General features: G+C 42.9%; 11 protein-coding genes across 18 annotated transcripts in view; 7 read left to right on the top strand and 4 right to left on the bottom strand.

Moving 5' to 3' along the window:
* LOC147232455 (bromodomain-containing protein 1-like) overlaps positions 1 to 2781 on the top strand; it is a 9314-nt gene extending 6533 nt beyond the window's left edge. The window contains exons 10-11 of one of the 2 annotated variants that reach the window (XM_086149300.1): positions 414 to 568; positions 932 to 2781. In XM_086149300.1, coding sequence (XP_086005426.1) covers positions 414 to 568; positions 932 to 946 — 170 coding nt within the window. In that variant the 3' untranslated portion in view covers positions 947 to 2781. The remainder of the gene's footprint in view (positions 1 to 413; positions 569 to 931) is intronic. The other variant, XM_086149301.1, reaches the window with a different exon arrangement.
* Positions 2782 to 22753: 19972 nt separating this feature from the next.
* LOC147232454 (chemokine-like protein TAFA-5) lies at positions 22754 to 30015 on the bottom strand. Its single transcript, XM_086149306.1, has 4 exons — positions 29461 to 30015; positions 26123 to 26272; positions 25019 to 25146; positions 22754 to 23585 (listed from the first exon to the last, which is right to left on the bottom strand). Exons 1-4 carry the CDS (start codon positions 29555 to 29557, stop codon positions 23577 to 23579), a joined length of 384 nt encoding a protein of 127 aa, XP_086005432.1. The 5' UTR covers positions 29558 to 30015; the 3' UTR covers positions 22754 to 23576.
* A 15059-nt stretch (positions 30016 to 45074) lies between these two features.
* Positions 45075 to 48902, top strand: LOC147232453 (zona pellucida sperm-binding protein 3-like). 2 transcript variants are annotated; one of them, XM_086148777.1, is made up of 9 exons: positions 45075 to 45212; positions 46363 to 46670; positions 46777 to 46895; positions 47206 to 47309; positions 47401 to 47578; positions 47649 to 47766; positions 47841 to 47923; positions 48415 to 48497; positions 48612 to 48902. In XM_086148777.1, the coding sequence occupies exons 1-9, from the start codon at positions 45095 to 45097 to the stop codon at positions 48677 to 48679; spliced, it is 1179 nt and encodes a 392-aa protein (XP_086004903.1). In that variant the 5' UTR covers positions 45075 to 45094; the 3' UTR covers positions 48680 to 48902. The 2 variants fall into 2 exon arrangements, with proteins under 2 accessions (XP_086004903.1, XP_086004901.1); XM_086148775.1 differs by having other exon boundaries at positions 46777 to 46931.
* A 2458-nt stretch (positions 48903 to 51360) lies between these two features.
* LOC147232452 (ceramide kinase-like) lies at positions 51361 to 63931 on the top strand. 3 transcript variants are annotated; one of them, XM_086149298.1, is made up of 14 exons: positions 51399 to 51671; positions 54074 to 54109; positions 56062 to 56220; positions 56806 to 56928; positions 57019 to 57144; positions 57226 to 57292; positions 57402 to 57547; positions 58997 to 59071; positions 59268 to 59420; positions 59753 to 59858; positions 60049 to 60128; positions 60598 to 60803; positions 60886 to 61106; positions 61194 to 63931. In XM_086149298.1, the coding sequence occupies exons 1-14, from the start codon at positions 51536 to 51538 to the stop codon at positions 61279 to 61281; spliced, it is 1722 nt and encodes a 573-aa protein (XP_086005424.1). In that variant the 5' UTR covers positions 51399 to 51535; the 3' UTR covers positions 61282 to 63931. The 3 variants fall into 3 exon arrangements, with proteins under 3 accessions (XP_086005425.1, XP_086005424.1, XP_086005423.1); XM_086149299.1 differs by lacking the exon at positions 54074 to 54109 and having other exon boundaries at positions 51361 to 51671; XM_086149297.1 differs by lacking the exon at positions 54074 to 54109 and having other exon boundaries at positions 56806 to 57144.
* Positions 63932 to 64936: 1005 nt separating this feature from the next.
* On the top strand, positions 64937 to 68490 carry LOC147232451 (uncharacterized). Its single transcript, XM_086148774.1, has 5 exons — positions 64937 to 64959; positions 65968 to 66075; positions 66175 to 66276; positions 66423 to 66551; positions 68363 to 68490. The coding sequence occupies exons 2-5, from the start codon at positions 65999 to 66001 to the stop codon at positions 68448 to 68450; spliced, it is 396 nt and encodes a 131-aa protein (XP_086004900.1). The 5' UTR covers positions 64937 to 64959; positions 65968 to 65998; the 3' UTR covers positions 68451 to 68490.
* A 2391-nt stretch (positions 68491 to 70881) lies between these two features.
* LOC147232450 (cadherin-related family member 5-like) lies at positions 70882 to 82798 on the top strand. Of its 2 annotated transcripts, XM_086148772.1 has the most exons (15): positions 70882 to 71229; positions 71766 to 71938; positions 72018 to 72074; positions 72177 to 72260; positions 73772 to 73858; positions 73993 to 74094; positions 74599 to 74778; positions 75858 to 75948; positions 76702 to 76799; positions 77419 to 77616; positions 78992 to 79102; positions 79180 to 79246; positions 80571 to 80870; positions 81553 to 81728; positions 81926 to 82798. In XM_086148772.1, exons 1-15 carry the CDS (start codon positions 71139 to 71141, stop codon positions 82391 to 82393), a joined length of 2283 nt encoding a protein of 760 aa, XP_086004898.1. In that variant the 5' UTR covers positions 70882 to 71138; the 3' UTR covers positions 82394 to 82798. The 2 variants fall into 2 exon arrangements, with proteins under 2 accessions (XP_086004898.1, XP_086004899.1); XM_086148773.1 differs by lacking the exon at positions 80571 to 80870.
* A 1696-nt stretch (positions 82799 to 84494) lies between these two features.
* On the bottom strand, positions 84495 to 98763 carry LOC147232449 (GRAM domain-containing protein 4-like). The gene is made up of 19 exons (XM_086149295.1): positions 98623 to 98763; positions 95451 to 95667; positions 94152 to 94257; positions 93448 to 93553; positions 93292 to 93359; positions 92838 to 92970; positions 92593 to 92618; positions 91846 to 91937; positions 91410 to 91501; positions 91156 to 91204; positions 90984 to 91055; positions 90849 to 90892; positions 90553 to 90662; positions 89872 to 90032; positions 87502 to 87649; positions 87181 to 87274; positions 86539 to 86629; positions 86366 to 86434; positions 84495 to 85568 (listed from the first exon to the last, which is right to left on the bottom strand). Exons 2-19 carry the CDS (start codon positions 95634 to 95636, stop codon positions 85461 to 85463), a joined length of 1755 nt encoding a protein of 584 aa, XP_086005421.1. The 5' UTR covers positions 95637 to 95667; positions 98623 to 98763; the 3' UTR covers positions 84495 to 85460.
* Positions 98764 to 99296: 533 nt separating this feature from the next.
* On the top strand, positions 99297 to 106453 carry LOC147232448 (cytosolic 5'-nucleotidase 1B). Its single transcript, XM_086149294.1, has 6 exons — positions 99297 to 99454; positions 101658 to 101765; positions 102010 to 102145; positions 102412 to 102534; positions 103450 to 103565; positions 104015 to 106453. The coding sequence occupies exons 1-6, from the start codon at positions 99419 to 99421 to the stop codon at positions 104249 to 104251; spliced, it is 756 nt and encodes a 251-aa protein (XP_086005420.1). The 5' UTR covers positions 99297 to 99418; the 3' UTR covers positions 104252 to 106453.
* A 16858-nt stretch (positions 106454 to 123311) lies between these two features.
* Positions 123312 to 131337, top strand: LOC147232447 (D(4) dopamine receptor-like). Of its 3 annotated transcripts, XM_086149293.1 has the most exons (5): positions 123312 to 123978; positions 126423 to 126535; positions 128256 to 128848; positions 129301 to 129395; positions 129807 to 129943. In XM_086149293.1, the coding sequence occupies exons 1-4, from the start codon at positions 123721 to 123723 to the stop codon at positions 129384 to 129386; spliced, it is 1050 nt and encodes a 349-aa protein (XP_086005419.1). In that variant the 5' UTR covers positions 123312 to 123720; the 3' UTR covers positions 129387 to 129395; positions 129807 to 129943. The 3 variants fall into 3 exon arrangements, with proteins under 3 accessions (XP_086005419.1, XP_086005417.1, XP_086005418.1); XM_086149291.1 differs by lacking the exon at positions 129301 to 129395 and having other exon boundaries at positions 129807 to 131337; XM_086149292.1 differs by having other exon boundaries at positions 129301 to 129949.
* Positions 131338 to 131499: 162 nt separating this feature from the next.
* deaf1 (DEAF1 transcription factor) lies at positions 131500 to 139027 on the bottom strand. Its single transcript, XM_086149290.1, has 13 exons — positions 138598 to 139027; positions 137247 to 137344; positions 137007 to 137133; positions 136660 to 136809; positions 135850 to 135989; positions 135696 to 135761; positions 135566 to 135610; positions 135240 to 135363; positions 134936 to 135061; positions 133431 to 133699; positions 133228 to 133326; positions 132897 to 132986; positions 131500 to 132807 (listed from the first exon to the last, which is right to left on the bottom strand). Exons 1-13 carry the CDS (start codon positions 138794 to 138796, stop codon positions 132706 to 132708), a joined length of 1635 nt encoding a protein of 544 aa, XP_086005416.1. The 5' UTR covers positions 138797 to 139027; the 3' UTR covers positions 131500 to 132705.
* A 788-nt stretch (positions 139028 to 139815) lies between these two features.
* The window catches only part of bet1l (Bet1 golgi vesicular membrane trafficking protein-like), a 4958-nt gene continuing 3952 nt past the window's right edge, over positions 139816 to 140821 (bottom strand). The window contains exon 5 of the mRNA XM_086149289.1: positions 139816 to 140821. This exon is cut by the window's right edge and continues 754 nt beyond it. The gene's annotated coding sequence lies outside the window, so the exon portion shown is untranslated.

Raw genomic sequence — 140821 nt, 5'->3', positions numbered from 1 at the left:
GAATGAGTGGGTATATACACCCACACAGTCAACTATCTGACTGTGAAAAATGGCTCCAGGAATTGCACGCACTATTTTGTAAACGTCACATAACAGTGTGTGTTTGTAATTGCGTAGCGTTGAATCACGTTCCTGCTAGCTCATCCCTGTAGAGGCGCCGGAGCTCTGCTGACGCACCGGGGGGTTAAATATAGGGAATTTCGCTTTTACCTCCACCCTCCACCATCCGTCCCACGGTCACGTCACCCATCAGACCCCCTCCAACCATTGTGTCCCATCGCTGCGCTTTGCTCAGTGTCGCATGATTTTGTCTCGGTGCTGCCCCTCATCCCCAGCCCACACACACACACACACACACACACACACACACACACACACACACACACACACTCTCTGTGTTCTGGTCTGCGCAGATCACGGGCCGCAGGCTGCGGAGGACAGCGCGCCGGCGCAGCGGGGCGGGGTTTCCGCCGCCGCTGCCGGACGCGCTCAGAGCCGGAGAGCAGAGGCAGTTCAGGTCCGCCGAGAATCCCTTCCTCCTCCACTTCTACGGCAGCAGGCGCAGCTGGTGAGCAAGTCGCCCACCGCCCGCCCCACCCTAACCACTCCCCTGAGCCCCCGAGGCCCGACCCCCATCGGCCGCCCACGTGGCTCCGTCCCCTCGCCCGAAGCGCGGTGTCGTTGAGGCTAGCGAGCAGACAGGCACTCGTCTTACCCTTAGGGTGGAGGGGGAGGGGAGGCGTAACCGATCATCAGTCTCCTGTCTTGAAATCGTCCCCGGATCTGGACGCTTAGCAAGGCATGAACGGGCAACCCGAACCGAAACAACCGTCCGACCAGCCGATGCCCGATTGGGTCACTGTAAAAAAGATAAACAGGCGTCTTCTCTTCGCTCACTCTTCTTCCCTCCCTCTCTCTCACTCCCCTTTAGGCGATGGCTTCCTAGATCCAGGGTGGCTCTCCAGCCAACCAAGCTAACCCAGGCCCCGGAGGGTCTACGGCGCTCACCTCGGACTGCGCCAGGGCAAGAGGGGGGGGCATGAGGGGGCGTGCAACATCCCCGTGGCGATGTCAAGCGTGGACAAACCCCCCCCATCGTCTGGCCCCTTCAGTTTCTGCCTCGTACGCACAACACACTCGTTTACCTACTCCTGCAAACTGGAACCGGATATCTTTTCACGCCGGCCCCTTAGCCCTCCCCGCTCCCCATGTGAAATTCTGTAGCTTGTGACGGCCATCTTGTATTGTCCCAAGAGCTATGCAACGACAAGGACCGGGGAAAGCGGCGTCATCCCCCGCCACCCTCCCCCCCCTCCCTCCCCCTCCACGAGGACTGATGGATCCCGATGAATGTGTCAGACCTCGAACATCTGACCTCCTCAAATGTGCTGCAAGACTGCTGCAACAATCTCACTGCCATGACAATGTCCATCAGCGTGTATGTGTGTGTGTGTGTGTGTGTGTTTGTGTGCGTGCGTGCGTGTGTGTGTGTGTGTTACAGCAGTGGCTCCTGTAAATACCACGAAAAAGAAATGGAAAAGGCCCGACACTAATTTATTCACTCCGACAGTTTGCTATTTCTCGGTACTGAGTGTGTCTGTATTTATAGTCAGGGGGGAAAAGTCCCGTTGCCGCGGACGTTGGTGTTTCTGCTGGTGCTATGTGTCTCCACCGAGATACAAATGTCAAAATCCATACTGTATCGTTTTTGATTTTGATTTTTTTTTTTTTTTTAACGTTTTTTTTTTTTAAGTTATTGAGTTTGAAAAATTCTCGATTTTTCAGCATTAAAGAGTGTGTGCGTGAATGTGTGTGTGAGTGCATGCATGCATGTGTGCGCGCGTGTCGTTTTACCATCCGTATGTTTTTGCAGCCTTCATTTTTTTTTTGTTTGTTTGTACATATTTATATAAAAATCTATATGGATGCACTCGAACGTTTAAACATTGCCTGAAGTGCATCATTTACACCAAAACCAAAAAAAAAAAAAAAAAAAACATTCAGAAAATGGCCCCCTCCACCATGGGGGGGGGGTCGGGACCGGGCCTGAGAGAGGGTGGGGAGGATTTTTTTTTTTTTTTTGATTTTTAAATCTCAAGGATAAAGTTACAAGGATAAAGTTTTTGTCTTATCAATCCCCCTTAGAATGAGAGTTTTTTTTTTTTTTTAGTTGGGATTTTCCAGAATAAAAGTCAAGTGGGAAACAAGCACGTCCTCCATCCCGCCCCCCTACTCTGTGCTTTTATTTCCTTAACCAGTTTAGAAGTGTTTCCTTTGTGCCGTGGGGTGAAAAGCGGGTTATTTCCGGGCCTCCTCTCCTGTGTGTGTGTGTGTGTGTGTTTTCTCCAAATCCTCTCCCGGCGAGTCGGGGAGAAGAGAACGTGCCTGTGCGCATTTACTGTAAAACAGAACGACTTTCACAAAAATCACGCAGGCATGTGAGGAGCCCCCTCACCCACTTCATAAATTTCAGTTATATTTCTTTGGAACTAATAACATTAGTGTTTTTATTTGATTTTAATTTGGCGGTGCAGAGATGTTTTAGACTTCCTGCCCCCTCCCTCCCCCTTCTCCGGGTGTGGATGTTGTGTGTAAATAGATTTGGTACTTTAGCCGACTCTCTGGGAAAAACCACAATTATAGCCAGCGGGGTGGAAACAGGCCGTCTTGCGGCCAGTGGGATCTCTTTTCTCTATTTTTCTTTTTTTTTTTTTTTTTTTTTTTTTTTTTTTTTTACACTAAAACACTGAAAAATTAAAAAGTATGCTATTGAATCACTGACTGAACACGTCCTGGTTTCATGACTGGTGTGGAGAAATAAATATTATTTTCTATTCACTGGCATCTTATGTAAAGTTTAAAAAACCCTGCGCTGATTTCTCACTTCAGTCCTCGTCTTGGTTTTTATTTTTGAAAATGTTGTCAGTCGTGAAAATGACTACTCTAAAATTACTCACTGTAAAAAATACAATATGAACGGACAGTCCTTGAAATGTGTTTAAAACGACTAGTAAGTGAATTGAGCAAAATTCAAGGTAAACAAATACAATGAATTGAAAACAATGAGGAATATTGAAAATTATTGTTAAACACAAATTTAATTAAATTTGCTGAAAATTGTTTGGAGGTGTTCCAAGGAACTCATATGACAAACTACGGCCATTACCAGATACTTGTGGACTGCGGAGCGCCATTTTTAAGAACTTACACGGTAATCTATCTATTTTCTAGTGACAAAATGTGCAGAACTTTTGTGGATCCGACCAGTGAAGAGGTCCAAGCTCTTGTGGCCTGCTATGTTTGCAGGTCTCCGAGAGGAACATCAATGTGTTGGTTAAATTAAGTCCAAAGTTAGCTAGTGGCGGGTAGAAGCAGTGCAGGAAGAGGATAAAAAGAACACTCCCACCAATCCGATGGTCCATTATCATTATTTCCTCCCTGAATTCTGTGGCATCTTTTCTCTTCATGTTCATTTGGTTGTCGTCTTATTCAGTGGTTTGTTTTTGTGCGTGCCGCTTAAGGTGCACATCGCAGACGCTTGCGTCACATCAATCCCTAGCGTAGCCTCTTACTGTCCGTGGTAATGCAAAGCTTAAAAGGTTTCCCAAGAGGAGACTCGTTCTTGTAACCACAAACGCCCCGGATAATTTGTCAAACGTTTCTATCTAAAAACTGCTAATGTTTGAATCGATTGAAAGCTGTGTCTGATATCCAACAGCTGTTCCACTGCAGCTCAGTGAGCACCAGTTGTGGTAGATGCAGAGCGTTAGCCAGCATGATTAGCCATCGTTGCATCGTCGTGACTGTACATTTCGTCTCTGTCTTCGATAAACTCCCCTTCGGTAAATGGTTTACCATAATTAGCAATTAGCATTGCAAATCTTTGGCACATTTTCAGAAAAAACACTACTGGGAAGCAGATCCGGCCTCTGGCTGCTTCAGTCTTTCAGCGCAGTCACTCCCTGTTAGCTTGTGGATGCTAAAAGGTAAATCAGGGATGTCAAACTCATTTTGTTGCGGCCACATACGGCCTAATATGATGTCAAAGAGGCTGGACCAGTAAAATCATTAACTAGAAGTAACACTAAGTCCAAATTTTTCTTTTGCTTTTATGTAAAGGAGGTAAACAGGTGAATTAAAAAATCTTTCTATGTAATGAACTGTTCCTCTAAATAATACATGACGAATTATTATTAAAAATGAATATTAAAAAAGAATTAATGAAATTAGACCCTAAAAATAGTCTTTGAGTTAAAAGAGAAAATCTTGTCACTGTGGGAAAATTTGCTACTAGACTTTATTAGAAAATTGATTGGTAGCATGTATAAGAGGAGGTATAATATTTACAAGGCTATTCTGGTTATCAAATCAATCTTTTTAGTTTTGCCATTGTTTTTGTGTTACTTTATCGAAATAAGAAAAGAAAAGATTGTTTTAACAATGTCACTAGATTTTTTTTCATAAAAAAATAATTTTTGTTTTCAAATCTTGAAGCAAAAAATATATTGCAAAGTTACACTAACACAAAGGTTTCATTTCAGATGGGGGGGCCACAAAATATTGTCCCGAATGAACTGCGGAGAAGATGCCTGCCCTGGTCTCCAAACGGTGAGGACGGATGGACCAACCTAATGTCACACTTACATCCAATTTTCTATTTACAAATTTCCTCCTCTCATTGCAGAGGCTTTTGCCCTCAAGAGGTATAATATAATAAAAATTATTTATTGTTTCTACTGGGGTCCTTCAGAGTTAAAAAAGGACGACTGTACTTGCAACCCATGGCCACTGGGTGAAGGTGTTGATCAATCTTTCCCACTCTAGTTGACAACCACAGGCCGAAATTGTACTGGCTTAACATTTCAAATTTATTTCTCTTTTTTATCTAATAACACCGATTCATTTTTTTTTAAGGATATCTAAAGGATATTCTGCCTCCATACTGATGGATGATCAGAAACAACAAACCTCCATCAAACAGATTTGTGACTTCCTATTAACAGAAACTTCAGCTTCTTGAAACGAAAGATTTAAAATGAAATATTTTGTGTTTTCAGGGTATGTTAATTTTTTTAATTGTCTGTTTTCAATGGGTTCTCATCTGGGTCCACTTGTTGTCAAATCATGGACTCACTTTTCTCCTTGAACAGAGAGAGAGCAAGAGAGCGAATGGTTGATATTTTTCTGTCTGTGTCTATCTGTCTATTTATTTAATTTATTCATTCATTTAGATTTTTTAGAACATGTGCAATCGTTTATGAAAGTCACATTCCACATGAAATGGAGTAGGTGGAAATATGCACTCATATATTTTCATCGTATTTTCCGCACTATAAGGCGCACCTACAAGCCTTTAAACTTCTCAAAATCCAACAGTGAGCCTTATAATCCAGTGCGCCTTATATATGGATCAATATTGAGCCGCTAGAGGTCTCGCAACGTCAGGAAGCAGCCACATACTCCATTTTCTTCCGTAGCAGAAGTAGTGCGCGGTTCATGCTTGGATATATGACTGTGCGAAGCGACATTTGTGTGTGTGCGTGTGTGTGTGTGTGTGCGCGCGCACGTCGCTGAATTAGCAGTGGTAAAAACAGTAAAGGGGAATTCCAGTCCCACACCACTTGTGTGTGGATGAAGACCCCAAAATGGCACCTTTTTAAGAGACAGGCTTACGACACAGAGTCTAAACCCAAGGCGATCAGTCACGCAGTAGAACATGGGAATCGAGCAGCAGTGAGAGAATTCAACATTAACGAATCAATGGTTCGGAAACGGAGGAAGCCACAAGATGACCTGCGCCAAGTAAAGAAAACTAAACAGAGTTTCCCAGGAAACAGAGCGAGATGGCTACAGTTAAAGGAAAAACATAAACAGTGGGTTGTTGAACAGAGAGCAGCAAATAAAAGCGTCTCTACAGTCACTATTCCAATGAAGGCAACAGCGCTAGCTAGCGACATGAACATCCATGAATTTAGAGGCGGTCCTTCTTGGTGCTTTCGTTTTATGAAACGCTTTGAACTGTGACAAATTGAGTTGGAAATATATTGTCTTCAACGAAGGCGGCGCAAATACCGGTAAGAGCTATTGGTCCGTATGGTACCGTATTGTGAATGCACTAACTTGTTTTGGGAGTGAACGGAGTTGTTAGAACGTTGGTTTGTATTTTATTAATAAATTTGACTGATTTATCTGACTGTTTTGCTGACATTCCCTTTAGCACAGCTCCATTTAGTGGATACTTAACGCAACCCAAGCCATTACTGTAGCTTCTATCATATACGCTTTATAATCTGTTTTTTTAAAATAGGCCATTCATTGAAGGTGCGCCTTATGATGCGGAAAATATGGTACATCTATTTCATTGCATGACTCAGCTTCACAAACTGTGAAACTGAAACTTTACTCATGTGTGTCTCTGTATGATGCATGAATGAGAGAGTGAATGGTTGTATGTCTCTACAAGAGGCCCTGTGATTGGCCCAGAATAAACCCCGCCTCTCGCCCACTTACATCTAGTATAGGCTCCAGCTCCAGCGGTGTAGGATAAGCGTTATAAAAAATGAATGAATGAATGAATGATAAATAGCATCTCTCTCCCTCATGTTTATTAATGTTTTTCCTTGACAGATAAACTAAATAAATTAATGAAAAAGAAGAAGAAGAAACATGCATGTGAGTGGTTGGGGGAACAAAGGTAAGAATTCGGGGGGAACCCACCCGAGCGTGAACAACGTCCGTTCCTTCAGTTGGGAACTAAATGTCTTCTTTTGTTTTGCACAATCTGCTCGCTGGTCTTGCAAATACCTGTTTGGATTCTGACTCAGGTGAATCCCCTGGAAGTTGTACCTATTCTCCCCAAGACGACAGCAGAAGTAATAATGGCAGTAGTTGTAGTCACTCCATGACAACCAGGTCATTAACCCTTTTTAGTAGTAGCTAAAGAAGTAGCAGCAGTTGTTGCTGTGGTCATAGAAGTAGTTGTTGTGGTTGTAGGTCATTAACCCTTTTAGTAGTAGCTGTATTACTTTTGTGGTAGTTGTTGTTGTGGTTATAGAAGTAGTTGTTGTGGTTGTAGTATTAGTTGTTGTTGTAATAGTAGCTGCTGTGGTTGTTGTAATATTGGTTGTTGTTGTAGTTGTTGTAGTATTAGTTGTTATGGTTGTGATAGTAGATATGATTGTAGAAATAGTAGTTGTTGCGGTTGTATTAGTAGTTGTGGTTGTAGTAATAGTTGTTGTGGTCATAGTAGTAGTTGTTGTGGTTATAGTATTAGTTGTTGCTGTGGTTGTAGTAGTAGTTGTGATTGTAGCAGTAGTGTTAGTTGTTGTGGTTGTAATAGTAGTTGTGGTTGTTGTAGTATTAACTGTTGTAGTTGTAATAGTAGTTATGATTGTAGGAATTGTAGTTGTTGTGGTTGTAATAGTTGTTGTTGTGGTTATAGTATTAATTGTTGCTGTGGTTGTCGGGATAGTTGTTGTGGTTATGGTTGTGGCAGTAGTATTAGCTGCTGTGGTTGTAACAGTAGCTGTGGTTATTGTAGTATTAATTGTTGTTGCAGTTGTAATAGTAGTTGTTGTGGATGTGGTTGTAGTTGTAGTGTAAGTAAACGTTGTGGTTATAATATTAGGTGTGGTTGTGGTTGTTGTAGTATCAGTTTTTGTTGCGGTTGTAATAGTAGTTACTGTGGTTGTAATAGTCGCTGTTGTGGCTGTAGTTGTTGCAGCAGTACTAGTGGTTGTAGTAATAGATGTTGCAGTTGTAGTAGTAGCTATTGTGGTTGTGGTTGTAGAAGTATTAGTTGTTGTGATTGTAGTAGTATTAGTTGCTGCGGTTGTAATAGTAGTTGTTGCAGTTGTAGGTGTAGGTGTTGTTTTGGTTATAGTCGTAGTTGCTGTTGTTGTTGTTACTAGTCACTGTGCAACAACCCGGTCATTAATCCTTTCAGCTTAGACCAGCGCCCAACGCCAGCAGTCTGTTAGAAGTGACAGATGAGAGGAAAAACGTGTACCGCAGCAACAATGGTGCCAGGGCAGGAAGTGTGTACAATATTGTTTCCAGACTTTCCTTGACAAATTTTGGTTCTCTACATCTCTCTCCAGACTTGGGCACCGCGCAAAACACTTTTTGATCAGTTGGTGACGTTTTTAAGAACAAGGAACTGAACCCAAGGTGGGAGTTTAAAGCGAGCAAGAGGAGACGGGGGGCCGGAAAAAACAAAATATCCACCAGGAACCGCCGAGAGGAGCTGATTGACAAGCCAATAATTAACCAATCAAGTGGCCTCGAGGTCCATTACCTCCGGCGTCTTCCTGTGCAGCCAATCTGCCCCGTAATGAGCTGGTGATAAGACGGGCCACAAGGATGGCCACCAGTCAAGCCGCTCGCGTCGAGCAATGGTGACCCTTGACCTCCGGCATGCTCACACGGCATTATGGATGACTTCCTGTGACGCGCCGGTGGGTTTCCAGCGTGAAATTACCGAGGGACGAGAAGCGACGCTAACCAATATAATCGATCTCATTCACAGTGAACCACCTCGATGTCTTTGGGCTGTGGGAAAACCCGGGGAACACGAACAAAACCCACGTCGAACATGGGCGAGAACATCAACATCCCACACAGAAAGCACCCCTCAGTGGGAATCCAGCCAGGGACCTTCTTGCTACGAGGCAGAAGCGCCACAAAAAGTTGAATATTCTGTCGGATTTGACTTGAGATCGACTCCATCACTCCCTTGCGTAAAGTTCCACACCTTGACCACCAGGTGAAAGTCCTGTGACGCTTCTGTTAAGTTTTTAAAGTTTTTTCCTGCGTTATGTCAGTGTGTGTGTGTGTGTGTGTGTGTGTGTGTGCAAGGGGTGGGTGTCTTCCACACTCCCCTCCGGCTCTGTTAGCGATCTGACAAGACTGTAAATGGCTGAAGGCCCCGCAGCCTCGAAACAATCACCGCGGCCATTTCATGCCCTACTGCTCCGCTCAAATGCTCAGCTGTGGCGCCTCCCCTCCTCCCCCTCCAGATCCCACCCTGCTCTGGAGACCCCCACCCCCCCCAACCACCGCTAACCACAGCCTGTGGGATTTAAAAAAAAAAGTCCTCCTGTAGTGAAGGCGGCAGGTTACATTAGATCAGGGGTGGGCAAATGTTTTGGCTCAGGGGCCGCATTGACTTTTAAAATTTGACAGGCGGGCAGGGTCAGCACAAGATACAATACATATAAAAACATTTAAAAAACGTATTCGTACACATCAGACTCGTCCGACATTTGTTTTGAACATACAACCAGCTTGCTTTTGAAGTCTCTGACGTTTGCTTGCATTTCATGCACAAACCAGTTTTTCCGCTGTAGTTTCATGTCCAGCTCATTCATGTGTGTCAGTATGTCCACAGTAAAGGCTAAATCCCAAAGCCAATCTGTGTCATTCAGCTCTGGAAAATTTTAAAGTAGCTCCCAAAATGAAATAATCTCCCATTTGAGCTCCCACATTCATCAATCCAATCATTCACGTCAAATATGAATTCTGTACCAACCTTTGGCGGGCCGGATTAAAAGGACCAACGGGCCGGATGTGGCCCGCGGGCCGTAGTTTGCCCGCCCCTGCATTAGATGGTTCTGTAACAGGAGGAAATTATGAAAAAAAAAAAAAACAGAAGGAAATACTCAGGGGTCAAAGGTCATAAGTGTCTGTTCAGAGGAAAGTCTCTCTGTGGGGTCTCTCATTGTTCTCCGGCCTCCTCCTACAGTCCTCGGGACTCAAAACTCAAAATCACGTCTTGCTTTTTCATCAGTCAAGTGGAAGTTATAGTTTCCATGGCGATACCTGGAAGACAAGAACACACACAGATGTATGTATCTCCCCCCTGTTTCCTCCTATCCGGAAACAGGAAGTGATCCGGCGTGGCCTCGCCACATTCCCGGGACGACACGCGAGGATTCCGAGCGCCGAGCCTCAGATTGGCGGCCAATCTTAATAGCCCCTCCATTAATTTGTGTTCAGACACGGCCCCCATCCTGCACGCCGTCGTAAAACACAAGTGGCACCACTTAGCCTCTCATCAGGACCCCCCTCCTGTTCCCCGCAAGCTCCGGCGGAATAAAGGTCAGGCAATCGGGTGCCTGGAAGGACAGCTCATTCGTCACGGCTCGACAAATGTGCCGGCGGGTAATCCTGGGAGCGGGGCTGCCGGCGCCACCATCCCAAAGGTTAACTCATTCAAAAACGGACAGGGCTGTGGTTACTAGGGATAAAACTTAATTTTGATTCAATTGTTCGCCGGCTGATTCTGGATGGATTCATGCAGTGTGTGTGTGTGTGTGTGTGTGTGTGTGTGTGTGAGTCATATATACGGCATATAATATACATTTGATTTGAGGGACCTTTTTCCATATCTAGATAATTTTGATCCCTTTTTAATTTCAGACTCATTTTCACTGTTTATCCTTTTTGACTTTTTTTTCCCACCCTCCCACACACACACACACTTAGAATATTCATTGCAGTACTGGTCAGAAGTAACAGCGGCACGTTTTAGCTAATTTTTAAGCGACTTAAGGACATTTTTCATCAGACTTCCATGTTTCCGTCTTCAATTTTGAGCTTATTTTCATACTTTTATTATTCTTTATTTTGATTTTTTTCCATTTTGACCTCATCCTGCCCCCCCCGACACACACACTATGTCACTCCATGACTCTGTGCCATGCCTTCCACATTGCCATTTTCCACCATGTTTAATAGATTGCTTAATAGATTAGGTAATAGATTGCTTCTAGTCATAGAAGCACTTGTATGTACTGTAGTACTACATGCAGTTTTAGCAAATTTTTTGGTGATTTATTCATCTGATTTTCCCATTTCCCTTCTCAATTTTTAGGTTAATTTTGCTTTTTATTCTTTTTAATCCTTTTTTCATCTGCAGCCAGCCCTGACCCCCCTACCCTGTCCCGTCCCCGACCACAGTTTTGCACCGCCGTCTCTTGCCAATGTTAGCGTACGCTGCTTCCAGCCACTCATTCGCTGCCCCCCCGCTTTTATTTATTTTCAGGCGGGGTGAAATATCATCATCGGGTGTTGCATTCATTAAAAGGGGTGATGGGGGAGGTGTCTCCTGAAAGTCACTCCGAGGGGAGGGGTTGGCCCTCCAAGATGATGCATGTTAGCTAATCACGTTAATCATGTTTGCTAGGTGTGGCATGCCACGCATACCGCCATCCATCACGTCTTTGAAAAGGCCCCCGTCTCTGTGGGGATATTAACCCAACCTTTAGCGTAGCTGTTAGCGATGCTGCAGCTGATCCACTGGGAGTAGATAAATGCCCTCAGGGGTCGTAACAGGTACTCTTTCGAAGGCAACCTCCACCGTTCCCTGTGTGAGTTCCCTTGCAGCATGGTATTTTTTTGCCGCTAATTTTTTGGGGGTATGGCTAGTTTCCGCTAAGGTACGCCTGCACACCAGAAGAGGACGTCCAATCACTGTCTCTTCATCTTGTTTTTCTGAGATAAAGAAGAGCACTGGTGGGCAGAGAGACAGGAAGTGGAAATAGCAAACATCACTGTCGTTTGCAGACGAAACACAGATGGAGCAGCGTTAGATGCTAACAGTCGGTTGCGGCGCTGTTGAAAACTTTAGCTCGGATGTTAGTCAGATGGAAGATTTTCTCCTTTCTGCTTCATCTTTGAGCTGACAGTAACCACCGAGATCAGACATATCAATAAACATCGTTTATGCTGAGCAGTTACGATTTCCGCCATCAGTCCCGTCCACATTGACTAAACACGCGCCTCCTCAGACTTCCTTCCTGAACACGGATTAAAGTTGTGTCAATTTCACAAACACTATAAACAAAGCAGCATGTGCCGCCACTAGCATATGCTGCGCACAACAGATCCGCCGTCTGTTGCTTGGAGACGCCGCAGCGCCTGTTTTTTTTTTGTTTTTTGCTCTTCAAAGAAATGGCCAGTTCCGTGAGTGACCATCGCAGAACAATTGAAAAAAGTTTCTTATTTGTCCACTATCAGCAACTTCCCTTCTTTGTTTGGACGTACACTTTCACAAAGAGTTGAAAGCAACGTATTTGTAGCGTTTTGTTTTTTTTTGTCTTGTTTTAGTACCGAAAGCCAACCCTATTGGCTTCAAGCTAAACCGGCGATTTTGCTTCATATGGAGCCACGTCTGGACTAATTAGACCTCCAGAGGAATAATTAGGTGACTCGATGAAGGCGGATGGACTTTTTGGCATCGCCAACAAATTCCACTTTCCTCCCTTCTGCGCCATGGATGGTGGCGCTTTGCCTCGCAGCAGGAGGTCCTGCATCAGTTTTCGGACGGAACTTTTGTTTTCATTTTGACGGCAACCGGGAACACCAAAACTGTCAAGTTTGGGTTTTAACAATTTCCCGTAAGAAAAGCGGCGGAGACACGCAGCCATCACCATGTCTCACCGACCAAGCTAACGGAGGTCATAAGACACTTTTCAGGAATTAGTCGGTTTCTTGGTACAATCGGACAGCATAGAAAGCAGGAACTTTCATTTCCTGGATACATCGTGGCTTCTTCTCTGAGGCGGGGTCTTTTTACGGATCCACATGGGGTCGTGATGTAGGTGCTCTTGGATTGGTGGAACTCATATACTAGATACATCTTGCAGCCTATGGACCACTATTTTTGTGGTAACTGGTCCCCTGCTTTCTTGAGACACAATAGACAGAAGTAGCAAGAAGGGGAGCATCGAAGAGGTCCAGGCTACTACGCCACTGCTATGCTTACATTTTGGCCAAAATAAGTATGAAGTAAGGGCTTCGCCTGGCGAAACTGAGCAGGAAGAAGATAAGAACGCCTCAAGCCATCTGATGTAGTCCTTGTAGCCTTCCTCTTCTTCTTTGCCACGTGGACTGCTTCGCCATGTGTAACCCCTCGGTTAGCTAACTCCATACTTATTTTGGCCAAAATGTTGATGTTTCACTGCAAGCCCTGGCAGTGGGGTATTCGGCCAGAAGAGCCTGGCCCTCTTTATTGTTCCCCTTCTTGCTGCTTCTTCTCATTTTGTCGCAAGAAAATAGAGACCAGTTACCACAAATATGGCGGTTCGTGGGCAGTGAGAGGTATGGAGTTAGCTTACAATGGGGTTCTTCATATGTCAAAGCAGTGCAGGGAGATGGTCAGAACACTTCAAGCCATCTGAGGTTGTACGTGTCTTCTTCTTCTTGGTTGGTTGTTTGTTTTTGAGTGTGTTGCTTACGGTGGATGACACAAATGCTTCTGTCACACCAGTTCCCAGGCTGCGTCCCCTACTGCCTGATGCAATCCAAAACTAAAAGGTTTCCCTAGAAGGAAGGTAGTTCCTGGAACCATACCTGAGCCGGGCAGTTCTTGGACCATTTCTGTCCGAAGGCATCTTTTCTGGTTACTTCAGAGCAGTGTCTCAACATTCAAAACAAACGTGGTCGCCAAACTTGGATCGATGGCACAGCAATGACGGAATGGTCATATTTTGCTTTGGAGATGCGACGTGGATGTCGGAACGAAACAAAAAAACTGTGGGTGTCACGCCTTAACTACAAAATCAATGGTACAGTGTAGTATAGAAATGTCAGATTTCCTGGGTAATGCCGCACTGCTTGGGCTGTGAACAGTTTGAGAGGGTTAACATTTCCAGTTGCTAGCTTAATGCTAAGTCTATATCAGAAAAGTGGAGCCAAACGTTAGCAGAACCAAACTTAGGGTGTAATACTAGCAGAGCAGAAGGTGTCAATGCCAGTCAGAGGACTGTTTGCAGCAGCCATTATGTCAGAGCATCTCATTGGACAGGATGATCTCAATATTGGCAATAGCTTAGCATTGGAACGCTAGCAATCTCAGTGTGTGTGTGTGTGAAGTGGGGGTGGTTTGATTGGGGAGAGTGCTCTTTTTGTATTCATTTATTTTATCAGTCATTTATTGATCATGTGTCTTGATTGCAGGATGGAGGGATGTCTGCAGCCAATCCCAGCTGACACTGGGGCGAGAGGCGGGGTTCAACAAGGGCCAAATCTCCTGTCAATCATTTAGAGCAGGGGTCCCCAAACTTTTTCCTGCAAGAGCCAAATAACTTTTCCCTTCTCTGACGGGGGGCCGGGCCACTTTATAACAAAAAGTGTGACGATCGGAAAGGTGTCTTAACGTGAACAATTATTATTTTCCAGAAAGCCACACATATCAAAAATTAACCCTTTCCGGGATCTTGACAGGAAAAAAAGATCAGGAAATTAATAATAACTTTAATAATGAAATAAATAACACTATCGATGAAATGAATAATAAGCAAATAACCCTTTTCAAGTTTTTTACACATATGTTCCCCCATCGTAGTCCCTTTGAGACTTCGGTGGGCTGCCAGATCCTAGCACATTTCAAAGTTTGCGCTAACTCCACAAATAAAAATTAGCAGTTGCGCTGTGTCCTGCACATCCTGGCTCTCATCCAGTGCTAATGAAAAAAAGTCAAATTCTTTCATCTTCTGCTACAGCTGGGCATAAACATTACCCCACATTTCTTCAATGCGTCTCGCTTGGCATACAAACACACTCCTCTGAGCTGACAGTCCACTTTTTAGCTTTGGGGAGAGTTTGTTGTCTGCTCACAGTTGGTCTGGCAAGCTATCATACTCACAGTGTCGGCACAGATTGTATTGTTTGAATACAGCCACCGTCTCTTGACAGATGAGACAAACAGCCTTTTCTTTGAATTGAACAAAAAAATAACCGTTTGTCCACTGCCGGTTAAATACCCTGCATCATAATGCTTCTCTGGTATTGTTCAGGGGCCGGGCAAAATGTGGAGGCGGGCCGTATCCGGCCCTCGGGCCGTAGTTTGGGTACCACTGATTCAGAGTCATCCAAGGACAATTTAGAACCTGGTTTTTGGACCGAACACGGAGAACCTGGAGAGAAAACCGAGCAGGAAAACATGACATGGGGAGAACCCTAGCTTTAGAACGGGGAACCAAATCTGTCCGGAGAACATGGAGAACCACAATCCGACTCTAGAACTTTATTTCTCCGAGGCAATAGTTCTGACAGGACTCACCGGGATTGTGCGTGTTGTTCTCCGTGTCCTGTTCATCGGATGTCGGTTCCTGCTATGCCAATGAGAACACGCTCATCTCGGCTAACGCTAATTGCAGCCATTTGTTAAGCCTTGCTCATAGGTTTCCATGACGACTATAAGACGGGGGGGGGGGGACTAAAATCACTGTTGTCATATCATGATTTTATTCCTGATTCTAATGTGTTCTTTCACACCATCTTCACTCGCAGCACCTCTCAGGCTGGCGAATTGTTTGCAGAGTGTGTGAGTGTGTGTGCATGCGAACGCGCGTGCATGGGTGTGTGTGTGTGTGTGTGTATTGGAGGAGGCTGGGGGAACCACACGGCAACCTAATGACAAACGGATGGAGCCCTAGATGGGGAAGCAGCCGTGTGAAGTGAAGTGCTAAATCGATATTTGAGGACGGCCGACGCATCCTGGGAATCCCGGTCGTCTTCGCCCTCGCAGCTTCGGGAGGACAGAGATCGCTTCTGGACTTTCCTGATACAAAAAATTACCCCAAATTAATGAAGCAGCTATAGATGGAATATGGACGACCTGGAAAATTCCAAGTGTTCTTTTTTTTTTTATTCCAGTGGGAGTAGGAAAACATCAACTTTTGTGTTGTTGGTAAGACATTAGCGGAAATAGGCTCACTTTTTTCCATTTTTGCTTCATATTTTTAGGAGCTAGTTATCCCAATGAATAGTGGGACCCTTGGGGATCCCCCTACCCCTTCCCATGGATGCAGTGGAACGGCCTACATTTCCCAGAGGGCCGAGCATCTCTCTCTCCTTGCAGGTCAAACGGTTCCGGCGAACAGGAGATGCTAATTTTCAGGTGTTTCTTGATGCATGTTGTCACGTTTTCCAATGGAATTTCATTTTTAAGGAGTTATTATGACCGTAAATTTGCCCAAAAATCAACATCCATAAAATTGAAATTTAATATGAAAAAAAAATCAGAAAAGAAAATCAACTGTTATTCTAAAATAAAGTTGGAAAAAATGAAATGAAATCCATTCAGAGAGAATTGTGTTAAAATCAGCAAAAAATGAGCAATAAATACTAGCATGAAAGCACTCGGAAAAAATCAGCACATATTTGTCAGAAAAATTTAGCAGAAATGAATGCGCCGGAAAACGAATGAATATTAAACTAAAATAATAAAATTGTCAATGTTGGTATTTTAAAGAGTTTTGTTAGTTTTTCGTGGAAAATACTGCTACGGTGCGTCCTCCTCCCATGCCCTTCAATGCATCGGACCTTTTATCACCTGCGGGCGCCGGATTCTCGTGAGGACCGGGACGTAGAGACCTGCCGCGTCGGACGCCATTTACTTCCCCGCCCCCATTGCCTCAGCTGTCCTTGTCATGTCATGTGACCTGGCGCCTGAGGGGAGTCACATGACTTTATTCACCGCAAAGACAATTCAAGTCACATCTGCAAAAAAAAGAGTTCAGAATACAATGAAATAGTTTTATTTTTATAAATATCACACATACAGTGTCTACACACACACACATACACATTCTCCACAGTATATATAAAATGTAAATGTTGCATGTTTCCAAATGTACATGCACTAATTCTTACAAATATATTATTAATGTAAATGTGTGCATATATATGCTGCTTAAAACACACATATATAGCTATGTATGTAAAATCAACTTACTATACCACAACTTGTGATGCACACACACACACATACACACACACACACATAAGGTCAATGTTTTGGATGATGTTCATGATTTTTGCCGGTTGAATCTTTAATGGAATATTGAATTTTCCTGCCAATAGATGAATGAGTGAACGCGTTTTTCTAAGTAACACACAAATTAAATATTAATTGATTTACTTATTCATGGGACCCAGTCGATATGTTTTCGTTTTTATTTATTTAGTCTGCATCCGGTGTCCGGCACGTCAAGAAAACATGCTTCACTGTGTGTGTGTGTGTGTGTGTGTGTGTGTGTGTGTGTGTGTGTGTGTGTGTTTTGGCTGGGGGTAAAGAAGGGCTTCCTGTGTGAATAATTCAGGAATGTGGTGTAAGTGATCAAATGAGTTGTGTGTAACATAATGGATAATGGATGCGTGTGTGTGTGTGTGTGTGTGTGTGTGTGTGTGTGTGTGTGGAGGGGTCATGTTAATGTTTGACGTGCAGGATTAGACATCCACTGCACAAAAAATTATGCATTTTTCATGTTCACTCCATTTGTAACATCTCGAAGCTCCACCTCCATCAGCGTTGGATTTGGAGGGAAGTGTGTGTATGTGTGTGTGTGTGTGTGTGTGTGTGTGTGTGTGTGTGTGTGTCTTGGATGATACAATCTCTTAATGGTACAGTAACATCTTGAAATCTTGGAAAATGAGCAAACAACACAAGCCACTTTTGCATTGAATATACGACTGCTATTACTACCACTATGACACACACTATTATTACTACCACTAGTACATGCAAAACTACTATTACTACTACTATTACTACTACACACAAATACTACTACTAAAACTACAACACATGCTGCTGCTTTTACTACCACGGTGTTGCACGTAGTAAGTAGGCCTATAACTATTTCTACCTCAATGACACACACAACCACTATTACAACCACTAATAGACATACTACTACTATTACCACAACAATATCACATTATATGACTATTACTAACAACCGGACATGTACAACTACAATAACTACCACTATGACATGCAAAACTATTATTTCTACCACTATGACATGCAAAAGTACTATAACTACTACTATGAAATGAACTACTAACACTATGACGTGCAAAAATTCTAGTACTATTACTACGACACGTACTGCTTTTCTTAACACATGTTCTACAACTACAATTACGACCATTATAACATGTATGACTACTTTTACTAGCGCTATGTTACGTTCTACTACTATTGCCACCACAATAACATGTACTACTACTTTTAGGACCACCGTCATTATGGTAAATACTGTTATTACTACCATTATGACTTGCACAACTACCATTACTACAACAATGTCACATTATATTACTATTACTACTACCATGCCATGTATAACTACTCTTACTTCCACTATTACATGCACAACTATTATTACTACCACTATGACATGTACTACTACTACTATTACTATTAATATGACATGTACTAGTACTATTACTACCACAATGACACGTGATACTACCATTAATACCACAATGACACCTTATGCTACTGTTACTACCACTCAGCATGTTCTCCTTTGTTATTACCACTGTTACATGTACTACTACTACTACTATACTATAACTACCACTATTACATGCACAACTATTATTACTACCACTGTGGAACATGCAAAAACAGCCTTGCGTTATAGTCAATGGTGTATTTTCAGAGGTGACTAGCAGGGGTGTAATAATTTGAAAATTAGAAAAGATAGAGGGGACTAAGAAGAAACTTCCTGTAACACCCTCTAGCAAGTGAACACGTTAATCAAGTTAGAGCGTTATTAATTGAGAACAACTCAGCTTCCGGTTTAATATAATGAGTGTTTGACCAATCAGATTGAATAAGTATTACACTTGTTTTTGCACTCAAATGACTAAGAGGCAGAGATAGCGATTAGCGCTAGCGTTGGTTTGGGGTTACAATTTGTTGGATGATTAGCTACCCTTTTTGGGCATAAACAAATGGAAATTACACACACTAAACTAAGTTGGAGACATTAGTAGAATATTATGAGCTCAAACTGCATTTATGAGATATATATATTGCTCAAAAAGAATAAATAAATAAAGGGAACACTTAAACAACACAATGTAACTCCAAGTCAATCACACTTCTGTGAAATCAAATTATCCACTTAGGAAGCAACACTGATTCATTTTGACTTGTTTTACGTCAAAATTGGATCAGACTGTGGTGTGTTTCTCCGCTTTCATTTTGAGTGTGACTCCAAATCCATTTGATTTCCATTGATCATTTTTGTGTGAGCAGCACATTAAACAATGTAAAGAACAAAGTACTTAATAAGAATATTCAATTCATTCAGATCTAGGATGTGTTATTTTAATGTTCCCTTTATAATTTTTTTGAGGCGTATATAAACATAAGCAAGTTCAATGCTGCTGCTTAGCGTGACAAATTTTGTCATTAGTGTAATTAATCTTATCGGCTAACGGCGATTGATAGCGTTGGCGTACATTACTTGAGTTGTTAGCGTTAGCTGCTGTTGGGGGCAATGGCTAACCTTCTAGGCTCCTATTAAAGACAGCTGCTAGCCTTAGCGGCTAGCATCACAATTTTTACATCTGTTAGCAATGGCAGCTATCGTTAGCGTCAAGTACCAATACGTATCCTTAAAATTATTGCCAAATGAATGCTTTCTATGCCAGGACATTTTTGAAACATGTTTATATGATTACGGTTTGGCTAAAATATTAGTAAATCCCTAAATGAATGGTGAACCACTGTGATAAAAAATATGTTCCTCTTTTCTTTCAATTAAAAGTGAATTATTCTTATCATTGTCTCTGTGAAGGCAGATTCAAAAGAGCAGCTGTTTCACAGGACCAGTCTGTAAGTCTTATATTGAATTAATTATACCACCCTCTTTATTTCATTTGTTTTCATTTTCAACCACCCCATCTCTTAGCTTGTCAGTCAATCATGTCATTGTTCAATCCTGTTTGTTTTTTCTCTCCACAGTAAAACATTTGATTGACACCTGAGTCCAGACGCCTGCGGTATCTTCAGAAAGACAGAATAAAAGAAGAGAGAAAAGAGACGGGCGGCAATTTACATCTTTTATCATCCCTCCTCGCTGCTGCCCATCATCCGGACTTTGACATCTTGTAGTTTATAGCACGCCTTTCGTATTTTGCAAAGGAACATCGATGCATTTCTGAATGTAAAACGCACACACTCACACACGCATGCGCGAAAAACTTTTGCAAAATGACCATTAATATTGTAAGAAAATATCACCTATATCACCTATAAGTCATTCAGGAAGTTCTTTATAAAAAAATAGCAAGAAATCCCCTCCCAAAAATTCACCGACAAGTAATTTTAAAACTGAGCAACCCGATTTATCCTGCCCTTTCACAACAAGGGGCTTCATCTTCTGAAAGATTCCCAGGATTCTTTATTTTGGAGAGAAATGTGGATGGAATGTTAAATGTGAGGAGATGAAGGAAGGGGTACACACACACACACACACACACACACACAGGTCACATTTTACGACGGCGGCAGCGACGCTGGCAGGGTTTATTAGACTCTGCTGATCTTCAGCCAAGTCTGGCTTTAACATTCTGGCGCCGGTTTGTACTTGATCAGCCTGAGAACACAGGGTCGTCATAAAATAAGCAAAAAAATGAGATAATAGAAAATTATATTTATAAAATATAAAATGAATATAGTGTTAATTTGTTCTGTGACCCAGCTCTTAAATCAATTTGCTCATATATTCAATTATATTTCCCCATTAAAATGAAGTGAAACGCTATTAATCCCTTGCAGCCCCCCCTGTTTTTGCTACATGCTTTTAAATGTAATTTTAAAAAATAATGTATAAAAAAATAGTCATCCAAAAAACTGGTTTTATTAAGTGCATTTACCATGAAGATCCGACAAAGATGCTGGTGGTGGTGCAGGATGTTGAGGGAATTTTTAATGTTGTGCTCTATCCCTTAACTTACTCGCTACACACTAAACACTTGCTGCAGTGTATTGCTAAATTTAACTTGCAAACTGTGCAACACCTTATCGCTAAACTTAATTTAGCGACGTATAGAATGCCAGTCCTTCTAAAATGATCAAATCATCCCCAATCGGCTTTGAAAGGCTCTTCCGATCCCTTGTCTGTTGACATTTCCGCCATCTGCTGCACCAAATCCCTGTAACTGTGTTGTGCCTTCTCACCGATAATGTTCCCAGTCACGGTATCTCGCCAAAAACAACTTCTCCATCTCTTTACGTGACAACAGTTAAACTTCGCTCATGTGTTTCCATGATTTTCAAAGCGTGCGCAAATTTTTTTAAACGCCACTTTGCAGACAGCTGCAGCTGCATCAGTGAAAAAGCTTATAAATCAGATCTCCGCTCGTATCACAATGCAAGAAAATCGTATTTGATATGAGCGACGACTCATATCAAATACCTTAATTTCCGGACTATTGAGCGCATCTCAATATAAGCCGCACCGGCTAGCTGATTGCTATCTTGGGCTTCCTCCTGCGCAATAAAAACGTCAAAGTCGTCTTCTTCGGTGTCGGAGTTGAACGGCCTCAGAATTTCCCGGTCATTTCATCGGTCCAACATGACGAGGATAAATGAAAATAATCCATAAATTAGCTGCATCGTTGTTTAAGCCAGTGTTCAAAGCGTGTGAAAAAAGTTGCGGCTTATCATCCGGAATTTACAGTACAAATGAAGGAAGAGCAACAGTCCGTGGGAAGGAGAAAAGGATGAAAAACACGGCGCTAAACGTCACGCCTTGTTTTACTGTAGCAGATACTGAGTGGTGTCAGTCACTTCCTGTTTGGGCGGGGAAGAAAAGTGGGCCGCAGAAAAGAAGTAGGCCAGAATGTGAAGTTCATAAATAAAAGGCCCCTCAGAGATCTTAGCCTACATTGCTAGTATTTTTAGTTCCTCTGGGCAGATTCACTCGCTGGCTTGTCATCAACAACCCGGATGGTTCTGATCACCTGATCCCTGCCTGACGCTCTACCGCGTTTTTTACCCACCGACCTTCGACCCCTTTTCCTTGTAGATCCGCCGTGACGCTCGAGCAGGCATGTTCTGGTAGGAATGGAGAATTCATCTTTAAAAACCGAGAAGGCCCAAAAACCAACAAAAACAACAAGCAAAGAAATGAACAGAAAAATATATGAGTGAGAAATTACCTTTCCATTTGGACCTGTTTCTCACAGGAAAAAAAAAACAAATACCTGGAGCCACAAAATCCTTTAGACATCTAAAATGAAGATAACACTGCCTACATAGTTATTTTTTATTTTTATGCTATAAATACAATGCTATATGTATATATATACATATATATGAGTCCTCCTTGTATTTAGGAAATAAAAAAACTAATTTAAAAATCACCCGCCTGCAGTGAATGGAAAATGCCATCTAATAAAAAAAAAAACAATTTTACTGAACTATGTAAAATATACATTTGCAAAACCATAGCCAAGTAAAATATTTATTTTACTTGGTCGGTGTTCTTTTAAGTGTAAAAAGCTCAACAAAGCGCATGCTGGCGGTTGTGACATTTTTGAGCCACATAAAAATGAAACCTGTTACACTATTACCATAATCTTCTAGTTGAGAATTACATTTCAAAAAAATTAAGTCAAAATAAAATAAATGTAAATAAAATGCTTTATTTTCCAACGTCACGGTGTGCCGACCCCTGAAATACTTTTATACATATATAGCCAACCACAGCCAACCATTCACTCTCTGGATGGAAGACGTAGAGAGAACCCAGGCTTTTTTTGGTTTTTTTTTCATTTCTCCGTCAGCCATAGGATGGAGAAAACAACATCCAGATTGACGCCAAACGCTAAGTTTTGTTCCCTGCCCCCGAGCCACCGGTTCTCTTCACCAGAGGCCAGTGAAAACCAGCAATGGGCCCCCAGGGACCCAGGAACATCGGGAGGACTTTGGACAAGAACATGTGAGGCAGACTTTTATTTTATTAGATTTTTCAAGAGGACGTTTATCTCCATGCATTTTCTAAGATGTGCTACGGTTCTGTCTTTTTATTTTCTTTTATTTCTGCCCCATCACAGAACACCCCTCAGTGAGACTGTCACCCAGATCCTCCCCTTGTGTCTCCTTGTCTTTTCTTCAGTCAGGTCCTCTTTCATATATTCGAAGATATAAGTGTGACCAGTTGCCTTGTTTTCTTTCTTAAGAAGCAAAACACTGGGTTAAAAACAACCTAGTTTCCAGAGAATGGCCAGCAGAGGGCGCCGTTTCTGCCGACTTGAATTTGTTTGCGTTCTTGACGGGTCTTTTGAAATGTCGCCCAGATGGAAGGAGAGCAACGCACATTTCTAGAAAAGCACATTCACCAGGTCGACCCTTAAGAAACGATAGGTTCTCCTTGGATCTTCCACGTGTCTCCTGGCGCCTGGAGTTCTTTTTTTCTGATGGTAAAAACATTTGTTTGTCAGGAAACGCAAGATTTCATTTCTGTTTCTGTCCTGGGGGGGGGAGTATAAAGAGGTGGGGGATATTGGTTTCCCGCCCCTGTTCTTCTTTGGTCGGTGAAACAAAGACGCGGCTCCTCGTCGAAAGGAGACGGGATTAGAACCGGCAGCTAAGTCCTCGTCCGCTGTCCCCGGAGAGGTGGACTTTGGCCAACGGTTCCAAGAGTCTGCAGCGTGGAAGGGGGATGGCGTGGACCTGTCTCCTTCCATTCTACTCCGGCGGCGTCTGGCGCATGGTGAAGGTCATTCTTCCCCTCAGGGGGCGCCATTCGTCACCGGCAGTGTCAGGAGACCTGGACGACGGAAAGAAGAGGAGGTCGATTGAATGATGGGATAATTATTGTTTTCCGAAGCGACGCTTTGAATGAGAAGTATTTTATATGGCGTTTTTCCGGGCAGAGATGGAACCCTGTGGGACGGCCTGTCGCTGCTCTGCACGTCAGGAGAAACAAAAAAAAAAAAAAAAGAAACAGGGATTATTAGTCGGCGCTGAGTCGTCCTTCTCCCCGTTCGCGGTCGAGGTCTCGGCCTCATTAGAGGAAAAGAAGAAGTAGGAAAAAAAAAAAACCTTCACAGAGGACGTAGAATTAAAAGCCTGCGCAGCCTGAGACCCAATTAGAGCCGGCGAGCAGAGATTCAAGCCCAACAGCCGGCGACAGGCAGGGAATTTATTCAGCAGCACGTCTGAGCGTTTTGGAAAGCGTGTTTATGCGTGTGTGTGTGTGTGTGTGTGTGTGTGTTGGCACACCAAAACTCCGCAGACGTGAATATTTATGAAATGTCAGGGTTTCATGGAGATCCTCGGGAGATCATCTCTCCGTCTGAGAGGTAAAACACGGCAGCCGTCACAAAAGCAAACGCCGAAGCGTCAGACTGTTTCACCTGGTCTCGATCACACGGGTCACCGGGTGTTTTTGTCTCGTAGCGAATCAACAAGCATTATTGTCTTCCCTCCCCTGAGTTGCACTGAAATGAAAATGAGCTATGTACTGAGAGAAACAACAAAAAGAAAAGGATCCTTGATGGAACCCTGTGGGACTCCCAGCGCTACAAATGGAGCAGGTGCTGGTTTCTGGCTTCTACTTGTCAAACTCCTCTAAACTTTGCCCAACTATCCATCCATCGCTGGATGTAGCATTTTAAACCAGATATCTGGGGCCTTCTGGATTTCCTCGGCTTCCTGAAAGAAGCCAAAAAAGTAAAGAGGTGCGACAGGGCTTGAGGAGCAAATCTGTCGAGAAGTGTTCCCCTCTTTATTTGTTCCTGGAAGTGTAGACATCCTTGTCAAAGCTTTAATGTAACACACACACACACACACTTTTTGTCGAGGTGAGGATAGGGTGTAATTTATGTTCATGTTAAGAAGACGAAGAGGAAGCTGAAGTAGCGGGAGTGGTGTGTTGTCCCCTCCCCTCTCGGGCCTCTGATTTATTCATGCGCACCGGCCACAATCCCAAAATAAAATAAATAAAATGGATGAATAAGTAAAAGGAGTCAGACAAGGACGCGCTGGATTTTTCACTCGCAGGTCGTACGTCAAAGAAGAAGAAGAGGGGGGAAAAAGAAAGGAACAAGGCGTCAGTCCCTGAGAAGGTGAAACCCAAAGAGAAGGTGGCACAGGAGGAGATATTGGAAAATCCGATCAATATTCCTCCATCGGTCATCACAAAATTTCAGGAAAACAAAGCGACTCCCATACGAAGTGTGTGTGTGTGTGTGTCCTCACCGTGGTGGTCTTGACCCGGCCCCCGGGCAGCGTACACGTCCAGCCCGACTGGTTGACCAGCAGCTCGCAGCCTTCGTCGTCCAGACAGGGAGCCATGGCGCACCACTGACGGCTGCTGACCACGACCACTAGGGGGAGGCAGAGAGACTCAATTAATGATATTTTATTCACGGTCTAAGAGTCCGACGCAGAGGCGGAGCCTATCCTAGTGGTCGAGTTATAAGGCGGGGCTAAAACCTGAGCCAATCCCAGGCGGGAGAAATTGGCGAGACGGTAAATGCCGAACTTGACCATTTATCTTTATTGTTGTTTTTGACATTCTTCCGTTGAAAAAACATCTTCCTCTCCTAAATCATCGCTTTATTCCGGACGTCTGCGCTCAGTGTTTACTTCTTTAGTTTTTAATGGAATCCCTTTTATTCTGGTTCTCTTTACGGGAGAGGAAAAGGCGTCGTCTTCATCACCCATTCAGCTATTTATAAAGAAACGGGACGCTCTCGCAGCCGCATTTGCATACTGCGGCTCCTGATTGGCCCCGCTGAGGGATGGGGGGAGATGAGGGGGTAGAAAGGCGGTGGAGGGTGAACAGTCGCTGGTGGATCTAAGGTCAAATAGCGAGACGCCGGGGCCAAAGACTCTTGTTCCAACATTTCCCACAAGCCCTCGGGGATTTGACGATAACCAGGGGGTCGGTCTTGTCACGTGCATCACAATCGGAAAGGTTTGACAGAAAGTCGGGAAAAGTGTTTTAAAGTGATCCGACTTGGATTTCCGCAGAATCGGCGGTGCGGAGCTGAGCGAGGCCCTCCAGCTGTTGTCGTCGTCTCCAGATGTCGCGGTGGGAACGGGGATGGGGACAGGGGAGGGGGCGGGGTTGCTGATGAAACGCTCTGTAACACCGCTCGCTCGCTCGCGTTTCCTTGGCGACTGGAGGCCTCGTGGCGTCCCGCTCCGACTTAATTACTTCTTAATTCTTCCCTCAATCGAGGTGTTTTGTTTACATCCCGTGAGCTAGCTGAGCATTAGCCTAGCGGGCCCTGAACGCCACGCCACGCCACATCTGAGCTTCAACCGGGGGCCCTGGAACCCGGAGGAGCCTCTTACCATCGACGCAGGCCGGTTGTCCTCGCATCGTCCCTGCGATCTGACCCCTCCTGCAGGCGCAGCGAGCCGTCTGCCGGGCGATGGTCCTCCTGGGCTGACTGCTGTCCCGGTCCAGAGTCACGATCTCGCAGGTCCCCGCCGCCAGCTGACCTGGGTGACACGGAGCAACGGGAAGGAAGGGGGTTCAACGAGCGTTACCCCGTTTTGCTGTAAGACTGTCGGCCAGAGGGTGGTGCTTTAGGGACAAAAAATATATTTCTACAATTGGTAAGTGGGTTGGCCAGGCTGCCAGGCGTCTTGAGCTTCTTGAGCACCGCCTGGTGTCGGACGCTCGGATTTCCCACCCGTCCCCCCTGAACCTGAATGCAACCTGATTAAGCACACCTGAAAAAAAAACTAAAAATGAACAACCTTCCTCAGGCAGGTGTGCGTGATTTTGATCATAGAGGTGAAATAGTTGATGTTTGCCAACTACCATGGTAGTAAATGACTGTTTTCACACTGTCTATTTTTCTAGAAGCCTTGTCAAAATGCAAAATCTCCACTGGAGGTTTTCTTCTCCCCCTGCAGGAACAAGATCGGCGCGCTCCACTGGCTCCGCCCCCTTTCGGGGTTCCGAAGTCCTCACTTTTAGGACAGGGAGGAAAAAAAAAGGTGGGAGCGTCTCTTCTGGAAGTGAATGTGGATTATTGAACCGTTTAAGGTGTCACATCGGCGAGCTATTTTAAGTTGGAACCGCTTCCTCATCAGCAGAACCCCCATCCAGGCACCTCCTCATCTTCCTCATACATGCACCTGGGGGTTCAGGTAATGATGAAGGCCAAGACGGGGCAGGAGTAATGAGGCCCTGGGACGCAAAGCGATGTGACGAAACCTGGCGGATACTGATGTTCTCACCCGGGCATCGTTTTCAGGTCAGAATCATCAGAGGAGAGAAATAAAAAAGGGAAAAAATTCTGTAGATGAATTCACTGCTTGACACTTCTTAGCTATCAAACGATTCACTCGTTCATTCACCGGCCTGCTGACTCGCTAAGCTACTTAACGACTCACCGGCCGATGAGCCAAGTCACTCTATCGCTCACAAGTTGAATCAGACCCGGATTCACTCACTCATTAGTTGACTTTGTCATATATTTGCTCACTTGTTCACTCATTCACCAACCCGCTCACCTGCTAAGCTTCTTATCGACTCACTGGACAATAAGTTTTCTCATTGACATCCTGGTTTTTTGTTGTTTCAGGGTTCCTCCTACAACCACATGGTACGACTCAGAACCCCATTTTCTTTTTCAAGTGACACATTTTATCGCTAAATTTCAAGAAATGACTCTCAAGCAGAACTTTTCAAGTGAATCATTTGATCGCTGAGTTTCAGGAAACGATTCTCCGGCAGAACTTTCGAGCAGAACTTTCAAGTGAATCATTTGATCGCTGATTTTTAGGAAATTATTCTCCAGCAGAATTTTCAAGTGACTCATTTGATCCCCGAGTTTCAGGACATGACTCCAACAGAACTTTTAAGTGAATCATTCGATTGCTTAGTTTCAGGAAATGATTCTCCAGCAGAACTTTGAAGTTAATCATTTGATAGCTGAGTTTAAGGAAATTATTCTCCAGAACTTTTAAGTGAATCATTCGATCGCTGAGTTTCAGGACATGACTCCAGCAAAACTTTCAAATGAATCATTTGATCGCTGAGTTTAAGGAAATTATTCTCTAGCAGAACTTTCAAGTGAATCATTTGATCGCTGAGTTTAAGGACATGACTCCAGCAGAACTTTTAAGTGAATCTTTCAATCGCTGAGTTTAGGGAAATGACTCCAGCAGAACTTTCTGCAGATTCAGAAGGAAGTAGTCTTATTCCTCCTACCTTCATCTCCTCCACCTCCTCCTGCTCTGATGCCTGTATGAACCATCTAAGCGCTCCATTTCCTGACGGTGTGATTACAGCAGAACTGCCGCAGGATGAGGAGCTTTCCCACTTGACGCAGAGCCGAGAAGCTTCTCCGGAAAATCAATTTAGGACGTCGACCCAGCTCACACACAGATTATGTAATGCGGGTGGGCAAGTGGGTCCAAGTGGTTCTGCTGATCCACATGGTGTCGGTTTGGACCAGCTGTCACATGATTTGCAATGGAACCGAGCAGGTAGCATTTCCTGTCACGAGACTCTTGTTGCATTGCTACTCGTCCCACACTTGGTTCACACAACTTAAACGCCTCCTTGTCGTCACAACAGCCGTCCAAAACAAGCCTGGGAGCTTCAGGTTAGGTAGTTGTGAATGAAATCTCCATCTACTGACATCCATCCATCTAATTGCCGTTGAGCTTCTGATCCGAATCCTCTGACATCCTCTCAAAGGGAAAAAAGTTAAAAACCAGACTTTTGGTCATTTGCTGGAGTTCAATTTATGTAGATTTGTCGTTTATTTCCAGTGAAATTTTTTTCGTTCATTCACTGACAGATTATAGTGTTTCTTCTTTTTGGTTCTCTCCAGGTTATCCGTCTTCAGTCCAAAAAGTCTGCAGGTTCATCAAAGATGAGCATTGTGAACAGGCAGGTGATCACCTGGATGATTGACAGCTGACATGTCCAGGTTAAACCCCGCCTCCCTCCACATGATGAGCCATGATTGGCTGACGCCTGTCTGAACCCTGAGGTAAGCAGTGTAGTTGAATTAACGTTTCAGGGAATTTACATCCGAACAGAGAGTGGCTTCACATTAGTGACATCCCAAACGGTGCTTGAAGCTGTTTCTTACTGGAATTCACACTTTGATTGCCGAAAGCTGGAAGCGCTTTAAATCCACCCGTCTTCCAATCGGGTTCTCTTTTCAGGAAAACTCAGAGGCCCAGGGGAAAAACCCGACAGATGATCATTTACGCCATTACCCCCGCCCCCAGAAACAGACCTGAGTGGACGTTACAGATGCTCAGAGCACAGTTATTAACTCTGGTTTCATTTTTAATGCCGTTTGTAAATATTTCATATTCTTTCAGGAAGGAGGGCTGAAAGTCTGAAGCTAAAAGGATGGAAACCCATGAAACTATAAAGAAGCTGATGTTTTTCCGGGTGAAGCCACCCGCCGTCCCCGTGTGAGGACATAGTCGGGGGTTCGATTCTCACCGGCAATCCTGGAACTGAAAGCAGGAAAGACTACAATGATGGCGGACAGGCTAGCTTCTCATGCTAAGTTCCCCTATAAAGTTAAACACACTGAGGGCAATATAAGTGTCTTGCTCAGGGGCTGTCGGCAGAGAAGTCCCTGTATGAGGACACCCGGCTTCCCCCCACTTCTCGAACAAAATCTCGCGTGTTGCGCGCGCGCACGTACCTTCCTTTGGCGCCTGGTCGTGGAGCACGCGCAGCAGCAGGAAGCAGAGCGCGGCGGCGGCGAGCGCGCGTGCCACCGGCCGTGACTGGGGCTGCATGCCGCGGGTCCGCGCGCGGGTCCTCACGGGGCCGCGAGCGCGCCCGGCCACCTCGCGGCGGGGCGCCTGCGCGGAACACGGGGCATCCCGACGCGGGTCGACCGCGAACCGCAAATCCAGAGGTCCGGGTCGAGGGACGGGTGTGCGGGGGGCGAAGAGGGCGACGGGGGCGAAGGGGGTGACGGGGGCTCCGGTATCCGGCGGGGGGTCGTCGGTCCTCACGGCGCAGGCGCGCGGGGGGGGGCTCCCCTCCACCCCCGCGGCGCCGCCCGGTACTTCCCCGTCGGCGGGTTCACTCACAGTCCGTGGCGTCGGGGGACGCCGAGTGCCGGCGGAGCCGCTCGGCGGGCATGACGCGCCGGTACTGGCCGGAGGAGGGGACGCTGCTGCCTCCCGGTGCGGAGCTCCTCCCCGGACTGCACCCTCTTTCCCTTCCTCGCCCTCCTGTTCTCTCTCTCCGTCGCTCCTTCTCAAGTGACGTCACACCGGTTCACGCACGTCCCGGGCTGAGGTCGTCCCCGCGCGGGCGAAGTTTTGATTGGCGGCCGGAAAAAGTCCCCGGATGGAACGGGAACTCGAGACGGGAGGACAGAGCGGGACCTCTGACCCCTGACGGTTCAATCTCTCCTGATAAATGTTTGGATAATTCATTCATAATAATCACGCTCATGATTTATATAATTTTACTCATATCATAATTATACTCACTTCAGTACTGATCATTAATCATTAATTCAATATTGTTGGCATGGTGGCGCAGTGGTTAGCGCTTTAGCTTCACAGCAAGAAGGACTCTGGTTCAATCCCAACAAGTTTAAGAATAAGAACAGCTTTATTGATCCCGAAGAAAATTGTTGTGCCAGTTACAAGAAAAACATAACAATTCATAATAGTTGAAATTGTATAAGCAGTTTGAAAAAAAAAAGAGTTTGCATGTTCTCGACACATGCTGTGTCGGGATGGGTTTTTAAATTGTTTTCTAAATTGTCCGTCTGTATATGTGGCCCTGTGACTGACTGGCAACCTCTTGCAGCTGTGACAGGCTCTGGCATCCCCCGTGACCTGGCAGATGATTGGTAGACATTAATAACATGAATAATTTATTCATATTTCCTTAATGTTTCTGCAGTTCTGCAATCGTGTCATTTTTTTGTTTGTTTTTAGCTATTGTTATTCATCATTTACAATTTTATTCAAAAGATTCAAAGTTTTTATTGTCGCCTGTGCAGCCTTAAAACATGTTTCCTTATGCAAAGAAATTCTTATTTTGCTGTCCATGGTAAAGCCAGATGAGTAGCTCAAATAAAAAAGAAACCAATTAACAATCAGCATATTATTGCAATTAGATGTAAACACCATTGACAGGATGCTAATTGAAATGTAATCAGCTGTGTTCATAGGATGTGCAAGTTGAGATGTACTTTCTCAACTGAGTGCAAAAAATTTTGCCTTTTATATTTCCTTTACTAAGATCCTAATTATAAATTCTAACTCTTTTTCCAACACCCTCATTTGTCCCAAACGTCCTGTTGCTAAATGTAAACATGATTTTAAATTATTCAAAATGAAATCTTTGCTCATTTTCAGAACTTTTCTTAAATATTATACATAATGTAGTCCGCGGATGAGGAAAAAGTCTATTCTGACAGGACGGCAAAGGAGATGATAAGGATGAATCTGTCATCAATGACAGTGGATGTAATGAACTCCCTCCTCCATCACCTCCTTCACTCCTCAAGACCCCCGGTGGTATTAAAACATCTCGCCTTCCAGTCACCTGGAAATGAAATCCAGAACTTTCCAGGGGAAATAACGTTCCTGGGTTATAAAAAAACATGCTCGGAAACAGCGATAATCAAATAGCCCCCCCAAAAAAAAAATCTATAAATGAAAAATGAGCAAAGTTAATTATGAGCAGGAAAATGTCCTAAAAACCTAAATTTCTAAAATGTGGATTGATGTTTTGCTTAAGGCAAGTGTGTGTGTGTGTGTGTGTGTGTGTGTGTGTGTGTGTGTGTGTGTGTGTGTGTGTGTGTGTGTGTGTGTGTGTGTGTGTGTGTGTGTGTGTGAGAGATGTGAGAGCTCAACGGCAGCGTGATCACACACAGTGGCCGTAAAAAAACTTAAGTGCCGGTGATTAAAAAGTGATGGCAGAGCAGCAGGTTCAACGCCCGACGGCGCTGGTGTGGTGTTGCCACGGAGAAGCGGTTTCCATGACACCAGCCCTGGGTATCTGTCTGGTTTTAGCCACCATCGGAGGGGAAATTGAACACACACACACACACACACACACACACACACACACACACACACACACACACACACACACACACACACACACACAGTGATAGTGCCCCCGAGTGGTAGCAGCCTGGCTACTGCGAGGGAGTGACAATAATCCGGGTGCCGTGACCCCTCCTTATCTGAACCTTTTTCTGATGTACTGGTTATTGATACTTAATCGATGTGATCAGTGACAATCCGGACACTCGGGAATAGATCCTTGAGATGTTCATATGTCGCAGGACCTGAAATGATTCGCCTCTACCCAAAGAGAATTCACCGGAGCGTCCGCTACAGATATTACAGCTGTAAAACACAAGTGAGGGGCCGCAGGGGGTGGAAAGGAGAAATCAGGTTTAATGTTGCCATAAAAAGAGTCGGCGTGGCGCGAGGAGTGCTGGCCTCGGGTCGGCGGGGGCAGCGTCATGCTTCAGCATGGCCCAGAAAATTCCCCCGGGTCCATCTTGTTTTTACAGCCGTCAGATAGACGTCCGTCTCTGGCGGGAAGAAGAAACTTCCTGATTAATTCACACTCTGTACATATAGTTATGTATTAACTTGTAATTTATACTCATACAAAATAGAAAGTTCATACATTCTCTCTCTAACATATATATATAGGTTGAGGTCAGGACTCTGTGCAGCCCAGTCAAGTTCATCCACACCAGACTGTCATCCATGTGTTTATGGACCTTTATGGAAATTTCACAACTTGATTTGTTGCACAGGTGGCATCCTATCACAGTTCCACGCCGGAATTCACTGAGCTCCTGAGAGCAACCCATCCTTTCACCAGTGTTTATAAAAACAGTCTGCACGCCTAGGTGTGTGATTTTATACACCTGCGGCCATGGAAGTGACTGGAACACTTAATTCTGATTATTGGGATGGGTGGGCGAATACTTTTAGCCCCACTATGGGGTGAATAATGCCCCATAGTGTGTGTGTGTGTGTGTATATATATATATATATATATATATGTGTGTGTGTGTGTGTGTGTGTGTGTGTGTGTACATATATATATGTGTATATATACATATATATGTGTGTGTATGTGTATATATATATATATACTCCTAGAGAGAGGAAAAGAGAGATGTGTGTGTGTGTGTTTTAAAATTGGTTTTAGATTTAGATTAGGTTTGTTAGTCTTCCTGTTTGTCTGCTCCTGATGTGCGCCAGGCCAGAATGCCAAGTATGTCGCCGCCGTTGGGGTCACCGGGGAGACGAGGTCGGCCGAATGGCGTTCGCTTATCGTATGTCTGTGAGATTTCCCTGCAGGTGCCAGAGCCCGACCATGAGTGACGCCACGGGAACGACTTACGAAGGCTGAGTGTTTGGGCTACGGCCCTTCTGTTAACCTCGACAAACAACTCCCTTAGGATTCCAGCAGATCTACGGGATTCTATGAAATTCCTGCTTGCTCTCAATGTGCTCTGACAGGTTCCGGATCCTACACGCAAGAATTCAACAAAATATAAATATATATATATATATTGGTTTATATATACATGTCCATCGAGCCATACTATCAGGTAGAAAGAGTGCAGTATTTTACTTTTAAAATAAATGCTGATAAATAATGATAAATAGTGCTTTGTCCTGTGCAGTAATAATACTTTATTCTTGTAATACAGTGCCTGCCAACTTCCTTTCGCAATGAAGTGTTAATGATAAAGCACTTTCACTTCAATCTCAAATGTTTTGCAACACTTTAGATACGGATTTTAAATGTTTCGCGCCAATTTCACATGGATTGTGAGCGTTTTAAAACATTTCCAAGTGGATTTTTTACATTTTGCAGCACCTTTATTTCAATCGGGAGTATTTTGCAACATTGTTCTCCTGCAAACATTTTGCAACCTTTTTGACAAAGATTTTGATAATTTCCCATGGATTGTAAACATTTTGCATTACTTTCACATGGATGCAGAATATTTTGCATCATTTAAACGTCACTCTGGAAGATTTTGTAACACTTGGTGGTTTTTGGGCACGTTGGATTGCAAGCATTTTGTGCCACTTTGATTTTGATCGAGAACGTTTTTGCCACATTCTCAAGTGAATTGCAAATGTTTTGCCACACTTTAGATGAAGATATGGATCGTTTTTTTTTAATGATTTTACATACATTGGGAACTATTAGTGTAAAACTGTTTTTCATCACTTTCATTTTGATTTTGGAACATTTTGCAAAATTCTCTAGTGGATTACAAATATTTTGCCACGCTTTGAAGAAGATGTAGATCATTTTGTGACGCTTTGACATGTATTATAAACAATTTACAACACTTTCCTGTGGATTCACATTCGTCCGGAACATTTGCAACACCTTTGAAGCAGATCTTGAATTTTGTACAGGTATTTCATATGAATTGGGATTTGGAATGTTTTACAACATTCTCAAATGGATTGGAAATGTTTTGCAACACTTTTGAAAACTATTTGGATTGTTTAGTGATGATTTCACGTGGATTGTGAACATTTGGAAACACTTTGAAGTGGATCCTCAGTAATTTGCAGCATTTTCACATCCATCTGGCAAATTTTCAACACTTTGAGGTGGACCCGAAACACCTCATTGAATCCATGCGCTCTTCCTCTGCAGGTCCCCAGATGGTTTCTCTGTGGGCCAAACGTTGAAGCACCGGTCTGTGGCCGAAACTGTTACTTCCTGCCGACAAACAGGAGCAATAAGAGCTGGGATGCGATAAGACGCTGATTCATCCCGCTCTCTTATCACCGCCTTTCCAGGCTGACCTGCGGGGGCCTCATCTCCAGCGACGTGGCGAGCCTCGGCCGACGCCATTTATCTGAGGAGCTGCTGAGGCGGAGGGAGCGACGGCGGGTGAATCTTAACTGAAAAGCTGTTTGGAGAGAAAGCACAGCGGCCTACGGGGGCGCGGAGAAGCCCGAGGCCCGAGGGGTTGACGGCCGATGAACACGCTGACACGTTCGACTTCGCCGCGGGTATTTTCCAGGTGAACCGCCATGCTTCGGCGCCATATTTGTAGTTTCACCGTCCCGATCCCTGGCGCCATGAGCACATGATCTACCCGTTTTCCATTGTAAAGTGACATGTAAGTGAGGAAGAGTCTAATGCTAATGTTGATGCTACCTAGCATAGCGGCTCAAACTAGCTTAGCATTGAAGCAGCCTCCCCCCACCCCTGTCATCCTTCCTAGCCTCTCGGTAGCGAACAGATGAGACGATAAACTTCCTTTCTCTCCGGTGATCGGCCTTGTCACACTTCCTGTTTCTAAACCCTCTGCGTGGACATTAAAAACCACGCAATCTGTCAGCCACATCACGCCTTCGGGGCTAAATGGCGCCTGGGGACCATCAGATAGCGGCTGATTATCCCTCGGCGGCGGCAGATTGAGCAGCGGCCCCCTTCCTCCCCCCTATTGGCTTGATAACCACCGGCGCTGTCTGCCAAAAAATGTCACAGCCATTATCCCGCCGTGTTATCAGGGAGGTATGAGGACGAGGCTTATCAGCTCTGCGATCTAAACCCGGCGGAGTTGGATTCCCTACGCCGAGTGTTCCAACATGGCTTCCTCTTCCTCAAACGGCGCGACGGCTGAGAGACGGTAAGTGTTTAGGACGCCGCCAACGTCCTGACCCGCCAAAATAAATGTCCTGGGCGACCCAAAAATAGGCTAAGTACCTCAGCGACAAGGTCGCCATGGTAACGCAACAAGATGTTGAATACCAACGAAAACCTGCCAGAAGATTACAGCTATATTTTAGCTGAATTGCCTGGTGCAATTATAGGGTAATTAAAAGTAATTACTGCAATTATGTTTTAATTAAGTCATTTTGTGCTGTGTTAATTAAACCAGTTTTCTTTCTTTATTAACCCAGAGATTATTGACTTTTTTTTTTTGTTAATCCAGGATTCACTCTCCTAAACCCAACCAGCAGGCATGGGACACCATTATTACCATCAGCACGTGACCTCTGACCTCTGGGTGACCCCGTCTCCTGCAGGCCCAGACGATGGGGTCAAAGGTTAATGGGACCAACTGATGATCGGAGGACCTGCAGGTTATTGATCTCATGATCACATGTGCAAATAGTGATGTGGGGAACACACACACACACACACACACACACACACACACACACACACACACACACACATTGGGAGTCTCAAAAGACAAACTGAGCCCAAGAAGTCAATAACAACTTGTACTGGATTAACACACACACACACACACACACACACACATATACACAGACACAAGTACAGACAGACACACACACAGGGAGGCACTCAGGTACAGACACACAAACACTCACATGTATAGATACACACACATATGCACAGAAGCTCAGACACACACACAGGGACTCACATACAGACTCACACACATACACACTAACAGGAATAGAGAAACACACATGTGCTTACACACGCACACACACACACAGACACACACGACCCCAGAGATAAATAAAAGCAAAAAAAAAAAAAAAAACTAAAAATAAAAATTAAGTACTAAAAAATCAAATCCAAAGAGAAAAAAGGGATATACAACTCGCTATCATCTGTAGCCTCTTCACCCGATAAAGTCACACACTTTTGTTTTTCCCAATAAACAGGCTGATATCTTAACAAATACAAACTCAAATGGGACCTTCATCTTCCTCGTCTTCAACTTCTTCTTCATCCATCTCTTCTCCGCCTTCTTCCCCAGCCAATCTTGGCCTCATTAGAGCTTGGTGGACAGCCTGTGGCGCAAGTCGTCGCTACGGCAACCGCCTCACTGTGGCAAGAGGCTCGCAGGGATAATGACGAGCCATGTCTGGGACCTCAATAAAACCCGGAGGGGAAAGGAGGAAGAACTTTCTCAGCGCAATTTTTCAGAAGTATTTTTTTTTTGCTTTTGTTCCAAACACACAAACACACACATACACACACACACTCTACCCCCCCAACACACCCACATCTTTTCTCTCAGCTCAGCGATCTCCATCGACCGCTGGCTTTTCAACCAATAACTTCATCGACAGCGGATGTTTCCTGGGGTAAATAGCTGAATTATGAAGCTGTGTGCATGCACATGTGCATGTGTGCGTGTGTGTATGTGTATGTGTATGTGTGTGTGTGTGTGTGTGTGTGTGTGTGTGTGTGTGTGTGTGTGTGCGCGCCACAGAAATTTCATGACGAGGTTCTCTGGTCATTTTGATAAGAATAAGAATAAGAATAATGTCACAATAACGATAATCAACAACAACAGTTGATGATCATGATTTCAGATTGAAGAACAATTGTCATCATCAACATCAAACATTGTCATCATCATAAACTTGACAATGAAAACAGCAGCAATGATAAGATGATCGCAACAATGATATTAACAATGGCAACAACAATAGTAAATAACAATAACAAAATATAATGAAAAGAATAACTGTCATCATCATGAACCAACTATAATAATGATGGATGTAGCAACAAAATCAACAACAACAACAGTAATAATAATAATTATATCAGTAACAATATCAGTAACAATAATAATAACAATAACAATAATAATAATCATCATTATCAGCAAGAATAACTGCAAGTCATCAATTACAAAAACAAAACAGCAAATAATAATAAAGCAACACCAACAATAATAATTATAATCATAAGCCTCCATAACAACAGTAAATTCAATGCCAACAACAAAAGAAGATAATGATGATGAGGATAACGGTAATAATAGAAATAATCATCATTGTCAACAATAACAATGATAACAATAACAATAATAACATCATCCTCTCCATCATTAACATCATCAACAAGAACAACAATCATAACTGTAAAAATTCTAATAAAAATAATGAAAACAGCAATTTTAATAACGAAATAATGACAACAATGTTGACAGCAATAGTGGCCATTAACCATAACAACAACAATAATGATAATTAAAATTATGACAACAATAAGTAATGATGATGATGAAAACAACAATAAAAATAAAATTACTAATTATCAATGTCGTCCTTAGCAAACAATCATTATTATTGTGATAATGAATTACAACATAATGATAATTATAATCTAAGAATTAAAATATAAAACGTAGAAAATTAAAAAGATAAGATGAAGGGCAAAGACATAAATATCAGTGTCTCCTGTAAATTATGATAAAAGTAAATTTCTAATTCAAATAATGGCCCGATGGATCAAGACCCTCCTGATGACCTGCCAAAACCTGATCAATAATCTATCACGCCCCCTCCCTGCCCATCATGGTATGTAACGATCAACCAGTCGTTGTTCATCGTTCATCAAACCTGCTGCTCTGTGGTGTGGGGGTCCGTGCTGCCAGAGACCAACACACACACACACACACACACACACACACACACACACACACACACACACACACACACACACACGATGGATCTGACATCTCATCGACTGGGGTGACCTCCTTGCCCCTCCGCCCCTGATGTTGGCATGACGACTGACATATTTCTTTGTCAAGTCTTAAAAGATTAAATAGTGTTCTAGGTAACTTTCATGTGGGTGGGACTGGTTGTAGCAAACACACACACATACACACACTTTCAAACTAATTAAAGTCCTTGGTCAATATTTCATCACTTGACAGGAAGCGAGACAGGCGTTTGCCGGTGGCGCCTGAAATTCACGTCAATGGGGAAACCTGTGTATTTGTGCTTGTGTGTGTACGTGTGTATGTGTGTGTGTGTGTGTGTGTGTGTGTGTGTGTGTGTGTGTGCATGCCAATGGGGCTTGTTGTCATCTGTCTTCATCCTTGTTAACATCACATTTAATATTTATGAAGCAGGGAGGATGCGGTGGAGGGGCGGGGGAAGAAGGGGGTCCTGTCATGGCGTTCTGTCACTTTTCGTCTTGACAGGTGTGTTTGACAGTCGTGCATCAGAGATGTTATCAACTCTGTCATAACACGGGACAGCAGCAGGAGTCATAGCATTTAATCCTGCTAGTTTTGTTAGCATGACATAACTACGCCATCCTATGACGAGACAATAATCCAGCCAACATCAGCGAGTCAGGCAAATAACATAAGCAGGATCTAGCATAGTGCCTAGCGTGTAAGCTTTCACATCACAGGATGGAAGTGGGAGTCATGGGATTTAACCTGCTAAGCTGAGAAGACTCAGGTGTCAACACATCATATGAGCGCGTCGTGAAAAAATAAATTGTTTCACTGCTAGGTTTGTTAGCGTGTTGTTAGCGCCTCATAACTACTCCCCAAGTGGTCACCAGGTCGCGGCATCTCTAATGACAAGACCACAATTAATATTAACATCAGCTACTGGGACGGCTAACATTTGCGGCACCTAGCGTAGCACGAGTGTGTTAGCTGTCGTAACATAGTATGGCCGCAGGATTGAATTGCTGAGGTGAAAAGACTTAGGCGTCACCGTATCACATGAACTTGTCTTAAAAAAGACTCAAATTTTGCGTCACCTCTAGCTTTGTTTACCACTTGTTGGTGGGACATAACTATTCCCCAGGTTGTCACCAGATCATGGTACCTCTGATGACGAGGCCACAATCGGGCTTACTGTACATCAGTGACTTGGATGAATAACATTAGCAGCACCTAGCATAGCGCCCAGGGACTTTCATATCAAGGAGCACCAGCGGGAGTTGCTGGACTTTACCTGGTAATGTGGAAAGACTCAGACAGCTAACATTAGCATAGTGCCCAGCGTATTAGCTGTAACACAGTATAGCAGCGGGAGTCACGACATTTGACCCAATAAGGTGAAAAGACTCAGGGAACAATGCATCACATGAACACATCTTAAAACAAACTTGATGTTGTTTCACTGGTAGCTTTTTCAACACATTGTTAGCATGACATAACTACTCCCCAGTTTGTCGCCAGGTCGCAGCATTTCTGGTGACGAAACCGCAATCCACATCAGCGACTTTGATTGCTAACACTAGCAGCACCTTGCATAGCGGCTAGCGTGAATGCCTTGGGGTCCAATCCCATCAATGGTTGCAAATTAAGGAGGAGACCAATGTCAACTCCTAGGTATGAATCAAGAAAATTGGAGGGGCTGATGCTAACCCTAGCTTGCTTATATTACCTGCATCGCTGGAATTTACGGTTCCACCAAACTAACGAAAGTATACAAGGGTAAACAAAGTAGTAATTGAACAAAAACTACTTAGGAAATTAGCCTTAAGAAGTAGAATTGTATCGAACACGTACTTTATAACAATACTAATAACAAAAATAAATTGTATTTGAGGCGCCTCACTCGTGTACTTTCACGTATCCTAGCAGTACTTCTCTCTGTCTCCCCTGGAGATAAAGAGATCAGCCGATGTTTATCCTGCTCATCCAGTCGGCAACAGGAAAAACACATCACTTTTATGGTGGCGTGTGTGTGTGTGTGTGGAGGGGTCACCTGTTATCCTGTGATTTACGACGTCGTTGTGCAGCTGCCGATTGAAACGCAGCCCGGTGTAATAACCTTCTTAAAATGTTGGATGGCGACAGTAAAGACCTTCTGGGTGAAGGGGATGGGGGGGGTTCGTGGACACTTGGGGGGGCGGGGCTTAACCTAGACGGGTCAAATGTCAAACATCGATCCCTTCACTTTTTCATTTAGAGTCTTCAGTTGACCTGCTAACTGGTTTTGGACTGTGAGAGTAGCGAGAACATGGAGAGAACCCATGCAGGAGATCACGAGGCGAAACCCAGCAGAACATGGAGAAAACATTGATCAAATCGGAGTGGGCTGATTGGCTGCTAGCGTCTGAGGCATGGCCGCTCCAAGAAACAGGAAGTGAAAGACCTAAAGGTCTGCCAGCTGCTGGGAAACGGCCTAGCTGCATCCATCAGGCCGGATGGGTCACCTTGAATGCACCTCTGACGGAAACGTCAACATCTGCCTCCACCGCCGTCCGGGCGCAACGCCGCACCCTGGCTGTCCATCACAGCCCGGGGGCGGAGGGTTGTTATTGTCGCGGGCGCAGGTGGGGCGCGGGGTTGTTCCGGTGACGGATGACCCCGCGCCCAGGGGATGAAAAACGGCGCCGCATTGGCCACCATTATTCACGCTCGCGACCATGGCAATGGGAGGGTTGGGAGGAGCCACAACACCGGATCTTGGAAAAGTACCTCAAATACAAAACCTATACTCACATACATTACAAGTTAAGGTACAGGAGGTAATTATCGATGTCGATAAAGGCGTTTTGCTCCATCGGCGACGCCGCACTCACTCATTCTCCTCCTCAGAAACAATTCGTAACCAAAGTGAAAGTGCCGAACAAACTCTCCTCCACCGTCTTTTTTGTTTGGATGTTCAGACAGCGAGCGGGAAGGTCTGTTACCGGGCAGATTTAGCCGACCAGCTACCTCGCTTACTCTTAGCTCACCCAGCATTCCATCTTCTGAGCCAAGTTCTCAGTTTTGGCGTGTCATTTTGTTCTTGGTTGTGGCGAAGCCCCTAAGGGGATATTGGGAGGAAAACATTTTGAAGGGTAAAAAAACAAAAAAATAGAAGATTGCGCAAAGTGAGGCAGGAAAAAATAACTTTTGTGAGATGTCACAAGACTGTTTCCCCTAAACGATGTTACTTTTGGGTTGCAGGACTAGCTATAGATTAGCTTACCTTAAAGTCTTGGCTGCTAAGTTAAGTCATTGAATGACTGTTGTGCCCAACTTGTTTCTCTTCAAATGCTTAATGTCCCCTTTTGGGACGTCTCTCAAAGGCAGGAAACGCTCCAAATAGTCCTCCGTGACTTCCTTTTTACGAACAGTGAACACAACTAATCAAAACCAGTAAACTCAATAAAGTTCTCTCTCTTCTTTGTGTTACCACTCACACAAGAATATTGCTCTTAGTGTTTTCCAAAATAAAAAGCACAGACAGTTGCAGGGCCACTTAGGGAACATGGGGGGGGGGATTTGAGGGATAAAAAAATATTAATTTTTGCAATGCAAGATCTCGCAAAGCTGGGTGAGGAAAAAAAAGACAAACTTTCACCAGACCCTCCTTTCACCAGACCATTTTACTTTGAAAATCTATCTTTTGTACCTGACTTCCTTCCACTACTATGGCGCTCCTTAGGGCACATGGGGGAGAAAATTTTGAAATGAAAAGAAAATAAAAAAATTGGAGACAAGGTGGACATAACATTCATTCACTTAATGTAGCAACACAGAGTTTAAGGTAAGCTAATATTATTATGCCCTTACCATAGAGTGACGGTATCACACCACCCTTACCTAAACATGCCTGTCCTGCAAGCCTTATATAGCATCATCAGGGTTAACAGTTTTTGCAAAAATACAAAAATAATAATTTTGCAAAAATTCTGCAAAATCTCACAAAAAATTAATCTCTTTTGCTTTTTAACCCTTCAGTTTTTTTACCCCCGTGTCCCTTGAGGGGCTTCGTACAGGAGGAAGTCAGTCACAAAAGATAGATTTTCAAAATTAAACACACAGACGGTGGACTACAGATCGCACAGGCCGCAGGATTTTTTTTGAGGATTTTCAATGTGGAAAAAGAGATGTACTTTGCAGAAGATGAGTGAACAAGAGCTGACAGGAGGGTGTGGACGAAAGACGGATGGACAGAGATAGATACATAAAGGGCCGACTTCAGGACTTTTCCTTTTCGTCAAGGTCGTCCCTAAAAACAAGCTGCCGTCATCAGGAACAAAAGTGCTTGGTTTTCCAAAATAAACGACAACCCCTCGAAAAAATAAAACAGCCACGTCGGCACAGAAATGACTCCATGTTAAACTAAAAAGACTGGACACACACACACACACACACACACACACACATGCACGCATGCACGCACACACACACACACTGCCTTCCTCTGGCAGTTCATAATTAAAGGACATGAACGGAGGGAACTCATTAATATCAGTGAGGGTGAGCAACGAACGGAGGGAAAAGGAAGGGAGTTGACAAGCGGTACAACACACACACACACACACACACACACACACACACACACACACACACACACACACACACACACACACACACACACACACACAAACACACACACACTCACATACAAAATATTAACAGCAACCTTTAGAGACAATTCTACTGCTACCTAGCTAAAGAGCTAAAGAAGAAAAACTGTGTTCATTTAGACCATACCACTTGTATAAATTTCTTTTAAATGTAAAACTATAGTGTTATAAGATTGCGGTGTTAGGAGTGAACAGGCTGGGCTGTGCCATTTACCAATTTATCTGCTTCAATGAAAATAAAAAAATGACTGTTAGCATGAGAGTTAGCATAGGGATTAGTATATGAGTGTGCATGACCTTGGCAGCCTCATTAGCGATGAGGATGAACATTCCTCTGCCTCTAATTATCCATAAACAACTTCAATCCAATGAACTTCATCAAGACCCTAATTAGTCAGTGACACACACATATACGCACAAATACATGCACATGCACACACACACACACGAAAAAACAACAATATCCAACCCCCCCCCACACGCACACAAATAGATGAACATGATATTGGCTGTATTTTTTTGTATCATCACTGACTGAATGAGGAAACATGTAACAGCATGCAGGCACCTTTCTAATAACTGGATTTATCATGTTTCATGTACACATATGTCTAATACCTGGATTTATTATGTTACATGTATAAGCATGTCTAATACCTGGATTTATTGTGCAACATATAAACATATGTCTAACATCTGGACTTTTTGTGTCACATGTAGAGACATGTCTTGCATGTTATTGTTATGTTACATGCAAATGGTGTCTAATTCCCAGAGTTATCATGTTCCACATTAACAAATACAATTCCTGGTTTTGTTGTACATAGACATGTGTCTAATACCTGGTTTAGTTATTCATCCATCCATTATCTACCCCTTATCCGGCACTTATCCGGGATTCTCTCGAGTGTCACTGACAAATTCACACAATTTTGACATTTTATCCTCTGTATTTGGAATCTGACATGAATAGAACCAGCGTCCTTCTTGCTGTGAGGAAGAACCGTTACCGTGCACCACCTTGCCGTCCATAAATCTGTCATGTCACATGGAGATACATGTCTGATTCCTGGATTTGTTACATTACATATCATCACTGGATTTGTTTATGTTGTACATAAACATGTGTCTAATTCCATGTATTGTTATTTTACATGTAAATACATGTCCAATTCCTGGATTTTTTTATGTGACATGTAAACATTTGTCGGATTCTTGGATTTGTTAACTTATATGTAAATATGTGTCTTGTGACCACAGGGATGCTCCCAGCCGTCATTGGAAATTGTTCCAATTTGCCTGCATTTGTCATGTTACATGCTGATACATATCTGATTCCTGGATTTATTAGGTTACATGTAAACGTGTGTGATACCTGGATTTGTCATGTTACGTGCAAACACGCCTAGTACCCGCATTTGTTATGTTTTATGTTAAACGCATGTCTAACACCTGGATTTTTTATGTTACATATAAACCTTTCTAATACATGGTTTTGTTATGTTACATGTAAACATGTGTGATACCTGGATTTGTTATATTTTATGTAAACACGTGTCTAACACCTGGATTTTTCACGTTATATATAAACCTTTCTAATGCATGTCTTTATTATGTTACATGTAAACGTGTCTGATTCCTAGGTTTGTCATGTTACATGCAACCACATGGCTAATACTTGTATTTGTTATGTTACATGTAAACGTGTCTGATACCTGGATTTATTATGTTTTATGTAAACACGTGTCTAATACCTGAATTTTTTACTTTACGTATAAACCTGTCTGATACCTGGTTTTGTTATGTGACATGCAAACTGGTCCTGGATTTGCAATGCTGCGCATGAACACGTGTCTATCTCCTGGATCTATTTTGCTGTGCACATACACGTGAGTAATGCCTGGATTTGTTATGTTGGCAGGTAACAATTGCTACTATGGTCCAAGTCAAAGAGATTGAAACTCATCGCACTGTTATTAATAACAATGATTGTTTAAAAAATATAGAAAAATTGATCCCATTATCTCCCTTGACTGAAAGCGACTTTATACATTTCTTGTTTTATTCTTATTTTCTGGGTTCGGAGTCGCGAGGCAGCGCGACCTGTGAATGAGGCGCGGCTGGAGGCTCGTCAATAATCAGGCCTGGGAGGAGAATCCAGCTCAAAAACATTGCAGCCGCCGCCCCCGCTGGCTCATTTTGAAACAGGGGAACGAGCAAGAAGTGTCAACATGCCAGCTCTCACCAAAACTCTCCTCTTTCTCTGCTGCGGGCTCTTGGCCATGGCCCGGGATCTTCGCTGGGAGTCCGGCGGTCAGAAACCACAGCGTCATCTCCCCAAGCCTGCAGGTAAATTAAAAAAAAATAACTTTAAAATGCCTGAATGAATTTCCCAGGAGTTAAGCTGAAGAATCAACATGGATACAACGGCCGTGACTGAAAGTCCTTGAAAGCAACGTGTGAGATAAAACAGAGTTACACTAAACCGTTCGAGTCAGGACTCTTGATCTTAACGTGCTCTTCATGTATTAATTAGAAAATAACAGCTGAAGTCGTTGCTGGCTCACTGACCTCCCAACTGTTTTACAAAAAAATCTCAGTCAAATTGTTTTAACTTTCAGTTTTAAACATTACAATTACTCTTGTTTTTGGCAGCTTGTCGCTCTTTTGTTGGCCAGCTCTATTTCGTCAAACAAAAATGCTAAAAAGTCCTCAAGACATCTTGTTTGTCTGTTAAACCTGACTTAAGCCTGACTTTGGTCTTCATGGTTCTGTCCCCCTGTCGCAGAATATGAATCTCCATCATAAACTGAGGTTAATCCCCCCCCCCGGAAAAGGTTTTAAACTCTGCTTTAACTGACCGAAGAGCTGCAAAAACAAAATAAAAAGCTGCAATTAAACTTGAAGGCTCAGTTAAAGCTAATAATGAAATAGCTGCAGGCTACCGAAGGACGAGATCATCAAGGTTCCTTGGAGGGAAAACAAACCGCAGTAGTGGATGTGTGTAGCATCACTGCTAGTTAGCTTGAGTGACATCGAGAGTTTGTCTTGAGTCACTGCCCCCCCCATGCATGACAGCAGCTTCTGATTGGCTCGCCGTGGTGACGTAGCTGGGAAATGAGCCGGAAAATTAACCAAGCAATCAGATAATCTCCCATGATGACTCATGGTTTAAAATCTGGACAAGTTAGAACGTCCAATGAATTCCGCAACTTGAATACTAGCATTCCAGAGTGCCTTGAGACGCCAGAACTTTGTTATCATGTGATCGGGTTCTGTCAGAACAAGAGTTCGTCAGTGGAACCAAAGCTCTTGCTGCAGTTCAAACCATGAAGAGCTTTAATTCTGAGATTCCTTATCTCAAAAGCAGATCGTCTGTTCTGACTAAGTGATTCAATGAATCGTTTTAATGGCTGATTGGCAACTGTTCATCGGTTGTCTGGTTGTAGCCAAACATCTCCTCAATCAAAGAAACAGCTCAAGGTCAGAACTCTTGCAGGTGTGGCCCAGGAGAAACAGCTACCTGACCAGCCGCTGGTGTGGCGTTACCCGACTCTCCCGACCGAGGAGCCGGTCCGCCACCGGGTCCCCGTCGAGCCCAGGAAGCCTCCACCGGCGGCCAACAGCGTGGCGGTAGCCTGCGGTGAGTCCACCATCCGGGTGGAAGCCAAGAAGGACCTGCTGGGGATCGGGCATCATGTCAAGGTGGAGGATGTGACGCTGGGGGGCTGCCCCGCCGTCGAGGATGTGCAGGACCAGATGCTGGTGTTTGAGTCGGAGCTGCACGGCTGCGGCAGCCAGCTGCAGGTGAGGCAGAGGAGACAACAAACCCATTAGGGGTTTTTTTTTTAGGTGTATCCAAATGTGCAGCATGTAATCTCTTCCTTCTGCACCGGAATTCTTCTACCCCAAGTTGGATGAAGACTCGTTGATTTACTCCTTCAAGCTGATCTACAAGCCCAGCCCTCTAGGGAACAGTGGCATCATCCGCACACAGGAAGTGTCCATCAACGTGGAGTGTCACTACCAGAGGTCAGAGCCCGGGTTTTGGTTGCCCTCCCCATCAAGGTAACATTGCGACAACTTTGCAGAAACGTCCGACTTGTGGCGGTGTCGCCGAGCCAGTTGGAGTCGTATCACCAGGGTGGCGGGGTTTTTGTGCAAGGGTCTAAGGGGAAATATGGTGATGCCGATTTTTATTTTTTTATTGAAGATTTCCTAACATCTGACTTTGCAGCTTCAGTCTCATTGGCTGTTGGTCGTGTGTCCCTCAGACGGGACTGTTTTGGCTTCAGCGGCATTTGGTCATGAAATGTTCTCAACTTCCATTCAAACATTCCAGGAAACACGAAGTGAGCAGCAGACGGCTGACTCCAATCTCGAACCAAATGAGCTACTCGCAAGGTGCGGAGGAAACCCTTTACTTCTCCTTCAGGCTCCTAGCAGGTGGGTTCTCCGGTGTACGACCCAGAAACAGATGCTAGTCAAGGCTCCAGCTGAGGTAGCGTTAGCTTTAATGGATGATTTTATTACTTAGACGATGGGGAGTCTACTCGCCCGACTCACATCTACTACCTTGGCGACATGATGAGGTTCGAGGTTGCGGTCAAGCAGTACCACCACGCCCCCCTCAGGGTGGTGGTGGACAGCTGCGTTGCCACTATCGTGCCCAATGTGGACACCGTCCCGCGGTACTCGTTCCTCGGGAACAACGGGTGAGTTTACAGCCTCACTTTGACCAATTGGTTTGGCCAACCCGCTCCCAGTGACATCCGCTGTGTTCAGGTGCCTGTTTGACAGCCAGCTGACAGAGTCTGACTCAAAGTTCCTGCCACGGACTCAAGAAGACAAACTACAATTCGAGGTGGAGGCCTTCCGCTTCCAACAGGATGACCGTGGCGTGGTGAGACACAGGCGCAACATCAGTCTGGATGTCACTGACATTTGTTCGTACTAATTGGCATTTCCTGTCGTCAGCTCTTCATTACCTGCAACTTGAGAGCGACCGCGGTAGGGGCTGCCATCAGCGCCAGCAACAAGGCCTGCTCCTTCGCCAACGGGTGAGATGGCACTGTATGCTGTTTTTATAGCTGCAAGATTTCCCTGCTGGGAATCAGGATCTTGCTTAAGTTGGCATTTTAGTTCTGTTTCGCTAGCAAATTTATCTGAAGCGGCATTTTGGTCAAAGAATGACTGCTAGCGCAGGTTTAGCTCACCTGCACTTTGCCCTAAAACGCCTGTAAGCAACACTTGCAAGTATTAGCATAATAAATAACCTTCTGAACATGCAAAAGGTAGAATGTTGCCCCCCCACAAACCATTGTTTGGAGGCTTTTCACAAGCATTGTAAACTACAACTAAGACAAATGATGGTTTGACATCTAAGTCACATTTTCGTGGATCCAGATGAGAATTTCCAGAGTCTGAAGCGGGTTGTTTTGCTAAAGCTACACGCAATCCACATGAATCATGTTGCGCTTGGATTTCCTGAAAACAAAGGCCTGGTTGGTAAGGTAGCCTAAACCCCCACAAACTCTTCCTTTCCACAAAGGTGGTGGGAAGCGAGCGGCAACCATCAAGCCTGCTCCTGCTGCAACACAGTGTGCCACCCAAGCAGCGGGAGCCGCCTCCCAGGTCTGTTCCGTCGAAACATTCCTCATCCGGCTAGCTAATATTGCAACTACTCTGCAAAAACTACAAAACCAAATGCTCAGCGTCAAACTACCAATTCCTGTCCTCTCTCCTCAGACACAAAGTGGGAGCAGGAAACGGTCGTTGGACCAATCACAGTGAAAGAGAAGCCCCTTTCAGAATAAAATGTCGCACGGAGATTTTTTATTTAGTTTGACATGCAGCACTGATTGGAAGACGGGGAGCAGGACAATTTTGAATAATTAAATGAATAACAGCGCTTATGAAGAAAAAAAAGATCTGAAGAGTGCTAGGATCCACTTCCTGGACACCTGATTTTAACTTGTATTTTTAACTTTGCAATTAAAGATTATTTCTCCCCAATGTCTTATGGGTTTTTTATGCTTGAAGATGACCTGAGCCCTATGCCAAAGGGGCTGCAGACAAGGCAGTCTCCTGCAAGGGAATATTTTTCTGGCCAAATCACCGTTATGAAGTCTGACTGGTGGTTGGGGGAGGGGACGTCAGTGTTATGTTGACCTTCAGCCTGGCTTTGGCGGGGCGGAGCCTGCAGGCCTCCGGACAGGACAGCTGCTCCTCAGTCTCACCGCTGTCTATTATATGGACATCGCCTGAGAGGACGCAGCTGGATGAGCCGTGTCGCCATGATTCACCTGAGGACAGAAGCCTGGTCGACAACACGCAAACCTGCCCTCGGCACTTTCATCAGTCTCGTGTCAAGGTGACTGCGAAGGGTCACACTTGGCTGTGGATTTCAAAATAAACCCTGTGCTTTATTATATTTTCCTCCCTTTTTTTGCAGACATTCTATGACTAGAGACTAACTTACACTAAGATGCTGATTTGAGAACCACTGTTTTTTTCTGGAAGTGACTGTTTGTTTTCCGAATGTTGAGTAAATGTACAATGTTTAACAGATGAAATTTGTTAAAGCCAGAGCATAAATCCCTCCTCCACCGATGGGCAGTGAAAACAAATTGCGAAAGTTTCTTTGAATGTTTGAGGACTGAGCTCAGGGTTCTGGTCGAAAGTCAAAGTCCGGAGGCTTAAAGAACTTGTCGGCGTTTAACGTCAATCTGGAACATCAGCGTCCCCTATCGTCTCACGGGAGTATTACAGTTCGTAAGGCGTTCATTCAAATTAAATGTTTAAAAAAATACAATATTCAAACTTTTAAATAAAGTTTACATTTCACCGTTCCTATAACGAATTTAGTAATTTAATTGCAAATTTAAGGATCATCTGCAGGACTAGTCCCTGCAGCAGCTCGGATTAAAAGTACAACATTTACCGGAATCGAAAAAACACGTGAGTGAAACCCGCATTAATTTATATTTTTTTAAAATCCACATTACTGAAATATTCCTGATTAAAATACAACATCTGTATGTTTTGATCTTGATTTAACCAGCTGAGACTAAAAGTTCAGCACAGGACATTCGCGCGAGAACGTGATGACGACAGACGCAGGGATTAGTGATGCCTTTAGGTGCTCGATGAGATGTAGGAATTTGGATTGATTTTGGCGAAGGTTTTATTTTGACGCGTTTTCGTAAGAATGTGTATAATTGTATGACGCTCGGGGGTAAAACGCAAATCGCGGCTAGCAGTTTGAGCTGTAAGTCGCGCAAAAATAATTATAATAGTTGCAAAAGCCATTTTCATTTTGGGGAAAATAGACAATATGATAACTATGTGATAGAAGACTATCGGCCAGAATAAAAGGAAAGGTGTACAAGACAGTGGTGAGACCAGCGATGATGTATGGACTAGAAACTGTTACAATGACCAAAAGACAGCAGGCAGAACTAGAGGTTGCAGAGATGAAGATGTTGAGGTTCTCTTTGGGAGTGACCAGGATGGATAGGATCAGGAATGAGTCTATCAGAGGGACGGCACATGTTCGATGTTTTGGAGAGAAGGTCAGAGAAGCCAGACTGAGATGGTTCGGTCATGTACAGAGAAGAGATAGTGAATATATTGGTAGACGGATGCTGGAATTGGAGCTGCCAGGCAAGAGGTCTCGAGGAAGACCAAAGAGAAGATTTATGGATGCAGTGAGAGAGGATATGAAGGTAGTTGGTGTGAGAGAGGAAGATACAGAGAATAGGGTTAGATGGAGAAAGTTGACTCGCTGTGGCGACCCCTAACGGGAAAAGCCGAAAGAAGAAGAAGAAGAAGAAGAAGAAGACAATATGATAACTGTTCGTAAGAACAGTTCGTAAGACAATATTAAAAATAAGTATAAGTAAAATAAGAATATATATATATATATTGTGAGTAATTTTTCCAAGCTCAGCAAATCAGTTTGGAGTGTATATATATACTCATACTCCAAACTGATTTGCTGAGCTTGGAAAAGTTAGATTGAAAATACAGACCTTGAAAGAGTAATAATGTGGATCCCTTTCTGGCTGTCAAATTCTGATCTCTTGTGTTTTTCCGCATAACCTTGCCATGGTTTTCAAGTGTATTCCACCTTTTTCAAGCCATTTCCCTGGTTGTTGGATTTTGTTATTAGATTCGTGTGTTATTGATTTTTTCTCTTTTTACATATTTCCAATTATCTATAATATTCAAATACGCAAAGAAAATGTTCATACACTTTCCAAACTTTTCTTCACAAACAATGACTTGATTATTTAGAACATTATATTTTAATGAAGGATTTCGTGTGTTCGTTAAACAAGAAACTGGTTAATAATCAGGAGATAGTTTGCGTTGAGGTATAATATTATGTAACTTTACATTTCCGGGACTTTTCCGGAAGTACCTGAACGCACCTTGAGGCTCCGCCCACATCCGGTGTGGACCGCTATCTGTCATAGAAAAAAAAACATCGCGAGCCCAAATCCGCTACACGGCTGCGCTGTGCCTCGCGCCGGCTCCGCGACCGGACTCGTTCTTTTGCGGATTTCGTTCGTTTCCGGTCAGACGGAGGGAAAATGGCCGCTCGCAGGTAACCGCTTCCCGGGGTCGCCGCCGCCGCCACCACCTCCTCAGCCGGCTGAAGGACGGAGATGGAGAGACCGGGCAGGCTGCTGCTGCTGTCCGAGCTCCGCGTCAGAAGCGCCGCGCATGAAGTGAGCCTGAGCCGGTCCCAGCTCACCTGGAAGCGACGGGTCTCCAGCCCGGTGTACCACCCGTTCAGACCCAGTAAGGCCCGGGCTCGGTGCCCCCTCTTCCCCTCTCTCTGTCTCCGCGTCCCCTGACTTTTCTTTGTGCGGAGGCCGTGAGCGCGGCGCGGCAAACAAAGGGGAGAAAAGATGGAGGTTTTAAAACTCGCCTGAGTCAAAATCCCAGGAGAGACGCGAAGAACCGGGTTACGTAACCGGGGGGTGGGGGGTCGGGACCCCCACCGACACCCCCGGGGAAAATACCCCCTCCGGGGATATGTGAGAGAATCGCCCCGGGTTGACCGGAAAGTCAAATTTTCCTATGAAAAATAATATCACTGCAAAGAAACAAACGCGTTAGTCTTGAACTAAACAGGAAATGAGTGTGAAATCAACAGGAAGCGAGCGTGAAACAAACAGGAACTAGTGATAACGTCAACACGAAATGACCGCCGCGGAATTTCCAAGAGGTCGGGTGTCATTTAGCGAGTAATTATTATAATAAATTGAAAGTTATTTAAAATGAGATAAATGCTGCAACGTCAACATTTGAGATTACATACTCCAACAACGAATAATTAGGAGCGACAGGTGATTTTTTTTAATTTTTTACTGGAAATATATAACAGAAAACACTGCATAATAAGTGGAAATATCAGCCAGACATGCTCAAACTTGACTCAAATGTGAATCTGGCAACAAATAAACAGATAAAATTCGTTTTAAGCAAAACAGCAGCAAATCATTGTTATTATTATCAGGGAAATATCTAAATACTAGAAAGAACTTATTAAAAAGATAGAAATGAGTGGCAGGAATATGAACTCGTAATCTCCTGAAAAAATAACTTTTATCATTTGGAACAAATTGTTTTTGCATAGAGAGAAAAATAATACAGCTAAAGGTGAAAACAGTGTTAATGCGTTCAGGGACTTCAATGCAATCGTGTGAACTGCAAGCTTCCCATTGAAGAAGTCACAGGTCACTGGTGACCTTTGACCCAGGTGGTTCTCAGCATGGAAGGAACCCGACGTTATTGAGAGCCGTAATCAGAGTGCCAGTCAGAGATCAGCAGTTGGAGGTGGGGGTTCATGAACATTCCTTTAGAAAATCAGCCTGATTTGGGGTCAAAGGTCAACTTGAGCTGGGTTCTGAATGCCCGACACAGGGACAAAGATAATGAATGACTGAGGGAATTGGATTAATTTGTGACTTTTATCTATTTAAAGAAGACTGTTGGGGTGATTTCTTGCTTGATCAGCTTGGCGATTTTCAGTTGATTCCTTGATAATTCCAATGTGACATCTGGGTAATTCTCTCAACAAGACCAAATTAAGGTTGGAGGACAATGATTTCTCCTTTTCAAGTTCTTGCGGTAAAACGACAGTCAGCAGAAACTGCAACCAGATCGGATTCATAATTATAGCTGCTGTGGAAATAATTATTTCCATCAGGAAAAACCACTTCTGCTTTTTTTCAAAGTTTTTAATACAGGAAATGAAATACAGTCTGTCCTCGGGATTGGACTCAAAAAATCCCCCCCCATGTGCGCAACGGCAGGCGAAATAGCAGCACCCACCCCCGGAGATCTATAAATATCCTCATTGATTTATTAGCATAGAATTGCATCATAGAAAGCAACAAAAAATCAGCAAGAGATTTTCATAAAACTTGCTTGAAATTCCCTAAAAAATAAATAGTTCAATTGCGTAGGAGGAGTGGGGGGCAGACATTACCTAAAAATTGGGTCACACTGGGGGGCGTGACATGCATTTTGGGGAACAGGGTTCTGTCCCTGCTGATGACTCATCCGGGAGATTCGGTCTTGTGATGTCACTGCTGCATCACAGCTGGACTGATGCAGGGAACCTGTTTGACCTCCCATGGTCGTACACGCACATCTTTTGTGAACCAGACACACACACACACACACACACACACACTCTGTGTAGCGATCGTGTTTCCACTGTGAACGTTTATTAACTGTTCAGTGATATTAGCAGCTGTTAAAACACACGCTCACATTTTCTAATATTTGTACTAATTTACCGAAGTATATCATGTTCAGGCCAAACCAACCTTCACAAAAACTTCCATTGTCCTGAGTTGAGAAGGACAACATGTGCTGAAGTATAGCCAGCATCTATTTGATACATGATCTTCTCTATTTTGTATTTGAGATATATAGACGTGGATTATTTGCGTGCGTGCGTGTGTGTGTGTACTTGTACGGTCTGTTCAAAGGGTTGTTTGGTTCTCTCTGTCAGTCTGTAGTGTGTGTGTGTGTGTGTGTGTGTGTTCGTGTGTGTGTGTGTGTGTGTGTGTGTGTGTGTGTGTGTGTGTAAAACTGTGTAGTCTGTATGCAGGGTTTTTTGTTTCTCTCTGTCAGTCTACTCTGTGTGTGCATGCGTACGCGCATGTAACTGTGCGGTCTGTTCGCAGGGTTCTGTGTTTCTCTCTGTCAAGGATCAGACTCAGGTAGGAAACCGGGGATCCATGAATTAGCGCTCGACATGTTTCTGCTGCCGCAAGCCAATCCCAACAATTTAAGCTTTTCAAAGATGTGGCCGGAAATCACCTTTTATCAGCACCGAGTATTTTAGGGTGACCTTCAAAATAAGAGCACTGAGGATCAGTGTTTTTTTAGATGTTCGTCTTAATATTTAAACAGTAATCATATCCATAATAGATATGATTTAGTATATAAAATGGCTTCCTTTTGCAAATTATTAGATTTTTTTTCTTTAAATATGATTTTTATTCATATTTAAACTTTATTTTATATAGTTTTTAATGTTTGTGTGACAACCATCCAGTTTTGTGTCATTTTAACACCCATTTGCAATTTTCAAAGACGTTGCCGGAAATCAATTTTTTCCACAATCTTCATAATATATTTATATATTTTCGATTGATCGCTATCCAAGGTACAAGTTGTTTCTTTGCCAACTAATTGTGTCGGTCGCTGTAACACAACCTATAAATATATTGATCATGATGCCGGAAATGAAAAAAATTCACCTGCACATCAGTGAGAAATGACAGGATATATTTATGAATTTTTCCACCAATTGTTGCTGTTCTGACCGTAATCAGGTGTCCCACTGCCTGTTCGTCGCCCCTCCCTCATTATGGATGAAAAAAGTAATTAACATTTGTGTTAATTAAACCAATAAAACCAAACATATTCTTTAAGTTTGGTGCTGTAGCAGAAACATGCTGCCCTTCTTTGCCCCCCTTCCATGTATCCACACGTCCCCATCCCTGCCCCTTAGGCTATCTGCTTCCTCCGGTGGACTGTCTCGATACTACACACTGTCCCCTTTCCTTTTCTGCCTCCAGTTTAGTTTAATGGTTTTATCTGTTTTTTTTTTAAATGCTATTTTGATAATCAAGATATATGCCTACACACACACTTACACACACACACATGCACATGCTGTAAATATAGTTGTCCATGTGTATATGCATATATCATCATGTCTATATGTGTGTCGATATATTATGTGTATATGCTCTATATACATATGTATGTGTGTACAGTTACACATAATCATATATATATTAAGTATGTATGTATGTGTGTGTGTGTGTATACATATACATATATATATGTATATATACACACACACACAAATATATATATATATATATATATATGTATATAGTATGTATGTATGTATGTATGTATACAGTCTCATACATGAAGATATACTAGCTATGATAATGATTGATAGTAATAAGAATTTCATTTAAGAATTAATTCATAAAGCACAGTCCATTAAAGGTGTTGCACAAACAAGAAGTACAATAAGACCTGTCTATATATCAATATCTGTATATATTTTTATAATAATAATTTTTACTTTCTTTATTTCCTGATTGTCTCTTGTTATGGTGACAGCAGCAGGGTTCTGGATAAATTCTATGCTGCGGCCCTCAAGCTGCCCGGCCTCCTTCCGGAAGTTTGATGACCAAAAAAAACAGCCGTGTCCTTTCTTGTTTTATGTGTTTGTTTTTTTTTATTTTGGTCTCGTCCGGTTGCGTGTCTATGTGTGTGTGTGTCTGAGTCATATTGATGACTCACACACACAGAGTTACTCCCCTAGGGGCGAAATTCGGCTTATTTTTAAGCAGCGTTGGAAACACAATGACAGTCAATCAGAGAGACAGAGATGGGAGTAAAATTAGAAGAGAAAAACAAAAAAAGATTGCAAAAGAGTGTGTGTGTGTGTGTGTGTGTGTGTGTGTGTGTGTGTGTGTGTGTGTGTGTGTGTGTGTTTATGCGTGTGTGTGTGTGTGTGTGTGTCCCACGTGCATTGTTTACAAAACAAATGGTGAAGGTCGCCCACTTGTGAAAACAGCAGCTAATTCCCAGGAGATAAATAAGTGGTTCTTGGACTAATGAGGTGTGTGTGTGTGTGTGCCAGGTGTGTGCCACAGTGTGAGCGTGTCAGAGATCATCGCCGTGCGGGAGGAGGAGAAGGAGGAGGCGGAGGAAGAGGAGAGCGTCGGCTCACACAGGGATGACGGCAGCTGGAGGAAGATCAAGGAGAGGGAAGGGAAGGCCTGCAGGCAGGCCTTTACAGGTAGCACACACAGAAACACTGAGTGGTACCAAATGACTGTAAACTTGTGTGTGTGTTTGGGACGGGAAACACACCTTGACACACTTCAACAGGTCCCTTACCGATTCATTCGGGGTACTAATGTGGAATCACTCTCCACTTCCTGTCTATGCTTGTAAATAAAATCCCACCACATTTATGTCCAGTGACTTTCAATCCTCCACTGTTTGTGTGTGTGTGTGTGTGTGTGTGTGTGTGTGTGTGTGTGTGTGTGTGTGTGTGTGTGTGTGTGTGTGTGTGTGTGTGTGTGTGTGTGTGTGTGTTGAAACACCTCAAGACTTGCCTTTAAACGTGTTTTAGGAGAGGAAACACACCTTGAAACACTTGTGTAGACACAAAGTAGCTTGTTTCACACAGATTAATCCACGGGCGGAACGTGAGACCACTTTTGACTTTCTGTCCGCCCTTCAAAATAAAATTCCACTTAATACACACCTGCGTGTAAACATGCATGTTAGGACAGGAAACACACCTGAAGCCACTTGCGTAGACATGGTACTGGGTTACACAGGTGTGTGTGTTGACAGTGTGTGTGTGTGTGCGCAGTGCTGTACGTGGACCGGTGTCGGCAGCACCGCTGGCGGTGCACCGAGGTCACCTTCACCTGCCCAGAGGGGGCGCTGTGCCAACTCTGGGTCAGCAGCATCAGAGAGCAACTCGCTGCTATAGGTATGTCTTTCCATAAAAGGCAAACACACACCCACACACACACTCAAGGTTGTCATCGTAACACTGCTTTGTGCGTGTGTTTGTGTTTAGCCAGCAGACCCAGACACCTGCTGGTTTACATCAACCCGTATGGCGGGAAGCGCCAGGGCAAACGCATCTACCAGCAGAAGGTAGCACCGCTGTTCGCCCAGGCCGGCATTGGCACACACGTCATCGGTTAGTGCTGCCGCTGCCGGACATCTCTCACGGTGACATACATGTGTATCACACTGTACCATTTCGTGTTCGTTACCATAGTGACAGAGCACGCCAATCACGCCAGGGATCACCTGAGGGCAGAGGCGGAGCTGAAGAAGTTTGACGGGTCAGTTTGGTTTCAAGTTAATATGAGAAAAATCATTTTTGATTTTTTTTTTTTGTTTATATTTGTCAGTCTTAATGACCGTTCGCGTCTTGCTAACGCTACGTTGCAGCGTGGTGTGTGTGGGAGGCGACGGCATGTTCAGTGAGATTGTGCATGGCCTGGTCTGGCGAACACAGCTGGACGCTGGCGTGGACCTGAACTCTCCCGACGAAACCCTGGCTCCCTGCGCACTCCGCATCGGGATCATCCCTGCAGGTGGGCTCCATCCGGGAAGCAGAGATGAGAACGTCTGCATTTAGTTAGCTTGAACACGTAAAGAGACTGTCAGAAACTGGCTTTGCCCCTGAGACGTGATGTCACACTGCATATTGACGTGACTTTCCACAAATATCAATACTGACTGGGTTACTAACTCCCTCACTCACACGTTCAACCATTTGCTCAGTAACTCACCGATTCATTTTGTCCCTCATCAACTGACTTGATGACTCGCTTGCCAAGTCATCGGATGATTAACCCAACGATGTAATGTTCTTGTCAACAACTACCTGAAGTCACCCATTCAGGAATGTCCTTATCGACTTGTTCAGCATCTAACTCACTTGCTGACTCACTCATCTCCACATTCACCAATTAAGACATTTGCTGACTTAATCACTGACACATTCACTGCCCAATTGACTTGCTCACAAACCAAGTCCCGCGACTAATTTAGTGATTCACCAACTAACTCGGTCATTGACTCATCCACTTCCTCACAGCTCACTTGCTGATTCGGTCACTCACTGACTAAGTTACTGACTCATTCAATGCCTCACTGACTTCTGATCTACTAACGCCCCCTAATTTCCCCACTGACTAATTTTGCGATTCACCAACTAACCCATTCATCGACTTAGTCATTGACTTGCCATTCCCCTTAACTGATTTGTTCAATAATTCACTCATTTCTTGACTTAGTAATTGGATCATTCACTTCCATTCACTTGTTCAATGACAAATTCACTCACTGACGTAGTCCTTGACTCATCCATACCTTCACTGATTAGTTCACGGGTTGCAACCCATTGCTCCAGAGCCGTATGCGGCTCTTTCATCCTTACACTGCGGCTCCGAGTGGCTGGGGGATGTAGATTATAAGTATTTAGTTGAAAATCATTTTATTTGTGTAAGTTACTTTTTTAATTTTAGATCTAAATTGGAAGTTTGTTGTGGTCTTGACATATTAAAATTAAATTATATTTGTATATTTTTCGACGCTCAAAATATACGTCACACTCGTGGAAGCCGGTACACCCGCCACGACACCGTCAATTTGTCGAGACTTTCAACCACAGGTAGGCAAAATACGAAAAAGCGATATATACAGCGATACTTTTTATTTTAGGCGACAAATACTAACTGCGGCTCCCAGTGTTTTCTTTTCCGTGGAAACCGGGTCCAAATGGCTCTTTGGGTGTTGAGGGTTGCCGACCCCTGGATTAGTTCATCCGGTCACTCACTGATTTAGTCCATGACTCATTCTTTTCTCCGACTAACTCCCATGTTACTCCCACACGACGACGCAGTCATTGATTTAATTTGCCTACTCGCTGACTCGTTCCCCACCTCGCCACCAAAGTCACTCATTCTCTGACTAACTCTCCTGGTTGCTGAGCGAGCATTTTTGGACGTCACCCCTGACGGAGAATGTCTGTCTCTCAGGGTCGACGGACTGTATCTGCTTCGCTACCGTGGGAACCAACGACCCAGTGACCTCAGCGCTGCACATCATCGTGGGTCAGTACGACTGCTGCCTTTGGAATGTCTGCACTCCAAGAATTGACCTCTTGCAGTGCACGCTGCCTGCAACCTTGCTTAGAACAAATCAAAATAACAACAAACAGGAAATTGGGAGGATACGTGACATTGCAAATGTGTGTATCTGTGTGTGTGTCTGCGTATTTATGTGCTCGCTGTATGTTTTGGCGCCCAGGGGACTCTCAGCCGCTGGACGTCTGCTCGGTGCACCACAACAATGCCTTCCTGCGCTACTCTGTCTCGCTGCTTGGATATGGTTTCTATGGCGACGTGCTGACGGACAGCGAGAGGAAGAGGTGGATGGGACCCGCCAGATACGACCTCTCAGGTTGAGAAATGAAATCGAGTTGTTTGCCATGTCATCAGGCCAAAAACAAGCGCCTCTATAAACAGAACAATCAGCTTGTTCTCCAGTAATCAAATAAATCATTGGAGGGCCAATCAGAAAATCACCAGGAACAAAGTACTGCAGTATCCATAGTATTCGCGGTACTACAGGAACTGTGAGGAGAACGTTGGATTGTTGTTGTTTAGGAGTTTTAATCACGTGATGTCACCAGTAGCACTAGAGTACTACAGTACCCTTGTACCAATGAGGCTACCTTGATTTTTTGACTTCTTTCGTCTGTTATTTCAAAGTTACCTCTTCATTCTCCGCAGGCCTGAAGATGTTCCTCACTCATAATTACTACGAGGGAACAGTTTCCTACCTGCCGGCCAAGGGGATCATGGGAACGCCGCGGGACGCGTCCAGATGCCGATCTGGGTGAAGAGAAACACGTTTCATGTTGTTTTACAAAGGCTGAACTTGACAATTGCAGCAGTGAGCAGACACATTTAACCTTCCACTGAGTTAGCGCCACCAGACAGTCTTCATCTTTGCTGTCATGCAGAGTAGCTAGCAGGTGCCTGCAACGCCTTTTGAAATTAATTCCCATTTGTCTGTCGATGTCCAGCTGTGTGATCTGTCAGCACAACGGGCGGCTGCTCTCGCGGAGATCTGAGAAGTACGAGGCGGACCACCTGTCGGACTGCGGTGAGTGGAAAACGCACAAAAAGAAAACATGCTTCTAGAGAACCAGTAAGAGGAGAACCAGGGTTCAGCGTGAAACTCCCAACTTGTCCGGATAGAATATGCCTGCGAGTGCAGTAACATTTAATCAGAAACCGCAGGACTTGTTCTTAGAGGAACGCCAAACATAACGTGAGGTCATGTTACTCAGGAGCTGTGGGGGTTCGTATCACTCAGTCCCCCTCAGAGGTTCACTGGCGGTGAAAACAACCACGTTGGCGCCCCAATAAAAGTTGAATCTTCAAAAGCTCCATTCGAGGAAGTTGTGGCTTTTGCAATGATCACCCTGCTAATGTTTTAGCATTTCGCAGCATCCCTGCATTTGTCTCTAATATCATAATAGTAACACACAAGAACGTGACCTGTCCTTTAACTGAAATGTTGTATGTGGTGATTGTTTTTTTTTTTTCTAATTTAAATCCCTTCCGTCCAGAGAGCGATAGTGAGTGGCGGACTATTCGAGGGAAGTTCCTTGCCATAAACGCTGCCAGCATGAGCTGCGCTTGCCCCCGTAGCCCCAAAGGCCTCTCGCCGGCCGCCCACCTGGCCGACGGCACCACCGACCTCATTCTGGTCCGCAAGTGCTCCCGCTTCAACTTCCTCCGGCACCTCCTGAGACACACCAGCAAAGACGACCAGGTGCGGTGCCAATCGAGAGGAAACCCCCCCGAAACGAGTTTGGACAGATTGTCCTCACCCCGCGTGCTTGTGTCCCGCCCAGTTTGACCTGACGTTTGTGGAGGTCCACCGCGTCCGACGTTTTCGCTTCACGCCGCGTCACTGTCAGAGCGACTCGGAGTTGGAGTTGGACCTGCTGGAGAACAGCAAGCGGCAGATCTTCAGCCAGATCTGCCGGGATCACCCGGCCTGCGGCTGCGCGCCCGCCTACAGCAGCTGGAACTGCGACGGCGAGATCCTGACCCACGCGGCCATCGACGTCAGGTGAGGCACCTTTCCTCGTCACCGCCGGCCCTCGTCACCGCCGTCTCGACCCAGTTTCAAACCAGAACCTGTTTTTCCCCCCGCCAGGGCGCACTGCCAGCTGATCAAGCTGTTCGCACGAGGCATTGAGGAGCCGGCGGTGTTTGAGGATCTCACCAATCCGTGTGCAATATAAACCCTCGCCTCCATTCCCAGTCAGTCACTGGAGTCCAGCCACCGTGTTGACGTTCGTGAAGAACACCCAAGCCAGGCCCCTATGGGATTCACCTGCTGAAAAAAAAAGCAAACCAAAACACATTTTAGGGTCTGAACAATTTCCTTTGACGTTCTCTTTGGTCTTCATGCTGGTGTGTGTGTGTGTGTGTGTGCGAGTGTGTGTGTGTGTGTGTGTGTGTGTGTGGTCAAATGGCTGTTACACGTCTTGCACCTTCATATCAAAACCCTCAGAGGCTGCCTCGTTTACCTTCATCAGGAAGAATGACTCTACCCGTTTCGGTCGGCTTGCCCGGCTAACGATATGCAACCAACAACTACCATGTAGCTAGAGAAGTGTATCTTTACTCTGGGACAGACCATAATGACCGAAGGTGCCATCCAGAAGGGCATAGAGTCTTGGTGAACTCAGTCAACCCCGAGTTGTCCCCTTGTCACACTAATTGAAGCTTCAGGGTCGCAGCGCTGTCCTCCAATCCCTTCCCCTCAGGCCAGTCTAATTCCTAAGCCCACCTTTGCGCCGACTAACTGGGGTTCCCAGGCGACGGATTGGTGCATCAGTGACCCGGGCGTCCAATCTGGGTACAAGTGTCGGATACATAGACAGTCGTAGGCTGTCTGGAGGTCAGCGGGGCCATTTGCTGGATCACCTTCCAGAGCCTCTCATGGCCTCTCTGGCTGTCGTTGGACCATGTCCCCCTTTTTTGGTCTTGTTCTTCTTTCCCGAACTGAACTCGTCCAGGTCCTCCCAGAGTCTCAACTCCAATCCATCTCGTTCTCGTCGGCATTCCTGATCGAGTTCTTCTCCGGTTGATACAGACTCTTCTTGACCTCATGGGTTTTTTGAATCGGACTTGCCTCAACTTTTTTTTCCTGGCCACAAATCTCCGACAATACAATCTTGCCCATGACGAGTTCCGTTGCACGTCTGTTGGGTGATTTTCGACCGCGATACAAAGACTCATCTGCAAAAATCTCCATCTGGAATAATCCAGTCAATAACTTTCGACTCAGTCAATCAACCAACGTGGATTCCCTTGGGTTGCGATCCTGCGTCTGTTTCGAGCCAGTTGCTGCCTGACATCTGTCTATCATTTACGAGGTCGTCAGGCATCTGAGGCTTCTGCCTGTCGTCTTTGGTGTCTGTCAGTGGTGTGAGCGTTTTCCGTTCTTTGTCCGTAAAGTTGTGGGGTATATACGTACGATATATATTTTTTCAGACAAAACTACGCAAAACAGAGCATCATGGCAAAGAGGAGCTGGTTGGCGGTCAAGCTGGCCGCTGCCGAGCCAGTGTGTCAAGTCTTGCGCCTTCTGCTCGTTTATGCAAATCAACTGCTGTTGTGAACGTACAATCTCATACTGGGAAGGTACAATTTGTAGCCGAACTAAATGGGCTAGCGCACCAACCCTGGGGGGGCAGCACGTCAACCCCGTTGGGCGGCCCTTACAAACGCCCCAAGTGGCCCAAACTGACATCTTCACCATCCATATTTAAGTTCATTCTGCTAGCAGAGGGCTAAACTGGGTGTTATAAGAGAAAGGCTCTGGTGTTCTCACTCCCATATCATGTGACGACAGAGCTACAACAGAAACAGGAAGTCCGTCGTTAGCCATCCTTAGCGTTAGCTGAATCGATTCTACTTTCAGTTGCTTGATCTCTCAGAGCCACAGAGAATACCCGGTTCTGGAAAAACAGGACCCTAGTGGCCAAAACACGGAATTGCACATCTAATACGGCTTGTGCAATATCAATATCTGCTAGCAAGTGTGTGTTAGCAGGCACACATGCTCGTTATTTCACCTGAACCTGCATCATCTAACCTGAATTTTTTAAGTTCTATTTCGTATTTTCTGGACCCGTTGAGCCGGCGGCAGCCTGTCGTCGTAGCCGCTGCTCGCATGTAGCAGTCCAAAACCCACAGGTGGAGAAAGGCAGAGCTTCAATGTCATTCCAGGAAAGAAAACAAAAACAGGATGTTGATCAGAAATGAAGACAATTGTCAATATAAGCCCGATATTTTTCAGATTCATTGGCAATCAATCTTCTTCATGGTTCCAAAACCCTTTCTTGAAGAGTTCTCTGGACCTGCAGCGCCCCCTGCTGGCACTACAATCAAACAGCAAACCAAATGAGTCTCACAAACACACACATGTATGTGTCGTTGTGCGACAGGAGTCCCTTCGTCTTTTCTCTAGAATATATTTATTAACATGTAGCTGCCTTGAATAGCGTTACATTGTTGTTGTTGTCTTTAATCTTTGTTTTTAGTCGTAGAATCTAGAAAAAAGCAGAACCTGATAGATTCGATTTGCATGTTTCGGTTGAGACCTAGGGGTTTTATGCCATTTGGCGCAGCAATCATTAGCCGCCGACGCTAGTCTTGTAGCTCCCGGGAGCGGCTTAGCTAGCTGCCAGACAAACATCGGAACCCTGAGATTGGAGACAACCTCTTCACCGTGTTGCGTGTGTGTGTGCGTGTATGTGTTTGTGCGTGTGTGTGTGTGCGTGTGTGTGTGGTCAAAGCACCATGGGTGCCAGTTGACCTTCTGCTGGAACTCTCAGCTCCTGCTGTAGCCGATCGATTATCAGGAATTAAAGAAACAAGAACTTGACCCCTGTCTCTTTATTTTGCCCGAATGACGTGGAACACTGTTGGCTTTTGGTTTATTTCTTTAAAAGCATTATGATTATAGATATTTTTATTTTTGAGTGAAACAGCAGTGCAGTGTTAAGGATTTCCTCCTCAAAGCAAGAAAGTCCCTGGCTGATTATTAAAGAGTTGTTATTGAAGTTTTACAAATATACATTTGTTTGCAAAGTGATTTATTCATAATTTGATTTCATTTCATTTGAATACTTATTTTCGAGGTATTGTTTTTAATACAATTCCTTCCCATTTTTTTCTTTTTTCTAATTTCTCATCTCCGACCATTTTTTTTTAAATAAATGTGGCAAAAAATATTTGTCAATTTTCTGACTTGATCAGATTAAAATGTTTCTTATTTTTTAGTTTTTGTTTTTCTCATAAACGGAACTTCCCCTGCGATTTGAAATTGTCATGTAATTCTTCTTCTGACCACCAAGTTGTGCCCTTTCTCACAAATTGTTCATTTTTTTTTGCGATTTTCCAGATGATCATTTTCTATTAGCTTTTTTCTTATTATGCGTCATATAGTATGTTTTCCCAAATCATTCACACTCAATAAATGTGACATTAAAAGTCCAAGATAAAAACAGTAAAAATTAGACACGGCAGAGGTTTTGTTTGGTTACAATAAATCCGGGAGGTCTTAATGTCTTTATAGCAGCATTATTGCACCCGATGAATTTATGACAAAACACGTCGATAGCCACCTTCTGAGTCTTTACCCCTCGTCCTGCGTCCGCCCAGCGCGGCCTCCTATCCTCCACCCGGAGACATTTTACCACCCAGTAGGCAAACAGTCATAGTGGCCATCGCCAGGTAACGGCAGGTCAATCAGCTCTATCGATTAATTCATTAGCTGAGGCGGCGGGGGAAGTTCCCGGTTGTCGGAAGCGAGAGATCGATGGCAGACGGGTCGATTCCCGCCGCCTAGAAAAGGAGGGCCGGCCAAATCCGGTGTGAGGAGAACCTGTGCAGGCCATTCCCGCCAGGTGAGTCCTTACATCTGCGCAGATTCCTCCCAAACCTTCACACAAATTCCTTACCACTTCCATCTGTGGATGAAATTATTATGAATATTTATCTTATTAAAATAAGAAGTGAAGTTTAAATAATTACATTTGTAACTTTTAATTATTAGGGTTTTTCAGGATCTTCGGAGATCTTTTTCTGTTCAGTAATTTTGATTTTATGGATTCTGATAGCATGAACTTTGTTTTTTGTTGGCTCTAGTATTCTTTGTAGATTCTTTTAATAATTTTGTGGTTTTCTTACAGGTATTTTTGTAATTTCTTATTGTGTAACTAATTTCTTGCTGCTCTTTTTGCAGTTTCTTCTTGGTATTACTGTAGATTCCAGCTGTAGTTTCTTGCTAGCATGTCTGTAGGTTCTAGTCAGTATTTCAGAAGTTTCTTGTTTGTAATATTGTAGTTTCTTCCTGTTATTTATTTGTTTCTTGCTAGTATTTCTGTAGTTTCTTTTTTGTATTTCTCTAGTTTCTTCCCAGTATTTCCATATTTCCTTGTTAGTCTTTCTGTAGTTTCTTGCTGGTATTTTTGTGGTTTCTGGTTGGTATTACTGTGGGTTCAAGCTGGTTTTATTGTACTTTCTTGCAAGTTTTTCGTTTGCAAAATGAGAAATACTCCAGTATTTCTGTAGTTTCTAGCTCATCTTCCTGAATTCACTGGAAACTTGTGCGTGTTCTTCACTGATAACGTCTACATTTAAATTTCACTTCAATAATTGACATTTTTAAGCTTTTTTTTCTTTGTAGTTTTATGGCTTGTTAATGTAATTTGATTCTCATAGCTTTTTTCAGATTAATTTGCTGCTGCATGCATCTCATTTCTTCTCATCTGAGGCTAGTTTACATCTGACTCTTGCCTTGCTGGCTCTGGAGTTTCATTTCTATTCCTGTTATTTTGTTGTTTTTTTTTTTTCTTTTTGGATCAAACCTCCAGTTCGGTTTCCTTCCAAACCTCTATCTTCCCACCCACCAGAAAGCTCATCAGCCTCATCGCCATCTGCGCCATGAAGCCGTCCGTCAGCGTGCGTCAGACCTTCCTTCTATCCGCCCTCCTCACCCTTACCGCATCACTTCCTGTCAGGTGACCACCCCCTCCCCCTCGTCCCCGGGTCTCTCGCATAACCTCCCCTCGTGTCGTTTTATTTAAAATAACCAGTGTCTTGCTGTCACATGACCTCAGGGATGAAGCTGAGATGGACGGTTTCCTGCATGGGATGAGGCACCTGAATGCACCGTCGTCTCTGTCGGGTTTGGACGAGATGCTGCAGGCGGCTGGACTCGGGTCAGTACAAGTCATATTCCAATATCACGGATAACATCTGCAACAATCACTGAAACACAGCTGTGTGGAAAAAGACTATTTATGATGTTATATTGTATATTCCTGGTTGGTTTTCGTGCTGATGATGGGTTGCGTTTATGTTCCAGAAAGGTAGAGCGCCGCCGGCAGCTGGGCGACATTGAGTTCTCCAACAGATACGCCGAGTTCCTGCGATCCAAGGCCAAACACAGCTCCATGTGTGCCCTCCTGCACCGCTTGCAGGGCGTCAGGAGGAGGTGAAACACACACACACACACACACATACATACACACACGGAAGTTCCTTTTAAGCATTTTTCAAACAGGCCTTCTGCCTCGACTGGTTGGTCTAGAACAGGGGTCGGTAACCTTTAACACCCAAAGAGCCATTCGGACCCGGTTTCCATGGAAAAGAAAACGCTGGGAGCCGCAAATAATTTTTGACATCTAAAATAAAGGTAACACTGTATATATTGTTTTTTATTACCTTTACACTTTGTATCAACAAGTGTGTAGTGTGTTGCTTATGAAATCCATAAAGTGCTACAGAGAAAATTTGATTTTATTTATGGAATGAACACATTTTGAACATTTTGAGCTTTGGGCTTTCAGAGCATGTAGCGTAGCCTTGAGCTTATTTTAAAAATAAATTGGGAAAAAATCACTGTGTCAGTAAACAATGAAAAATAAATAGTTGGAAAATATCTTCATCAATATTTATTTTACCTGGTTAATGGGACTTCTGCTCCTGAACTTCTGCGCACAACCTCTGCAAATCAGGACTACAGGACTGTCTCAGAAAATTAGAATATTGTGATAAAGTTCTTTATCTTTTGTAATGTAATTACAAAAACAAAAATGTCATATATTCTGGATTCATTACAAATCAACTGAAATATTGCAACCCTTTTATCATTTTAATATTGCTGATTATGGCTTTCGTCTTAAGAAAACTCAAAAATCCTATCTCAAAATACTAGAACATCATGAAAAAGTATTTTTTGTTTTTTTAAGTGCATTACAGAAGATAAAGAACTTTATCACAATATTCTAATTTTCTGAGACAGTCCTGTATACTGGCTGGAGGGTATACTGGCTTCAGTGAGTATGACGTTTATTTTGAGCGGTGAAAATAATAAATAGAATTTCATTTTAATATTTCAAGATCACAATAATCTTCCAACTTAGAACTAAAATTAAAAAAAGGAACTAACACAAATAAAATACACTTCAGTTAAATATTATATAGTTTATTTTCCCAAGCCACTCTGAGCCGCAGTGTAAGGATGAAAGAGCCCCATGCCGCGAGTTGCCGACCCCCGGTCTAGAAACACAGAGTAGCCAGTAGCACTGCTGTTTCATGCTAATAGTTGACATGATACAATAATAGCTTTAAAAGAAATAAAAAAATAAAAATGGTGGATGCAATTACAACATGGACTTGGGAGAACATATTATGTGAGTGCAGATGGAATAGGAAGTAGAGAGGTGCATCATCCCTAAGCAGAGTAAGCCCATGGCAGCATCATTAGCTGCTAGGCTAACCTAGCGTTAGTATTTAGCTGATATCATAGTTGCGTATGACTTATTGCCAGTAACTTCTTGAGTAATGAGATTTTAAATGATCTGTTTTTGTATTTTCACATCCCTAACAGAAATATTTCCTCTGCTAGTTGTTCATTTTCAAACAATTCTTCATAGTTTTCAGCTAGTTTCTGACTTTTATTACAGTGTTCATTTTCAAGTCCTGCCCCAACAATCCATTGTATTTCTGATTTTTCGATCATCAGTTAATATTATCAGACGATTCCTCGCCTTGTTAGAAATCATTTCCAGCTGACGTCTCCTGTAGATATTGACTGTGGACTCAGTAATATTGAACAACTAACCATATATGTTTGCTTGCAATCTGCACATGCGCAGACACTCTGTAGGCAGGCTCATGTCTATTGGTATGAATTGCTATCATCACCTGTGCCCTGCTCTTCAGTAAAAAAGCTAAGTGCTACTTTGATATCTTCGGTCGTCTTTTACGCAACATACAACATCTCCCTTGTGGCGTCCGCAGCGGGCCGGGCGGTGAGGCAGAGAAACTGAACCTGCTGCTGAAACAGTACATGTGTCCGTCGATCGTGGGCTGGACGTCGGACCTGTAGACGCCCCTCCTGCACCACGTGACCCCTGTACACCTCCTCCTTATTAAAATGTCTCTGAACCGAGTCCAAGCTATTGTTAGGATTTTTATTTTCCTTGACCTCATCTAGCCAATCAGGAAACAGTATAACCCCCCCCCACACACACACACACACACAAAACACTTCACAACAGGGTATAATGTATTTCCAGGGGGTGCAAGAGTGATAAAAGAATCATTGTTCAATTTCAACACACACACACCCACTTGCACAGCCAAAGGTCAAGCACGCACACACACACACACACACACACACACACTATACAACAGGATGTACAACAGCTCTACTACCATTAGGGGGCGCCAAAGTAATAAAATAATCACTATTCAATTTCAACACACACATCCAATTGCACATGCAAATGTCAAACACGCACACGCACACGCACACACACACACACACACACACACTATACAACAGGATATAGTACAGCTTTACCGCCACCAGGGGGCGCCAAAGTGCGCAAGAATGACTATTCAATTTCGACACACATGATCACATGCACAAACACACACACACACACAAATATGTGCGCACGCTACTCAACAGGGAATTGGGTATTTGCACTGCCACCAGGGAGCGCCAATATAATGGAAGAATCAATATTCAATTAGTACAGACACACACACACACACACACACACATATCATACAACAGGGTGTGGGGCAGCTCCACAGCCACTAGAGGGACTAAAAGCAAAACATGTTTCTATTCAAATTCAATAAATGCTCACAATCACATGTACATGGGCACATGCAAGTACACGACAGGCTGTAATGCAGCTTCACGGATACTAGGGGGCCCCAAAAGGAATGCAAGAATCATAATTCAAGTGCACTCATGACAAAAACAGTTAGAAATTAATTTTCCCTTCATTTCCTAATAAATGTCTTAGTTTAATGTTTTTTGTGTTGATATGGTCATTTTGCATTTCATATCAAAATCTGTCACCTGATTTCCTTCAGGTGACAGGGGATGCAAGTAATCTAAGTATGTAAGTAATCGAAGAATATACCTAAACAGCGCCAGCTAAGTATTTGGAATTATTCAACAAACTGCCTGGAGAGGGACGAACACTGGTCTTCAACAACACGCTATTTATGTGTGCGATGTATTTTAAGCGTCTATTTCGTCAAATATCGATGACTGTGTCTCACAGCTCGTGAAAATGCAAATATTTCTTCCGGAATCACAGTCCATCAGATGGAAAACACCCGGGAGGGTGACCAGGATTGAACCTCGGTGCGTGTAGAGCCTCCACACAAAGACGGATCCAGGACGAGGGTTATAACTTCCACAGATCTGACTGGAAATCAAGGCCCTCTGAGCCTGGAGGACAGGTGGAGGGCGCAGGAATCCCAAGGCCCATCTTATCTTACTCAGAGTGTTCAGTACCAGAGTTCCTCTTCTGCAGAACCGCCTTCAGATCTCCAAACCTTTCATCTCGAGGACGCTTAAAGTTAGCTCTAGGCTAGCCCCTTGTTGTGCTGCCTTTTGCTTACTCTGCTGTGATGCACCTTCTTTTGAGGTCCTTTGGGGGCGTGGTTGGATCTACTGCAGCGTCTCGCCGTTGTTATTATTGTATCCTGTCAGCTTTGGACATACTCGCCAAAGGTTTGCTTGGGTTTCTGGGGATCATCCCAAAGAGTTTGGTCTGGACCTGTTCTACACGGAACATGTCACCAGACAACTACATATGAATATAATTGGATTGAACTCAAAGTAGCTTGAGATCCAGTGTGAAAGTCGCTTCTGTCAGCTTTGTGTTTATCAAGTCCAAAGTCATCTCATGCCCTTCTTGCTTCCTCCCTGAGCCACAGGTTGATGGCCTTGCAGTAAAACGTGATGTCTCATGATGATGTATGAATGAGAGGGTGAATGTTGTGCATCTCTATGACGGTCAGTGAAACGGTGCGTGTTTGGATTTCATGATATGACATGCGAATGAGAGCCTGAGTGGCCGAAGTCTTGGCATGATGTGTGAATTAATGAATGAACGGTTTTATGTCAATATATGATGAGAGGGTGAGAAGTTGTACGTCTCCTTGTTATGTGAATGAGTGACAGGTTGTTATGTCTTGATATAATGAGTAAATGAAAGGTCGAATGATCTCTAAATGTGTCCCTGTGATCAAGAGAATGGGAATGAATGAATGATAGAATATTAGATAAATGTTTCTTGCAAGGAAAGAATTTCCAACCAGCGGGCAGCTTCTAGACAGACAGCCTAGAATCCCCCGACTTCAAGCTACTGAGATTTCCTGATGTATAAAAAAGAAAAACAATCAGTTCAGAGTGACTGGTCGTCATGTTTGTCCTGTCGCCGTTGCCAACCATAAAGTTGAGTCATTTGACCGCCTGCGCCGAGACCAAGGTCCGAGATCATCCGCCTTCTGGATGGTTTTTTGACTTTCTGAGAAAAAGGCGCCGTGGGGACCTCAGGCCCGCTGTCGTCTGCAAAATTGTGACTTTAAATCTCCAAAAAAACCTAAAATCCATCTATTAAACAAGTCATTGTGGGAGAAACTCTTAAATATGCTGCCCCTAAACAGGACTGCTGAGCATCTTTTATGGCAGGGGAAAAGTCCACCGTCGCCATAAAGCTAAGCAGATAAGCCGCTGAACGGACAGTGAGGGGACGCCGTAGACATGGACGCCATTCTGCTCGCCGCCAGGATGCCTCTCTGCTTCTTGGTGCTGCTGCTGCTGCTGTCCGGGACGTCCTCCGTGGATCAGAAACGTGAGTCGACAACCCTTCTCCGCCGCCATCGCTACCATTTGACCAGAATCCAAGGAAGCCCCCTGAAAAACCGGACTCGACCCCGGATTTTAGTATCATCAGCAGCTTCATTGAGATTACACTCCAGGAGCTTTTTGTGGAAAGCTCTGGTGCCATTTTGCACATAAACAGAATCCTCCCAAGTTTCTCCCACTTATTTCTATTCAAAGCGCTACATGTCATACTTTGAAAAATCCAAAATTCACTTCCTGGGACTACTTTGAGAGAATTTCTTTGATTCGTGCGTGTGTGTTTGTTTGCAAGTAGCTTGCCGAACAACCCAAATAGTTAAAAAATGGAAAACGCAAGGAAGTAGGAACCGAAAACTCTTCCAGCCCCGTCCCCCCTGGCACTGCTAGAGGGCGCTAGCATGCTAGCACCGATTCATGTCTCCACGTTCTCCGGTTTCCTCCCACAGGCCAAAAACATGCAGGAGGCATTAAGTGGCTAAATTGTGAATAATTGTATGTCTTCTTTTGCGCCGCGCAACTCAACAGTTTGCCAGATCGCCAATCCAACGGTGGAGATACAAGAAGGCAACAAAGTGGGCGTCATCGTGGCGACCATCGATGATCAGCCCAACGTTACGCTGAAGTTTTTACAAAACAGCGGCGACAATTTCATTCTCGAGAAGAACAAGGTGTTAGCGAACAAGGTTTTGGATTACGAGGTGGGATTGACACATATATGTGCACACACGCAGACGGCCAACAAAGAGAAATGAATGTCCATATTTGATTTGTCTGCAGATCAAGGATCGGTATGAGCTGGTCATCGAATGCTCGAGGAGCGAGAATACCAGCACTGTGTGGTTTATTATTGATTTATAGATGCATTCTTTCTCTTTGTTTTTACAGAATATTAATACTGGGTTTTGTGTGTCTGTGTGTGTGTGTGTTTCTATGCAGTTAGTCATTAATGTTAATGTGATCAATATCAACGACAACAAACCAACCTTCTCTAAGAGTACCTTCGCCATCACTATCAATGAGGTGAGTCACATTCAATGAGTTAATTTTTGTTTGTTCCAGTACATACATTTTATCTGTGTTTTTTTTTCCTGCTTTTTTTTGACAATTTCCTCTTTGGTTATGACTTCCTGTGCTACGATTTCTGTCCTGATGAATACGTTTAAAACTCTTTTTTTAAATTAACATGAAATTAAAAAACATTAACATAAAATTCTCCACGTTAATATACATATATTTTAATAATCTACTCATGGACAGTAAACAAAACTTGGCAGAATATTTATATCCTGGTCGGTCAGTCACCTGACCATCATGGCTTCCGGGAGCATGCTAGGCTAGTCGCGGTAGCGCTTATATCATGTGCTGATAGCAGAGTTTTGGGTATCGATTTTGGGGTGGAGGTGATTTAGGGGTTGTGGTTGTGTTTGGGTGCACCATTTCAAACATATGTGAGTTTCTTTTTTATTTTTTATTGCAAAGCTAAACAAAAGTTTTCACCAAGCTAGCTAGCTGAAGACAACTGCATGTCGTTAGCTCAAATAGCCTATTTCAGCTGATGAATAAGGGTGCAGGGGCGTGGGGCAACAACGTATTGACAGTATTTGTATAAGCACATTATTGAATGACTTAAACCTCATTAACATCTGTTTTTATTTTCGCCTGATTTGGCATGCTAATGTCATAGCATTTTTTTAAATAATTCTTTTATCCAGCATTAACATACACTGTTAGCTGGCTAGCTGACTGACAACAGTGACCTGCGGGTAGTTAAATTAGCATAAATAACAAAAAAGTTGTCCTCGTCTTATTAACTTCATTAATTTGTTTTTCCATTTTAGTATTTCTATTTGATATTGTATTAATTATCCTGATATTCTAAAAAAAAATCCATCTGGCTATGTGGTTGACATTAGTGATCTCCGACTAGCTACATTAGCACTATGCTAACTCGTGAAAGTTTCGAACACTGGGTGAATGTGTTATCTATCAAACTAGCTGTTATGGCCCTGATGCACTGGTCTTTTTTCCTCTGTTGAAGCAACCTTTTTACATAGCAATTAAGTATTAACCTGTCTTTTAACTATATCTTTGATCAGGGTAGTGCGCTAATCTAAGATACTTCCTACTAGCTGACATTAGCCACCCTGATGCTTCATTCACATAAGATTATGTAACAAAAGTGGGGCAAACTTTGACTATATAAACAACTGTGTTATTTTTTTCTTGTGACCTGCTCTGTTGAATTTTGTACTTCAGTCAGCATTTTTTTGTTTTAGCTCGCTGGTGAAATATATATATATATATATATATATATATATATATATATATATAAAAAAGCTAAGTTTCATCTGTTAGTTAGCATAACGCATGCTAATTAAACCTGCGACACACCTGCTCGCCCCACAATTTTCGTGTCCTTTACGTAGCCTTTTCCTCAACATATCACAGATGCATTTTCTCTTTTAAAAGAAATAACATACAGCAGCGCTTCTTAATCACCGATATATCAAAATTACATCTTTTTCTTCCAGTTTCTCCCTATTGGTGCAAGTATAGGTTTAATCGAGGCCACTGACGCTGACGATCTTTTGATTCAACACACACTGCAGTCTGACACTGTAAGTCCAATTTGTTTTATTTTTATTGAAATCTCCCTAATGGTTCATTTATAATCACTTCTCTGTACTCCAGTGTTTCAGGGTTTGTTTTTTTCCTGTTTATAACATTTTAACTTTTTTTTTTTTCTTGTCAGGATTACTTTAAACTGAGATCGGCCACCCTCCCAGACATCTTGGTGGCGAAAGTCCTGGACTATGACAAAGTTCAGTCTGTCAAGCTGCTGCTGTACGCTGAGGTGGGTAACAACGACAATTTTATCTTTAACTTGGAGTCACAAGGGATCACTTTTGGTTTTGTTTTTTTTTCAATTTTTTTCCATTGTTATAAATGGATTTATCATCACTTTGTCAAAGCATTTAGATTAACTGCTTCTCTTACATCATGAGTAATGGCTATGCAATCAACTTGTAAGGCATAAATCAAATTTTAAGGAGAATATATCTCCGTAATTTCCGAAAAGTGACTTCAGGCCATGTATTAGATAATGTTAAAATCCCCTTGGGAATTGGTTTTTAATATAAAAGAGAGAATTTAGCAATGGAAGGAAAAAAGCTGAAAAAATAACAAGCTAAGAAAATAAATAAATTAAAAACAAGCTTTTTTTTCATACAAGTATATGAAAACAATATAGGCTTAAAAATGTGCACAAGTTAGTTCAAATGAGCAACAAACAAAAATGACAGAAAATAAAATTCACTCATTTAATTACTTAATTGCTGGTGGTTTCCATTCGCCGCAGGACAAGCCTCTGGTTGCCGGGGACAAGGTCTACACCGCCACTGCCACCGTCATGGTCACCGTCAAAGATGTGGACAACCGTCCGCCGTGGTTCAAGCCCTGCGACCTCTATCAAATGGGGATGGCGACGGTTTGCATTGGGAATGGCTACACCGGCGACGTCGTCTTCAACGAAGTCCAGGTGTCCAACTTCTTCTGAAACCAGTTCCTGCGGCCCACGTCCGTTATAAAACCTGCATTTTTGTTTCCCTTCAAAGTTGGAATGATTTTTTATTTTTAGCAACCTTTTTCAAAAAACATACATTACGTTACAATCATTTAGCAGACGCTTTTATCCAAAGCGACTTACAAAAATTGCAATTCAACAACCGAAGATCCAAAGTACCAGTAAGTCACAACTCTACCAAATAGCCATCTCAAATCCATATACATACCTATAATATAAACATATATTTTTGGTAATTTGATATAAGTTAGTAAATTCTTTTAGCAATCCCATGACAGAATGTGTAAAAGTTCCCAGATGATGTTGAAGGGATTTCTTTTCCTTCTCCGTCGGGACTAATCTTTAAGAAACATCTATAATCTGAAAAGAAAGATCTTTAATCTTAAAGTGCATTTTTTTAAATCGAAGTTTTTTACAGTGAGAGTTTGCCTGGAATATCATTCATGATGCTTTGAATTTTTTCATATAATTTCCTGCCAGTCAGTGACTTATTTTCTTTTTTCTTTTGGTCTGTTTACTTTCGTCATTTTCATGTTTGAGGTTTTGCCATGAATTTTTTTCGTCTTTGTTTTTATAAAACTGAAAATTTTACATTTTATTTAAGGCAACTTATTCGACACTCAGGGATACTGCAAAAGCATATACAAAATGACATTATACAGACTTTTTTCGTTTTTTACTTTTGATTGAATTGTAGTTTCAGGCTAATTTTCTCATCAAATTTTCGCAATTTTAAAAATGTTATGTGGTATTTTTCCAAAAATTCAGGTTCCTTTTTTTAAATCTTTCATTCTGGTTTTCTTGAGTCAAAGATTGTTGAAATGCCTTTTTCATGGAGCTCAACGGAATCTTGAATCTTGTCTGAACCCACTGTGTGTGTGTGTGTGTGTGTGTGTGTGTGTGTGTGTGTGTGTGTGTGTGTGTGTGTGTGTGTGTGTGTGTGTGTGTGTGTGTGTGTGTGTGTGTGTGTGTGTGTGTGTGTGTGTGTGTGTGTGTGTGTGTGTGTGTGTGTGTGTGTGTGTGTGTCACTCCAGCCTGGAATACTACCTCTGGAACCAGGTCCGCTCTACGCTGTTGACGGCGACTCTGGGATCAATGACATGATCGTCTACTCCTTCGTGGGAGGTGAAACCTTCAGATTACCGTTAATCCCTACACTTTGATTCTGGTCTTGTTTTAAAATGATTGACGTCTTGTTAAATTAACATTGTACAAGTGATGAAAACATTTTTTAATTCACCTTTAATTGACCAGAAATGAAGCAAAAATAGGAAAAAAAAAAACTGGACAATACGCTTTAATAAAAATGTATCTTTTAAAAGCTCCTGAAAGTTTACCAGTTCTGGTATTTCTTCACATTGTAATGAAATTATTGGAAATCGAATCAAAAACGTGTGTGAGGATGCAATGATTTTCAAGAATAAATAGTCCCAGTTTAGTCAAAAGTCAGCTATTATTCAGCTGCAAATCAACTAAAGTTCTTTTCAAAATATGTCGAGTCAAATTATATATCTTTAATATGTGAAATGTTTCAAATGTTTCAAATGTTCCTTTTGTTAAAAATAAATAAATGCATATATATATATATATTTGTAAAACATATGTACACATATTTGTGTGTAAAATGCAGTAACACAACCAGAGCTATAATAATACACCTTGTACTGTTGATAACAACAAAAGCATTAATAATGCTAGTAATAATGACAACAATAAATTATCCACAATAATCATTTCCTTAAATAATGAAAAATCAGCCCAAAGGACAACACATTAAACAATACAATAAAATAAAATTAGTTGACTTAGTAAAACATTTATCTGTTGGATAAATAAGTGATGGTGTGTCTGAGCCCGGTCGACGTATTTCCTCCGCAGGAACCAAGAACGATCTCTTCCAGATCGATGCAAACACGGGGAACATCACCATGGTGAAGCCGGCCATCAGCCAGGAAAATATTGTCCTCAAAGTTCTGGTACTGACTAACTTCTCTTGCTTATTTCATCACACTATTTTTCTTGCTGATTTCAATTTTTTTTTTTCCTCCAATTTCATTCGCCTATATTCCCTTTTAATTTTTACTTATTTTTTGATAACCTTTTTTTTTTGTTTTTTTTTCCTTTAACGACTCTCAGTCAGTACCGTCAAAGTCCTCCCTGCTACATTTATGGGGTCTCTTCCTGCTGTTGTTCTGATCATTTTTAAAATTTCTCCCATTTTGATCTTAAATCTTTTGTTTACATTAATTCTAATGTACTTTATCTGCATTTTTGCCTGACAGGGAAAAAATGCTTTTCTGAATTATGTTTTTTTTTTCTCCTCAAATCTGAGTTAATTACTTTCTTTTTTTTCAGCATTCCATTTTATTTTTCATTTCGAACCAGCTTTGTCAAGAGCTTGCAACAAACTTTCCACTAAATTCTACGATTATTTGCAGATGACCTTGTGATCTATACTGAGAGCTAGTTGCAGAACATCCTGATCTAGATGGAGGCCGGTGATTGGCTGTCGTGACCCCTGCGGGAGCCTTAAGGAAAAGAAGATTTTGTTGTTTTTTTATTTAGGATCTCTAACAGGTGGTGTTTTCTCTCCAGGCGACCCAGAAGACGAACCCCGGCCAAGTTGCCACGACTTCCGTCACCATCAGGGTTACGGACAAGAGCAACCACCCTCCCCGCTTCGAGAAGGCAGTCTATGAAGGTTTCATCCACGCTGTGGGTTCCATGGCGACAGACAGCGACGGCAAGCTGCTGAAGATCATTGCAAAGGACAAAGATTACGCCGCCAATGGGGTAAAAGACCCGTTGATCTGAACGTTTTTAAGCAAAATTGCAATTATTCCTATTCTTTTAAAGGTAATTCTTTGCTAGTTTTTCCCTTTTTAGGAAATAATTTCTTTAACTTGCCTCCTTCAGTCTCCTGCTCAGTGTGTGTTGTTTTTATGTGATTTTTAAGGTCATCTCAACTCATTTCTAATTTCATTTTCAAACTTTTAGGCAAATAGATGGCAGTTTTCAAAACTTATCAACTGATTATTATTTCTATTTTTTTTGCAGATCATTTTTTTTCCTTTTTTGGCAGTTCATTGCTGAATTATGGAAGTATTTTTATTTTACTTTATGTGCTAAAGTATGGGTGCCAAATACATCGATAGTAAATGTTAGTAGATGGCAAACATATCAAAGTCTCATACATCAGTTGATGGAGATACAGAACAAGGTCAGAACATTGTCGGTTAACAAACCTTCCTTTTATTATTACAGTTATTTATCTTTTCAATGACTTTTGTGGTAAAACAGCCATTTTCGAGGGTGGTGACCGAGCGAAGAATGATGTTCTGCATCCTGAGCTCTGATTGGCTCGGCTACCGTAGCGTAGCATAGCATGCATTCAGCATCCCGACTTGTCCAATTCACATCATTGACGATGTGCTGTCGCTCTTTGAGTACAGAAGTGTTTATTTATAAAATCTTATATCAAACATTTCTATTAACTTTATAAATATCTATAAATAATAATATTAACAAAATATTAAATATATAATTAAAAAATACATAAAATGTATATGAAAATATTAAATTAAAGCAAAGAAATATTTTGTTGATTCTGGTTTATCACAGCTGGTTCTGGAGTGAAACCCCCTGCGATAAAGGAGCAGCAGCTGGACACGCTAGCCAGTCTGAGAGCTTGCCTTTTTGAAAAACGAGTCACAATGCATGTACAGGCAACTAAAAGCTCCAGTGAGTTAGCCAGCGAGTCAGCCTTTCAAATGATTTCTTCTGAAAAAATGGGAAAACATAATCACTCAGAGCGAGTCGAGTGAGAAACTGAAAACTTACCACTTCCACGCGCAACAGACGGGAGACTTTTGCAATCTACCATTGCTCTTCCCAACATGGGAATTTAAATCTACTCAGTTGATGTGTGAATAAATATATATTCTGCATTTTTAATGTGTTCATATCATTATAACATGGTCATTTGAAAAGTAAAAAAGTGTGGGCATTCACTGGGAAGTTTGTAACTTTTAACAGAATTTCAAGTTGGATTTCAACGGTCTCTGCTTTCTCAGTTGTTTTTTTGGGCGATTTATTTATTTATTTATCTATATATATTTCGTTTTTTTATATTTTTGAAGCGCTCATGTTTGGGTTTTGGTTGAAACAGGGCCTGAATCCCTACCTTACCTACTCCGTGAAGGGCAGCGAGGCTTTCGCGATCTTTAACAACTTCCTGTTCCTGACCTCCGAGCTCACCGCGGGAACCTTCGCCCTGCAGGTGAGTCCAAGCGGCCCCGATGGAGCGACGGGTCGATGGGCGTGTTTGTGACGTCCGCCTGTCCCCCCCCCACCCAGGTGGAAGCCCGTGACACGTCCAGCAAAGAAACAACCACAGCCAACCTCAAAGTGGATGTGACAATAGGTAGGATGGAAACTACAAAATAAATAAATAAATAAAATTAGTAAAAAAATTTTGATTCAATAAAAAAATCCTAAAGGCTTGAGTAAATAAATTATTTGTTTTTTTTTTTCAATTATAAACATTTAGTTTTTTTTTTTTTGTTGATTTATCTGTAATATATCATCACTTTTAATTGAAAATTCAAATTTTTTCAATCACATTTATTTTCATTGATTTGTTCTCTTTCGGGTAATAATTTTTTCCTTTTTCAAGTATCCACATTTCTTTTACCATTTTCCATTATTTGAAATGATTAAAATGATGCTTTGCGATGTTCTCGACAGAACCCGCAGGCGGTCCTGTGGTTGGTCACTTCCGCTGCCAAATTGCAAACACAAAGTCTGATTGGTTGGTTTAGAACGGAGAAAAAAAAGGATGCGCACACTCACACACGTACATGAACACAAACACTCGCAGACACATACATGCACAAGCAATCACACACACACAAGCTGTCATAAAAAGTACACAGGTAATTTTCACATTTTTAGCTCATGTGTAATTTGTAGCTCATTGTTTATTCCTTCTTCAAACTGATTTTAAAATTGATTTTTAAAATAATTTACCTTCATCCTGTTATTATTTGTTTATTCTAATATTTTCTATACTTATATGCTTTATCTGAAGCAGAAGAACATTCAGGTTTTTTTGTTTATTTTCTAATTCTGGTAATTTTTATCAATATTTTTGCTTATAATTTTATTTTCTAATTTCAACCAATTATTTAATGGGAAAGTTTTTTGTCAGGAAAATTAAAGGTAACTGCATAATTTGGGGGTAGGCATTTTAGTTAGGAACAATGTATTTATAAATCATTTTTTGAGTTGGATCTTTTTTATCATATCACAATTTGGCTTTTTTTAAAATATAATTTTCAGTTTCGTGACCACGGCTTCCAATTTTTTATTACCAATTTCTTTCACTTAGCAAAGATAGACCTCTGATATAATAGTAATAATCCTATGTTTAGGTAACCACTCCCCACCCCACACACACACACATTAATTTAAAATAAAACATTTTAGAACCGTCACACGTAATAATCATACAAAAACAAAACAGCAGTGGTCCGAACACAGAGCACTGAGGAACCCCAACAGAGACCTTGGGTAGTTTGGACAGCTTTCCCACGTTTCTGGCCACCACTTCAAGGAGACGGCCAACCGAACAAGCCTACTCAAGTTCCTGATTATTACCTGGAAGAGTGTTGTCGCCATGGAGCTTCAATAAACGCCCCCTGCCCGGCGTCTGCAAGTCCCATTAAAGTTTGCTGCTCTCCTCCCAGGTCTCACCTCCACCACCCTTTTGCCCACGAGCACTGCTGGCATTACATACACGACGCCCGACCGCACCACCACCTTCACCACAGGCACCACAGGCACCGTTACTACCGCTGCCACCACCACCACCGAAGGTACCCAAACCACCGCCGCCCCCAGCACGACCAGTCAAAGTTACAGCACCACCCCAGAAGGTACCACATCTGCCACCGCCACAACCACAGCCTCCACGTCCGCTGAAGACACTAGTCCGTCCACTGCTCCCAGCACCACCGAGGAAAGCCTTGCCTCCACCACTGACTCCAGTAAGTCCACTGGAGGCAGCGTTGCTCCCGTTTGTCCTGTTCTCCGACTAAAGGGAGCCCCAAACCCGACCCCCCAAAACCTCCTCCTGGGCAGGAACACACACAGGGAAGAAATATTTCACGCCCCCACAAACAAAACAAAACAAAACAAAAAACAAAAACTCCCCGAAAGATGCCACAAATTCCCTGTTGAAATTTTTTTAAAAATCCCACATGGATCCCAAGCCATTTCTGACTTTGTGTTGCCGTTAGTGACCAACCACGGACCCGCGCTGGGTTCCCAAAGTCATCCAAACATTTAGTAACTGCATGACAACTTCTGCCTGCAAACGTGTCGGGGTTTGTTTTATTTTTGTACTAATCAATCGGACAGAGGCCCCGACACGGAACCCTGAGGAACCTCACTTACCATTTTTTTTTCTCTCTTTGTATAAATTAATTTGTTATTCTCTCTATCTATTAATATATTTTTCAACATTTATATTATACATTATTTTATCTTTTATTTTATATTATTTATGAACTTTTTTTTTAAATGTATTCATTCACAATAGTTAATCTTTCCGACGCAAGAAATTCTATCCCTTAGAAATGTTTGTAGGGTTTTAGTCTGACCAGGAAGTAGGTTGTTCCCACAGGAGGGGTTCACCAGCATTTACCGGGGTGTTCTCTGTCCTGACAGGTGACGAGGTCATCCCCGTGGGCACCTACAGGTTGGGGGACATGGCGGCGTTGGGCGCCAGCCTCGGCACTCTGCTCTTCCTCAGCCTGGTCGTCATCGCCGTGCTCGCCTTCCACGCTCGGGTGGGAAGAGCAGACTGGAAGAAAGTCCTGGAGGCCGCCGTCTTCCGCAGTTCGGTGAGTTTCGGCCGGAGAAACAACCTCCCAGCAGGGAATCAAATGGAAATGGGTGCAATTTAAAGCAAACGAACCTGTGATGGCACGTTATTACAAAGTCATGATATCATTTTTAAGAAAATTGGATGAAACAATCCAGAGAAAAGAACAGTCAATGTAGAGATTGGCAGAACCTTAGAGCATCCGTGTTACCACAGCTGGGCCCCAGACCCGGCCCCAAGGACGGGATCCAGTTCACTAACGAGGCCTTCCAGAAGGACGACGACGACAGCGGCGGGACGGCGGCTGGCGACGAGCCGCAGAAAACGCTGGCGGAGCTTCTCCGGTCTTCGGCGCAGCTCCGCGGGCTCCCGGACAATGACAACGGCAGCCAGGCGGGCTCTGACATGACGGAGGACGAGAAGGGGGTGAAGCCCATCCTGACCAAAGAGCGCCGCTTCGACGACGGCTACAAGTCGGTGTGGTTCAAGGAGGACATCGACCCCACGGCGGCGGAGGAAGTGGTCATCATCCCCGACGAGAGTGACGAGGACAAGGATGACGAGACGCCGGAAGGGAAGTCGGCGGCGCGCAGCTTTGCAGGGCAGGACTTGGACAGCGGGCTGGGAGTCAAGCTGGAGGAACCGAGCGAAGACTCGGAAAGCGACCAGGACCAGGACCTGTGAGACGCTGCCGCCGCCATCGAACCTGACCCTCCGCTTGCAGAAAGGAAGTTGGAGGTGCCAGCAGAAGTTTTTGATTTTATCGCCCGCTTGCTCCGTGGAACCGGAGCTTGCCCCCTCCTCTGTGGTCAAAGTCTAAAGCTCCGAAGTAAATCTCAGGGGTTGATGAGATGAATTTCTGTTGACTTCATTCAAAATGGAGAAAACATTAAAATGTTTGGTTTGAAAAATTAAGAATTTTTTTTTTTTGCTTTGTGTTAATCTTGTTTTGATATTTCAGTTCATCTTTTCCAGGAACTTGTGTGAATTTTCATCAAATATTTTATTGTTTTATCGATGGATTTGTAAATTGCTAAAATTACATTCTGCATTTTTAATTGTATTGTTCTGCCTGTTTCCCTGTCAAAATAAAAGGTGTGAGAGGACCTTTTATTGAGCTACAGTGGAGTACATCAGGTTTTCCGAGATACAATCCCTACTTCATTTTTTAAAATTTTTTATATGACCCAAGATCCAAGTTACAGCAGAATGAGCGTTTAACATCAATGTGGCTGCCGCTGTCCACAGAGTGGCTTTTAAAAACACTTGGATGTGCTTCCCGCCACCAAGTAGCCCGGCGAAGAACAAGAGCGAGGTGTATCTGTTGTTAAAATGAAGAGATTAAATTAAATAATCTGGTGAATTTAAGCGGATCCACCCTTTTTAAAAACGGAGTAAACCTCATCTCATGAGCTTCCTGTTTGAGAAAAATACAACCTGAAGGAAAAAAGTCAACAGGAATATTTTTCAAAAAAAATTCCCCAATTCTGAAAAATGTCATTCTCAATCCCACTGGGATCTTTTTTTTTAATTATAAAACTTTATAGTCATTGACAGGAAGGTCCAGGTTCTAGTCTGGTGGTCCACTAGGTTCTCTCCATGTTCTCCATCTGTAGTCCAAAAACAGTCAACAAGTTGAGAGATTCGGGTCGGAGCTAATGATCGACGGTCGATGCACTTTGGACACATTAAACTCCTGCATTAATGAGGCGCTGATTCAAGACAGAAACATTTATGGATTTATTAAGACTTGATGGAGGAAAACCTGCCATTGTGCTGAAGTTCAGGTGGTATTAAGGCGTTATTACACAGGTCTTTGCTGGAAACATCCGCCATAGCCTCCGAAACCCTGACTCAAGTCCACATTTGAGGAACGAGAGGGCTCAGTCGCGGAAAAACGGTCACTGTGACCCTCCCAAATATGGTATTATCATCACCTGGTTTGATAAGATCTTTACAACCAGGTCATCATTTCTGCGGAATCCAAACCTGCAGCCGTGCCTCTACTGAGCCTTACAGGCCGAAGGTGGTACTGAAGGAATTCCACAACAGGAGACCCGGCAGTATTAAGTTTGGATTTAACTCCAATTTGAAAATTTGAAAAATAGAAAAAAAAAATCATATCACAATTTTAAAAACATTCATTAAGAAAAAAAAGTTTGTACATGAAAATATATTAAAAAAAAGACTCTAAAAACAAGACAGAACAAAACCTGAGAAATGAAAAAAGAAAACAGTTTTGATTCAGAATTTGAAACCAGAAGAAACAAAATCTGGTAAAAAGGAAAACAAAAAACATAAAATTGTAAATGAGACAGAAATATCAGGAAAATGACCTTTGACTTTTTTTCACTAAAAGAACTTCTTTAGAACGGAGGGTAAACTTTTTTTTTTGTAAGAAAGTGTCCGGTTACCATGGCAATGACAGTCAGCCCCTTCAGGCCTGGATTCACCAAAACGAGAGGCTGCTTGCATCATGGTTATGTCCGCCATGAACACCCCCCCCCCCCCCCCCCCCCCCCCCACACACACACACACACACACACACACACACACACACACACACACACACACACACACACACACACACACACTCGCCAGGCCTAATACAACTTCATACCCGCAGTCTTTCTAAATAGACCCAACAGAATGTTTTGGTTCTTTTTAAACAAAGGATTGTGAGTGACAGTTTGACTGACAGGCGGTGAAAAGAAGCCCCGGCTCCTTCGGTGCTGAATCTAAAACATACAAAAATGCAGTAAAGACTTGACTTTCTAATTCATGATTCATTTAAAAAAAAAATTTAATCGGAAATGAGAATCGGACGGTTTGTCTCAGCATAAAAACCCTCCTGACCGACACCGACTCAGTCAGTATCATCTAATCGTTGGTTTGGCGTTAAAGCCATGCAGCTCAATGTACTTGCACGTCAGGTACTTTCACTACATCGGGTACTTTTTACTACATTCAGCTGATGTTTCGATGGTCTCCATTGACAACTGATTGGCTTTTATTGTAAACAATATTTGACTAAACAGGTGAGTCGAGTTGGACGACTCCAGTGAATGAATGGATGAAAGTTATTCAATGCTTCTGAATAAGAAATGCAAAGGTTTAGCGCAAAGGAAAAAAATTTGCTTGATGCTGAATTCCGTCGTCACCTTGTTGATATTTATCATTTCTTATATTTTTAATCTTTTATTTTCCTGATGGATTTTTATGTTTTGAACTTTGAAACTTTTGTTCGGACGGAAACTGAGTATCTTATTTTTTGTGTGAAAAGATTTTACATCATAGGTAACATTAATTATCATTATAACTGACTGTTGTCCTTGTCTGAGGTCGACTCTTTGTGATTGTTGTTGATTGATTGATTCGATCGTGTAGATTATTTAGTGGCCAAAAAAGTGGCCTTTTGACTGATTGAAAGTAAAAAGATTTAAAGATTTGAATTTTCTTTATATAAAAAAACTAATAGACAAAAAGGGAAAAGAGAAAAAAAAAGAAGTGATTGGTTTGAAAAAGGTTTAAAAAACAGTCCCTGTTTCACTTTTAACGTAAAGGGGCATGCAGATCAAAAGGGGGGTTCGCTGGCGGCTGCAGCTGGATGTGGCGCCGGGTCGGCTGCGACATGTGACACGCCAGGGTCCTCTGATGCTGCCAGCTGATTGGTGGATCAGCGGGCAGTCAAAAGTCTGACGTGAATGAACCGCTCCAGACGCTGGGAAAAGCCGCCGCCGCCTCTGAGCCACTACGTCTCCGTGCTGGTGGCCGCCGCCATGGCAACCATCTTCATATGCTGGTTAAAGATGGCCTCGAAGGCCTCGTCTCGGTGCATCATGGCTCCGAACACCATCGGCTGCGGAACAGAGAACAACAGCGCGATGATGACATGCCTCTAGTGGTCAAACGGTGGAACTACAAATATGGTGCCAGTTGCCCAGCCAATAGAGATGGACGGTGTCAGAAACCCAGGAAGTGACCCGTCTAACTCTCCTAATCAGAAAGGCAGACCTACGATAGATCACCTTTCACCATGATATTACTTTTATTTTGAAGAGGAGGTCGAAACAGGAGGGAGACGGAGGAGGGACTTCCTACCACTGTTCAACTTTCTTTACATCATGTGACCAGGAGCAGAACTTAAGAAAAGCAACTAGTAGACCCACGACACTGAATCTGTCACTAACGATGACGCCACTTAGCTACCAGCTGGCTTGCAAACTCAAACCTAAGGTTCGAAATTCCAGGGTTTTGCAAATGAAGTGGAGCAGAAATAAATCTAAACCGGTGTGATGACAAACTTCCTGCTTGAAATTAAACCATTCTACCCTGTCCGAATAGAAGCCTTTTTTGAACGCTAAAGACTTCGCCTAACTAAAATCAAACCATTTCCCACCTCTAACCTCCTTCTCTGTTTGGACTGGGATCATATGACACTTTGCAAAAATGATTCCTTATCATCTTCTTTCTAATTTGAAGATTTTGAACAAATAGTCTGACACCTGAATCATGACATTTCAAGCATGGAATAGCATTAGCATGGTGGCTAAAGCTAACCAAAAAGACTACTACCCTCTGAGTAATTTCTGTGTGAGACAGAAAAAGTGACAAAGTAAGGCACTGTCCCTTTGCTGATCTATGAGCTGTTCTCACCTTCTGGGTGGATGGCGTTGCTATGGAGATACCCATCCCAGAACCAGGCAGCACAGACAACACCTTGTACTGGAAGAGGAAGACTGATGTTAGCAAACTGTGTCTAACTGGAACTGACTGGTAACTCGAGTAAAGGGTGAACCACGTGACCGGGAAAGCAGTAAGTGACGTACCTTCTGGATTTCGGTAATTTCGAGCAGCTTGATGACCTTGTTCCTCTTGGAGGATCCTGACCTGGAGCTGGAACTCTCAAAGCACAGGTAGCTGTGAGGGGGGGCAGAGAAAAGGGAAGAGGAAGACCCAGTCAGGATTGGCGTGGAAGAAGCATACACTTCTGAAATCTTGACTTTGTGCAGGAGAAGCTAAATGCTAAGTGCTACAGTAGACACAAGCTTCAACACTGTTACCTAGCACCCAATGCCAACATTTCCCAGTCGATTTTCACATATACTCTCAAAAATATTCCATGTACTCAAACTCCTGTCACGAATATATGAAAGTATTTTCCGGGAAATTTGAGTCAATTATACTACACTTTAGAAGTACTTTTGATTTCTTGAATACTTTCAGGTCACTTCCTGCTTGTGGCTATAGATAACATTTTCATCATTTCTTTACCTAGTGCCTTTAGACAGTAACATACAAAACCTTTACAAACTTCTGTTTATTAAAAGACCACTTAGGGTTTTTTTTTTGTACCACTGGTTTTCTATTTTTGGGGGAATGTTGTGAGTTTTTCTTAGATTCAGTTGAGCTCATGCAGCCAAAGTTTGGTAGATACTGGAGAAAAGAAAGGTGGGTTTGTGTGGATCTACTTCTCGGTGACGTAAAGGACTCCATTGCGGATGTAGTCTGTTGGCGTCTTCCGGTCTCGGTTGATGAGGCAGCAGCGCCAGCCGTTCTCACACACTGAAACACACACAAACACACAACGAAGGTAAAAACAGCCCAAAATTTCATGAATGATACCGTATGTTTTCATTATTACTGTGTATTTCAACCCAAAATGTTCATATCTCAGTTTATGTGACAAAAAGGAGCGGAAAGTTAAAATGATTGATTACAAAATGCACATCTATCTAAATCTTAATAAAATAAATTGAAAATAGCTATGAATACTGCAGTTCCGTCCTCACCTGGTAGGGGGCGCTCGCTCTCTGGTAGGCTGAACACTTCATGGAAGGCCCCCCTCTTGGTGCTGTAGTAGCGGCCCCCCTCCTCATCCCGGCCCACACCTGCTGGGGCGGCGGCACTAAGGCTGCCTCGGCCACCCGCCGTCGTGACCTTGGTGTTTATGTGTGGGGAAAAAAACAAAACACAGACCATAATATCAGTAGCTCATTCAGCGGATTCAGACTGGCCCGGTGTGACTTTCTCTCCCTCAGGCGAGAAAATAAAAACATCTTTGAATTTTGAAAATCAGATTTTCTATCTGGCCTTTCTTCCTTGATACATGGTAATTCTTCCCCTTAAATTTAAGTCTTTTAATCCTAATTTATTTCAAGTCATTGAAACTCTTACGGTAATGGTCTTGTTCATTGTCAAGCATTTTTTTCAAATTTCTTTAACATTGTCTGGTGTTTCCTCTCACTACTTGACAACATTTCTGTTAGTTCTCCAGGTCGACTTTTTTTAAGGTATCCAGTTACGTAAAGAAGCTTCCCTCCAATTGCCCATTGGGGACATCTGAAGTTTTTTTCTGATAGTCCCTTGCTGATCTCCATGGGGGAAAAAGGAAGCTGGAGATGGGAACCATTGGTGACACCCAGGAAAAGACAGAAATCACAAACCACACTCTAGGATACCCAGATGGAGAGCAACTAATGGGGGTATTGATTCCATGGTATTGATATATATCCATACTCACGCGCTACTCATTTGTAAATTGATTACCCTAATACAGTATTGAATAGTACCGTATATTTCAGACTATGAGCTGCTACTTTTTTCATGCGCTTTGAACACTGCGTCTGAAAAAATGATGTGGCTAATTTATGGATTGTTCTGGGCAAACATGCTTCATGCCACCAAAACATTTACCCTCGTCACATCGGACGAATGAATTTACGTGAAATTATGAGGCTGTTCAATTCCGACACTGAAGAAGACAACTCAAATAAGTTTAATGCGCAGGAGCAATACGAAGATAGCGATCAGCTTGCTGATGCGGCTTATATTCAGGTTGTCAATAGTTTGGAAATTGCGGCAATTTATAAATGCGAAATTAAAGGACACATGTCACTTCCGACCCCCAAACCCTCTTGGCACATTATAAAATTGAACTAGTTCATCCATATCATGTGACCAGAGGCGCAGCGCGTTATATATATTTGTCAGTGTTGTTTGTTTTTCACATTAAATGAACAGTATTTGTCATTTAATTGCGAAAGAAAAAAAACTGAGTCATCAGATGACATATGGGTGAAAAGTAATGGGTATCATATTGTTAAAGTGTGTATCGGCCATCACTAGTGGAAAACAAAAACACACGATAAAAAATCTGACTTTGTGGGTTTTCCTAGTTTGCCTAGGGGGCGCTAAAGGGAGGAGCGGGCCGCTAGGACTTCTGATCATCTCATTTCTAGCGATGCTAACACACACACACACACACACACACACACACACACACACACACACACACACACACACACACACAGCAGCGTCCTACCTGTTCACACTCAGAGAGCTGAAAGAAAAAACACAAACAAAACAAAAACAAAATGGCAGACACTCAGAGCAGGCAGAGCAGTGAGCAGCCGCTGTAACCAGTCGGATCCGGTTTGAACCGCAGCCGGTTCAGCTATTAGCTAACCAGCCACAGGTCTCGCAAATCTGGCTAACCTTATGATTTAAAATAATTTTTAAAAACGTATTACTTTCCCTTCCCTTTGTTTTAACCAGTAATTAAGTCTTGCAGTCATTGGTGGAATTGGCTGAGGTAAGAAAACTGCTTGTTTGGTTTTAAAATGGAAAAATGAAGAGATTGAAGACAGACATGGCCGCTTCCTCCTGCGACTGTGGCAGGTTGTTGATGAAGGACATTTGCCATCTGACTTTTAGATGTAATACATTTTAATCTAGGCATTATTTAAGTCGGTTTCATTTTTTTTCCTTTCTTGTATTTAAGGCCACAGTTTTAATTTATGTTTTAAGTGGCTGGCAATAATATAAAGGAATAAAACTTCCACCTACTGCACTACTGTGTATTAATACTTGGAGAGCCTAGCATTTTCTGAGGTGATTCTGAGTTGGTGTGAGAAGGTACGAGAACCAGTGTCTCATACTATGACACCATTTGAATCCAGGGTAAAAAAAATAAAATAAAAAAAGATTAAAAAAAATGCTGTAGAGTCAACTGACAATGGCTCGATATGCTAATTATCTTAGGAAATTAACCAGCTTAGAAACTAGTTTTGTCCAAGGCAGTGAAGGACTAGGTATCGTCTTTCTCCACCGCACTGCGACCAGACTTAGACGTTTTTTCCCCCTTTTTTACTGTGACTGACCCGCCGACCAAGTGCTGCGCCACCGCCTCCGCGCTCCTTCAGCTGCAGATCGGTGGGTAGGTTGGTCCAGATGATGAAGGGTGTGTCGTAGCGCTGCCTCAGCTTGGGGCAGCTCTTGAAGATGAAGTCGATGATGAAGAACTTGATGCCGGCGTAGAAACCTGAGGGGAAGATCATTGCCGGCGACAAAACAATAAATTAGGAACAGGAAGTAAAGAGTAACTTTCACTGACTGTTTAGGCTAGATTTCAGAGGATTACTCCCTCATGTTTCAGCTGTCCCAGGTTTTAAGTGAAACGTCTTCATCTTTTCAGGTGATAATGGGATTATTTCCTACTTAAATTTAGGATATTTGCTAAAATAGAAAGTTCCTTTATTATAGGATTTTTAAAATAAGTGTCAGAGGGTTTACTTTCAATCGATCCTTAATGTGAACAGTTGCTTGTTTACTCCTGGTTCATTCCAATGTTCAGGTGAAAAAAAAGGAAGTAAAAACAGAAAAATTGCCTTGAATCAAAGTACAAAACACATAGGCGGCGACTGAATGTTGACATTGCAGATTGAACTGATTTAGTATGAATAATTTGAATTGTCCAGGTGTATCCAAATGGTGGTACGTTACAAAATATCCGAGCATTGTGATTGTGCATAAAGTAAAAGGTGATAATATTGATAAATTACCGATGATGAATCCCAGCAGTTTGTAGGGCAACAGGCAGGAGGCGACAAAGGCCACCCACAGACCCACGTACAGCTTCTGGGTCAACTCTGGCTGCACCCACATGAAGAGGCTACTCACACACACACACACACACGGTCATATTATGGAACTTTAAAATGACCCAAAAAAACAATTAAACAACTTTGAAAGATTATTAATTATTTCATCTTCAAACACAATACTGACTTTATTTTCCAGTTTAGTTGAGAAACCAGGACCTGTCAATCAGACCCTGCTGTCAAATCACTCAACTTACTTCTTTATTTTCTCCAGGATGTTGGCCATCCTCCCAAACAGATTCTGGAAAAACAAATAAAAAAACAAAAACAAAGTGAGTGAAGGTAGGTCTGCTGAACCAGGAGCAGGGGGACCTAGGGGCATGAACCCTCACCTGAGCCTTCTGAGCCACATCCAGAACCAGCTGGAACTTCTCTGATACAGTCAGGTCCTCTTTGGGAGGCTCCTGGAAGACATGGTTTGTTCGTTTTTTCAATATTGTATAAATAAAGAATAAACCTGCAGGTGTTGGTGGATTGTTGGTGTGAAGATGACAAATTTCTCACCACGGGCTCTGAGACCTCAGGGACAATGCTCCACTGGATCCTCCAGCCCCTGAGAAACAGAGATTTCAGTTTAACCTGTGTGTGTGTTCGGTCTATTTATGTAATTAAAGTCTGCTATATTCTAAACTCCTTGAGGCGATACGGTGTCGCAAGCAGGTTTCAACATGTAAAAGAAATAGTACAAAATGATCTGTTTGATGAATGGTCCTGTCCTTTCACAGGGTGAACTGTGATTGGCTGAGGCTCTGACAGACCTGGCAATGAGGTAATTCAAAGAGAGGCGGAGGATGGCAAGGAACAGGAACATGGGGACGGTCCAGCCGTGCCACGTTGCGTACATGTAAAACTGCAGACACACACACACACACAAACACCAAATAGTTTAGATGATCATCCGTTCTTTCCGTAATCACTCACATTGAAATCTGTGTGTGAGAGAGTGTGCAGGTGTGGGAGTGTATGTGAATGTCAGTGTAAGACGACAAGCATGTGAGGGCATGCTATGTGCAGGTGTGTACACGTGTGTGTGTGTGTGTGTGTGCTTGTGGGAAAGTGGGTTTGTATTTTTGTGCATGTGTGGTGGGACTAGCCTGGGGTCAGAGCGTGAATTTGCTGCGGCACCCATGTGTGTCTATGTGGCAGTGTAGAACTGTACTAGTTTACGAGTGAAGTGTGTGTGTTGTGACTCACAATGAAGGCGATGGCCGACGTGTAGACAGAGAACCAGCTGGACAGAGCAGAGAGGTTTCTCATGAAGTTGGTCACCGGCTTGAATCCTCGCTCTGGAAACACCACAAGACACTCTTTATACATACCTGTTCTGTTTGTGTGTGTGTGTGTGTGTGCGTGTTATCAGGATGTGCACCAATATGTTCCAGAGAAGGGTTGGCATCAATATTGATTATATGATCACTAACCAGCTGCTATAACATATATCGACATGTATCCGTGTATGCTTTTCTTTTAAAAATCCTGTTAGCCTTCCTTTAAACGGATCATGTAGAGTAGGACTTTTTCTTTTATTTTTTCAATTGATGTTTTTGAGTTTATTTTCAAATTAGGGCTGACCATTATGTTTAATTCAGATATTGATTGCAGCTCCATTCTGAGCTCTATTCAGGAAGTGATCATTTTAAGAGGATTTTAAGGCAAATCCGTATTTTGTGACGCCGCTGATTCGGTGCTGTCTCGATCTCTTGAAGTCTTCTGTGTTTTGGTGGTCATCCAATTCCATCGCACCTATCAGGTATTCCTGGACAGAGGCTGGCCATGTCAGGACGACGGAGGATCGTGTTTTCATAAATAAAATGCACAAAGCTCTTTTGCAGGACTGGCTCTGGGTAGTGTATTTGTTTCTACGCATGGTTTCCATCCTGTGGAGCGGCTTATTTCGACATGGGATAGAAGGTCGGGGCGGCGTGGGGAGGAAATACTCACTGAGTCGCCGCATGTTCTCCGTCAGCCTGTGGAGCAGAAAGACATGGCTCGGCTCAACACGCACTCTCACTGTATTTGTATCTCTGGGAAGAAGCCCGATCAATTTGAACAGTCTGATACAGTGCTAATTATTTGACAGATTTTGCAAAAGGGATTGCTTTTTTTGCTCTGTTTGCTTTTGCTCTGTTTGCTTTTTAGGCTCTTTCTTGCAGACTTTGCGGCCTGAGCTGCTTGTTTCATCCCACCTCTTGGCGCTCAGCGGCTCCTCCGCCTCTACCGTCGTCTCCTCAGGCTGGAAGCGGAAGTCCTCGATGTAGACGCCCAGCCGGTCGTAGAGCCACTTCTGGAGCCGGTAGGAGCGGGTGTCCCTCTGACGCTCTGTGCAGAAGGAGAAATAATTCCGACTTGCAACTTCCTCTGAAATATTTTTGACTGCTATAATATTCATGCAGTACTTGTTTGTGATCCAATAATGATCAGAATGACACTTCCTACAAAGGGAACTGTCCTTTAACCTTCTATTTGGGGGTTAAACCATCTTCGCCCCCCCCACACACACACTCCCAACAATACACAATAGTGAAGATACTGGAGGTTGCAAATAGAAGGGTGTAAGCAAAGGGGTTCCCTTTATTCTGGAAGCACATCAGAGGAGGGGGGTTCTCGGAGAGGGGCAAGAGTGAACGGTTGGGCTCAGACCTGGGCTGCTGACGGCGGGCGGGGGAGGGGGTGTGGCCTTGGGCACCAATGGGGGCGAGTCCTCCAGTCTGTGAGCAGGGAGACATACAGGGTTCAGATGAATCAGAGGTGTCGGGAGTCTGGGAGGAGCAGGAGGCGGACCTGGAGACCTCTGACCTCCTCAGCTTCTGCTCTAGGTCCGAGCAGCGACAGCGCTCCCTCTCCAGCTCCTGCCGCAGGGACTCCACCGTCGACTCCTCCCGCAGCTTCCTCAGCTCCTCCTCTGAGCGAGGGGAAGGAGGTCGAGAGACCAGTCACATGATTGGACGTGGGAAAGTCACATGATCGGAAAAAACGGGTGCAAAAAGCTCAAGTGTCCAAATTGACTCCTGATCGATTCATTTTAATTAACACTGCAAGTTTTATTTGAGGCCCCCGGCAGTGTGTGTGTGTGAAGAGACGTGAGCGGGGGCTTTTAATAGCTGCCGGTGTTACATAAAGCAGACGGGCAGCTATTGAGGGATTACCCGTCATGCTCCTGACCCAGGACTCTAAATAATGAGTTACGGCTCCAGAGGAGATTAAAAAGACCAATTGGTGGTGGTGTCACCTGACTTAAAAGTCTTAATGAAAAAAGAACTTTACACTCTGTCGAGGTCTCTGTCGTGTGTTCTCTCTAATCTGACCAAAAAAATTACCACGTGTGAGTGGAAACTGACCAAAAATCAGCGAAAAATAGCATGAAATTAATGATAAAGCTGGCAAGAGATAAAATTTAAGCCAGCATAAATAAAATCACAATAAATTCTTGACACCAGCTTTTTTTCCTTTCTTTTTTTTTTTTTAGCAAAAAGACCTTGTCTCTCTTTGGGGAAACTCACGCAGGAAGTGTTTCTCCAGGAGGGCAATTTCCAGGTGACCTTTGACCTCATTCAGGTCCGTCCTAGGCTCATCTTGGAGGGCCGCGGAAAAGGATCCTGGGCCAACCTGAGGCCAGAAATACACACACACACACACACACACACACACACACACACACACACGGTCACTGGGGAATGTGTTTCTGTGTGTGTTTGTATGTGCCTTGAAAAGTAATCCAATACGTCTGAACATGTATTTTTACTCACAACAAAGAAAGCACAGATTCCTCCAAGGGGGTACCTGCTGTGACCTTTGACCTCAATTTGCACGGAACAGACCTTAAATTTATTTATATTGATAACTCTTATTTTTTTATTTTACCTTCATATTATTTCTGTGTAAACAGATATTCTAAACTGGTGCTAAAGAAGGGAAATGACTGCGTCAAAGCCTGGACTGAAAAAAAAATGTAAAAAATCTGAAATGAAAATTCCCCGACAAAAATCAGGACGGGGAGATACTGAGCTTCGATGGGAAACTACCAGGAAATCTGCCAAACATAAAGTGGTCCTAGAATTGCGAAATGCTTAAAATTAAGAACCCCCCCCCCCCCTTTTTTTTTTAAATCAAAGTTTCCTGGACGCTCGGACTGGGCCTCAGCAGAGATCTGTGTATTGGTGAGAAATGACTGGATAATAACACAGTCAAGTTATTTAGAGGAGATTAAAACAACAAAAGATTTTGAAATATAAACAGAGACTCTTAAGGGGACAGCACACATCCGTCCAGAGTCTGAGTGGGGAGTAAATAAAATAAAAAGGAGTGTCTGTCCTCTAGCCCGCATCCATAGGAAACAGACAGGAATAAACAGGAAACATACAAAACCTCCTCTTAGTGCGTCAGCTCATAGGGACGGTCTTATCACACAGTAATCACTATAAAATCCTAAAATAAAAAAAGCAGCCTGGACAGTTGGAGTATTTGTTGTCTGTACGAGAGGCCAGAACAAGCAGATAGCAGCGTGTGATTATTTATTTATCTATTAAGATCTCATCGGTATTTCTTGTTGGTGACATTTCAGTCTTCACGTTGCAAATGTCTGTCATCAATTTGTATCTGCGTGCACTTTAAACCTTATTGTTTAATGTTAACTGTTTAATATAATGTTTACTGTTTAATTTGCACTCTATTATTATCATTTTGTTAATTTCGTGTCCCCGTGGGATTGTGAGAAACATTTTCTCGATTCCTCTGTATGTCTAGGACATGTGGTAAAACTCACAATATAGTTGATTTTGGCTTTGGAGGGGTTTCTGTACCTGGGCGTCATTCTGTGCCTCTGGCTCTGCCTCCCGCCCCTCCTCCGGCTCCCTGACGAAGCCGCGGCTTCTTGCCGCCACGTCCTCGCTGCATTCCGTGTCCGAGGTGTTAGGCGACTCCGCCAGGTCCAGGAAGTCGTCCCGCCGTTGGCCCCGGAAGCGGATCCTGTCCAGACGTTTCAGCATGGTTTCCTACCTGACCATGGCCGGCGGCCCGCTGGGGGGGGAGGGCAGAGCAACCAATCAATCAGAGCGGGACGTTAAAAAAATTGATCTATTTTCACATCCTCAGATAGTGTGATGTCATAGAGAGTAATAATTCACCTTTTAAAACCTGCACAATGATTACTGAATGTTAAAAAATGAATAATAAATTACTTCTTACTAGCAATGAATTACATTTAAATCTGCATTAAATTACAAATAAGTCGGCGTTTAACTTCTGCAATCGTCTGCTACCAAAAGAAAGTATCATTTACATTGAATGTCAGAATACAGGACATGAAAATCGGCAATAAATAAATAAATAAATAAATAATATTAGAGACATTTTTTTAAATAATTGCAAGAAACAAGTTGCTCTGGAAAATAAGGAACATGTTAGTCTAGATTTGTGGATAATTCTAAAAGCCAGGGTGACAAAAGTTTGAAAAAATTGAACTGAAGGGAAAAAAAATGCCTGACAGTGAAAGATAACTTCACATCAAGAGAGCAAAGATTGGAACGTCAGGAAAGTGAAGGAATTCTCTGATCAGTGAGAGCAAAAGAAAATATCAGACAGCTAGGTAACTGAACCAGTCATTCAGTTTTAAAAAACTAGTAATACTAGACAAAAACATGTAAAGAATGACATCAAACATCAGAAAAAAGAACTTGAAAAAAAAATACAGACAAATCCTGTTCCTTTTTGAAACTGGCGACAGAAATCATGAAATTTTTACATTTTATGTTTTTACTATCCTAGATTTTTTCGCCTCATCAGTGCCAAAAGGGTTGCTGTGAGTGACCTGTGACCTCCGGGCCTCCGGAAAGGCCAGCAGCTGTGGTGGCAGGTAAATGTGGGTCACCTGACAGATTACACCCCCCCTCACTCACATCCTGTGCTTTGCAAATTATTCTTCCTCATTGTAAATATATTAAGCAGTAAAGGTTAGTGTGAAGAATTTGTACACATAGAAAACACAAACCCTGCAACCACAACCAAGTCAAATATATTGCATAAAATATAAGATGTAAAATTTATAATTGAAAATACAATGTCTGATTCTATTGAAAATATCTGATTCTGTATACTTTTGGTTTTTTTTTTACCACAATTGGCTACATATGGGTCTATTTTTAGTCAGTTTTAATATTATTTCTTTTTTAAATCGTTTTTATAAAAAATTTGCAGATCTTTTACAAGGTGATTTTAATTCTGGAATCCTGAGGAAAATCTTGCTACCATACCAAAGTATTTCCACATAATGATAACAGTAATAATAATGAACAAACAGCAACTTCCAGTGGAAGTGCAGTCATTTCCCAGTGTTTTCATTCTTGGAAAAATTTCTAGTCAATTTACAGCTGTGATTATTAAAAGACATATACCACAGTTTTATTCTTGGCCTTTCCCCCATGATTAGGAAACAAAAAAAAAACAAGACAGAGAATTCTTGATAATAAAAAAGATCAAACAATCAGGTCATTAATGAATTCACTGAAAGAAACTGAACAGAAAATAAATAGCATTTGTATAAATGCTGTTTATCCAGTTCATGAGGTGGAGGGGGCTGCAGCCAATCCCTGCTGAGATTGAGGCAAGAGGCGGGGTTCAACTGGACGTGTCAGCTGTCAAATTTCACAGAAGCATCCAGCCTTCACCCTCTCATCCAGACCGATAGACAAATTTGCCAGTTAAGCTAAGAAATGAACTTCAGAATCAACTTGAATGCCTTCAGTGAACCTTCTGACTGATTTTGGACTGCGCAGAACCAGGGCAGGAAAACATGGAGAATCTGAACAGTCCACCTGATTCTTGACAGAACACTTTGCATATTTAAACAACAAATATCTGATTGTATTTCGATCTTCACAATATCACCTCACAGACACACATGCGGATATACGCAAACATATAGATGTGCATTAGGTGTGTACATCCGGGACGCTGGTGTGCGTGTCGGGCGATTAACCTATCCGGTGGCTTCTAATGAGTCTGAAAGCAGCCGGTGGGACTCGTTTCACAGGTTGACACAAGTGTGTGTGTGTGTGTGTGTGTTTGTGTATCGCCCTCAACATAAGCATCATCCGCCAATGTAAACACACTAACTGGACACACGAAGCCACTAATGATTATTAAAGCTCGACCTCTGACCACTCTTTTCTTCATAGACGCCAAATAACTTTTACAATTTAAAAATCTATCGATTGTGTCAAAGTTATTGTCGATGGATTTACAGTTGCAGCCGGGAGCCCTTAAGTACCATCTCTGGAGGATATATTAGCTGATATCAGATCACTTTCAAGCAAATTTCATCCACAAGATGCCTCACTAGACCGGACTCTGCTCTTGTCGTGATATAAGGAATTCCCTTGTTGACCATCTGTAATGTTGATTTTTATGATCCATGTGAATACTAGATTTCTCCTCTTTTGTTTTTGGTGAATCTGATGACATATTACTACTGTGCATGTTGTACATTTCTCACCATTGTAGTGTGTTTACAAATTACCACAAAATGCTGGTAATACTACATGATACAATGAACAGAAGAAGCTGTAGTAGTGCAGTTAGAACGATAACCCGCAGGAGAGAGGGTATCTCAGGCATTTCCTTTTGTTCCCGGCCAGAGGGTGGGGTCTCGGCGGGTCTGCAGGTGGAGATCCGTCTCTCCATCTCAGAACCGAGATCAGATCTTCTCCTGCCTCCTCGTTTGACTTCCGGTGTTTACTCCCGGGGGCTTGACGGGGCGGCTCTCCCTACCGTCTCTGACCGAGAGCTAACCGGCGGCTCCGCTCGCTGACCCGCTCCGAGGAGCGCCTCCGACTGACCGACACCTTCCGGTTACCGGAACACACACACACAAAACACAAAACACACACACCTAGCGGTGTGTTCGCGTCCGGACCGGACAACACCTGTGGACCGCGGCGGCAGGTTGCCCGGAAGACTGTCAAATTCCTCTCGTACCGTGACCGGAAGCTAGTTCTGGCGCCGGTTCTTCTCCACCGGGCGGGACGAACCGGAATCGGGGTTGTCCACGCCGCCCTCCGGCCGGTCTCAGGTTTTGGCGTGTGGGGATGAGAGGGGTCGCAGGAGGCGATACGTGTGGCCCGGAACCAGGTGGCGTCGGGTCCCGGCGTGACTAGCAGCTCACCATCCCGGCGGTGGGTGGGGGCCGGGCTGAAACAAGGACGTGACGTCACCAGTACACGTTCTTGAAGGCGCGGTGACGTCAGCTCGTCACCCTGACGAGGGTTTTTATTTGAATAATTTTCATTATCTTTTTTTTCTCTCGATGATTTGAAAATGAATTGCAACCTCTTTACGATAACTTTATGAACTTAAATCATTTTAACTTTTTTAAATGAGAAAAAAAAATTGAACGAATATTTTACCCTTCCTGTAGTTTTACACAGCCCTCTCTACTTTGTGTTTCTTTCCTGGTCACTCAGATAAAGGTCTGTGATAGTGATTTTCCCTCGTATTTGAATCTTTAAACAGAAGACACAGTTTTTTTTGCAAACACTATTCAACAGAGGTCACATGGCACCTGTTGATGTGATTGCGTGTTTCTTCCACGGGGGGACGCTGTGGCACCTAAACTTTATTGACAGCCACGAAGAAAAAACACAGTCAGTGGAGGGACTTTGATAGAGGGGCGGACTATTTGTTTATGCTGCTGCAGCGTGTCTGTCACGGAACGGCGTGTTTATTTTACCCTTGACTCCCGCAGAAAATTGATAGCCTTGGCTGAACGGCGGAAATGACGTCAACTGTACCGAACACCGATGTGCGGCAGGTAACTCACCTGGGAGTGGGATCGGGGGGCTCACGGCGTCTTTGCGCGGTTCCGTCCCTTCGATTCGCTTCTCCGATCATAAAACTGAAATCACAAAAAGTTCAAATCACACACAGGTACTATTTATGCTCGTGAACGCTTCCTGATCATGCAAACGTATGCAATCGGTGGATGGCTATTTAATGACACCGACCGGAAAAGACGACAAAACGTTCAAACTTTTTTTTAAATCAAACTGATAAGAATCACACGGTTGCAAGTTGCCGAATTAATAGCGACGTCCCGCTGATCCCGATGAAACACCTCGTATGCGTTTTAAATCCATTTATGAATGGAAAGCAGCGAAGGCAAATTTAAATTCCATCATTTGTGATAGGGATTCGTTAATAGTGCCAAAAGCGGAAGAAGTTGCGGCGGCTCCTGTAACAACGTCCGCAGGGAACTTCTGCTTATTTCTTACTTTGACATCAACAAGATTCCTGTCAAATTTCCGAGTTCCTTAAAAAATATTGTGCTGGAAAATTATATATGTACACAATTTATCACCACATGGTACAATAATATGGAACAATAGATATGCACCGCATCGCAACAATTCTCTATTTTACAAGGAATGGTTTGAGAAAGGTATATGGTCAATAATTTACTTGATGAGTGACAATGGCAGTCTTTTAGACTATAAACAATTCTGCACCAAAAATAGCTTTAACCCTCCCATATCAGAGTTCATAAAGTTACGTAACGCACTACCTCGACAATTTATATTCCTGAGCAAAAATATAATGACGCACCAAACCATACAGCCACAGTTACCCCCACTACCACTCCAGGGAATCTCAATTCTGGACAGAAATTGCAGCAACTCCTTTATCAGAAAATGTTTTACAGAAAACGTATTCCCTGGACGTCAAAACAAAAATAATATTTTAAATAAATTTGATAAGGAATCGATTGCCACGCTGCGAACCATGTATCTGACTCTACCCATACCCCCCATGGCAGAAGAGGCCCACTTCAAAATTATGAATGACATCTACCTATCTAAGGAATTATTGAGGGTACGCTTTAATATTAACGATAATATTTGTACACTTTGTGAAGACAACATTGAAACCACTGACCATATATTTTTCTCATGCAAAAAAAGTACAGAGCTGGGCTAAAACTCAAAAATGGGTTAAAGACAAATTTCCATCGTCACCAGTTATTTTAGGCCTGGCCAAGTTCTTCATTCTCAAAATCAGAATGCAAAAGTGTTCCCCCAATTTAACGTTCTTTATAAACGATTTTGAATTATATAAAAAAATCTTTAAAGCTTATGGAAAAATCCAAAAAACAAAAAATATACAGTTTGATGTCTGACATTCCTTGTGAACTACCAAGTTAAAAACATATTATATTCCCCTTGCAACTTTTTTATTTTTTATTTATCTATTTAGTTATTTTATTTTATGTCTGGTATTAAACATTCCTCACAAACCTTTAACACTTAACTTGTACAGTTAAGTGATTACATACAAAACAAATGTCCTTCTGTCCTTTGGTTCCTCATCCCCGGTTGATTCATTGACATTCGATTCTACCTTTCCATGTTTATTTGTACATATGTATATCTGTTTATACTATTTATGTTCAATAAAAAAAAACATGTCAGCAAGGAAATTGTGCATGTGTTATTGACACAGATTTTTTGTAAAAAAAATTGTGTTATATATTTATGACATGTGTTGTTCCTGAAATTTTCAGATTAAACTACATGTGTGAGGAACAGTCCAGGTTTCCGCTTAATATAGAGCAAGAAGGCTTTGATGATTTATCTGATGCACTATTGACATCACTCAGAAATAAACACATTTTTCAAAATGTAACATGAGTACTGAAAAGTTAATATATTTTCAAACTAATTTCTTTAAACAAAGAGTCCAGATCAGAAAATTTGAATCAGTATTTTAATTTTCATCCTATCCTATTCGATTAAAAAACTTTTTTTTTTTTGAAGTTTCTTAGCTTTTTCTAAATCTCAAGTTTTGGTAATTTGTGGGGGAAAAAAAGTCACATTTCTAAAAGTTAGATACTGAAAACTCATTGAATCAGATTCATGTAAATATTATCACTGCATTAAGAGTGCAATTCTTTTTAAAGAAAATGGAATAAAATCTGCATATAAACAAGAGGATCTGATCTTTGTTGGCATTTCCCACAGAAAGATGCTGATCACGCCGTGGTCATCGCTATCGCGGCGTCCGCGCTGTTCCCAGCTGATGACAGCAGCAAGGATCATGGAGTGGGTGTGGCTTTCTCACTGCTGCAGGTCAAACACCTTCAATATGTAACTAAAGACATTACAGACATCGCACTTTGTATTATTTGTATTGTTCAAATGCTCTTGTCCAGTCATTATTTACCTTCATATCTGTACAAGGTACAAGTTTCAACCAGAGCCAAATTCCTTGTGTGCACATACTTGGTCAATAAAGCAGATTCTGATTCGATACGAGGAATCCAACATCCTCGGGGACCGAAACTGACTCCCTAGATGTTTTTTTTCTCCTCAGGCTCTACAAAGAGTGAATGAATATCTGCTGGAGGAAAATCCCGCTGAGCTGCTGCTGTTTGACATCATTCTGATCACCACCGACCGACGGCAGCAGCAGCAGAGCGGCCGCCTGGTCGACAGCACCACACATCACGGTAATCAAAACTTAATCAGCGGCACCAGACATTATGGTAATTGAAAAATAATCAGCAACGCCAGACGTTACGACAGTCCAAACTTAATCAGCAGTTGCAGATGTAGCAGTAATTAAAAATAATGAGTGGCATCATGGTAATCAAAACTTAATCAGCAACACCATACATTACAGTAATAAAAAATAATTTCCAGACATTAAGGTAACTAACGTAGTGTCCGGGCCTGGAGTTTGTAGTCCTGACGCGAGGGATTCTTGTGGCTGCAGGTTTGGAGGTGAGCCGGCTCTGCTTCTCCAGTGAAGAGGACTTCGTCGACAGCCTGCTTAAAAACAAAGTACAGCTATTCCTGACGACGGACAGACAGGAGGCATCTAAGGCGTCGCAGAGCGGTCAGAAAGCCAGAGCCCCCTTTTGTGTGCTGTCTTGGTGTAAAAAACATCATGGATGTGACTAAATCATTACATTACATTGCAGTCATTTCGCAGAAGCTTTTATACAAGGTGACTTACAAAAAGTGCAATTCAGTCACCAAAGATCCGAAGTACAAGTTGTCAGAGGTCAGAAGTGACCAATCAACCAAGTAGCTATCTCAGAACCATATACATACATACATTCATTTCATAATTTTTTTTTTTTTTTTCCCCGGGGGGGTTGGGGGCTAGGTGCGATTCTAGGGTTAATCCTTGGTGAAGAGGTATGTTTTCAGCTCACAGCGAAAGATGGGCAGCGACCCCGCTATTCTGACGTAAATCCAGTAACGACAGAGAAATTTAACAAACAGAATATTAGGAGATTTACATTCAGGGGGGACAACTAATCGATATTCCTGTAGTGTATTTATAAATATATCAGTTCCTTTTCATACTTTGATAAGAAAAAAAAAAAAACAAAACGATCTGACCCTCCATCCTCTCATGGATATTAAGTTGTGTCATTTCCAGGGGTGATTATTACTTATTGATTTTCTTCTAACAGTGCACACGATTCCAATGAATTCTTTCTGGCTAATTCATTCAACTGTTGGCCTTCATCTACTTCTCCTCCTCTTCGTCATCACCACATTTGGATCTAATAGCAGGCAAATTCCTGTGTAGCAGAAGTACCAGGATGCTCCCCTTCTACCTTTACATTGCATTTGCATTTTGGCAGACATTACATTACATTGCATTTGGCAGACGCTTTTATCCAAAGCGACTTACAATAGAGGACCTCCACCATGTCGGAATGATAAAACACCTGCTTTCGAACACCCAGTTTTTCCCCTAGCGTGTTCAAGCCTCCTTCTTGTGTCCGTTCTGGTCCAGGCGTTCTCACCGCCCTGCTGGACCAGCAGACGGCCCTCAGCCCACCAGAACAGCTCAGGATTTTGTTCTGTGACGACGACAACGACATGGCGGCTCAGAGCCAAGGCGCCGTCCAGGTACGCAGATCCACCAGTTGGCGTGTTCGTGGTGAAAGTAGAGGGAGACAATTTTAACTGCATTTAGAGCCATGTTTTTTTTATCATTACAAAAAAAAAAAATGTGCATCTGAGCATGAACAATTCAACTATTTCCCTTTTTCAAAAAGATGGACTCTTCGGTTCATTTCTTAATTCAAGTGGTAATTGTGGGTGTGTTTACTTGATCATTTCTCTCTAATTATTCAGACATTTTCACATAATATGAGACTTTTCAGGTTATCATTTTCCTGATTTTTCTGCTGTTTCTTTTTGATTTCACCAACAAATTTCGAGAGCTGTTCCCCTTTAGTTTTAAGCTGCTAAACTAATTTATAGACCTAAGTAAATGATAAATGACTAAATCCATGGTGTGTGTGTGTGTTCACATTTGACATCTGATGTGTAAAAGTCTCACACTCCTCCTGCAGCGTTTCTTGTCTCAGCTCAGCGATATGCGGCAGCGGTTCAGCATGTCCGACAGCCCCCTGAGCTTCACCCTGTTGACGTCACGCAGCGACAGGCAGAGCTGCATCAGCGCCTTGAAGAAGCTGCGTTGCCGTGGCGTCCGGGTGGATGAAGCCTTCTGCCTGGCTGGCTGCGCCAGGGGACCCATCCTGTCCGTGCTGCGGCCTCACTTCCTGCTCAGCGGCTGCCTGGAGGAGTGACACCACCATGTTACCGTTAGGCCTTTTATACTTTTTCAAAGTGGACTTTTCTTTTTAAAACAGGTTGTCTCTTGGTGTCTTTTTTTTTTTTTCATTTTCATTAGGTGGTTTTATTTTTGTTAATGGTTGGTCACATGGTCCTAAAAAACGCATGTGGAATGTTGTTGCAGATGTAATAATCTTATCTTCCTGTTTGGCTCCTTGTGGCAAATCATGACTTGTTTATTCATATTTTGGCATCAAATACAGCTACTTTCAGATAGAAGCCGATTATTCGGGTCTTTTTTTTTTTTTTACATAAATAGTATAAACAAATATACATATGTATAAATAAACATGGCAAGGTTGAATCGATTGTCAATGAAACAACTGGGGATGAGGGAGAAAAAGACATAAGGACATTCGTTCTGTATGTAATCAGAAGTTAACAGTGTTAAAGGTTTGTGAGAAATGTTTAATGCGAGACGAAAAAAGAAAGTAAAAGACAATAATTAGATAAATAGAGAGATAAATTAAAAAAAAAACTTGCAAGGGGAATATAACATATTTGACTTGTTGGTTCACAAGAAATCTCAGACATCAAACTGCATTTTTTGGTTTTTGGATTTTTCCTTAAGTTTTAAGGATTTTTTTATATAATTCAAAATCGTTTATAAAGAATGTAAAATTGGGGGAACACTTTTGCATTCTGTTTTTGTGAATGAAGAACTTGGCCAGGCCTAAAATAACATTGACACATAGTTCATCTCTTTTGTTGCTTCAGAGTAAACCAAATGTGATATCATCTCTTGAGAAGGAAACTGGTGACAATGGAAATATGTCTTTAACCCATTTTTGAGTTTTAGCCTAAAAGCTCTGTACTTTTTCGCATGAGGAAAATACATGGTCAGTGGTTTCAATGTTGTCTTTGCAAAATGTGCAAATATTATCTTCAATATTAAGGCATACCCTCGATAATTCCTTAGATGGGTAGATGTCATTCATAATTTTGAAGTGGGCCTCTTCTGCTTTGGGGGATATGGGTAGAGTCAGATACATAGTTCGCAGCTAGCAATCGATTCCTTATCAAATTTATTTAAAATATTATTTTTGTTTTGATGTCCAGGGAATAAGTTTTCTGTCAAACATTTTCTAATAAAGGAGTTGCTGCATTTTCTATCCAGAACTGAGATTCCCTGGAGTGGTAGTGGGGGTAACTGTGGTTGTATGGTTTGGTGCGTCATTATATTTTTTGTCAGGAATACAAATTGTCGAGGTAGTGCGTTACGTAACTTTATGAACTCTAATATGGGAGGGTTAAAGCTGTGTTTAGTGCAGAATTGTTCATAGTCTAAAAGACCACCATTTTGTCATCCATCAAGGCAATTGTTGACCATATACCTTTCTCAAACCATTCCTTGAAAAATAGAGAATTGTTGCGATGCAGTGCATAGCTATTGTTCCATATTTTTGTACCATGTGGTGAGAAATTGTGTACATGTCTCTTGGTTTCTGCTCCCCAGTTTTCTTGCGGTATTTTCTGATCGCGCCACTGACGGACTGACAGTCACGTGGTCTCGTTGAGATGTCAGAAAAAGACTTTGTAAAATCATCTCATTTGGCCTTGAAACAGCTGATCAGTGTTTCAGACCTGGGGGACCAGGCCAGGGGGTTGTGTTTTCAAAGGGAGAGTTAAGTTTGAATATTTGTATTTATTTATTAATGAATAAATCAATGTTTTTGACTCTGAACCTGGTGAAGCTTTTAGACCCCAAATATCTGACACATCAGACTGATAGGACAATCAGCATAAGACAGCATTTTTCAATATTTTCACATTTGCTTTTTTATAGAGACATTGAAGGAAATTTAATTGTCTTGTATCTTTTTATTACATGAAAAGTAGAAAAAATAAAATTTCTGGAATGTCTGATGACAAGTCAGATGTCTCCTTGCCAGATATTTGGATCAATATTCAGCAAAAATGTTTCAACTTCAGCTTTGGTTCAAGGTACCAAAAGAGATCTTGAGAACATGATGGAGGATGCTGTATTTAGAACAAAAATATTTTGTAAAGATTCAACCAATCAGAGGATAGAATCCAAATCAGTGAATAACTCAATTGGGTTAAGTTGGCAGAGCAATATCTCAGATGCCGTGGGAGGAAAATGTGAAACATTTATCACTTCATTTTACTGGAAATAATAAAGAATGTGGACTTTTGGGAGTAATGTGGGGGAGTCTTTTTTTTAATACGTACAAACAAGAGATGTTGACCGCCTCCTCAGCAGCCAGCAGATGAAAGAGGAGCCATCAGGGAGGCTGATGGAGAAAATGTTGCTCTGATTTGATAACACTGCCAAACAAAGACAAGATTTCCATACCTGTTTCCATCTTTCTGTTTTTTTCCACTTCAATTGAAAAATAACAGGAGAGCACTAACATTGAAACTCACTGATAATAATAGGACCAGTAATGAGGAGTGGCTTCACTGTGCGAGAAAATACTTAAGAAGCATATCATCAAAAAAATCTACCCCAAAGTAAAAAATAACACAAATTAAAGAAACCGTACTTACCGGAGTGCCCTCAGTGATTTAAGACCCTCTGCATTGATAGGAGTCCAGAAGGTCATCAGACATCATCCACCTGTGTCAAGAACTTCTACAACTGACTGAAATGACCGAAAAAAAACAGAGAAAATTGAAAATAATCAGGTAAACCTAAAAAAAAAAAACATTGACCTATGTTTTTCCCAGAAACATGTTGATTTCTTGCCTGTTCATCATCGTTTAGGGCCAATAAATGACTGTCTTTGAATTTAATTTTTTTTTTAATAAATTTCGACTACTCCTCGAGCCCTGATTGGCTGCCATGGTTCCCGCCACCCAATGAAACGCGAGAACCGCCAAACGAAGAGGATTCCAGAATGTTTTCAACGCAGCTGTAAGTTCCTTTCCCATGGAAACGATCGACCAATACTCTTTTTTGTTGTTTTTTTTTAATTTATTTTTGAAATAACTGTTGGTTGGCAAGCCACCGACCCTGCGGACGCACATCTCCGGTTCTCTGACCTTCATCACATCAGAAATAAAAACGCAATTTACAGACAAATACTCAACTTTCACTTCCGGTGACATACAAAGTAAGTCTTCGGTAATTCACCGTTTGTTCTCCTTGTCACATCGAGAGGACCGAGTTTTGTTGTTTTTTGCAAGCAATCCGCATCGTAATTACCCGCAACATAATTTTGTGGATGAACATATTGTTTGCGGGTTATTTGCAATGAGGGGTCGCTGTAAAATAAACACAAAGTAATTTTGTCATATAATAAGTTATTTGTTTTACCTGACTGTCCAACGTCAGGACGTGTCATTGAACCTGTTCGAAGACGGGACATGGCGCCCTGGTTAGATCAATCTCTAGATTCATTGAATCATTCTTCAAATTATTGACAGTAAAAATTGTTTGAGCGGAATGATGTTATCGATTAAAATAGGTAAAATATATTAATCGATAGACAGAAATGTAGTTATATAAGCTATCTTGATGTAGTAGAACGTTTCCTTGCAATGCTAGTTGGTTAGCTGCTGCAACATAGGACCATGCATTTTTGCCGGTGAAATGAACATATATATTTCACTGACAAAAAAGTATTTTTACATTTTAACAATCCCGAAAATAATGTGTTTACCAGTCTGGAGGACGGATGTTCCCCGTTGTTAGCATACGGAAAGTGATTCATTTCTGCTATAAAATAACCACAAATTCGCGGAGCTGTTAGTACTATAATTTCCATCCAATCTGGGTTTAAAATTATCGATTCACGTCCTGTCATCTTTTTTTAACGTTCATTTACGTTTTGTCATTTGTTCATAGCGTTTTCACAAGTTATTAATCCCGCTGTCCAATGTGTGGATCTGTCTACTTTCTGGAACATTCGCTGCCCCCATAACCGTCCATGCGCAACGAGCCAGGGGATTAGCCGAACGGCTGGCCTTAAGCTAGCAGAGTTAAAAATCAAATCATTTCGAGCACGGCAGATAACTGTTAAAGAGAAGTTGACGGTGTTTCTTTTACAACAAGACTGATCACCATATTGTTTTCTGATGGACATGGAGATTTCCCTCCTAAAGTATCTTCTTTTCTGCGTTCACTGCATCCATTGGAATAATGGTCACAAAAGCCAGCTCCCGTTAATGGGGCCACCGTGTGGTTCGGGGAAGCACTACAACACCTTGATATGGTCTCGTATTGCGCTTCCAGTCGGGTCTGCTTACATTTCCGTCGAGTTTCTCTGCACAGGCCGAGACAAGTCCTGAAGCCAATGTATGTTTTTTTTTTTTTTTTTTTTTTTCCTAGAAACACAATGCGAGGTTGGGACCTTCACAAAAATGCTGATTTGAAGTTGATTTTTGGAAAATATCCTTGAAAGTATATTCAGGCCAACTTAAGGTTTTTTCAAGTAACTTCATGCATTTATTCAGGGATTTTCTTCTGGATTTCTTAGATAGTTTTTTGATCATTTTGACATACTTTCTTGCCGACTTCGTCATCTTTCCTGGGAGGTTTCCTATAATTTCCTGTCCTGGTGTTTTTTTTTCTTGTTAAACTGAATTTCTTGCTCATTTTCGGGTGTTGCCAATACCTAAAAGTGATTATCTACAAACACTGATCCAGAAGAGGCATCCAGAGAAAAATACAATCCATTTTCAACCTGGATATGAATAGGTAAAAGTGTGTATCACAGATTTTAATATCCAAAAGTATCCTCGATACAATATCAACATCTAGTATTCCCAGTTTATTGGACTGTTAAACCTGACATGATATTTCTCTCCACCAAACCTTCTTCCTGTCCATCCCCCAGAGTGTGAGACCATCCCAAATGGACCAGCTCAGGGCAGAGTTCACCAAGACCATCCAGGGTATGGAGTGGGAGCAGATGGTCACCACTCTGAATGGGGTGATAAGCGACATGTTTGGTGAAAACTCCACTCCTCTGCCCTCAACTTTCCACCAGCCCAGTGCCCCAAACATGCACAGCAGACCGCTACCCCACCAGTATGTGCAGCCGGGGGTTCCATGCACGCCGGCGGGGCCCTACATGCACAACCAGGTGGGTGGAGCCTGAGCAGATCCTGGTGGAGTTGTAGTTTGATTTTCTGCTGTGAGAGGATTTTAGTTTTCTAGACAAAGATTTTAATCCATAGGATGCAGAAATTTAACAGCGGAAAAATGTAATGTCTTGTGTCGCATTTGATGTGACATTTATTTATTGTCAAGACATCTTTTTTTTTTTTTTCAACATATGTTATCGAGTCAGAGCCAAGCAAATTTTGTGAAAAAATATAAAACAACATCCTAAACAGATTAATTGGATTAATTGGAAATATTAAATAAATATAAAAATGATTAAATCAAACTAAATCAAATTACACAAGTAAGTGAAAATAATTCTCTGCGACAATGATAACAAGTGCGCCTGTGTGTGTTCTCCTGTATTAAATGACTTTTACAAGAGCTTATTGCTTATCCTAAAAAGTACTTTAGGGACTCTCAAACTTTGTTGTCGTGACAAACACTTTTGCCCAGGACAATGAATTAAACAGTGTGTTTACTCATCTCTGTCACCGTAGCAACAACTGCACCAGTGGCCAGTGCAGGATGTCCAGAGAGCAGGGGTGCTTCACCACACAGCCCCTGCTCTTCCTCTGCCCCCTCCACCACCTCCCTACATGGTAACACACACACACACACACACACACACACACATACATACAACTAACACATACATAAGAACATATTACCAGCAATAAAATGTGATTTATATTTGTTTTCTTTCTAAACAAGTGGTGTCAGAAACAATTTTAAAAATATCAACTGATTTTAAAACTTATGGTGCTTTAATCAGCTTTTAACACAGTGCTCATTTAGAGGATAACAAGAAAAATACGAGAATAATTCAGTTAATTTCAACTTACTCTCATCTCATACCTTTACCTCTATTTATATATGAGGTCCATGCACCTACTATTCTAAACACTAAGTTATTTTTAAGTTATAAAAGTCCCTCTTCTTTGTTTTATTTATCTTATTTATCTTATTTAGTTTATTCTTTTTGCTTTTAGAAAAACGGCCAGCTCAGGTCTGCCCCCTTTAAGCTACCCATACGTTGGAAGACTTGGAAAACATTCGGAAAATACTAATGGAAAACTATCATCTTGCACCTGTCCACATCGAAAGACTAGTTTCTAAGAGTTCTATGTCTCAGACTGAGATCTTACAGGATCACTATTTACAAGATTACAACTGGAATCTCTGCATTTTTTTCCACCATGCAATGTTTTCTGGATATTGGCAGAGCTTTGGCAATTTCAGTCCATCATTTTTCCTTCATTCACTCGTGATATGTTGGAGAGTTGACGTACACGCTGGGCTCTATTGCCCACAGCTCCACCATCTTTCTTCTCTGGGCGATCCATACTGATGGGGACGTCTTTCACCATTCCAGTTGATCTGTACCGCAAACTAATACCGCTCTGATGATTGTTTGTTTACCTCGTTTACTGTTGTCAGTTTTGTTAGAGCATTGGTTGCTGATTGTGCTACATCACGGTAGAGACTGAAAAACTTGCGATAATATCAAACACGTTTGATATTGTCAAAAAGACTGATCTAAAACTACCCCGATCGCCTTGCACATAATGTCCGAGATGACGAGGGTGCGCTGTGAGTCCAGTAAAACTCCTGAAATTTACCTCCGAGTTTTAGTCTTTAGTGACCATGAAAATCGTTAGGTGTAAGCCCAGCATTAGTTGCAGTACATCTTGTGACTTTTCTCTGCAGTTCATTGTCCAATTAGAATTTTATATCATACTGTTCCACATTTACATGAAAGACTTTAAACAGGCTAAAGAAAAACACGGTGTATAAAATAATGTAATAAATCTTTCAACAAACAAAGGAGGGTGTGTTTGTAGACTCTGTTCAGTCATGGCTACATGGTATTGGGAAAGATTTTGCATTGATGTTTCTTTCCTGGTTGAGACTCGAAGTTTCAGATGAGCTCAGTCTGTGTTTGCCGCCTAGCTCACAGCTGCCCTTGACCCCCCCGAAGAGTGCCTCTCTGGCTCCTCCTAGTGTTTGGCTTTCAATCAAATTCAAGTCGATTAACTGTTTTATTTTTACCTTACACATTATAGTAACATAACAGTAGTTATTTCAAGTATACGGCCTAAAAAAATATTTCAAAGTTTTTTTCAGGTCAGCTGTTTATGTAGTCTGAACTGCTAATCTCAAAACTAGCCCTCCCCTCTTTCTCCATAGCAACAGCTTCACCAGTGGCCTGTGAAAGACGTCCATAGAGCAGGGGTCCTTCACCACCCTGCTCCCCAGCCTCCACCTCCGCCTCATCCACCACCCCAATACATGGTAACACACATAAACACAGCTTTTGGGGTTTATTTCATTAAAACAATGACACTCAGTTTGTCCAGCCTTGTAACGTCGGGTCCTTGGTTTCTGTTGCTACCTGGTTGACATGTACGGCCACTGCAGCTCGTATTCGCACCTGCACTGTTTCCCTGCAGATGAACAATGCGCCGGTGATGAGACTTCAGGAGAACATTTACCCACATCCGGTTACCTTTCAGTGAGTAACGCACAAAACTAAACTAAATTAAACTAAACTAAACAAACTTTTACTTTTGGACTTTCACTTGCCTAAGGAATCTGTCTTTTTTTTTTTTTTTTTTTGGTCCATCTCTGCAGAAATGGACCAATGATTTTTCAAGTCACAGCTCCCTCTGCCTCTGCTGCCCCTCCTCCACCTGCATCGTAAGTTTGTTGACACCGCATGTCCTAAATTAGTCCCCCTAAAAATATTACTATTGAAATACTGGTTTGGCTTGGCACCAAATCAGCTCAGATTCTGATCCAAAAACCCAGAAGCGGTAAAGACAATGAATGGATAAAAAGAAATAATAGTTAAATATATATAACATGACAGAAGCACACATCCCATGCACTCATTACAATCAATGGATTGTGCCAAAAATAAATGAATTAAGAAATAATGACAATAATGAAAGCCAATGAAAAAGTCATGTTTGATGAATTGTTCTACATTACATTATTTTTACAGCTGTCTTTAATTCATAAGATAACATATCACTCAATTTACATGCTTCACAAATTATAAGTACAAAAATAATCTGAAATACAATTTAAACACACTGAACACAAAAAAATCTTAAGTAAAAATATTGTAATAATATTTTCTGGGCATTGTTTTCCATTTGAATCAATGTAAGCATTTTAAAATTTAATAGTAATAACTGTTTTTAACCACAATGAAGATAATTTTTTTCCACAAATTGCCGCACCCCAGAGTTCATGGTCTAGATTTAACCACATTTGAATAAAAACAACTGGCTAACTGAAAACAAAATTTAAAAGAGACTAAAAACCGAAAAGTCCCACTGACTGAGGTTCCTAATTTTGAGAGGATTCAAAAAGTAGCTGGCCATCCAGGGTCCTACTGACAGACCCCTTTACAGACACAACCAGTTTACTCTCACTGTTAGCTATTAGCACTTAGCAAGTAGCTTGGCTTCTTGTTCATTTTATCCAGTCTGCAGCGGATATTCACCCAAACTATAAATTTAGAGCAACCGCTAAAAAATATCTCTTGTTTTACCTCCAGAAATGGGCCGATGATTTTTCAAGTCACACCTCCGTCCACCTCTGCTGCTCCGCCTCCACCTTCCTCGTAAGTAGTCCAGAACTACCTTCAGACACAAAATGTCCACATTTGCCACTTGTTAGTACTCACAGGCTAGTGTTTGGGATCGAAACCTAAAACATCGGTAATATTGAACCCCTTTGCTTAGCAATGATGCAAAAGCTGGTAAAATGGAGACTGCATTGGACTGGTGTCAATATGAAATACATATCGATGCTACAGGTGACACAGCGAAGCGATGGGGCCTCTCTGTGGCAACCTGAACATTTCTAACATTTCTCTTTTTTTTAAGAAAATTAAACGATTTTTTTCTCCGACTCACTTGCTGTTCTTTCAGTTAAATTGTAAACGGATTTAGCTAAAATGCTACTTCCGTACTGTCTTACAATCTGAGTTTGCACTGCAGTGAATAAAAAGCACAAAGTGTTACATTCACTGTCCAGTGTGAAGGCAGCTTGTGGAATTGGACCAATTTTAAATCTGGAAAAGTATCTAAGTGTCTTTCTCCACAGAAATGCACCTCTCCTTTATCAAATCACAAACCCACCCACCCCGGCACCTCCCTCACCTGCAAAGTGAGTGTTCCCTGTCTGTTGTTCTGGGAAATTAGATATTTTACCATCTCCATGGAAAAAAAATCAGTCCAAAGTATAAAACTTTTTGTTACCTGGCTGGTTGAATCACTTTAAACTCTTGTATTTTTTGTGTTTGGGAGGAATAGTCCCTCGATCTATCACATGGAGACTCCACCCACGACTGCTGCACCGCCTTCAGTGACGTGAGTCCGCCCTGCTGCCTGGAAAAACAAAGTCGGGATAATGAAACAACAGAGACGTCATGTTTTCAGTTCACTTTTAAACCAATTATAATGATTTACAAACAAAAAAACTTAAAATGAAATCTTAATGATTTTATTAAAAAAAAAAGTGCTAAAAAGTTTATTTCCTGGTTATTTTCTCCTCTGTATGCTGTAAATACTGTATAGATGTTCAGATGAACTAAAAACAGCTGAATACAAAAAAAGTAATTTTCTTTATGAAATGAAATTCACTCATTTTTTCTCAAAAATCATGAATTGAATTCATGAAAAACAGGTGAATTAAAAAAATCAATCTTGGTCAAAATTAGCAGCGTCTGGATGTGTTTCAGTAAGAGGAGGAAGCAAGACGGCCAGCAGGAGGCACCGTACATCAAGAAGCCCATCAACGCCTTCATGCTGTTCATGAAAGAGCAGAAGCAGAAAGTAGCGTCAGAGCTTAACATCCGGAACAGCGCCACCCTGAGCGCCATCCTGGGGAGGCGGGTGAGTGCACTCTCCCGATGCCACGCTATTGGGCTAAATCTTAGATTTGTGATCAAATTAGTTCAACACAGAGACACAAACACCCAGATTAACTAGGTCACTATGTAATATATAAACAAAAAAAAAACATCATGAGGTTAGTAATCTGATTTTTTTATTGTATCATGGATTAAAAATACACATTTTTAATTTGCAATACAATTAAAAAAAATTTAGCAACTAGCTCCACTTCTTGTTTCAGACTGAAAACCAAAACGCCCGCTAGCCGAGGGCACTATTGTCCGATTGTCCAAAAACGAGCAGGTCATCCAGGGTCAGAGAACCTTCACCAACACATGGACTCTCATTATTAGATGTTAGCATGTAGCAACTAGTTTCGCTTTTCGTTCATTTTATCCATTCTGCAGCGGGTATACATCCAGACTCTTTAGATTTAGAACAACCGTGGTAGAAAATGTCTTTTGTCGGAAAAAAAATAGTCATGTTAGAAACCCATTCTTCTGTTGATAAATGGATGCTGCTCTCTCTACCGCCATTTCTTGGTGGGCAGTGCCCATGCAGGATGCAAAGGTGTGAAATTAAGCAGACCCAGAACTATCGGGAAAGAGAGTATGTCAGTCTTCACAATTTTTTATTGTATCGCAGTTTAAAAAAAAACATGGTCGAGCGAAAAATCAGATTGAGAATCCAGATTTTTAATCCGCAATACATTAAAAATTAGGATTCTTAAATCCGCTATACAATTGTAAATCAAGTATCAAATCGTGGATATATTTTTACATATTATTTCAATAATTTTCTGTTTGCAATATTTCATTTTATTTGTTAAAGTAATCCCATCACATATTACTTTTTGCGGTCCACTGCAAAAATCAAAAAAAAAAAAAAAAAAACATTGTTAGCATAAAATATAAATAATATATATCCACAATATAAAATTGTACCGCAGATTAAAAATCCAGATTCTTGATCTAATTTTTCACTCGACCATGAGTTTCTGCAGTATCAATGTACTTTTCTATATCTATTATTTCAATTATTTTTGAGGTTAAATAAGCATTTTCTGGAATGGCGACCAACCAGAGCCCGGTGTTCTGTATCCTCGGCTCTGATTGGCTCAGTGACGTTAGCATAGCATGCATAAAACATCTTGCCTTGAGATTGCTATTTGTGTAAGACTACAGGAAGTGTTTTTAAGAGTATGGGAAAGGTTAAGAAGAGAGTGGGGAGGGTCATAGAGCTTTAGAATATATACAAATAATAAAATAAAAATGTGGTACTCTGTGTATTTTCCTGAATTGCGTCTGGTTCTGGCACATGAACCCCGGGATAAACGAACTGCTGTACATTCACCCTCTCATTCACATTTTGTATAGAAACATATAATTCACTCCTTCATTCATGATATAGACGTACGACGACTCACTATTTCATTCACACATCATATAGATATTAAAATATTTAGTCACTCTCACACGTTGTAGCAACCACCATTCACCTTCGCACATCATATAGCAATTTTTTTTCTGGTTTGAGAAGTTGAAACATGGGGGAAGAGTGATACAATTGCTAAATGAACGCATGGCAAAATATGAGCGTTGGTTGATATTGATTATGGATCGATTTACCGGCAGTAGCGATGCTAACACGCTGTCACCCTTGTCTTCCTCAGTGGTCGTCCATGTCTCATGAGGAGCAGGCCAAGTATTTTGAGCTGGCTCATAATGAGCGACGACGCCACAGTGAGCTGTACCCCAACTGGAGGCCCAATTACAAATACGTGAGTCGGCTCCCACTCCACATGTACACACACGAACATCGACCACTAAAACACAGACACACACACAGACTGCCAAAATATATCTGTTTGTCCTCAGGGTGGAACCACTTCAGTCAAGAAGAGGAGGGCAAGTCACAAAGCTGCAGGTAGGACCTCCGTCCTCCCTGGAAACAAATTTGGTACGGGAACGAGAGTAGAACCCCAGTTTAGGAATTGAATTAATTCTTTGTCTCCATTTGTGAACCGAAGTATTTCGTGAGCTGAATCAGTTTTTTCCTGTCACAATCGATGTAAATCCTGTTGATCTGATCTCCAGGCCCAAAAAACACACTGTACTCGTAAAAATTATTTATGTTTTTTTTTTTATGGCAAAAATATAAAAAGGAAGTAAAGATAACCTTAATTACTGCAGTGTTTCTGGTATTTTCTCGTCTTGCCAGCACTCGGCACTTCCTTCACTAAACCAACAAAAGTTAAGCCTTCTTGCATATGACAGTCTTGCTAATGTTATCTCAAGCTAGCTGTCTTTCATTAATCCAAACTAATAACTTTTCTACTTCTTCTAAGACTTGAGACTCTGTTTTGTTAACGTCGTCACCCATTTAGCCACATCAGCTGTTTTTAATGCATCTTAGTTCTTCAGGATTGTGCAGACGGTTGACTAAGCTGTGCTGTAGTGCTCGGCAAGATGCAGTATGTAACGTGTACACCACTCTAACATTCAGCTATTATTTCCCTCCTCAGATCGACTGAAAATCTTAACTTCTTCTTAACATCAGTAGCACAAGTAGTTATAACTTATTTTGGGAAAAAGTTAAAAAGCACAAAAAGCATTACAACAAGAGAACAGAAGGATAAACGATGTAAATGATATGGAGTAGCATGCACGCTATGCTACAACACCTCAACATGAAAAGCCTTTAAGTTTGTTTGTCTGTGTTTGTGCGCAGAGGCTCGTTTGCAAGTCAGTTCAAAATTTGATTGAAAATTCTGTTTTGATTGTAATTAGGGGTTCTCATAAGCTGAAGTTCTACTGTAGTTGGCAACCGGTGTGAAAGACCATGTCGTCATGTGGCGCTTTATGGGGAAGATGGCTATTTCATTTTTAATTGTGTTGTTCCAACTTACGGCGAAAATTGACGCGCTGTAGAACTGAACATCGACATAAAACTGTATAAAAAATATCCGCAGTTTTTTTCAGATTTTCCTTTTTTTCTACATTTTCTTGCCCCTCTTCGCCCTCTTTAATTTTTTTCCCCCAGATCAGATTTTTTTTATTAAATCATTGATGTAAAGATTATTTCCTATGTGTATTTGAATATTTTGTATCTCTGTTGTCTATTATTTTATTTTGAAATTCACACCGATTTCCTTTTTCATGACTCAAATCACGTCCTGTTTTCTGATTCACCAAATCCTTTGTCTACTTGTTTGTGTATTTTGAAAAACATCAGAAAACTTGAGTGTCAGGAAATACGTCTTCAAGTAAAATACATTATTATTATTATAATTATTATAATCATCCTCGTTTGCAAAACAGCGTGGCCAAAATTAAAGGTTGGAAGGAACGGTTGCCCACCATCGGTGGATTGAATTCATCTTTTTAGGGGCAAATTTTTTTGGTTTGTTTTTTGATTGTTGATGAGAATCCATACAGCCAAAGTCTGACATTTACGGCGTGCCATTAAACGTGACACTTAGCGAGGGAGACTGGTTTCATCAGTGTGTTTGCACAATTGGGTTTCAGAAAGCGAAGGCGAGGGAGAGCAGGACAAGAAGTCATGTGAAGAAGTGGAGACGCGCGACATCCTCGCCGATTCTCTGCGGTCTGTCTGTGAAGTGATGGAATTCTCCGACGTTAGCCCCGCCCCCTCGGACCTGACGGCAGCTCCCCCCATGCAGACGACCGGGCAGAACTCCCGGTCGACTTCGGCCGACTCCCTGAGGTCCGTGTCAGACATCATATGCAACATCATTAACCTGCCGCAGGTATCCGGCGTTAGCCCTACCCCATCCGTGGTGTCAGCGCCACCAAGTGTGCCCTTGCACACAGATCTGACGTCAACGGCGGCGGTGATCGACGTGGCGGAGGAGCTTCAGTGGGCTGTGGACTGTCTGGACACTCTGCCAGCCTCCAGGCTGCCGAGGCTGGTCATTTGGTAGTCCCCTTTTATTTATATCTGTAAATATAGCAAACTGTAAATACGTGTGCATCTACCCTGTCACTTTGGCTGAAATGAGTATCAGGATACTCGGGGTAATTTGCCTCCGTGTCGACACTGCACTTGAGTTTTACGGGAAAGTACTGAAATAAGATTTAACGCACTTTCATCCCTCATGTTTTGATATTTAGATCTTTGAACACCTTATTATTCAAGGGACAATTTTTCAGGGATTTATTGACTGTCTTTGAAGTCTGATTTGTAATTATTATGTATTTTTCAGCTTATTTCTGCTGAATTATTGCTTATTTTTAACCCATTATTTGGCTAATTTCTCAGGGGATTCTCAGATCCATTGGATGGGGGCATCCAATTAGACATTAAATACAAAAATTTTAGTTGTGATGCGCGTCCTAGAGTCAAAGCTCGTATTTTTTTCAGCTTTTTTTGCTTCTAGCTTAGTACTTTTACCGACTTGGGTGAAAGTACCTGAGTAGGTAAAACTTATGGGAGTCGCCATTATTGACCAGCACAATAAATGACGAACGGAGGTTGTTCGTGTGTACTTTGGATTTTCAGTAGCGTTAACTTTGGCTCGGTTTCTACGGAATAATGCCACATTGTGCTGCTCTTTAGTGCAATATCCTGTCCAGGGAAACAAAGGGAGTGATGCTACTCTACACAGCTTTCCAAGGGAGAGTAAGGGAAGGCAGAGGTGCGATTTTGCTTTTGGATGCAAACAACTTGCGAAGGATCCACGGCAGTGTTCTTGCCACTTCTGTCTGGATGTATTTGAAGCATTTAGTCAAGCTAAAAAGAGCTGAAAGAGCTCACGGGTGCTGCTAGTTTTAAACAGATGCTTAAGTCAAAAAAGCGCATTCCAACAGGCACTCTGTTACCATAGCAACGTAGTTGCCGCATGTACACCAGCAACTTCTACCGACTCTTACCTCTGCACATCTTTGCTCTTCTTCATTTTGAAGCTCATTTGGACTCCTGTCGTCAGCGTTGTCCCCCTCGCTCTCATCTCTCTTGGGTTCAAATGGGAAGGCTTGCACAGACGACATGTTTTTGCACCGTATGGACAAAATGAGCAGGACCGAGCCCAGTGCAACCTTGTGACGTCATTACCCATACAGCATTGCGATGTATGGGATCAATGGGAGCCTACGAGTGAAAATATTATTTTTACAATTTTGCACAGACTAAGATATGTTGAGAGATTTTATTATCGTTTTTATGTAGCTGGTACAAATATTGATCAAATAGGACAATAACATCTTGGTAACCTGGGATCCATTCAATGAAACATTTCCATCACTGTGTTTCATACAGATTCCCACTTACAATCTCATTTTCTGTCGCCAGCTGTGAATAGTCAGTTTCAAAACTGAAATGAATAGAAATATATCTGAGTCATCTATGACCAACTTGGCTTTTTTTAACATCAAAAAAGAATATCTTACAGCTTATGTAAAAACTGAAGTAGTTCAGGTGTTTTGTGACAGGAGGCCTCATTTTTTGGGGGGGGACTTAATACATTGTGATTTATTTATATTAAAATTGAAGAAGGGATTTGATTCATATTTTATCCGCGTTTATATATTCAAAATATGTTCCTTTCCCCTTATATTTCTCAGTATATTTGAGTATTTGAGAGGGGGGCACAGGCCGGGGTCTCCCTGAGCCAGCCTCAGGGGGGCACAAGCCAGTGGCATCCCTGAGCCGGACCCAAGCCCGGATAAATGCAGAGGGCTGCTTCAGGAATGGCATCTGGTGTGAAACTTGTGCAAAAAACAAATATGCAAATCAAACCCAAGAATCTCATACTGTATCAGTTGAGGCGCGGGCATGTATGCTAGCTGTGAGACAGTGGTGCGGTGTGCTGTAGGGGTAACAGAGAAGTTCAAGGTGGAGATGGGACTCCTTCAGGGATCAGCTCTGAACTGCTTCTTGTTTGTAGTGGTGATGAACAGGCTGACAGATGAAGTTAGACAGGAATCTCCATGGACCATGATGTAGGAATGAAGGTTAATCAAAGCAAGACAAATTAGAAGCAAGAATATATGTGTGTGAAAGAGGAATCCGGGTGAAATGGTGAGGCTACAGGGAGCGGAGATAAAGAAGTTGGAGGATTAGGTACTTCGGGTCAACAGTCCATTGCAATGGAGAGTTCGGAAAAGAGGTAAAGAAAGGGGTTCAAGCAAGTTGGAATGGGTGAAGAAAAGTGTCTGGGCCAATGTTCCCTCTAAGCTGCGCAATTGCGCACTGCTTGCACACTCTCAGTGCACACGAAAACTTATCCAGCGCAGTGAGCCCACTGCAAATGAATTGGATACTGTACGTAACATTTTTTTCTGTAAAATTTTCCTGTGTAACTCAGTGAGTGACAAGTGTCCAGCCAATTGTAAAATGTGATGCAATTACGCTACACAGCCAATCACGGCATTGACAGTACTTGCGCACGTGCTCTGCCCATACACGCTATATAACAATAACAACAGTGTGGCGGTGTTAAGTGATGCTAATGCTAACATGCTAACCCTTATCATGTAGAAACAAGCGGGCGGCGAATGTGATGCGTCCACTCATCAAACCAAAGTAAAAAAGAAATGCGGTTCTTTTAAGTTGGAATGGCTGTCGGAGTATGTGCAAATAGAAGAACCAGCAGTGAAACTTGGTGAGATTTTTTTCTTTTTCGAATGAGGAAGGTCTGGTCTGCAAAACATGCAGCGAAGCTAAAGTAGTAAGTGAGTTTTCTGATGGTAAAATATGGACTAAATGGAAGCCATGATCCCAGGTGTGATATGAATGTGTGGCCACAGTGTGAACATCTAATGTGGCTCACAGTCGCCTCAGCAAGGTTGTCTGTATGCCGAAACATGAAAAATTAGAGGGGACATTGGTCAGGGGTACTATGAGATATAAGACTATTAGCAAGAATTAAAGGAAAGGTGTACAAGACAGTGGTGAGACCAGCGATGCTGTATGGACTAGAAACAGTGAAAATGACAAAAAGACAGGAGGCAGAGCTAAATCTCGCAGAGATAAAGATGTAGAGCATCTCCTTGGGATTGAGGAGGATGGATAGGATCAAGAATGAGTCCATCAGAGGGACAGCACCCGTTTAGATATTTTGGAGAGAAAGTCAGAGAAGCCAGACTGAGGTGGTTGGATCATGTATAGAGGACGGATCGTGAATATATTGATAGACGGATGCTGGAATTGGAGCTGCCAGGGTGGTGGTCTAGAGGAAGACCAAAGAGAAGATTTATGGACGTTGTGAGAGATGATATGAAGGTAGTTGGTGTGAGAGAGGAGGATACAGAAAATAGGGTTAGATGGAGAAGGTTGATTCACTGTGGCGACCTCTGAGGGGAAAAGAACAATAAGATATTTGAGTATTTGGGACATGCGATGAAGATTTGCCCCAGGCGTCACCAGACCTCTGCACGCCACTGTGCTCCATCCGCCTCATTACTTTGTGAGATGAACTTCCTACTTGCACTTCCGGCTTCGGCCGCTTGGTGGAGACGCGTGATCGTCTGTGATGCTGGAACTTGGTTCAAACGTTTCTTTTAATAAGGTTTGGAAACTGTTAAACAACCTTACATTTTCTAAGTACTTCGAAGCCCTGTGTGTGTATGTATGTATGTATGTATGTGTGTGTTTGTGTGTGTGTGTGTTTGTGTGTACCGAAAGGCAGATTGTCGTTCAGATGTTCAGCCTGACGTCTGAGGGGAACAGCTGAGCTCTGATGTCCTGAGGAAACCCAGTAGCCAGAGGTTTTATTTAAACCTAAAGTGAACTCATGTATTTATTATTGTAATTTATCCTGTAAATATTTTATTTTAATTAAATGTTTATATTTCATTTGATTTTTTTTTCATTTTTTTTCTCATTTCAAAGGTTATTTATTATTGATTCAGTGTTTTCTTTGGGGCGTTTTATTGTTATGTAATTCCTCATTCTAATAATATAAAATATAAAATTAATGTGTTTATTGGAGTGAACTGACTGCATGAACACTTGTCCATAAATTCTACTTCATATTTCATCAAAATTTTAGATCCATTCATTCAGTCATTCATTTGCGACGTCGGGGGAGGAGGCAGGCTACCAATCCCAGCTGTCATTGGGTGAGGGGCGGGGTGAGCCCTAAACCAATCACAGGGCCACATACAGACCAATACAACCATTCACTCACTCACTCATTAATACGCCATATGGAGACAAAAATTAGTATTTTATAATTTGAATACACATTGGAAAGTAGTTTAGAATCTGTAATAGTCCATTTTTATTTTATTGTGTGTTGACTGTCCCTTAAACGATTTTGAATTATACAAAAAAATCTTTAAAACTTACGGAAAAATCCAAAAACTAAAAAATATATCGTTTTATGATATTCCTTTAGATCAGACATTTTACTGGCCTCCCAAAATATTTTCTTTGAATATTTTAATAAGTATTTTCAATCCATATTGAGTTTGGAAACTCTTTATTTTTTCCTTTTGGTTTAATTTTGTATGGATGATTACATACAAAATAGTGTTGGTACATTTATATGATCATTAATGATTTTAACGTTGAAATAAAAAATCCAAAAAATTTAAATATTGAAATTGCAATTTTCATTTTGTTCATGACACGCTAATTGGTCCGCGCATAAAAATTAAATAAGAAATATTACCTGCCAGTCAAACTAATTCCCCTCCCCTGCTTTAGATCCATTGAGCTAAATACAAAATGCATTTCCCTTGTCATTTTTATTTTTAAATTTATTGTTAATTTTCCCCCCCTTATTTCCAAAATTAAACATTTCTCACAGTCCTTTCATCTTGTTTACTTTTACAGTTAATTGATTGTCTACAAAATGAATGTCCTTATGTTTCCTCACGCTTATTAATGTTATTGATGTTCGATTGAATTTATCCATGTTTATATGTTTTGTCTGTTTATACTTTATAAGTTAAAAAAAAAAATTGTATTGTAGGGCAGCGGGCGCGCCACTCGGTCTCTCTCTCTCTCTCTCTCTCTCTCTTGCAGACACGCGCGCGCGCAAGGCCACTGGCGAAACCGAGGGACTCGCGCGCCGATAAGCGGCTTTAATTGGCTGACTCGGTCGCTCGAGCAGCTGCAGGTGCAATCCGACGGAGGCACGCGCTCATCTCCGCGCGCACGCCCTACCGGCGGCTCGTCCGCCGTCCCCCCTCCCTCTCTCCCTTCCTCCCTCCCTTCCTGCCTTCCCAGCCTCCGCCACGGTGCTGAAGCGGATTTCACTTTGGAATTCATTTCTTTTTCATTTAATTTAAAATTGAAAAAAAAAAAAAAAAATGTAGATTTTTCCGTTGGAACTTGGCTGACGCGCGTCGACGAATAGCGGACTTCCGGCCGCGCGCCCGGCCACTTTGGGGCGTCCGGAGTCCCCTATCCGCCCACCCGGAACCGGTTCGGCGATGCGGCGGCGCTCCGGTGAGCGGAGCCCGTCCGGGCCTTCATGAGAGGCTCCCGGTGGGGGGGGGAGATGTCGGACAACGGGAGCGCGGTGGCGCCGACGCCGGGGGGCCACAGCCCGGCCGCGCTGGTGTTCGGGGTCCCGCTGATCATCGGCATCGTAGGCGGGAACCTGCTTGTGTGTTTGAGCGTCTTCACCGAGAAGGCTCTCAAAACAACCACCAACTACTTCATCGTCAGCCTGGCGGCGGCGGACCTGATGCTCGCCGTGTTGGTGCTGCCGCTCTTCGTCTACTCAGAGGTGAGACCGGAAACGGTACGCATGAAATCGAGTTTCGCAACTTCGAGTTTTAAATCAACATTAGTAGTCGTGGCTTTTTTCATCCATTTTTAGTCGGAATTCGAGACAAAACATAGGAAACAACTTCTTAGTGATGAGTCTGTCTTCACACAATTATGAAGCCATTAACTAACCGTCTGAGTCTCCACTTCCTGTCGGTCTGCGACGTCAAAACCTCAACTCTGACTATGAAGCATATATGATAAAACTTGTGACCCGTTTTAAAACGGGCCTGGAATTCGAGGTGGTCATTAGTTATTGTATAAAAACAGGTTAATGTCGTCGAAAGTGTAAATCCCTTTTCCGACCTCGACAAACACGGAGAAACGTGAAACACGGAAACTATTGCTAACACAATTACAGCCGAGGCTAGCAGTGCTAGCAGCGCTGATCTCGGGATGAAACTTACCTTGGTGAAGGTTGAGAATCCCAGGTTAATAAAAGGTTTTTATCTCTACCCCCCCTCCCGCAAAAAGACAGGAGTTAACCGTGGCCTCCGGATTCATGTCCACATGCTGGCCGGGTGTGTCATTTAACTGATGCTGGCCATCAGTTGGCTAACGTCTGGATAGACTTCGCTTGGTGTCTGTGGCACGTTAGCATGCTACCAGAGCTATCTTAAATATGGCTTCACCTCTTGTTAATTGTATATTAGTGAGCAATTATTTTATTATCTTAAAATTCAATAGATTTTTTTTAATCAGTAGATACCTTCAGTTAACGCCCACTGTGTATTAGCATGCTCTTACAGATAGCTTCATGTGGGGTAACCATGCTATAAGTTAGCTTAAACACCTAGCCACACCTAATTGTTTGACATGAATAGCAGTTCTTTGACAGATCAGCCATTTATCGTTGTTGCTAGTATGTTGCAGTATTAAATTGAAATATCCCCGCCTACTCAAGGAGTCAGTTTATACACTTGGCTACAGTTAGCTCTGAATCAGTGTGTTACTACTGTTAGCTAAGACGTATGTAAACATGATGTTCCTGCATCCTAGGTACTTCTACCACTTTCACCCAGATACAGATGATCTGAAAATATGCCAAACAAAAAATGAATTCATTTTTGGTTTGAGATTGATGGTTTATGAAATATAATCATGCACTTGTTTTTGTCTGCTGCTTGATGGAACTGGGTTTCAAGATAAAGGGGGTGGGTGAATTGTCCCATCAAAACTCCCACTGTGAACTCTAGCTGACCTTAGCAATGACAATGCCTCCTCATTCCTGCTCTTTCATTACTGTAGGCACCAAAAAACAAAGGTCTTACACCTATTATCATTAAAAAATATAAGGGGTAAAAAAAAGGGAGGAAAAAAAGATGAGTGGAAATTGTATTGGAGTAAACATGCTCCTATTATGAAAGGGTGCGTTTCATTCACACACTGAGTAGACTCTTCTGTTTTAATTTGGAGAATACTACAGTAATACAGAGAATCCTGGACGGCTGACAAAGCTCAACCCGGTTCGTTTGTCGTTTGACGCACCACAGACACACAACAAAAGGTGTCTGTCGTCCGCCCCCCCCACCCCCCTTGCCCTGAGATTGGGCTCAGGTCCAGGGGTCAAAGGTCACAGCGGAGGCCCCCGCCATGTTTTTATTTTAGGAAAACAATGCGAGCGGTTCCGAACAGTGGACCAAGACCTTATTTTTCCTTTATCCTCCTGTTTCATGCCTTTTAAAGCTTTTATGCATTTCAGTCTGTGGTTTTTATTCTACAATAAGAAAATTAAATTGATTGTTTTTCTCACCATCAATGTATTTTTGCTTGAAATATGGTGTAAGGGAGACCTGTATGAATATATTAACTTTCCATGCAAATACCACATAACAAAAATATTATTACATTACATTACATTGCATTTGGCAGACGCTTTTATCCAAAGCGACTTACAATAGAGGACATAGGGACTGCCATATTAATTTGCATTTAGACGAATAAGGAATATTTGCCACACACAGAGATTTAGTTATAGAAATTTGTTAAACATGACATTTAGTTTCTTTGCAAAATGTGGTATGTCAAATATTTGAATATGTGTAATAAATGGTTTAAAACTTTAACACCCCCCCCCACCCCAATTTAATTGTACTTTCCCAGTCATCTTTAAAAAGATTTTGAGATAGCATCTTGAACATTTCATAATTTCTGGATTACTCCCATTCTTTAAATCACTGTTTTTATTAATATTTCTCAGTAATATTCAGGTAGTATATACATTTGAATTTGATCTTGAGCACTTTTCTGATACCTTTCAGTCATCCCTAGCTTTTAATTTGTGTCAATTTCCAAAAATTTGAGCTGAATCGAGCAAACCAAAAACAGGAAAATTTCTCCCGAGCCAATTGATAGCCGACACCCTTACCCTTAATCTTTTTGGATGCGTATCGCATCATTCAGTTCCAGGATGGTGTTTGGACCCTTGGCACCAGCGTCTGTGACTACCTAATGACCATGGACGTGATGCTCTGCACCGCCTCCATCTTCAACCTCTGCGCCATCAGCGTCGACAGGTGATGCGGGCATACACAGGCACACACACACATATGGCAGACGTCGCCCTCTAAAGGAGTTATGAGCTGATCTTTGACCCAAACCGCGCACTGATATGAACATGCCAGGCTTCAGGTCGAATCCACAGTGGGAAAACTAATTTATTGCAGCTAGAAAACGTGAGGGGATTATAATGACTTCCTGGAAATTTTGAAACTAAAAAAAAGAATCAAAGTTGTCAGAAAAACATGACCTTGTGGTTTCGCGAGAGGAAAAAGAAATCTTTGACATGATGGAGAAATCAGCCGAGTGTCAACAATAAAAGGAGAGATGACAGGGAGGTGGCAAATAAATAATAGGATTTGCTTTACAGGTCATTTCCTTTTGAAGTTAATTTCACTGTAAAGTTGAACCCAGTACACTCGCTGTGAATTCTAAATAGATAATCAAACAGACCGAAGATACAGCTTGATGTGTATCGGGCTCGGAGCCAGTCCCAGCTGACGTTTAGGCAAGAGGGGTGGGGTTTAATGTGGACCAGTCAGCTGTCAATCATACAGAGACATCCAACCATTCATCCTCTCATCTGCACCAGAATAAAATTTAGAGCCATCAGTGAACCTGCTGACTGTTTTGGGGATTGTGGGAGGAGGACGTAGCACTTGGAGAACCCAGCCAGGAGTAGTTACCCAGGTGGAAGAACCTGGAGAACCCAGGCAAGGACTCCGGGAGAGAACCCGGAGAACCACAGCGCTCTAAGCCTCCCTCATCAAAAGCTTATTTTTTTCTGTCAGAAAATGAACTTGTTGTCGCAGCAACTGGAATTGGCTCTCGAATCCGAGCCAAGGAAAGGCTCTGCGCTGAAGCCTCGCGGAGAAACAACTTTGCTTCTCAGACATGTTGCGGGCCGACGCAATTCTCAAGGCCGCCGCCGCAGTGATAATGGCGTTTCCTACAGGCGTTACAGCAATGAAAGGTGGAGGTGAAGGACTCTGGGAGCCGGCATCTGGAGCCCGCTGCGTTTTCAGACCAGTCATTCTGTCGTGGGTCAAGGTCACCCAGCCATCCAAGTGCTGACGAATGGGAGACGAGCGCGCCCGGCCCGCTCGCTGTAAACCTGTCAACCTGACGGACGGCGGAGGCCTTTCCCTGGTCTGCTTCCCGTAAAAAATAAAAAAAAAAAAACAAAAAAAAAAAACAAAGCGGAGACAAATCAAAAGAGATAGCATCATTTAGCAGCCTCCGCCCTGGATGTCGCTCGGCCCTGATGAACTGCCACTCTCCGTATGCGCTCGTTAGTCCCACCCAATGAGATTAACCCAACCGTCGGCTGATGTTGAGGGATGAGGGATGTTGGAGTGGAGTCGGGGCTCCTCAAATCTGATGCACACACTCCGTAAAATGTAATTAGGGCGGAGGAGGACGGTTGGGGGAGGTAGTGAGGCTAACATGGACGGATGGTGATGAGACGCAGCGGCAAAGATGGTTTAAGTGGATGATGAAGCTTGAACTTATGAAGGAAGGGGTGGTTCGGGTGTGGGTTCATTGTGAGGGTCAGAAGGTATTTTCAAGGAAAAATAGAGTCATGTTTCAATGTCCGAATGAATGCCCCAAGTCTTCCTTTTGTGTTGGGCTAAATACTTCCCCAATTCATGATTCGATTCACCCTATGCCCTGTTGGGGGCGCCAGCAGTAGAGGGCAGATTGATTGAAACCCCCTCCACCTGTCCTGTGTTGCAGGTTCATCGCCGTGCTGATTCCCCTCAACTACAACCGCAAGCACGTGGACCTGCGGCAGGCGGCGCTGCTCTCAGCCACCTGGCTTCTGGCGCTGGCCGTGGCCTCGCCCATCATGGTGGGCATCAACAACGTGCCGGGTCGTGACCCCCGCGAGTGCAAGCTGGAAAACGACGACTATGTCGTGTACTCGTCCGTGTGCTCCTTCTTCATCCCCTGCCCCGTCATGCTGCTGCTGTACTGCGGGATGTTCCGCGGCCTGCGGCGCTGGGAGGAGAACCGCAAGGCCAAGCTGAGGAGCAGCATCCAGGCGTGCCGCAAGCTGCAGGAGGCTGCCGCCGCCTCGCTCCCTCCCTTGGCCTCGCTGCCACCGCTGCTGCCCCCCGTGATCGAGCGGGAACCCACGGACCTGCCGGACGAGCCCACCAGTCTTCACTCGCCGGAGCAGCCCTTCCCCTCGCCAGAGCGAAAGGACGGGCCCATCCCCACGGTGACCTTCGCCGAGATCCGCTTCAACCCGGACCCTCACCGGAGGAAGACTGCCAAGATAAACAGCCGGGAGAGGAAGGCCATGAAGGTCCTTCCTGTTGTTGTAGGTGAGTCAACTCCAGCAGACCGGGATGTTTGTGGGCGGACACGATGGCAGCCAGACTCCCGTTCTACTAGCAGGGTCCTCTTCCTTCATGGTGCACTCACAACCCTTTGCTCGCAGAGCAGGATCTAGTCTGTCCTGTCTGAGACGTAGCGATCAAATTAATGCTCATGTAAATGCTAATAGTAAAGCACTCTCAGAATGATGTCTTTGTACTGTAAAGACATCTTTCGAGCGCGTATGGACACAATGGCAGCCAAAGTGTCCAAACTCCTATTGAACAAGCATGTCCTTGAAATTCAGGCTACGCTCAAGACAGCTTGCTCACAGTACAGGATGTAGTCTGTCCTGAAGGGTCTGAGAGGTGCCGCTCAAGCCAGCGCTCCAGCTAACGGTGCTGTCAGAACAATGTCTTTATACTGTAAGTGGGTCATAAGAAAGATCATCTTCAACCAGGCGCCTCCTGGTGTGATTTCGAAGACACCACCAACCTGGTGCTGGTTGTCAGAGGCCAACCGCCTGCTGCCCCTGAACCATTTTGATTGGACCAGGTGAGTAGTTGTCCCGTGTGGTATTGGGAGGAGGGACAGAAGAACCGTCAGCAAACCGCTACTACATACAGGGTCAAACAGGCACTCCTGTCAGGTGAGCGCCGGTACTGTACAGTCTTGGTGCCACTTCTGAGGCACCGGCGCGCCGGCGCTTAAAAAAAAGGTCAACCTATAAATAGCAAGTGTCAGGTCTAATGCGTAGAAGTGCTTCCCTTTAGCACATGATGGCTAATCCTGCGTCTCCTTAATCTGCAATCCAATTATTGCGTAAGAAAGGGTCAGACACGCGCCGGCGTGCTGGTAAAGCCCCAGAGGGTCTCCTTCAGAAGGTCATATTTCGTGGGAAGTTTGTATACTCCAACCAAAATGAAGCTAATTTCTAACTTCCCCTGTGGCTCTCTACATCCTCAGGTGCCTTCCTGTTGTGCTGGACTCCGTTCTTCGTGCTCCACACTATGCGGGCACGCTGCCGCGGCTGCCACATCCCTGCGCCGCTGATGAGCGTGGTGACGTGGCTGGGCTACGTCAACAGTGCCCTGAACCCCATCATCTACACCGTCTTCAACACAGAGTTCAGGAAGTTCTTCAAGAAGGTTCTGCGCCGTTGCCTCCCCTATGGCGCCCGATGAGGACGCTGCCGCTAACCGCTGCTGTGCAGACGTTCAAACGCACAAGAGACGCTTCTGTCTGTTTAGTGTCTTTCAAGTCTTCGACGCTATCCTTTTCCTTCCTTTCTGATTTAATCTTTTTTCTACATTTGAAAACGGAAAAGCTCACTTGAATACGCTGAGAGGTTTCCTGATGCTCGGTGACGCCATCTAACCCACCAGCCGAGCGTCCGGGACCTGTTTTATATGCTGACGTCCATCTTTTCCGAATAAAAACATTTTCACTTAAAATTCCCAGGTTGCCACCCGTGCCTGATCTATCGCCACCTTCTGTTCTGTGAAGGTATAAATACCCTGAGAATCATGGCACTGTCGGAGTATCAAACTGACTTGAGAGGTAGCCATTTTAACAAGTCAGCGGTCAGTATTTAATGTTATTGTTCAACCAGGAAGTGGATCAAATTATGTGATCAAAGTTGACCAAAAACAATGACGGAGCACTGGGAATGGTGCTGTCTCGGGCCCACTGACCTTTTATCCAAAGCAGGTCTCTTGAAAATCTATGTATACGGTAGACTCACATGCGGGACCGGATGCCATGCGGCCTTGCTTGGCGGGGGATACACGAATACATTAGGAAAATATGACACACCAATTGGATCCCTGACAGGTTGTTGATCACCTCCATTGTCGTCAAAAAATGCACAATTAGATTTCCTGAGAGTCAAAACACTGGAGATAAAGGTTTTTTTTTTTTTTAAAATCCCTTCGCAGCATCAAGCAAAGGCGGATAGACTGTCGGATTATGTGAGCCAGCGGGGGGAATTGCGCCGACATCTCCACTGAATAACAAGCGGAGCGTTTGCATTTTCATTTCTCCGGCGGGAAATGAAGTGAAACCGCTGTCACTTGGCGATGAAGGAGGAGAAAAAAATGGCAGGAATAAAAAAAGGCCTGGATGTGATGTTATCAAACTGGGTGCACGGAGGAGTCAGAGGGGGGAGAAGGGACAAACCCCGAGTTTTGTCAGGGACCCACAGATCTGATGAACGTCAAACGGGGTTCAACGACAGCACAGCCAACCTTCGGCCTAAGGTGTCTTGTCCCAGTGAACACCGAATAATGCCATTTGGATTAATTAATATTTGCCTTTTTTAAAAAATAATCCTTGACAATTTAAGTATTTGAAACAGGAAGTTGTCGCTAATGGTTGGGGATTTTCTTTTTTTTTTTTTTATTTCCATCTGTAGTATTTCTTTAGGCCAATTTTCCCATCAACTTAATGATTTTGTTATGGCCTATTTTGGAGTAACACCAGCCAAATGGGGGGGAATTCTTTCTAATATTCTAATATTCGTGCGTTAGCGTTGTCAGCGCATCACCTCACCACCAGGGGGCGCCTTTCTCCAAAAGAGTCCATAACTTCCTCTGATCTGTTTCTCTGAAGACTCTGATGTCAAAATAGATGATTAAAAATAATAACAAATCCACACAGCTTTTGTAAATCTGTTTTTTTAACCAAAAAAAGGCAACAACATTATACATAAAATACCTCTCAGGCGTTTCCACCATTCTCCATCTTTAAAAAACAGGGGTTGTGTGCGGCTCAGTGTCGACATTTCTTCGCGGATCAGAGGAAATCGAGTTTCTAGAGTTTTCATGAGTTGTGTTTTAAAATAGAAATAAAGAATCAAATGAAAAAATAACAGATTGTCCCATTATTTGGAAACAGGCGGATTACAGGGTCAATCTGAATCCATATTTCTTCTCTTCGCCGATTGCATTTCTCCTTCAGCCCCATTCATGGATGATTTCAACCCTTGTGATTTACAAACGGCACAAGACGGGGGAAAAATGTATTCTTTAAACGTTTGTCAAGACATTTTGACTAAGTAGCCCATATTTGGAATTCCTGTTTGGTTTGATCTTGAGGTTTCTTATTCAGGACTTTGTCCCGGCAGACACATGTGGTTTGGTTGGAATAGATTTTCTGGTCACCTTGACTTTTTAGTTTTAGGCATCCTGCACAGCTGTGTGTTTCTGCCCACAAGGGGCCGCCAGAACCCCTATTTACCGCTGAGATTTTCACAACTAGCCTGATGTAGACTACGTCCGTTTGGTCCCCCTCCAATTCGCTACAGTGGATGAGATGCTAATCTACGAGGTAGGGATGCGTACTCTGATCCGTAGCAACACTTTCATAGAGCTCAGTTAAAAGAAAGAAACACAATTCAAGTCATTTCAAAGCTCCGACATAGTGGAGAGTGGAAAAGCTATCTAGCATCAAGCTAGCTAACACTTAATTGGTATAAGCAGGACGCGAAAGGTGGCAAGTTCACCAGCGTCCACGTGGAGCGGGCGCCATTAGGCGTAACATGTCAGGGCACTGTTCTGCATTGATGCAGCAGGGAGTTTACTATTTTGCGGTACATTAGCGACGTACTGGTAGCCTCCAGTCCATGAGGGAATTCCTGAGTTTGTTCTCTTCCCGGCGCATTCTTGCACAGCTCCCAGGCCAACCTCATTAGCCGCCAGAGGTTGCTGGATGTTTTGGTCCATGGGTTCGAGTTGAGCTGCGTTTTCCCCTCACGTCGCAGGGTGGAGAGCAGCAGCGACGACTCCTCAGGTACTCACGTGGATGAAAATAAAGTAAACTCAATAAATACAAAGTTAAAGTTTGTTCGCTATGGCGCCCAGCTCCGTCACTTGACTTTGTCCATCCCCATGGCTGTGATTGGCTCCTCCTCTGGCAGGGTTACGCCTCCTGCTGACTGGCAGCAGGTGTGCTGATGGTCCTTCCAGTCCTGCAGGGGAAGAGAACAGCCGTCCACTCATGTCCACTAACTTTCAAAGATGGCTGACGGCGGGGAAGGGGCGGCTGCCGCTGTCCTACCTTCCTCTGGCAGAAAGGGGAGCAGTAGTTGACCTTGCGGCAGCCGGTGCACTCGCTCATCGCCACCCGGCCGCAGTTCACGCACATTTGCTGCAGAGAGACAGCGGATGTCAAGGGGATTAGTCAAACATCATGACCAGGAAGTGAAATAGACCCTCAGCATGAGAAGCCCGCGTGAAATGATGAAGAGAACAGTGAAGAGCCACTGTGCGTTAGCTTAACTAGCATGTCTATCAGGGTAACTGTCATAAGGACTTTCCCAGAGGTTGGTTTTCAATGGTGTTGGCTCTCAGGGTGCATGGTGGTAAACGTAGTCTGAGTGAATACGCACGTCCATGATGATCTCGGTGATGTCGGAGTTCCTCTTGGACTCAGACTCGTCTTGCTGCTGGAAGGATATCTGGCTCTGGAATGACGGGGTGAGGCCGCACTGAACGTGCACGAATAGCATGCACAGACACACACAAATGCTGAGTCATGAAATCATACAACTTCTGCATCGTCATGTTTTCACCAGGTTGTACATCCTCTCACCTCCTTCGGTGGCCCCTGGCCTTTGACCCCCGACCCCGCGGCCTCACAGCTGCCATGCTTGGCCTGCTCAATCAGAGCCTTCAGCTGCTGCACATTGCCCAGCAGTGTGTTAGCGAGGTCCTCCAGGTACAGCCAGGTGGTCTTCGGAGCCTCGCCCGCCGCCGGCCCAACCTCCAGGGTGCTTACCAGCCCCGCCTGGGGTGACGAGACTGCCATCTTGGCCGGCACCGGCTGGGGGGACACAGCCAACGCCGGCAGCGCTGTCAGCACTGAGGAAGCAGAACAAAAAGATGTACAAACACAAGAGAAGTAGTACATTGTAGTTTGTGATTTTGTCCAGAGGGTGGCGCCACTGAGGGGCTACCGAGATGTTTCAAGGTTCGAACACCTGCAAGGAAGTTATTTAATGTGTGTGCGGGGGGTGGCTGACAGATCCAGGTCAGTGCGCCACACACACACACACACACACACACACACACACACACACACACACACACACACACACACTTATTCACCAGAAGGGGGGAATCACTGACAGTTGGGGGGGTGGCAGAGTGGGAAGAGGGTGCGTGTTCAAAAATAACTCAACATCCATCTCAGACCCATCGCCACAAGCACGAGGGATGGTGCGTGCACGTTTGTATGTGTGTGTGCGCACGCACGTGTTTATGTGTGTGCGTGGCAAAACACTGGACTGCAACCACATTGCTTCCTGCCCATTCCATTTATGCTTGACGCGTTCAGAAAAAAAAAAAATGACCTGTAAATATTTAAAATAACACAGGGATGCAATTTGGAGTTAACAAAATCATTAAAACCTCTTTACATTTGTTAATCAAAAGGTTTTTTGTAAAAAAAAAAAAAACAACTTAAATTAGTTCTAAATACATTTTAAACTGAAATTAGTCCAATCAGCAGATCTGCATGCGATAGCTGCCGCTCTGCTGCCCCCTGCTGGCTGAAACCTTCCGAGTCCTGCCTCCCAACTGTCACTTTTTTTCAAGTATCCTGGAAACATCACACACACTCAAACACACACACACACACACACACACACACACACACACACACGCACACGCACACAAGCACGCACGCATGCACAGTAGGCCGCATTCCATTCCAGGGCTCGCACTCTTATATTGAAAATCTCGAAGAAGTGAACAAGAGGTCGGCGCACTTGATTGGCTATCAGCTCGAGGCTGTTCAATGTTGTCTAGTGATAAATTGCATGTTTGCCAAAAGTGTGTCAGGGGCGTCTGTGACATCACTGCTGTCAACCCAGTGACATCACTGGACAGGTTCACTACACAACAACCCCTCCTGGGAGCTTGTTACTGCTGACAGCCAATCAGAGAGTAGCTCCCGGGGGCCTAATGGACGCCTCATACGATGATGTATGGACCAGTGGTCCTGCAGTGGGCGCCGTGTGTGTGTGTGTGTGTGTGTGTGTGTGTGTGTGTGTGTGTGTGTGTGTGTGTGTGTGTGTGTAGTGATGAAAGGGTTACCTGCTGTGCTGGCAAAGACCTCACTCTGGGCTGAGCCCTCTGAGATGATGGCGGCGGCGTCGCCCGTCGGCGAGCGGTCGAAGGTCAAGGTGCCGGAGGTGATCTGTCCCGACGGCGTCACCGTGACTGCGGGACAGAGGCGAGAAAAAAAAGGTTAAAAACAGCTGAAAATGAGCTGCTCTCCGTCACCACGTTTGTACGTCGCCATCATTCAGGAGAAAGACAGTGATGTTTATATATGAAATTGAGGCTTTTCCTCCAATCGCAGCGCCTGACGTCAGACGCCGCGGGTCACCTGACGTACATGTGGTCCCCGGGGTCAGTGTGATGTTCTTGGGGGCCGGGGCCTCCTTCTTGGCAGGTGCAAGGGGAGGCTCAGCGTCCTTCTTCCTTCTCTTGTAGGGCACGAAGAGGCGAACTGGTCCGGTCTGGAAAAGGGGAGGGAGCAAAGGAACCGCATCAGAAAAGCAAACAGGAAGCTGATTACATCGATCTCATCGGCACTTGTGTCTGTGCGCTTCCTGGCTAGAGGTGATTGGTCAGATTTATCATCTACATTTTAAAGATAGGTCTGCGGCATCCGTTGTCAAGGGCAACCGGCCTATGGAGAACCAGAGGAGAAGGACCAACCATGCTGATGTTTTCGGCAGCCAGGGACTCTCCTTCCTTCGGACTCTGAGACACAAAAAACAGAACATGCATGCACAGTTAAGCTAATTGTGATCGTGCAGCTGGTTCTCGGGTCGGACTCTGGACTCACCGGCACTAGGTCATCGCAGCAGGCCGCACACGTGCATGAGGCAGCATGGGGGTTCAGGATTCGCTCCTGGACACACACACAAACACATTTATTCCCTGTGGTTCAGTCTGATCACAGTGTAGCGACTCGTGATGCCACTGTTGAGTATCCGCACCTGGATGAGGCAGAGGAGAGGCCTGCCGGCGTATCTGATGCTCCTCTTCCAGTCCTTGCTGCTCGCTCTTCCCGCCAGACCCTCGAACTCGGTGGGCGTCAGCCACTGCTGGTTGTGTTTGATGCAGCGACCTTTACCACCTGGACAAAGGTGGACGCACAAAAAGACACGGGTCAGCACTGACACTCGCCGCCTCAGCTGAGGAGCAGTGGGTTGAGAGGATCGTAAAACATTCTCACTTTGAAATTTGCGATAAATTACCAAAAGAGAAGGCAAATATTCCACAGACAGTCACCTTAAATTTGCAAGAAATGACTGAATGAGCTACAAATTGGTGCTCATTGAATCCTCTAGTGGCCACACAAAGAAATACAGTCTAAACATGATTATTCATAATAACAATAATAATAATAAAAATAATAATAATAATAATGGTAAAACCATGCAACAAGGTCAGGGGAATACAAAAATATGCCTTTATATTACCAGGAGCAATGTTTAAAAATGCTCTGAAAATTTTAAAAGCATTAATAAAATTAAAAGTTGAAATGATGAAAAAAAAAATGAAGACTATTTAAGAAGTAAAGACTTTTTAATCAGATGGGTGAAAATGAAAGGGAAATCAAAGTATTTTATCAGATTTTGCTGAGGTGAATGGTAATTTCTTTTCCCCCAAATTTCCTCTGAGGAGTTTGTGAATAGCACGCTGCTAACAACCGTGTATCGCATGACCCGGCCCGTGCAATCGCACTGTGTGTTTCGGCTTCTTTCCCTTTCCCGATGTGAAAAGTTGCCGAGGTAACTGGTCACCTGAGCCGAGCCGGGTCTTGTACAGAATCCCGCTAGTGTTTCTGCAGCGCACCGGCAGCTCGTTGTTGTAGACTGACGGGTCCCAGTTATACTTGGATCCGGGCTCTTTGTCCTGGGAGGGCGTCAACGGCGTGGGCGGGGCCTGAGGACCTGGGGGCGGAGCCAAACAAACAACAGGAACTTCACTGTTTTCCATTTGAAAACAAACCCTTCATTATCACAACTGTTGTCCATGCTCCGGTTATTTCAATTCAATTTTCAAAATGAAAGGAATCAGGGGGATATTACGATGTTTATTATTGTCCTTTAACTGTGATTTTAAATCCTAGGAACACACACACACACACCTGGAGCGATGGAGGCAGCTGTCTTGAGGCCTGCAGCCTCCACAATGCTTGTGTCGGTGTGGACCACGATCAGAGTGGCCTTCTGGCTGCTGAGACCCTCCCCCAGCTGCAGCGTGGTCCTCCCGCTCTGCAACACACACACACAAGCATGTATTTAATTTCAAAAATGAGTGTCATGTTTCATACATGTAAATTATTAAATAGTCAACACAAGGGACAGATCACCGAGTGCCGACCCACCAGCACGTGCTCAGGAAGGCTGGCGGATGTGGCCACCGTGGTGGTGAAGACGTTATCCTCCGCAGCCTGGACGTCTCCCACAGTCACTGCACGCACCTCTGATGCACAACAACAAATGACAGGTCAGTTTTAAACCGTCAGACCGACGCCCCAGATTGAGGGGTCCTATCAGTTCTACATTTACTGCACCAAAGAAGAACACTCTGGGTTACATGACATGAGGTGAAGGGGATTCAACAACAGCATCAGCGTGTCAAGAATTGAAATGATAGCTGTGTCACATATTGGAAAAAAGTTATAAATATCAGAAATTCATAATCAGAATACTTTATTGATCCCCAAGGGAGATATTGTTTAGGAAGAGATGCTGGTCCACTTCTTTAAATACTAGAAAGCACTGTTAAAAGTGATGTTGAAATTATTTGCTACCTCCCAGGATTTCAAGACGTCACTTCAGGTCGACTGACTCTTCATCAAACTAAGAAAAATCACTTTATGGTGATTGGCATTTTCATTTCCTTGTGATGCTAAAAGCACACATGTAAATTTACAGTTAAGAAAGCCAATTTAGTGAATAAATGTATGGAGACTTTAAAACATCCAAAATAAATAGAAGTTAATGCAGAAAGATCCAGCTCTCGATGTAGATATTAAATCTTCCAGCTATAACTGGAATGAAAAAGGTCAATTATTAAATGTAACAAATGTGTATACAAATGTAAGCTAACAATGACAGAATTTCAAAATTTTCCAAATTTCATTTATATTCCAGTTATTAAATCTAAAATTATTGGACATATGATTGGTTATATCCCTTTCCATCAGAAAATCTCAATTTAAGTTTACTTTTAAGATCAGGGTCGGAAAACAAATCCTGCACCTCCTGATACTCACTTCTGTTTACATCTAAGTAAACCCGGGTGTCTGTCCATCGTACGCCGATACCGAAAGTTATAAAAATAATCCCGGTGGCTTCTTTCCATGTTCTGTCCCTGCCGATGGGATGTCGGAGTCGGGGACTTACTGTGTGGGGTGTTTCAAATCACATATGCGACGTTTGAAAGTACGACAAGTAAGAAAACTTTAAATTATAGAAAAAGCGAGCGAAGTCTGGCGAGTCGCGAACACCCCTCATAAATGGATAGTTTCTACTAAGGCACTGTTTAGTATTAAATTGGCTTATTTAACACGTAACTAATGTTTTTTAATTGATAAAGAATTCATAAATAAATACGCTATCTTGTGCTTTAAGGTGTCCCGGAAATGTGTATAAAGTTGTACAAACATGAGTCTCACAGTGATTTAGCGCCATGAGAGCGGCCTGCTGCTAGCTAGCTAAAGCCCGCCTTGCCTGCAAACGCTGCCTCGGCCTCGTCTGGGTTCGGCAAGGACTCGGCTCCCATGTCGATGTTTCCCGGTTCCGCCATCACAGCCATCGTGGCGACTTCGGCCTCCGATTCGGTATCCGAGCCCACCCGCTCCACCGGCGGCTCGTCGATGGGCGGTTCATCCAGCCCGAGCGCTTTCGTGGCCGACTCCGCTTCGTCCATTCCCCCGCCGAACGACAAGACCCGAACTCCTCCGAGCAGCGCCGAGCCAGGCACGAACCGGGGTAGAACCGCGAACGCGGAGTCTGCCGGGACTAAAAATGAACAAAAAAACGTTAATAAGACGATGTTTTTTTCTTAAATATCAATTAATAAATAGTCAATGAGCCGAACGACAGAAATGAGAGGAAAGGAGGCCCCGCGGAGGGTTTTGTTTTTCCGACGAGTCCCTCATTCGGGATGCTCCGGAAATTACCGGAAGAACACGAGTGGATCCGAAGAGACGCACTGAACTCACGATCATCGACTCAATGTTGTTTTCTAGGTTATATTAGAAAAAAATAAATATGCAAAACTAGAACAGTAAGATCGATTTTCAATCCAGTAAATTAAAACATTCACATTGATTTTTTTTGCTATTTTTTTCATTTAGAAGATCGATTTTTATCCCCAGCAAGATATAAGTTACTGTTATTCATAAATACAAATGTCAATTTAACTGTCAGGATTATTTTGAAAATGCCCTCTATAATCAGGAGAAAAGGCACATGTTGTGATCTTAATGCTTTCATCCCTATAGCTGTGGACATAGTGATAAATAGTCCCCTGATTAATATCTGTCTAATAATCAATACATTTTCATGATGAGAACAATTCCCCATTTTATCTGGGAACAACAAAATATTTCTGATTTAAACTCCCCATTGTGGGACAATGGGGATATTTATTCTATTGTATTCTATCTATTCTATTGTACTCTATCACTGATATGACAGAAGCAGGACTAGATTTTGCATAGAGGTCAAACTGATGTATGTGTGTATGTGTGTGTGTATGTATATATATATATATATACATATAAGATTTATGGATGTAGTGGGAGAGGATATGAAGATAGTTGGTGTGAGAGAGGATACAGAGAATAGGGTTAGATGGGGAAGATTGATTCACTGTGACGACCCCTGAAGGGAAAAGCCGAAAGAAGAATATATGTATGTATGTATATATAAAACAGATACTGATGTGGAAAATTCCTTTTTTATTTCCATATGTGCATCAGTTTTACATCTTTTTATATCTCACAGCCGCACAGATGAATGTAATATAAACATTAGATGATGGCAATGTCAACACAGTTCGCATCCTTTATATTTATGCATAATGTAAACCATGAGAAATTAGATTATTCAAAACAATTTACCCAACAAGCACCTTTCATATTATTTATTGTTAGACATCTGCACGGGAATGTCGACAAATTACATAAGTGATAAAACTGAAATTGTGACACTTGAAGAAAAGGGGAAAATGTCCCTTTTGTGGACTATAAACCGCAGGAGCCACAATGCTTCATCAATGCTGGTTGGAGCACTCTGTTGACATCCTTAGGGACGGGACGAAGTGTTCAACATCGGGCTGCGGGTCCTCGACTAGAAGTCTCCAACTGGCGTTTCCCAGCCGGATGCCACGTTTGGACGGTGGCTCTGAGAAAGCAGGCGCACTTTGACTTTCATTGACCTTTGAATTAAACTAGAAGGTGCCTGAAGTGCCTGTCCATTAAAGTGGAGTTGTATAGTCACCGAATAATAGCATAGCTTCTATTTTTAGCTTCAGTGCTAATTGGAGCTAAAATATACTCTCACATATCTTCATATGGTCACTGAAAGTCAAAAATAACAACAAAAAAATACATTATTTTTCTTTTACATAATTTATTTGACCGCATACTTTAAAAATATTGTGTAAACCTTAAAGTGTAACTTTATATTAATTGGAGAGAAAATAGAAAGAAATGAGAAATTAAAAAATAAACAATGTCCTCAGGAATGTTGAAAAAAAACAGCAGTATGTTGGAGACGGGGAGTGGAAACCTGGCAAAGTAAACTCCCCTTGCAATTCGTCCACATGATAAATAGGCAATACGGGACATTGTTAGCATGATATCCCTCGGGAAGACAAAAAAGCAGAAGACAAAGTCAGAAAAATTAATTTTCACGGAATGATGCTAGCTGCTAACAAAAGCAACTA

The sequence above is a fragment of the Fistularia commersonii genome, chromosome 7, assembly GCF_037954325.1.
Source record: "Fistularia commersonii isolate RoL2024-O1a breed Wild chromosome 7, RoL_Fcom_v1.0, whole genome shotgun sequence".
Lineage (NCBI taxonomy): Eukaryota > Metazoa > Chordata > Actinopteri > Syngnathiformes > Fistulariidae > Fistularia > Fistularia commersonii.
The sequence above is the reverse complement of the archived record's forward strand: the minus strand, read 5'-3'. Positions and strand labels throughout refer to the sequence as shown.

Excerpts from the sequence above, each read along its gene's own strand:
- LOC147232447 (XM_086149291.1), top strand. The coding sequence starts at position 123,721 with ATGAGAGGCTCCCGGTGGGGGGGGGAGATGTCGGACAACGGGAGCGCG. Across the intron at positions 123,979-126,422 it reads CGCTCTTCGTCTACTCAGAG|TTCCAGGATGGTGTTTGGAC; the intron begins GTGAGACCGGAA and ends CGCATCATTCAG. Across the intron at positions 128,849-129,806 it reads GGTCCTTCCTGTTGTTGTAG|GTGCCTTCCTGTTGTGCTGG; the intron begins GTGAGTCAACTC and ends CTACATCCTCAG.
- LOC147232450 (XM_086148772.1), top strand. The coding sequence starts at position 71,139 with ATGGACGCCATTCTGCTCGCCGCCAGGATGCCTCTCTGCTTCTTGGTG. Across the intron at positions 72,075-72,176 it reads GGAGCGAGAATACCAGCACT|TTAGTCATTAATGTTAATGT; the intron begins GTGTGGTTTATT and ends GTTTCTATGCAG. Across the intron at positions 72,261-73,771 it reads TCGCCATCACTATCAATGAG|TTTCTCCCTATTGGTGCAAG; the intron begins GTGAGTCACATT and ends TTTTTCTTCCAG.
- LOC147232454 (XM_086149306.1), bottom strand. The coding sequence starts at position 29,557 with ATGCAGCCCCAGTCACGGCCGGTGGCACGCGCGCTCGCCGCCGCCGCG. Across the intron at positions 26,273-29,460 it reads CGACCAGGCGCCAAAGGAAG|GTCAGCTGGCGGCGGGGACC; the intron begins GTACGTGCGCGC and ends CGTGTCACCCAG. Across the intron at positions 25,147-26,122 it reads ACAACCGGCCTGCGTCGATG|TGGTCGTGGTCAGCAGCCGT; the intron begins GTAAGAGGCTCC and ends GCCTCCCCCTAG.
- deaf1 (XM_086149290.1), bottom strand. The coding sequence starts at position 138,796 with ATGGACGAAGCGGAGTCGGCCACGAAAGCGCTCGGGCTGGATGAACCG. Across the intron at positions 135,990-136,659 it reads CAAGACCCGGCTCGGCTCAG|GTGGTAAAGGTCGCTGCATC; the intron begins GTGACCAGTTAC and ends ACCTTTGTCCAG. Across the intron at positions 132,808-132,896 it reads CCCCTTTCTGCCAGAGGAAG|GACTGGAAGGACCATCAGCA; the intron begins GTAGGACAGCGG and ends CTTCCCCTGCAG.
- LOC147232448 (XM_086149294.1), top strand. The coding sequence starts at position 99,419 with ATGACGTCAACTGTACCGAACACCGATGTGCGGCAG. Across the intron at positions 102,146-102,411 it reads CGACAGCACCACACATCACG|GTTTGGAGGTGAGCCGGCTC; the intron begins GTAATCAAAACT and ends TTGTGGCTGCAG. Across the intron at positions 102,535-103,449 it reads ATCTAAGGCGTCGCAGAGCG|GCGTTCTCACCGCCCTGCTG; the intron begins GTCAGAAAGCCA and ends GTTCTGGTCCAG.
- LOC147232452 (XM_086149297.1), top strand. The coding sequence starts at position 51,536 with ATGGAGAGACCGGGCAGGCTGCTGCTGCTGTCCGAGCTCCGCGTCAGA. Across the intron at positions 57,145-57,225 it reads CATTGGCACACACGTCATCG|TGACAGAGCACGCCAATCAC; the intron begins GTTAGTGCTGCC and ends TCGTTACCATAG. Across the intron at positions 59,072-59,267 it reads AGCGCTGCACATCATCGTGG|GGGACTCTCAGCCGCTGGAC; the intron begins GTCAGTACGACT and ends TTTGGCGCCCAG.
- LOC147232449 (XM_086149295.1), bottom strand. The coding sequence starts at position 95,636 with ATGCTGAAACGTCTGGACAGGATCCGCTTCCGGGGCCAACGGCGGGAC. Across the intron at positions 87,275-87,501 it reads GAGCGAGCGCCCCCTACCAG|TGTGTGAGAACGGCTGGCGC; the intron begins GTGAGGACGGAA and ends TGTGTGTTTCAG. Across the intron at positions 86,435-86,538 it reads AAATTACCGAAATCCAGAAG|TACAAGGTGTTGTCTGTGCT; the intron begins GTACGTCACTTA and ends TTCCTCTTCCAG.
- LOC147232451 (XM_086148774.1), top strand. The coding sequence starts at position 65,999 with ATGAAGCCGTCCGTCAGCGTGCGTCAGACCTTCCTTCTATCCGCCCTC. Across the intron at positions 66,076-66,174 it reads ACCGCATCACTTCCTGTCAG|GGATGAAGCTGAGATGGACG; the intron begins GTGACCACCCCC and ends ACATGACCTCAG. Across the intron at positions 66,552-68,362 it reads TTGCAGGGCGTCAGGAGGAG|CGGGCCGGGCGGTGAGGCAG; the intron begins GTGAAACACACA and ends TGGCGTCCGCAG.
- LOC147232453 (XM_086148775.1), top strand. The coding sequence starts at position 45,095 with ATGCCAGCTCTCACCAAAACTCTCCTCTTTCTCTGCTGCGGGCTCTTG. Across the intron at positions 46,671-46,776 it reads GCTGCGGCAGCCAGCTGCAG|TTGGATGAAGACTCGTTGAT; the intron begins GTGAGGCAGAGG and ends TTCTACCCCAAG. Across the intron at positions 47,310-47,400 it reads CTCCTTCAGGCTCCTAGCAG|ACGATGGGGAGTCTACTCGC; the intron begins GTGGGTTCTCCG and ends TTTATTACTTAG.